The sequence below is a fragment of the Prinia subflava genome, chromosome 14, assembly GCF_021018805.1.
Source record: "Prinia subflava isolate CZ2003 ecotype Zambia chromosome 14, Cam_Psub_1.2, whole genome shotgun sequence".
In the NCBI taxonomy this organism is placed as follows: Eukaryota; Metazoa; Chordata; class Aves; order Passeriformes; family Cisticolidae; genus Prinia; species Prinia subflava.
Genome location: NC_086260.1, coordinates 14165206 through 14308730, shown reverse-complemented (window position 1 = coordinate 14308730; position 143525 = coordinate 14165206). Strand labels below are relative to the sequence as shown.

General features: G+C 42.4%; 2 protein-coding genes and 1 long non-coding RNA gene across 7 annotated transcripts; 2 read left to right on the top strand and 1 right to left on the bottom strand.

The window, feature by feature from the left end:
• Positions 1-55441: 55441 nt before the first annotated feature.
• Positions 55442-56430, bottom strand: LOC134558083 (uncharacterized). Its single transcript, XR_010082279.1, has 2 exons — positions 56292-56430; positions 55442-55899 (listed from the first exon to the last, which is right to left on the bottom strand). It is a non-coding gene; the product is annotated as an uncharacterized LOC134558083 (long non-coding RNA).
• A 27-nt stretch (positions 56431-56457) lies between these two features.
• On the top strand, positions 56458-64849 carry HRH1 (histamine receptor H1). 2 transcript variants are annotated; one of them, XM_063411580.1, is made up of 3 exons: positions 56458-56597; positions 61249-61412; positions 62452-64849. In XM_063411580.1, exon 3 carries the CDS (start codon positions 62517-62519, stop codon positions 63957-63959), a length of 1443 nt encoding a protein of 480 aa, XP_063267650.1. In that variant the 5' UTR covers positions 56458-56597; positions 61249-61412; positions 62452-62516; the 3' UTR covers positions 63960-64849. The 2 variants fall into 2 exon arrangements, with proteins under 2 accessions (XP_063267650.1, XP_063267651.1); XM_063411581.1 differs by lacking the exon at positions 61249-61412 and having other exon boundaries at positions 56463-56597.
• Positions 64850-66426: 1577 nt separating this feature from the next.
• ATG7 (autophagy related 7) lies at positions 66427-139157 on the top strand. 4 transcript variants are annotated; one of them, XM_063411511.1, is made up of 20 exons: positions 66427-66553; positions 67575-67747; positions 68774-68828; positions 69757-69874; positions 70689-70766; positions 71205-71321; positions 71861-72010; positions 72522-72610; positions 73557-73678; positions 74752-74842; positions 76115-76259; positions 78215-78373; positions 81187-81381; positions 83761-83964; positions 84202-84317; positions 84924-84999; positions 86119-86199; positions 97486-97608; positions 106968-107016; positions 138816-139157. In XM_063411511.1, exons 2-20 carry the CDS (start codon positions 67594-67596, stop codon positions 138830-138832), a joined length of 2139 nt encoding a protein of 712 aa, XP_063267581.1. In that variant the 5' UTR covers positions 66427-66553; positions 67575-67593; the 3' UTR covers positions 138833-139157. The 4 variants fall into 4 exon arrangements, with proteins under 4 accessions (XP_063267581.1, XP_063267582.1, XP_063267580.1 ...); XM_063411512.1 differs by having other exon boundaries at positions 66455-66507; XM_063411510.1 differs by having other exon boundaries at positions 66458-66530.
• The last annotated feature ends 4368 nt before the right edge of the window (positions 139158-143525 follow it).

Sequence of the window (143525 nt, the reverse complement as noted above, 5' to 3'; positions counted from 1 at the left end):
ACCACATATAGTAAATTCAGATGAATTGTGGAGCTGTAGTTCAGAGAAGAAGGAAAACAAAAATGCAAAAGGAGGTTAGCAAACATGAAAAATGAGCACAAAATAATCCTAGAGTGAAGCAGAAGAAACCAACACCCCCATCTAGGCTGCTAATGACCCCTGGATGAGATCATTGGGGTTTCAATTGGACCAACAGCACTCTCTGGGCTGGATATTCAAGGTTTGGATCTAATTACCCACAAACAGGATTTAAAAAGATTAAACAGAGCAGCAGCTCCACCACTGCCCTCCCATCAGGGTGCACCTGCAGACCAAGACCAGCACTGCAGGGGTGGTGAATTCCCTGGGGAATTCAGCTTTGAGGGACTCAAAAGTTGAATTCTGCTTTGGGACTCCCTCACACCAAGGCAGGGTCACCCCAACAGCCTGCAGGACACACAGGAAAAATCCCTTTCCTCAAAATGCAGTGAGCAAAGGGCCAGAAGATTCCTTCCTAATGATAAATGAAGGATGCCTGAAACCTCTTATTTCAAAATGTATCGTGGCCCTAAACAGGATTAAAGTTCAGAATTAGTCTGGGGAGGGGTAGGAATTTAGGAAAATAGAGATTTTTGTTCACATTCTCTGCAGAAGCTGAGTGAATCCATTTCCCACAACGTGTGTTCAACTGGCCCCTGCAGCAGCACAATTGACTTCATTAGTCTGTCTCAGAGCCTTCTTGTTTTGCCTACCAATTAAGATAATCACCCTGTCATATGAGCTTTGCAGCTGGGACAAATTGGAGGTCTTGGGAAGCAGCTGGAGATGAAAACCAAACCCCACAAAAGCCTCCTTGGAGTGTGGGCTTCCATCAGTTCTGTCCTGGAGCTGAAAACGAGTCCAAGAGGGGAATAATTTCCATTTTCTCCTGACTTGCTATAGGCAGCTGTACCCATCCTGAGCTCTTCAGGGGAGCAGAGAATTTGGCTTTGAGCAGCAGATGTTTTCTGGGATGTTCAGGTGTTTTCTGGGGTGTTCAGGTGTTTTCTGGGATGTTCAGGTGTTTTCTGGGGTGTTCAGATATTTTCTTGGGTGTTCAGGTATTTTCTGGGTTGTTCAGATATTTTCTGGGGTGTTCAGGTATTTTCTGGCGTGTTCAGGTATTTTCTGGGGTGTTCAGGTATTTTCTGGCGTGTTCAGGTGTTTTCTGGGGTGTTCAGGTGTTTTCTGGGGTGTTCAGGTGTTTTCTGGGGTGTTCAGGTGTTTTCTGGGGTGTTCAGGTGTTTTCTGGGGTGTTCAGGTATTTCCTGGCATGTTCAGATATTTTCTCTGTCAATTCTACATCAGCTCCCCCAGCCCCTTCTGCCTTGCTGGGAGGAGGAGTTGAGGAACCTGCTGAGGCAGCTCCTGGAATCAGCCCCAGCAGCACCTCTGATTTTGGGATTTCAGAGATTTAAAGGCATTTCCCACAAGGTTTTTGGGCAGCTTTTCTCAGAGGCACAAGGTGAAAGTCACAATCTGTGTGGGGAGCAGGGAGGGAAACAGAAAACACCATTTCCTCTCACAGAAAACACCATTTCCTCTCACAGAAAACACCATTTTTCTATAAGCCTGTTCAACAGTATTTTTGTAGTGACAGTGGCTTCAGTACCCCCCTGAAACTGCTGAACTGATAAATTCCATTCATTTCCCTCTATCTGTAATAAATCTTGGCTTGAAATTCACATTCATACACGGGAAGACACAAATTGCTTTGAAATGTTCATGAACTCTATGAAAATCTGAAAAAATTTAAACTCCTAATAAAAGACAAACCAAGCAAGGAGAGCCTAAGATTCTTTTGGCTCCCTCGTGCTATTCCCTGTAACTTGCAGTAATTTCCCGTGGAAAATCTCAGTTTCTGGTGGCCTGATGCAAGGGCACAGAGAGGAACCCAGGTGACTCCTCAGACTTTGTCCAAATTCCACTGTTTTTATATTTGGCATCCATTTATTTCACAAACACTTCCCCATGTTTGGAAATATTTGCCCATGCTGAGGTACATTTCCATTGGAAAGCCAGACTGTGGAATGAAATCCATGGAAAATCACAAAGCATCCTGTGGCACCTGCAGCTCAGGTCCCAGGGCCTGTTTGAAGGACTCTTCCCTCTCCCCACACCAGACAGGCTGTGTTGGTTTACCCAGCGTGGCAAAAGTGGGAAAAACCCATTTATTTTCTGCTCAGGTTGCTGCTCTGCAGAGCCCCAACACCAGAATTCTGCCTCACTGCCATCTGTGGGCTTGCCCATGATGAGGCAGCTCCGCAAAGCTCAGCAGAAATTCAGGTTTCCTCATCACCAGAATTTGCCTGGATGGTGACAGGAAAATAATCTGATTGTTTCTCAGAAGATCAGCAAAACCGAGATCATGGAGGCAAACATTAAATAGCACAACCTTGTAAATTAAAGTGAAATTTCCTGAGGTGTGCCCAGAAAGCTCCAGGAGAAGATGGACACTGCCCATGTGAGTGTGAGGGATGATAAATCCCAGGATGCTGGCACCAGGCAGCCACACGTGGAACTCATAAACCCTTCTGATCTCCAGCTTGTGCTCATGTCTTGGGTTTCAAACCAAATTGTTCTATTTTTCCTGGCAACCCTTTTGTTTTCGGTAGAAACCTTAACATGGCAATGTGACATGTATTTAAAATAAATAAATGGCAGATTTAATTAATCCAGGAGAGGTTTATGAACAGGGCAGATGACACTTTTTAGCTCTTATTATTTGATCAGCCAACTTAATCTCAAAGAACAACACTTGCAGCTTCTTACTGCATCTCCTTTCATCTTTCCTTTTTTATTATTTTTAATCACAAGCCTTTTGTGTTTTATAACCTCTCCTGCTAAGTAAATCATAAATACTTTGAAGAGTAATTTCAGCTGTTTCCTCACAATCTTTTCTCCCCCCGTTCCCATTTTGCTGCTGCTTTCCTCCGTCACGTCTCGGCAAAATCCAAAACCCAGCGACAGAAATTTTTTGTTGTCATGAAAGAATATTTTTCAGAAAGCTTTTCAGAGGAAAATCTAAGTGTTCTTCACCTTCCAAGCCTTCTGGCGTGGAGCTGCCATCACACACACGAGGTTCTTCACTCAGACGAGCCTCCAAGCGATCCAGCAGCGTCGCCAGCAAAGATTAAGGACACACCAAGGTCAAAAGAAAGGAAAGAAAACCCAAATAAAATAGTACCGGCGAGGCTCGCTCTGTTAAAGTACTTAACTGCAGACAAACAATCCCAAAACCTGCAGAAAAATAAGATATATCTGGATAGACTCGGATTCAGGATGCCCTCTGAGAAAAATTTTAATTATTTAAACTGCAAAAGGCAGTTTAGATAAAGCAGAGTATGACATCACTCAGCTAAATCTTTTAATGATATCAACTTCAACTATACAACAACTATATTTAACAGAGCACTCTGGGGATTAAAGTGATTTACTGGAGTTATTTCTGCAGATACACAGTTTAAAGCTAAATTGTTTCTATGTAAATCTGGTGGAAAAGAAAAATCTTAACAAGCGAGTTTTGCAACTTGAGACGTTAATGAAATTGGATGTCACAGCTTTGAGATGGCCCAGGGTTAATGGCTCTGAGCCCTCTGTAGGTGCTGCTGCCTGGTTTTATGTTGGGATAAAGGGATTGGAACAGGAATCTCTCAGATGGCAGAGGAACACTCAGGTGAAGCCTCCAGGAGTGGCAGCTGGGTACAGCCAGCCTTTGCTCCATTGGATGCTTTAGGATTTTAGCTTTTATATATTTCAGATCCTGGGCTGCTTTAGTAGATAACTCTAAAGCTCTACATAGTGTTAGTTACTGTCTTCACATTTTATTCAGACAAAATAATTCCTCTCCAGGCCTGGAACTCAAGGACAGCTCACTGCTTCACACCCCAAAAAGTACAAACAAAAATGAACAGGGAGGAGCAAACTGGGAGTAAATTACTTCATTACCTGTAATTGGAGGATTAATCCCTGATATGTAAATGGCCCAAACTGATAATTATCTGAAAATCCCGTGACCATTGTCCGTGCTGGGTGCAGCCCCTGGGAGGCTCTGACTGCCCAAGGTGTGTCTATTGATAAATATCAAAGGCCTTTAATAAATCCCCACTTTATTCTCTAAACCTTGCCCAGCCTCTGTTCCGGGGAGCCACCACATCACATTCTGCACACAAATCCTTCCTTGCTCCCCAAAACTCCAACCCTGCCTGAGCTCAGGGCTCCAGGGCAGGCAGTGAACCCCCAGTGCCAACCCAAAGTCTGGGCAGCTCTTGTCCTTGTCCTGAGCCTCCCTCTCCTCTGCCCTCCCTCCCTCACAAACATTTCCTTGGGCTCCTCCTAAACCCTTAAACTGTGCCAAAATTCCAGGTAAGATCTCAACACCGTTGTGTTTTCCCCTTGGCAATTCCCAAATCCCCATCAGTGAGGGATTCCCTGGTTTTACAGATCGGTCTGTGGGGAAAAGCTCTGTGAGCGAGGGGGGACACATCTTGGCATTGGCTCCTGCTGAGATGCTGCCCTGGAAAAAGGGAAGGCTTTGGAGTGAAGGGAGTTCCTCATCTCCCACCCCCCTCCTGTGCGGTCCTCCAGCACCAAAGCAGAGCTCAGGCTGCCTCAGAACACCCTAAATTTAGAGTGCAGCAGAACACCATCCTAATGCCCCTTTCCCCTGTGGACATTGTCTCCAGTGCTGGAATTCCAGTTCCTCCCTCCTCCACACACACACAAAAAACAAACCCAAAGAACCAATGCAGGCAGCTCCAGCAGGTGTCTTCTCAGGATGTGGAGTTTTGTACAAAGTTTTATCCTCTGAAATGTTTTGGTGTGGATTTTGCCCTGTTTTGGGGGGACCAACCCAGTGGCCTCTCTGTGGAGAGCCCTCCCAAAAGGCAGGACAGACCTTTCCACACCTGAGGACAAATTCCAGCCCTGGGAGGAGCTGGAGCTGCTGGGAGAGCCCAGAGGAGGCTCCAGGATGATCCCAGGGATGGAGCAGGAAAGGCTGGGATTGTTCACCTGGAGAGGAGAAGCTTTGGGGTGACCTCAGGGTGGCCTTGCAGGGCCTGCAGGGGCTGCAGGAAAGATGGAGAGGGATGAATGACAAGGGACAGGACACAGGGAATGGCTTCAAACTGCCAGAGGGCAGGGCTGGATGGGATTTGGGAAGGAATTCCTGGCTGGGAGGGTGGGCAGCCCTGGCACAGGGTGCCCAGAGCAGCTGTGGATCCCTGGCAGTGCCCAAGGCCGGGTTGGATTTGGGTTGGAGCAGCCTGGGATGGTTGAAGATGTCCCTGCCATGGCAGGGGTGGCACTGGGAGGGCTCTGAGGTCCCTCCCAACCCAAACCAGTCTGGGATTCCATGGAAATAACGTGCAGCTCATCTGTGCTATGGCAGGATATTCCAGACTCCCTGGGGAAAAAAAATAAAGTATTTATTCGGACATTTCCTAGCAGGCAAAGAAGGAGTGGAGCTGCTGCCACGGGAAGTGTTTGATCTCAGCATTAGGTCACCCTGCTCCGTGCCCAGCCAGAGCTAATTGTTAATCTGCTCAGTGCTCCCTCCCAGGCTCTGTCAGCTCCAAGTGTCCTGCATACAAATAAATATTCTGGGCAGCCTCCTCTCCCACCTCCTGTTTCTGCCTCTTGCAGGAGAGCACCTGAATTTCAGCTCCTGCATTCCAAAAAGCCATGAATTTCAAACAGCAGTGCTTCATGGACTCACTGCCCGTTTTAAAATGGTAAAAATCCATTTTATAGCTATTTCTGCAGAGTTTTTCAAGGAACCAGTGACACTCTGTGCAATCAGAGGCCAGCTTAAACCTGCTATTTCTGCTTACACTTGTAGAATGAGAGTTGAAGCAAGGGGAATTTTATGCTCTGAGTGTGGTTTGGATGGTCTCAGCTGTGACTCTACAGTTAAAGTTGATAATAAAGAGCTGGAACAGATTCTTTCCCTGGCTTTCCTCCTAAAAGGGGAGCCAGACTTCTGCTGTGCCCACAGAACCTGGCAGGGTGACACCCACCCCTCTCTTTGGTGCTTGACACAAACAAGAGAGTGATGAAGATAATTCCATTAAATCCAGACCCCCAGTCCTGATTCCTAATATGGGATTTGTTAACCAGCTCCATCTCCTCTAATACCCGAGTCCATCATCCCACTGCTTGGTGGGAGGAATCTCCTTCCTTTGTTACCCCAACTCATTCCAGACTTCGCAGAGTTCAGCACAAGAGATTTAACCTTTGCCATTCCAGCAACCTCAATTTCCTCACGTGAATTCTCGCATTTTACTCACTCTGGGAACCCTAAATTTTTATGATTTCCAGACACTCAACCTCCTTTATCACAACAGTTCATCAGCTGGGTGAGTCAGAGAGAGGACTCCTTTGTTTGGGGAAAGAAATGCAGAAGAAAAAAAGCTTCAGCAAAAGATTTTCCTGTCCTAAAAGGAGCAACAAGGGCCACATCTCCTCCCTCGCCCTTCTCCTCCCCTGCTGCTGCTTCCCCGCACAGGTTGCTCCCCTCCAGTTGCCAGGCAACATGCCTGTCTCACATGCTCTGCATCCCAAAAAAATAAAAATAAATAAAAAAAAAAGATCCTGCGGGGGCAAAATTGTGCTGACAAGTCGGGAGTGTAAACTTTGTGCTGCGCTTGCCGCCCTCCCTCCCGTGCTCAGTGCCTTTCACAGCACATTAAATCACAAAATCTCACCTCTGCTCTCTCCAGAGCAGCACGGAGCTCGGGAAACCAGAGCACACTCGGGATGGGCTGGGAAACAAAAACCCCCAGCCAGGAGAGAGTTCTCAGTCCGGGTCCCAAATCCGCTGTGAACAAAGGCTCCCGCAGGATGCTGCTCCAGCAAACCCTGCACGAGCTAATCTAGGACAGGTTACACACACAGAGCTTTGTGTGTTCTGCAGCAATGGCAAATCCATTTTCTTTACTTTGCTTATTATCAAAGGCTTTAAAATTTGACCATAAAGCAGAACTCCTCCAGGCTGCAATTTATTCCTAATGCAAGGTCGTAGTGCTGCCTGACCTCTCTCTCTCTCTCCTGTTATCCACCCACACAGACTATGAGCATCTTAAAGAAATAATAAAAAACACAATTCACTTAAGCTATTCAGCAAATTCCAAGTTAACCTCTTTATGTGCTCCTCTATTCCTGTGTAATCCAATTATTCGAGGGGAATCTCACAGGACTACACTTGGAAAAATAATAAGTTTACAACTTCATATGTAGAGAGATGTTTGTGTAGAAAAAGACCAAGTGCACTGCTCTGCTTTCTTTTAGCAATACTGACTCCCAGTTTTAGGTCCACACCTCCCTCCCAGCCCTCAGGACTTCCTGGAAACCACCACAGTGCCAAGCTCCCTTTCAAAGTACCAAAAAATGCAATAAATTTCTGTGCTTTGCTTCACAGCAGTGCTGACCCCTTCAGCAGAACTTTTCCTTGTTCTCAGACCCCAGTTTGGAAATGGGAGCCTGGCTCTGGCTCTGAGCCTCAGTTTACCACGAGTGCTTTGCTTTCCCTCCTTTATTGAAACTGTTCAGCACAGAGGATGGCTTTGGCTGCTACACAAAAACACCACCCAGAGCCGTGAAGGAGAAGGTGAAAAAGCAGGACTGGCCTCTGCCCTGAAACCTCCACCTTGCTTTATAGAGATATTCCTGTATTCTAAACCCTGAAACTCTGAGTTTTGCACCCTGTGCTGTCACACACTTCTATCCAAACCCCACAGCCACAATCCCAGAGCTGTCACTCAATTTTGGAGCCTTCTCCACGGCCTCAGGTCAGTGCAGGGTTTGCCTGGGACAGAAAGAATGGAATTCTCAGTGCCCAGGGTTCCAAAACCTGGAAATCCCTCCCTGGATTTGCACTCCCTGACACCTTCAGCAATCCCTGTGCCTCTCTTGCTCCGTTCCAAACCCTCTGTGCCAGGACAGGTCCATCCCTCGTGGCTCGGTGTCACTGTCACATCCATCAGGGTAAAAATCACCTGGCACTGACTCAGAGCACTGAAACACAAACCCCAGGCTGTGGCTGGATCATCACTCCAATTTCTGCACAACAAACAACGGGGGACACAAGCAGGGACTGTTTTGCCCTCAGTCAGAAAATGAATATATTCTGTTCTCAGCCTGCAGGCCCAGAGGAACATTTAATTCTGTAGTGCTCGTTGTTCTTCAACACAACACTGCCGTGCCTCACCTGCTCATTCATGAGAGGGGAACAGAAATAAATCTCACTCGAGAGAGAGGAAACAGGCACTCAGCTCTGAGAGGCTCAAAGTGATGTTTGCAGGAAAAAAAATGTGTTTTCACAGGCACCCAGGGGTGCAGGGCATGGTGCAGCCGGGCTAGAACTCTTTAAAAGCATCCAAAGGTGAAGAAAGATCAATGGTGAAGAAACGAGACCTCCAGAGCTAATTTAAGGCGATTAGAGGATTAGTGGCTTCAGGCTGGGAGAGCTGAGAAAGACACAAAAAGCAGATTTTGAAGGGGTGGAAGTGTTTTCTTCAAACTGCCACCCATATCAGCATAACAAAATGTTAATATCTGTCGGATCTGTGCTCTCCAATTTGATTTGAGAGAGCTGCTCCTCACACAGACCTCTCACCAGCTGTCAGGGGACACTGATGCTCAGCAGTACTCAAAATATTGTCTTGTTATTAATATTTGTTTTCAATTATTAATGTAAAGTACGGCACTGTAAGGGCTGTGAACTTTATTTTGGTCAGATGCAGCATAATTTTTAGCTTTTATTCTCTATTATTTGCATCACGTTTGGATCTCATATAATTTATATATTTTTATTATTAGAATTTTACAGTTTATAATATAAATATACATTATAATTTTTATATATTCATTATTAGAATTTTACAATTATTTTTATATTAAATATACATTTTTAATTTTTATTGCTTGGTTTTTTAAACATATTTTAGGTGGTTTTTACTTTAGTAGGATATGAGTTTAGGACAGGAGAAAAAGTACATTTGATTGTTGGGTTGATGGTGGAGTATTGACACTGTTTTTGTTTATTATTGCACCTTTTTTTGATTTTCACAAAATTTGACCTGAAAAATATATAGATAATTAATTCCTAGCCTGAATATTGTGTATTTTCATTTGCTGAGTTGTTCAGCTGGTCAATTAAAACCTCCTCTGTACAGATCTGGTTCTCTTGGTGGGATGTTGCTTTCATAACTTGAAATGCTCAAAAGTGGGTGAAATCGGTCATTTTTAGTACTGTTATTAATCCAAAATTTAACAAAACATAACTGATTGTGAGCAGCAATTATGCCTTAATATGCAAATCAGAGAAGTGTGGAATGGAAACCCAACCCAAGCCTTTCATGCACAGAAATATCCACCAAGATTTTTATTGTTCATTATTTCATTTGTCAATAAATACCATGAACGCCTCTTTTGACACTTTCTGTGTTCTCCTGTGAGCTCCTCACCAGTTTTTTCTCAGCTTATCCCCACTCATTGATCAGCTAATTTCATCTTCTCCCTCTGATTCTCTCAGATGAGGGTTTTATGTGTATAATGGATTAAATAATAAGCCAACAAGTTGTGGGGTTTATATTTAGATAAATACCTATTTGATATTTAGACAGCAACTGGAAACCAAGAATTGGCTAACACAAAATAAAGGATTCGTGTCAACATGCATTGATTTGCAACTTAATTCATAGATTTATGTTTTTAAATGTGCACCACACACTGTCAGGCTGAACAGTTCGTGTATTTAGAGTTGAAAAAGCAAATCCAGAGCCACGGTGGCACTAAGGGTGCTGAGGAGAGCCATTTCTCCAGGGAAATAAAATCCACAGGCAGCATTTTTTTTTTTTTTCCTTTTGATGTCTAAACATGCCCTGGTTTGAACCCTTCAAGGCTGCCAGGGAAGGGCTCTGCAGCTTCCCACCAGCCCAAGGAGACGTGAAGAAAGTGGCATGTGCCACTTTGGGGACACTGTGGGACAGCAGGGCTGGGCGCTCAGCAGGCAGCAGGGGCAGAGCCAGGCTTGGCAGCCCTTCCTTCCTCCTGACCTCTTGTTCTGGCACTGGCACTCATCCAGACACTGCAAGGATAAAATAAAACCCCACAAGCAAAGAGAAACTGCCTCTGCTGCTCTGCACAGACGTTTATGGGGAGGTGGCAGCTGCACCAGCAGGTGACAAGGAGCTCTCACTGCTGCTGATTCAATTTGGCACAAAATCTCCTGCAAATCCAGCAAATGTGCCACAACCACTGTCCCTCGTGTTTGGCCCTGTCCAGAAACTGCAGCCACAGCTGCTCTGGTGGCCACTCACAGCTCCAGTGCACCAGCAGTGAAAATAAAACACATCCTCCACCTCCTCCTCCACCTCCTCCTCCACCTCCTCCTCCACCTCCTCCTCCACACTCCTCTCCACGTTCCCCTCCTCTCAAGCCTTATTTTTTTTCCATTTTCCATTTTCCATTTTCCATTTTCCATTTTCCATTTTCCATTTTCCATTTTCCATTTTCCATTTTCCATTTTCCATTTTCCATTTTCCATTTTCCATTCAGGCTCAGTCTTGCCTGTCAGCAGCCATAATCCTGACCAGTATCTCCACTACAGAAACTGGGGGTGCTCCATGAGCTCCCAGTGCACACAAACTCTGATTTTTCCAGTCCCCCTGGCTCCATTTGGAGCAGACCATGACCATGGGTGCAGGGCATTGGGAAAGGCTGATGCCACCACCGTGCCCAGGTCGGGTTTCAGGAAGGATTTTTGGGCTCACAGAGGATTCTTGCAGCTTCTGAGGTTTCAGGAGAATCTGTGGCACCTGACAGAGCCTGACACTGAGGTGTACACGTGGCTTTCAAACCAGTGCTGTCCCCAAAATGACACACCAAATCCAAGCTGTAGGCAGATGATGTGAAAAGCCAGGACAGATTTATTCCCAAGTATTGATTTTATCTGCATTTCTATTTCAAATAAGTGTATTTTAAATACCAACTCCTGTCTGGCTTCCTCTGGTTTGTGTGTTACCTTGTCTTTGAACTCTTCTGCACTGCTCTTGCTTAGCTCAGTGCTGGGAGTTGACCTTTTATTGCAATGAGAAACAAGGCCTTGGGCAAGGCAAGTACAAAATAAATGGACCAAAGTAAAATCTGATGGATTGCCTGAGTTATAACATCAAACTGCTAATGCAAACGTTATTCCTCATAAATCACTTTCCTAAACTTCCTCTGTGTAAGAGTAGCCTTCACATCTCAGAGCATAATATCCACTGATGATTAACACATTTATAATAAATATAATTCCAACCTGCCACTGTTGAGGGCCGGTTTAATCCCTCCAGAGGAGCTGGGAAAGTGTTAAGCTCTCATCTTCAAGCAGATCCATGTCCTTCTTCTGTGACCCCAGAAAACAACCTGGAGCTACACGGCACTGCTGTGCGTGCTACAAGGACAGCAGTGCTGCACAGTGCTGCTCACTGGGCAGTTCCTCTCAAAAAAAAAAGATTAAAAAATTAAAAGTGACTTTAGCACTGGATTTCTTTCTGAGCCAGTGAATAAAAGCCATCGTGGTGAGAGGAGAAAGTGGGAAACCACTGCTGGACCACAGAGAGAAGAAATCCTAATGAAGTGGTTGAAGGCAAAATTGGATCCGTTTTGTTCTGGTCACCAGTCAAACAAATTTCCCTAATTATGTTTGAATTAGTTCCTCTCTCTTTTCCTCTCCACAAAGAAGGAGGCACACAAATAAAACCAAAGCACGCTCCCAGGTGGGTATGGATCCATTCATTCAGGGATTGAAGTGACAAAACAAACCAGCAAAATATATTGAAAAGCTTGGAAGTCAGTTTGGGGAAATAACCCGAATAACTGAATGCTTGTTTACAGGCACAAATCAATAAAGGCTCAAAATAACTGATTTACAGCAGCTTTGAATTATTAGCTGCTGCCAGAGTTGGCAGTTTAAGTAACTTTAAAGAACCCAAATTCACTCTCAGTCAATGAGTTTTCCTTGATACTGGAAAAGCAAAGTGCAAAGCTCATCAGTAGTTAAATAAATAAGAATTGGGTTTGGTTTCTACACAACAGCTCCTCAAAATCACACTGCTGATGTGTGATCCCCTTCCGTAGAAAGCTCATAAAGCTGACACAATAAAGTTGTTTAATCGATGTTGATTTAAGGGAAGCAAGGGTTTCAGGGAGAAGAAAACGTGGTTTTGTTCAGGTTTAGCCCAACAGAGCCAAGATAAAGAAAAATGCTCATTTTGTACATGTAAAACCTTCTTGCAGACTGGAAGAAAAGAAGTTTTTAAAGTTAAGGATGAACATCATAACCAAAAAAATTAACTCCTAACTTAAAAAAAACCCCTTATTTTTCTACTAAAATGCAGAAGGGGAAGTGCTTGTGGTACAGCTGCTCAGTGAGGGCTGGGGTTGCTCACTGCTCTCTCGTGGGTCTCCAAACAAAAACCCCAGACGGCTCCTCAAGACCCAGCAAAGACAATTTCTCCTCCAAAAATCCTTATAAAAACAGAAAGATTTTTAAAATCTCCTCATTAGAGCTAATTCCTTTGGGAATTCCTCCAGGGCTGAAGGTTCTGCTGTCCAGTCCCAGCCATGCCCTACAAACCCAACGGGTTTTTCTTCCATCAGTGTTGTTTGATAAATTCCTTCAATCAGCCCCTTTGACATGTCCTCCCAAACTCCACATCATCCCAGGCACGTCTCAGGTTATTTCCATCTCTTTTCTGGATAGCTTTGGACTCTGTCAAGTCCTGGCATGTACAATACATTTATTTCCTGTAATATTGGAAATTTTCCTGCAGCGATTGCTTTCAAAGACATTTCCATGTCTGCCTCTATCTGGGGTGAGTTCTGGGTTTATTAAGGTGGAAATCCACGGGAGCTGCTCTCAGGGAACAGCAAAGTTCAGCCTGCCCTTACAGTGCTGATTTTCAATGACCACACTCAGCTAATTCCAGGCTTTATTCCTTTATTAATTGGCCCTGCTAATTGATTGTCCTCCTGTCTTGCTTCACCTTGTAAAGTGATGCTGCAGGTGAGTCTCTGGAGGTCTGAAATGATTATTTTTTCCCCCCACGAATGGTTATAATTGTGATTTTTCAGCATTAAATAATATTACTGCTCCCTGTATATTGTTTCAGGTCATGTTAAAAATCTGCTTTCCATCCATTCCTCAGCTGAGTCATGAAAATATGGAATTTATTTACCTCCTTCATCCTGTGTCAGTGCCAAAGGTAAGAGAATGCACCTGGTGCATTCTTAATGTGTGCTGGGCTCATGGCAAGGCTCCTCCTGCCATTCCAAAGGGAATGTGCTTCTCAAGAGGATCTAAAAGGGAAAAAAGAGGGAAAAAATGCTCTACAAATGTTCTAGAATGACCCCCAAGGTGTTTGGGTCCCTCAGTTCCACCTCACTGCCCTTTTTCTTCTGCCACCAGTTCCCAGATCTTGCCATTTTTCATGGCGAAAATTCCTGGGTTTTCAAAAATTAAAATGGCAAGAAACCACAAAATATCACCTGCTCATAATTACCCATTAAGCAAAAACCAGTAGATCTTTTAATATTGTATATTATAGCAGGTATTTTAGATTTCTTTCCAAAAGTATCCAAAAATTAAATGGTACCAAATGATTTATGAGACCAAATGAGCACCATGCAATGATTATTTTACAGCTGCCTCACTGCATTAAATGCCCCTTCCCCAATAGGGGGAATTCAATTTAATCAATTAAATTATTAATTTATCACGTATTTTCACCTGGAAATGAACCCCCTTCCATTCTTTTATGAATATGTGTTTCATAGGAATTGCACATATTTCAATATCCCCAGGTCTCCAGTAAGGTGATGTCCAAATGCTTTGCATGGACAAATTACCACCACACACAGCTTCAGGCTCCCAGAGCTCTTGAGTCCCTCAAATTATCTTTTCCTCTGGTGCTCAGTTCCACTGAGGGTTCAGCACTCCAGCAGGAGAAGGAAATAACTTTTTTCTGAACGAGAAGGAAATAACTTTTTTCTGCATGAGAAGGAAATAACTTTTTTCTCCATTGTTCCACCTCTCTCTTGGAAAACGGTGGAGCATCCTTAAGAAAATTTAGATTTGATTTAACCTGTGAAAATTGGGGTTTCCTTTTAACCCCTTTGCTGTCTTTTCTGTTGGGGACTAAAGCCAGAGGTATTTCAGGACAGCCTCGTGAACAACTCCAGTTATCAGCACGGGGCCAGCCTGTTCCTCATCCACTTGCTGCAAATCATGCCCCAACATTCCCTCATTTTCTCTGGCAACATCCTTTGAGTCCTGCTTTATTTGGAGAGCATTTCCTGTAGTCTCCCTTTCAGGGGGACTCAGACTTTTCCTCCCTGGTGCTCCCTCTGACCTCGCTCCCTCCGTGCAGCCCTTCAAGGCACACGAGGCTTTTCAGATCTGTCTCGCTGGAGCCTGCAGCTCTCCTCTCAGCATCCTGATCCAGCTCCTTTTGCTGCTCCCCCAGGAGAATCAACTTTGTGGCCTTCGTTTTCCAAAAGCCTCCAGTCTCCTAATTAGGCACATGATGTGAGGAGCCGGAATTTCACAAAATCCATCAGCACTTGAGCACTGACCTTCTGAAACTCTGCCCATCAGCTTCCAAGGCCTTGGGGTTTATAATTTTTCTTTTAATCTAGCCCTTATTTTAGTAGCAAAATCCTGATCTCTCTGGCACAGCAGAGGTGCTGTGATTTTTCAGGTATTTTTGCCAACACACACAGTGACTTCAAGTCCAGACACAGCTTTATTCTCTGTACAACAGCTTTTATTAATTGTACAGACTGAATTTAACTCTGGCTGTGAAGAAACAGAATTAAAATCACTCCTGGGATAACACAAATGTGTGCTTGTCAGCGCTCAAAGTATGAGGCATTTGGGGAGAGACACAATAATTAGAATTTAACTAAGAATGCAGAATGTGTGAAAGGAGCAAACCATCTGCTTGAAACAAAGATGGAATGGAACAATGAGAAACCTTCTGAGAAAGAGGGCTGTTCAGAGGGCTAAAAAAGAGGATTATATTGCCCTCGTAGATTTTAACACCACCCCAGAAGGATTTGTTGTAACCTGGGAACCAAATATTACACTCTGGCTGGCTGATGGACCCTGCTTGGCTTTGATCAGGAAGATGTGTGACTGCAGCACATTTCTTGGGAAAAAATGTGAAACTAAGAGTCACCCACAGGGGCTGCTTTAATAATCTGTAGCTGTCTGAGCTGTGGGCACAGGTTCAGTGCCCTCAGTGGGGTAATGAGAAGGATTTGGTTGCAATGCCAGGTGTAACCAAAAGTCTGTATTCTGTTTTCATCTGTTGAAACTGCTTGGGGAAGAGATTTTCTCTTCCATGACCCATCCCTCGTCACTCCAGGGGGGTGGGTGTGTTCTGGTAATGGGCAGCTGTGAAAAACCAGCTGGGGCCGTGTTCTTTATCCCTTCCAGGACCCATCCTCCCTCTGGGGGATCTCTGCTGTCCATAGGCCATCGAGGCTCCCTGCAGGGCTGATCCAATTCCATCATCCATGGGAGATGCTGCACCCAGGGGAGGAGCCCAGCATTCCCACCTGGATAAACCCTGGGATCCAGAGCCCAGCACAGCCTGTGTGCTCTGCATTCCCACCTGGATAAACCCTGGGATCCAGAGCCCAGCACAGCCTGTGTGCTCTGCATTCCCACCTGGATAAACCCTGGCATTCAGAGCCCAGCACAGCCTGTGTGCTCTGCATTCCCACCTGGATAAACCCTGGCATTCAGAGCCCAGCACAGCCTGTGTGCACTGCATTCCCACCTGGATAAACCCTGGCATTCAGAGCCCAGCACAGCCTGTGTGCACTGCATTCCCACCTGGATAAACCCTGGCATTCAGAGCCCAGCACAGCCTGTGTGCTCTGCATTCCCAATGGATAAACCCTGGGATTCAGAGCCCAGCACAGCCTGTGTGCTCTGCATTCCCACCTGGATAAACCCTGGCATTCAGAGCCCAGCACAGCCTGTGTGCTCTGCATTCCCAATGGATAAACCCTGGCATTCAGAGCCCAGCACAGCCTGTGTGCACTGCATTCCCACCTGGATAAACCCTGGCATTCCGAGCCCAGCACAGCCTGTGTGCACTGCATTCCCACCTGGATAAACCCTGGCATTCAGAGCCCAGCACAGCCTGTGTGCACTGCATTCCCACCTGGATAAACCCTGGCATTCAGAGCCCAGCACAGCCTGTGTGCACTGCATTCCCACCTGGATAAACCCTGGCATTCAGAGCCCAGCACAGCCTGTGTGCACTGCATTCCCACCTGGATAAACCCTGGCATTCAGAGCCCAGCACAGCCTGTGTGCACTGCATTCCCACCTGGATAAACCCTGGGATCCAGAGCCCAGCACAGCCTGTGTGCACTGCATTCCCAGAGGAAGGATGGACCCATCTGAGCACCACTGGACCCTTCTACAGGATCATCTCTGCTCCAACAGAACCACATCTGTCACTGCAGGAGGATTTAATTGGGACCAACAGGGTGTCAGGTTGTGTTCTGGCTCTGTCAGTGGTTTTTTTGTTTATTTGCCTTTTTTTTTTTTTTTTTTTTTTTTACTACTACATTTTTATTTTTAATATTCCTAGTAAAGAACTGTTATTCCTATTCCCGTATCTTTGTCTGAAAGCCCCTTAATTACAAAATTATAATGATTCAGAGGGGAGGGGTTTGCATTCTCCACTCCAAGGGAAGCTCTGGCTGTCCCTGGCAGACACCTGTCTGTCCAAACCAAGACAAAACCCCTGTGAGTATAAAGCACATGGATGTATTTTCTTGACTCCCAGTGGGAGCAAAAAGCAAATTCCCCTTGGAAAGGAATGTTTGTTGGTACCAGAAATGCCTGCAGAGTGCTGCTGTGCAAAAATTCACCTTTATAATGGGAAGTATCTGCCTCAAGGCAGGGCTCCAGTGCCGGAGAAAATCCAAACCAGCAGCATTCAGCATGGACACTTCTCCCCAAACCCTGCATTTTGGAGTGTTTACACACAAAAAATTCAACTGGCATTGCTCCTGAGGGTGTAACAAGAAAGGCTGTGGGCTCCAGGGGTTGAGCTGGAGGAGGCAGGGGGGGTTGGAGGGTTGGGGGTGGCTGCTCACGAATTTGGGGTGTTGTGAGGACATAAACCCCCCACCACGCTGCTGCTGCCTGTCCCCGTGCTCCCTCCAGAGCTAACAGTCCCCTCCTGCCTTATTAGATTGAGATCTGAGGAGAAAAAATTGCTGCCTGTGGTGTTTAGCAGGGCTAGACAAGCCTCACTCCACGTGCTGGAAATTAGCACACCAAGGCAGGGAACATTAATTAGCAATTTGGGGCTTTGGCTGGGAAAGGCAGCCTGACCTCAGCTGGCTGTGGGGTCAGCTTTGTGTGACCTCAGACACTGTGGGAAGAGATCCCTGGCATCCTCCTGGCCTTGGCACTGCAAATTCCCAAAAAACACCAGGAAAAACACCAGGAAAAACACCAGGAAAAGTGAATTCTGCTTATTGGTCCCCCACCTGCACAGGTTGTGCTGGTCCATTTCCACTCCGTGCTCCCTGCCTGACAAACAAGAATAATTCCCCACTGGTGAATAGTAAAGTTTAATTAGCATTTACGAACCACTGCCTGATGTTCATGTGGAATTAAGCAGAAAGGACTAATAATGGAGGGAATATACAATTCAAAACAAAGCTGAATGCAAGATGTAGGGCATGGAGTCATGAATCTCATTTTCCGCTTACGCGTGGCACAATTTAAAGCTCATTTTTAGCCTGCTCTGTGTGGAGGAGGACAAATACTATGCAGCTTTAAATAAATATGTGTTTTTACAAGAGGTGTCTGTGGGACCAGCTGGGATGTTACACAGCAGAGGGTTCAGTGAGTTTCTCTGTTCCTTCTCCTCACTTTACTTCTCCATCTTCTCTTTCCACGGTGCTTTATTTTGGTTTTTTCTCATTGTGCTGGTGTCTCAGCTGCTCCCTCCTTCAGGCAGCACGGCCATTCTTTGCTTTCCTATGCAACATTTACCTCTCATATTCTATATTGTAACTCTTTTTATTCTATATTTTTACCCTTTTCATATTCTATATATTTTTTACCCTTTATATTTATTAAGTTGCAGAGTGACAACATTTTTCTTTTCTTTCTGGAGGATGTCATAGTCTGTTTCCTTCATTAAACAGCAAAACTGAAAAACCTTTCAGATATAAAATACAAATGAAGTTGTTTAACAAGACGAAAAAAAGCTTAAATATTGTATGTCAAATATATGTTCCAATTAAACAAATAAATTACATTAAATTTTGACTTTTTTCTCTTTAACTGGAAAGAATTTATTTCATTCATCATGAAAACTTCTTATGTAGTGTGAAAAAGAAAACAGAAGGCCACATTTCATCCTTTATTGCAGACCTTTGAGTGTGGAAAGTGCCTGATGAAGCTGGAAACAAATTCTGCTCGAGGCACCCACCCAAGAATGTTCTTGTCATTAGGCTCAATAAATTCCTGGGTGCTGCTGAACAGATTTAACACAACAAGGAATGGAAGAGAAAGTGAAGGGAAAATGTTCTTCACCTCTGGGTTTGCTCAATCAAACCACAGCTTGCTTCTGAGTATCCTTCTGTGTGTTAAAACCTGAAAATCTGTCCTCTTCCCACTGACCTGCTCCCACTCAAAATTTCAAAAAAGGCAAATCTTGGCTCCCTGAACACTAAAAATTAAGCCAGAGCCATTGGCCCTCTCTAATCCTAAATTTCTGCAGCCAAAAGGCTTAAAGCAAAAAAAGCCAAAAAGCTCTTCCATCGTTTTTTAACAAATCCCACAGCTCACACAGACATTAGCATACCTGAACTTACACTTGGAACATAAACAATCCCTTCTGGTCTTGGATATTTTCCCAGTTTTCCAGCCTGTGTAAAACCCAAGATTAAACTCATGTGATAAATGCTTCCTTAAATATTTGTTTCCTGGATTTTCTCGCTGGCCCAGCACAAATCTTCCCTTGTACATTTTTCAGCTATTCCAAAGCAGTGAAATACAGATTTGTCCCCAATCAAGCACGTGGCAGAAGTCAACTGTGTAGTGGCCATAAAATATAGAAAGGAAAAATTGGAGCAGCTGCTCCCCAGCTGGAACACAGCTTCAGCAGGTATTAATGACAAAAATGGCAATTTTGGGGTAGTGGCAGCTTGGCTCTGCAGATTGGAAGGGCTGACCTCAGGATGGCAGCTTTGGAAAAAAGGAGCAGTCTGTGATGGTCTTACAACAGGAAAAATGTCACAAACTTGATGGTTATTTCTAGCAGAAAAACTGTGGGAGTAAATGGTTTTATGGGTTTTCATGGAGTCAAAGAATGGTTTGGAAGGAACCTCAAAGATCATCGGGTTCCAAACCCCCAACAAAGAACCAACAACAAAACAAACCAAAGGAAATCTCTTGGTGGAGTTCACAATTATGGAGTTCACAATTATTTCATACCTACACAGGGAAATTAAATAATGAATCCTGATAATGAATAATAATAAATTTAATAATGAACTGAAAAATTATTTCACATTGGTTTGTGTTAAAACAAGTTCTGTGCATTGATTCCCATTAATAATAAACACCGTTCATGGCAGCCTGTCCTTTGGGCAAACAGGAACCCAAAGCTCCCACCAGCACCAAGACTCCCCTGTTTTCCCTTTTATAAAATTACATTAATTCAATCAAAGGCAGCCCTGAAACTCAGTCAGGGTTTCAGGAAAAAATGGTTTTATCTGCATGAATTAAGAAACAGAGAACTTGAGAAAAACAAACCGAGTGATTCTGAATTTATTTATGGCGAGCTGCAATGAATGCCTGGATCTGCAATCACTCATCCAGGACAAAGAACCCCACGTGCCTCTTCCCTAGCCAGGACTGGGCAGAAATCCTCTGCTTGAACTTGGGAAGTTATAATTTTATACTTTTATAATATAAAGAAGAATCTAAGGGTTGATTCTCAAGTCATCACTAATGAGCTGGGAACTGCCAAGCTGGTTTTTATATACTGTTCATCTGAGAGGAAAGGTTTATAAATCACTGCTGTTCTCCTCAGAACATCTCAGAGGGGAGCCCTGACATCACCAGGAAGGCCTGGCACACCTTTTTATAACCTCAGGAGCTCTCCCAAGCTCGGATGGATTTTCCTTCCCTACCTTTGCCTGTCCATTCCATCTTCTTTCAGCTTTGGATTCAGCCTGACTGCTTTTACTCTGCCATCTCTGAAGGTTTCCTGCTCTCACAGGTATCCCCTGAATATTGCAACAGGTGGGAGTGAGGAATCAGGCAGGGATTTATCCAAAATTCCTCTTTGCATTGCACACTCTGCTGCTGAAATATGGGCAGCCTCTTGCCTCGCCAGCCAAATCCTAAATAACACAAGAACAAACTCTGGAGGGTTGCACAGTCTCTGATCAAATTTAAAATAGATTGCTGGGATAAATACTGGAGGCAGTGATGGGACTTTAAATCATCAAACCATCAAAGCAATCTAAAAATAACCAACTGCAGCTTGCAGCCACTCGATTTCAATTTATAGCTGAAATAATTGAGGGCTCCAATTATTTCCAGGTTGCATGTTTGATTTCCTGCTTTTCACACTGTTGTAGCTCCTGTGACATTTTATACCAGAAGAAAGGAGCACTGCCCACCTCTCCCTTGCCTAAAGGAGCAGTGGAAGGAGAGCCTCGGGTGTTTAATCCTGCAAAAGTCCTGGCTTGTTCTGTCGTAGCAGCTGGAGATTTTGGGAAGGGGGACAGGGAAGAGGGAATTTTACTGAGATTTGCTGTTAACTGGGGTTTTTTTTGCCACAGTGCAATGGCCCATCTTTGCAGTGGGAAGGGCTGGGCTTGGAGCAGGGTTTGAGTTCTGCTTCAGCAGCCCCAGCACCTGAGAGGGGAGATGTGGCCAAAACCCTTCCCTAGCACTCAGAACTCAGGCTGCTGAGCCCTACAATGCACATCTGCACTGCCAAACCATAGGAAGAGCCTGGTTAGCAGAGAATAAACCTTAAACATGCACAGGAATAAAATTATTGCCATCAGTTCATGGCCTGTGTCCCTCAGACCCTAAACCACCTCCACTAATCCCATTGAAAACCCCAAAATCAAACCTCTTCTACTGAAGGCCCACAAATTCTAAATCAGTTTGTCCTCTATTCTGCTTTTTAAGAGAGGAAGAAAATCCTCTCTGCAGGACCAGCAAGGTGTACTTTTCACCTTGCCCAGAACCACGGAGTTTGTCAGAGGAGAGGAGATGCCCACAGAACACCAGGAAAGAATTTGGGTGCAACAGGAGGAACCTGATGCATTCCAGAGATTTTGGATGCCCTGTATGGCAAACAACACTCCCTACAGGCCCTGCCCTTTCTTCTCTTTGGGAGCAGGGTCTGGTTTTCTGCACGCCTTTGGTTTCCTGCATCCCTTTGGTTTCCTGCATCCCTTTGGTTTCCTGCATCCCTTTGCTGGTTGTGGTTCCTCTGTCACAGAGCAGACCCTGCCCAGCCCCATCAGGAATCCAGTGGAGAAAGGCACAGCTCCCTTTTCACTCCTCTGGACAGCTGATAAGGCATCTTGTTCCCCTTGTTGTCTACAGCACTGCTCTTAATTTGGGATTGTTTTTTCCTCTGTACTACCAAGTACAAAAAAAAAAAACTCCCTGAGCTTTCAGCTGTGCCTCTTGGCACCATGGTGGGACATTTTATTGGGGGAGCAGGACAGAAATTAGAGTGGAAACTTCACACAAAGGAAAACACCTTCCTCCTTCCTTGCACCGGGCTTCTCACACCAATATTTGGATCATTGGGAAGCTCCTCCTGTCCTATTCAGGAATCACAAATCACACCTAAAATGAAGCTGATTTAAGCCCCAGCTAAAATGCTGCAGCCCTTTTCTCCAGGTCTTGAAGTTCTGGACAATTCCTGCACGTGAGAAATCCCCCCCAGAACAAAGCCTTAGAATAAATGCTTTTCCAGAAAAAGAAAACAGAAGGCCACACTTCATCCTTTATTGCAGACCTTTGAGTGTGGAAAGTACCTGATGAAGCTGGAAACAAATTCTGCTCGAGGCACCCACCCAAGAATGTTCTTGTCATTAGGCTCAATAAATTCCTGGGTGCTGCTGAGCAGATTTAACACAACAAGGAATGGAAGAGAAAATGAAGGGAAAATGTTCTCCACCTCTGGGTTTGCTCAATCAAACCACAGCTTGCTTCTGAATATCCTTCAGTGTGTTAAAACCTGAAAATCTGTCCTCTTCCCATTGACCTGCTCCCACTCAAAATTTCAAAAAAGGCAATTCTTGGCTCCCTGAACACTAAATTTAAGCCAGAGCCATTGGCCCTCTCTAATCCTAAATTTCTGCAGCCAAAAGGCTGAAAGCAAAAACAGAAAAAAGCTCTTCCATCCTTTTTAAATGGATCCCACAGCTCACACAGACATCAGCATACCTGAACTTACACTTGGGACATAAACAATCCCTTCTGCAACCGCTGCAGGCGATTCTGCAACCACTTCTGCTTCTCCCAATGAAGTCAACACCGAAGCCATCAGCTCTGAATTTTGAATTTTGGAGCCCAGCACAGCCCATCAGCTGCAGCCCTCAGCTCAGAACATTTCCCTGCAGTGGTTTTCCCATCCCTGCACCTTCCCACTGCATTCCCAGTGCTGCAGCATCCCTGCCCTGCCCTGCCCAGGCTGTTGGGATGTGTCACCTTGCACAGCCCTGCTGCTGCTGCCTGCTCAGGAGCTGCACAAACAAACCCTGCACAGGGGCAGGGCGAGTTTGAGCCCATCCCTGTGTCAGGGCTGAGGGAGCAGCCAGGAGATGGTTCATGCTAACAGCACTGGACAAGGCATTTTCTGCCTGCTCCTTGAGCCGTCCATCACGGGCTCCTGTGTCAGGGCCAGATCAGAACTGATCCCATCAAGATTCTGAGCCCTCTGGATTGTTGCCCTCTCCAGATTGCACCCAGGGCAGCGTCAGGGCTGGGATTTGGCGGTTCCAGGGGTGAGGGTGGATGAACACAGACCCAGAGCACATTTGTGACCTGTAAATACTCACCAAAGTGACTTTGCCTCCAGCTGCACCTGCCTGCGTGGATTCAGAAAATACCTTGATCTGATGAATCACTCCCAAAAGCTTTGCTGCGAGGGAAAACAATCTTCCAAGAACCTCAGAGTCTGACATGAGCTCCTAGAAATTACATCTTCAGGAACTCTGCTTCTGGGGGAGCTGGGGAGGAGGTGCAGTTTTCATTAGCTCTGCCCCATAAGCAAGACAGGAATAGTGAGGAGCTCATTCCTTTCTCCATGGTCACGTTGTTCCAGCGAGCATAAATACAGAAATATTTCCACTTTCTTGGTTTTTCTCCCTCAACCCCCATCTGAGTATTTAAAAATTCAAGGCATCCTTTGTGCAGTGCTTAAATCTGTGTAAATATCTTTGCTAATTATTCACTTTATCCACATCCAAACAGAGCCCATTGACCCCACAAAGGGCAGGAGCATCTCAGGGCTCTGTCAAAGTGACAGCACATTTTAGGAGAGGCTGGCTAACAGGGGAGAGAAACCTGGGGCTTGGGAAAGGAAAATCACAGACTGGATTGTGATTGCCTCGTTCAAGAGGCCACAAGACATTTAAAGAACTATTTTATATGGCATAGATGAGCTGAATGTCTGATAATTAAAATAAACAATGAGTTCTGTGTGATATTGTGGGCTCAGTGCAGACTCTGCTGGATTGGGTTCAGCTCTGAACCAAATATTCTCTGCCCAGATGGGTTCAGACAGGTTCCACCTCCCATGGTGGAAATTCACTGCATTCACTGCCAGCAACAGCAAAAGCAAAGTGAATTTTCCTTAAGGAAGGCAAGAGCTTGGTTCAGACAAACAGATTTAAACATCCCTGTGATATTTAAATATAAAGGTGCAGATTCTCAGGTGATATTTTCTATCAGAGCTCCATTAATTCCATAAATTTATGTCCTTTTACCCAAAATAACGACTTTCCCCAAATAATCCCCAAACAAATGCCTCCCAAAAAGGATCAGGGGAGGCAGGAACTGCTGTTGGAATCCAGTTTCAATTCAGGATTATCCTGATGTGAAGCAGAACTGGATGGTTTCAGGTAAAGGATCACCTCATTAAGCTTTAATGCAGAACTGTCAAAAGCCAGTTACTAGGAAATTATTTCCTGCTGCTTTATTCTCTAATAAAGCTCAATAATTGGAAATGTTTGTAAATCTCCTTTGTTTTAATGCTCCTGTTGTGATAGGGGCATAATGACTCCTCTTAAATAGAGAACCAAGCAAGGGGAGTTAAAAACCTTTCCCCAGAACGGGAAGGGGCTGCAGATATCAGAGCATATTGGTTTACAACACAGCAGGATTGCCAAGAGAAACATTCCCAAACATCTTCTGGTAAATAAATCATTTGTTCATTTATTCTCAGCTGTTTAGGACCTGCCTGACATCCAGTGCAGCAGAGATTAAATCCACCAAGTTAAATCCAATAAATTGTATAATTGATCCCTAATTTTACATTCTGGATCGAGTTTCTATTTATTTACTTACACATTTCTTCAGTAAAGAGCTTTAATATTGTCTCCTTGACACCACTGTAAATAAACTCCCTGCTGATTAGCATTTTATGTGCCAGCAAATTCTGAAATCCAGAGGCTTTGGGGGTTTTAATCCCTTGTGTGCTCCAAGCTGAGGCAGTCCAGGTGATCCTGTCTGCTTCCCCAGGCAGAGCTGAGCCTGGAAAATGAGGGACATGGATTGTGGCAGAGCCACAAAATCCTTCAGTGGCAGAAGCAGAGCACACATTCCCCGTGCTCTTGCATGACACATAAATATTCCTATTTTGTGCACCTTGATGAATAATCATTCTAATTTTTTTTTCCTTTTTTTTTTTTTTTTTTTTTTTTTTTCCCAAGAGAGCTTGTGCACGAGGAAAGATGTGTTTGGATATTCTAATCAGGCTGCCATGGGGAGGGGAAAAACACAAATGTGAAGGAGCAGATCTCCTCCAGGCGATTTTGCAAGTTGAAAAACTCCTCGCGATGTCAGTTCCTGAACAGTCAAAGCCTTTCAGCTCAGCATTAATCAGGATGTATTTTAATCAAGGAGAAATAAGTAGCCAGGAAATAAATCTGAAAACGAAGCAATAGCAGTGGATTTACAAGTAAAATTATCTCGTGGAAATAAATTAATTTGTGTTGGGTGTCTTTCAGCATCAGCTCGTGGGGGTTTTTCAGGCTTTTTTCCAAGGAAAGCAGCTTGGTAAATATAGACTGTTTATTTTTCTATTTCTGCTTCTGATCACTTAACTAATTAAAGCAAGACACGTTACTTTCTAATGTGCATAATTAACATCTTTATTATCCTCAGGATCAGGGTGAAATTAAACTGAAATGAGAGGAGAGAATGCATTGGACTAAAATCCACTTTCAGAAGACTCCATGGACCATGATGGGATGGTTCAGCTCCTTGGGATGGGAAAAGTCTGTTTTAATGGGGAAAAACCATTCATTTTACCTGGCACCTTTGCTAATAAATGTAATTTTCTACTGCACACTCACACTCAGAGCAGAGGTTTTAGCAGGGAGGACAAGGTGAGCTTTTCATCCTTGGTCTGGAGCTGAAGGATGACACCTTCCTTGGCCATCCTTATTCCAGGAAACACAAAAATTCCAGGGTCAGGACTGTAGAGAATGTGCCAAAATCCATCATTTAAATGTTCTGGTCAATACACACAGCTGTACACGGGCAGGGCTGGCAAGGTGCCTCTCAAAGTGCTCATTTTTAAAATATTGAATGGGAAGGAAAAGAGCTACACAAATTACAGTGAAATAGGAAAAGGAGAGAAAATTTTGTGTTATTGTACAATGCAAATTTGCAATTTGCTCCATTCTTTCCATTAAAAAGAAAGAAAAAAAAAAAGAAAAAAAAAGAAGGTGAGCTTTTAGTGATGAGAATGAAGAATGGAGGAAGTGAACTCCAGGGAGCAGAAGAAATAAATTTATGACACAAAATTAGCAAGGGAGAAGCTCTTATATCTTAAATTCTCCAGGTGTCATGTCCAAGCTGTCCACAAGAGAGCTTGAGCATCATTCCTTTTGTTTATAAATGGAAAACAAGCATTCCAACAGAGAGAAAAAGAGGAGCCAGCTCCCTGCAGCCCAGCCATTCTGAGTGTAATTTAAAATCAAACCCCATTTCCATGAGTGAATGCACACGTCACAGATATTTGTCCATCAGCAGGATTATTCCCTGGCATGTGCATGGGAATATTCCCATTTTTTCTCTCCTTTTCACAGGTGTTTCACAGGTAACACTCCCCTCTTCTTAAGCCCCAATTATGTCCAAACATGAAAAACACAAAAATCTGTTAAAAGCAGCTCCTCTTCAGGAGTTCCTTCAGGATTTTTTCCTAATCTCTGATCTATCCCTGTCCCAAATCCTCAGAGGAATAATCCCCCTCTGAGGTGGCACAATCATCCATCCCTGTGATCACCTCTGGCTCCCAGCTCAGCTGGATCACAGATACTCCACTTCTATTCCATGTAACACACACAGATTTATTTCCAGAAGTTATTAGAGCTTTGCTGGAGCTGCTTCCTCGCCGTCACAAGGCCAGTATTTCATTTATCTTCTCAAAATAAAATACTAAATTTGGAACATGAACCCCTAACTCTGGATCCTCTGTAATTACTCCAGACACCAGATCACTACAGAAGACCAAAAATGTTCTGCTGCATTTTAATAGCCATAAAATCAGGATACACGTGGTAATTGTTGTTTTGATAAATGTGTAAAATAACAGCACCGACATGCAACAGAAGCAATCCTGCTGGTGGGAGGTGTGAAATCCTGCAAATGTGAGTGAGTTTGCCCAAATAAAAATGGCTTTTTTGGTGTCTTCAGTAGCTCCAAATATGACACAACCATAATTCTCTCTGTTTATTTTGATTATGTACATTATTCAGATATATCGTTCATGTCAGCCCCATTTTCAGGAAGATTCATAGAAAATGAGGGGGCAGGAGATACCAACAAGCAGTGGCAGGAAATCCCAAAGCAGCACCACTTTCTTTTTCTGTCCCTCAAATCCAAACACATTTTTATTTAATTTCTTTAATGCTTAAAACATCACTAGAGGTTTGCTCTCAGCTCAGGCTGGACCTTATTGTGGAACAGAGAACTTTATTTCAAGAGAAGAGAGGGGTGGAACAGATAAACATAAAAAGAAGAGCTCTGTGTTAGTAAAGAGTCTTTGAGAATCATCTTTTTTCTGAGCCAAAAACACTTTAAAAAAAGAAAAAATAAAGGAAGAGGAAGAGGAAATAAATTTACTATAAATAAGTGAAAAGCACTGTTAACCAACACTCTCCACATCGTGTAATTATATAAAGCAAATACTAATTCTGTCATTGCTGGAAGAAAAATACTGAAGGTTGCCATGAAGTTATAATAAATGAAGTTACAATAAATGAAGTTATAATAAATGAAGTTATAATAAATGAAGTTATAATAAATGAAGTGAGAGCCACAGAAAGAACTGAAACAACCTTTGGCCAGAGGAAGTGCAGGGCTCCATCACATATTGAAATATAAATTTCAATGTATTCCATTTCAATTAATTCTTCACTACCACCGTGCAGATTTGAGGTTCAGTGCCATGTAAGAAACTCCCTCCAATCTCTAAGTGGAAATAGCAGCTGTCAGATTTTGATTTTTTTTTCCAGAATCTCTCCAAGTCTCGAGCCTGTCTCAGCTTTCAGCAGGGCTCCATATGGCTCCCACAACCGCCAAGCAAAATACACCCATCAAACCCACGAGAGCTCTGCAGCCAAAATACTGCACCAAAATGATTGAATTGGGAAAAGGAGGAGTGCCTCCAGAGTTTTGTTTGACATGCAGGACCAAAATAAAACCCTGCAGAAAGTTTAGAAGGTGCTTAACCTGAAGAGAAAAAAAAAATGCTGGAATATATTAAATATTTTCAATTCACTGAGGCAAGAGCAAGGAGGCAGAGCAGGGCTCAGTCTCCTGAGATGGTGAAATTTAGATTGGAACAGCTTCTAACCCAGGAGGTAAAATCATTCTTTCTGCCCCTTCAGAAGTTCTTTCTTTTCAAAGGCCCCCAACACCTTCTTTTCCTCTTTTAATTAAATAAAAATCATATGTGTGGCACAGCCACTAGCCTGGATTCCGTGTGCCTCGGAAAAATCCATCCCTTTTCCTGAAAACCACAAAATCCACAAGGCACAAACCCCTCAAGGAGTCAGCAAACAGCAAAACCCAACCAGCAGGAAGGTGGAGCTTAAACCCCCCAAATTCCAGGATGACAAACACCCCAGAGATCTCAGAAACACCACAAAAAAATTCTCCACCTTCCCCATCTCCCCCTGGAACCTCCTGCACCTGCACGTCCACGCCAGGAATTCTCATCCCTGCCAAGAAGGCCCAGGGATTGGGAAGGAACCCAGGGATGGAAGGAGCAATTAAACCCATCTGTGCATTTGTGAGCTCTGCAGCTCTTGTCCCATCACAAACGCCTTTTCTCTTGCCAAGTGAACTCTCAAAAATTACAGCTCATTGTGGGAAGCGCTGCCTAATGAGCCAGTGGCGTTTAGAATATTCACATTTTTATTTTTTTAATTCCTCCCAGCCAGTTTCCAAGCCCTGAGAGTGCCATGAATAGGCTGCAGAGATGCACGGGGTGGTCACAGGGACAATGGGCCCGGGGTACAGCTGCTCCTGCAGCTGCCACCAGCGCCACACGCCCAGAGGTGACAGGGACAGAGAGAAAAACCCCCCTGCTGCCCTCCTCGGGGGCAGCCCCAGCAGCCCGAGCTGCTCTGGGGAGGCTTTGACTCCATTTAGCCCTTCCCAAGGTGAGATCTCCCACCTCCACATCAGAATAATGCAATATTATATATATTTTTATATTATTATAATATATTATTATTATTATATATGTATTATATAATTAAAATAATTGCATTTATTATAAAATTATTATATTCGTTATAAAATTTATTATAATAATTATATAATATATTGTTATTTATTATATATTATTATATATTATATATTATTATTATATATTATTCTTTTAATATATTTTTAAAAATATATATTTATATATATTTATACATATAAACAAACCCTTGGTGTGGTTTGAACAGCACAGCCAAGGACATTTGGTCATGAACAACCAAAATGGGATAAGTTACGACCACTTTTATAGGTAAAGAGCTTATTCTGAATATTATATTTATTTATTTTTATTTATTTATAGATATTTTTATATTTTTATATATATATATATATAAATGAACCCTTGGTGTTGTTTGAACAGCACAGCCAAGGGCATTTGGTCGTGAACAACCAAAATGGGATAAGTCACAACCACTTTTATAGGTAAAGAGCTTATTTTGAATATTATATTTATTTACTTATATATATATATTTATAAATAAAAATATCTTTATGTATAAAATATATATTTATATATAAAAATGAACCCTTGGTGTGGTTTGAACAGCACAGCCAAGGACATTTGGTTGTGAACAACCAAAATGGGATAAGTTACGACCACTTTTATAGGTAAAGAACCTTATTTTGAATATTATATTTATATCTATTTATATATATTTTATATATTTATATATAAAAATATATATTTATATATATAAATGAACCCTTGGTGTTGTTTGAACAGCACAGCCAAGGACATATGGACAAGGGGAGCCCCACAAATCTGTGATGTTTTACCAAGTGCCTTTGAGCTGCAAAGGATCCAGCTGTTTGTGGATTAAAATCTGAACATTTCTAAGAATTATATCTGTCAATCCCTTAAATTCTTCTTAAATAAAACACAAACCACAAGTTCAGCATCATCCTCCTTCATGCTACACCAGCTTTTTGTGTCCTGGTGCTGTTCCCAACACCTCTGATTCCAAACACAAATGTTCCCATGGTGTCATAGCTGGTGGCAAATCAAAGATTTAACACTTGCCCTTGCTTTTTTCCAGTTCCCTGCTCTGTGTCTCGGGGGCTGTGAGAGGCAAGTGGAAGCAGAGATTTTACACTGGATCATCCTCAGCCCCAGTGGAGCTCAAAGATAATTTATCAAATATAATTTATCAAAATATAATATAATTTATCAAAACCCCCCTGACACTTCTGCATCTGAGCAGATTCTTGGATGGGAGGGAAAAAAAAAACCCTGGCACAAAGGGAGAGTTCTAAAGGAGCTACGTGAGAATATTGCTGGCTGTGAGAAGAGTGTGAATTTTTATGTTTTTATGTATTTAGACACAATAATCCACAATAATCCATTTCCCTCAATGGGAGCCAGCCTGGAAAATGGGCTGGTTTTACTGGAGCCCATATCCCACAGGAGATTGCACCTCAAACCTTTTTCCCCACAAAAATCCAGGCAAGGACCCTGCCATGGAAAACTCTTCTCTGCTGTGGTGTGCTCAGGGCTGTGTGCAGGGGTGAACCTGTGTTTAAAATTACCCGGTCTGAGCTTCTCTGTGGTTAAAAGAGGAGTTCTAAGTCTTGAAAAAGCACATTTTCCAATCTTTTACACTGCAGCAGAGACACTAAACCTGCTGGAGGGTTTATTTCAGGAAAGAAAGGAATTCTGTGCTTGATTAAGATAAGATCAGCCTTAATTAATTAGACAGCAGTGATTCAGGACAGTGATACAACAAACTCTGGTCCAGACACAAGCACAGAATTTCTGTCTGTCTCCACTGCAATCCACTTTTTTCCTTCCTCATTGGCCATTTGCACATAAATCAAACAAAATGCATCCCCAAGCAACCGCTGGCTTGGCCCAAAGCCCAATAATCCACATAAATTCTGGCTGATGGCAGAGCAGAGCTGCAGAGAATGAGGTTTTCCTAAGGTTCTGACATGCTTTTTATTCAACAAAATAAGTCCAAAACCTACAAGAAATCAGGTGTTAGCACAAAATGTAATAGAGGTGTGAAACTCCTCTGAAGAGATTCAGGTTAAAAAACCAAAAAGAAGGTTTGGAGAAGGAAAGGAAAGGAAAGGAAAGGAAAGGAAAGGAAAGGAAAGGAAAGGAAAGGAAAGGAAAGAAGGAAAGGAAAGGAAAGGAAAGGAAAGGAAAGAAAAGGAGAAAGGAAAGGAAAGGAAGGAAAAGGAAAGGAAAGGAAAGGAAAGGAAAGGAAAGGAAAGGAAAGAAAAGGAAAGGAAAGGAAAGGAAAGGAAAGGAGAAAGGAAAGGAAAGGAAAGGAAGAGGAAAGGAAAGGAAAGGAAAGGAAAGGAAAGGAAAGGAAAGGAAAGGAAAGGAAAGGAAAGGAAAGGAAAGGAAAGGAAAGGAAGAGGAAAGGAAAGGAAAGGAAAGGAAAGGAAAGGAAAGGAAAGGAAAGGAAAGGAAAGGAAAGGAAAGGAAAGGAAAGGAAAGGAAAGGAAAGGAAAGGAAAATCGATCTCTAATTTGTGGAAGAAGCCTTTCAAAAGAGGAGACCTCTGGATCTTTTTTACCAAACTCTCAGATTATTCCCTGTTGAAGATGTTTAAAGTGCTAAATTAAATACCCCCTTTGACCCACCCAATTAAACTTGTTCTGAGTTCCACCATAAATTAAACACTCACCATTTAAGCAGGAATAAACAGCTCTATTAACCTGTATTTGTTTCCCTCAAATTAATCGTGTCTGACAAACACCCCTGGTAACCTCACCTGACACACCGGAGTGTTCCAGCACTTACAGCACCTGCACAATTTGAAGCATGAATATTCACCGTGGCAAAATTAATGTGCACTAATTATCAACCTGCTTCCCACAGCAAGAGGCAGGATGGAAAGGGGGCAGCGATTTTGTGTTTTCCACAGTGCTGAGCTCACAGACAGCTGCCTGCAGCCAGCACTGATGTAAAATGTGAATTTTCTGCTGTGCCCAACATCTTCTTCAACATCCAGCCCACTGAAATTCAGAGCCCAAGAGGTTTCTAAGGATGACAATAACAAACAGAGCAAAGGAATCGAGCTGCAGTTTAATGCGATGTTGAATTTTCCTCCCCTCCAGATTTCAGAAAGCCACACACCGTGTCACAGAAAGAGGCAATCAGTTTAATTTCCTCCCAAATACTTCGTTTTTTCAGTCAAACATTGCCATCCAGTGGCAGTGCTGGCACTGCCAGCTCACAGATCCTGTCTCTTTTCCCAGTGCCACCTGGCCTCCAAACCACGCAGGCAAATTGAGATGTGAATTTTATTTCCTGCTGCCACACTCGGCTCTCGTTTCACTGAAGACAGCAGGAGGATTGTGGAGGTAGAAAAGCTCCTCTCTGCAAGCTCAGCAGGGCAAATGCTGCCAGCTGGAAAGAATTTCTTGGATTTTCCTCGATGTTCAAGCTCAGCTGGGACTTTGCTGGTGCCACCCTGGCACTGGAGGCAGCTCAGAGGCTGCCCCAGCTCCCACTCCGGGCTGGGAACACAAAATGAACCTTTCATGGCTTTCTCCTGCTGAAGATCCCAGCAGATCCCAGCAGATCCCAGCAAATTCCATCACATTCCGTCAGATCCCATCAGATTCCATCAGATCCCACCAAATTCTATCAGATTCCGTCAGATCCCAGCAGATCCCACCAAACTCCATCAGATTCCAGCAGATCCCACCAAATTCTATCAAAATCTGCCAGATCCCATCAGATTCCGTCAAATTCCTTCAGATTCCACCAGATTCCACCAGATCCCATCCTATTCCATCATATCCCATCAATTTCCACCAAATTCCATCCAATTCCCATCCAATTCCATCAGATTCCATCAGATTCCACCAAATTCCATCAGATCCCATCAGATTCCATCAGATTCCACCAAATTCTATCAAAATCTGCCAGATCCCATCAGATTCCATCAAATTCCATCAGATTACATCAAATTCCTTCAGATTCCACCAGATTCCACCAGATCCCATCTGATTCCATCAGATCCCACCAATTTCCACCAAATTCCACCAAATTCCATCAAATTCCCATCCAATTCCATCAGATCCCATCAGATTCCTCCAGATTCCACCAGATTCCATCAGATCCCATCAAATTCCACCAAATTCTATCAAATTCCACCAGATCCCATCTGATCCCATCGGATCCCCTCAGATCCCACCAAATTCCTTCAGATTCCACGAGATTCCACCAGATCCCATCCGATTCCATCAGATCCCACCAATTTCCACCAAATTCCAGCAGATCCCAGCAGATCCCAGCAGGTTTCATCAGATCCCACCAAATTCCACCAAATCCTAGCAGATTCCATCACATTCCATCAGATCCCACCAAATTCCATCACATTCCACCAGATCCCATCAGATCCCACCAAATTCCATCAGATTCCACCAGATCCCACCAGATCCCATCCGATCCCAGGATCCAGCTCCTCCCCAGCCCACCCTGCAGGTTGCTGTGCTCATAAAGCAAACCCAGCTCAGCTTTTTCCCCCTACAGAAAACCTCCCCTCAGAAATTAAAATTAAAATTAGAATTAAAATTAAAATTAAAATTAAAATTAAAATTAAAATTAAAATTAAAATTAAAATTAAAATTAAAATTAAAATTAACATTAAAATTAAAATTAAAAGGAAAATCTAAGCAGGGATTAGCACAGCACATTCTCCTTAGCACACAGATTCACGTCCTGCTGGGATATTTTCAGGGAAAAAAAAAAAAAATCAGGAGATGAGACTTCTAATTAGAAACTGGGGGAAAAAATTAAAAATCCACACACTTTAAAATCCCCAGAAGTTGTGCAAGTTTTAACCTTTGAGCAGAATCCCCTAATGGTGCTCGTTGCATTGTTAAGAGAAGATCCCAGGGCCTGGATTTGCATCCAATCCCTCTCAGATCCCTGCGTGGGGCTCAGGAACATTCTCAGGCACGTGCTGGGTGCCCAGTTGGCCTGGACAGGCATCAAATCTCTCGTTTTGGCTTGGGTTTTTAAAGAACAGCAAAATTCACTTTTTCTGGAGCAGCAAAATCCACAATTTCAGCCCAATCATTGAAGCATTTTGGTAGAAGTTTGTAGTTCTAACAAGAAATGCATTACCATTAGATTAAATACAATTTATTGTTAAGATCTCACACAGTTTACAAATGCCTTCCCTTTTATGTGCACACAATTTGCAATGAATATACTCATTCTGGTGGAATAGCAATAAATTCAGGTATTATTTTAATTTTAAAAATTCTGAATAATCAGCAGTCTTCAGCCACAGCATGGAACCCCTGCAATTTATCAAAATACACAAAGACCTCCTCCAAATAACAAGATTAAAAATACACATTGAAGGGCCAAACCCAGTGGAAAGTGAGTTTACAGGCTGAAATGAGAAGTTTTCCCTCAGCCCAGGGGTGGATGCTGTGCTGGCAAACTTCTCCCAGGGTGCAGAGCCTCAAGTGAGCAAAAGATTTAACACAGGGACACAAAAAAAGCAGAATTTAACATTTCTCTGAGAGAGAGCAAGGGGGGGAAGGAAGAAAGGAGGGAGGAATAAATACTTGAAGTGCTCTTGAGTGAGTGCTGACAAAAAAATCTCCTTTATTTTTCACTGCAGCCTCCAAATCCTGAGATCTCCACGAGTTTCCCAAAGTTCCTGAGGCTGAGCAGAGTGCAGGACGTGCAAGGGGTGGGTGCAGCTTTGGGAAAGGCTGATCAGAAATTTGGAAAAGAAATTGGGGAAAAAAAATATTAAAAATTATTTTTTTGATTCACACTTTCAGCCCTACAATCTGGTGTAGGCAGCTTAAAAGTTCCTTTTTTTAAAAGGCTGGGTGGGTTTTTATTCATTTTTGTTGTTATTTTCAGCAGGGGGTTTTTGCCAGCAGAGGCTGCTCTTTCGTTTGAGTTCAGAAAACACAACCAGTGCCATGAACACAGAAATCCAGAGATCGAGTCCTGTGGAAATCGCTGGTTCTAATGAAATCAGGAACACTTGAAATTAAGAAAACAAACACCTGGTTTACTCTAAATCCTACCCCACTCATTTATCCTCCAACGCTTCTCAGCAGAAGTGAAATAATTTCTGTTTATTCCATTCAGGTCAAAGAATTTAAAAGTCGCAACTTCATTCAGCAAAAATCTTCATTTCAGCAATATTTATCAGCTTTCCTACAATATTTATTGCTGAGCTATTTATGCCCCTCAGGAGAAGGAGAGATTTCTTTTCTCAGCTCTGCAGCATGGAAAAAAATTCTCATCCATTTTCCATCTGGAGCAGAGGGATTGGAGCAGAAAATGGCCAAAGAAGATCCCCTTCACCTTTTTTATTACAGAAATTTGCAATATTGACCTTTCCCATCCCCTCTGGGAACTCAATTCCCACCCTCCAGTGAGCTGTGGGTGCCAAACCACTGAAAAATCCTGGGCAGTTCCAAGAGAAATCCAGACCTGAGGGCTTTTTGCAGCCTCTCAGGAGGAAAAGGAAACAGCTCCTTTGTCAGGAAGATTTAATATTGCATTGCCCTTAATGAATCGTATTCTGGGTGATTAATGAATCATATTTTGGGTGATTAATGAGTCATATTTTGGGTGATTAATGCCCTGCCTGGTCTTTGTGTGGAAGCAGGAGCTGTCAGGAAGAGCCCAGGGAATTTGGCAGGCTCTGCTCAGGCTTCTGGCACAGGAGGGGGAAGTTGAAAGATTATGGAATAAACATCCAGCCAAGAGTTTGTGGCAAAATTATTACAAGTGACACGGGAGGGTGGGTGGCAGGGTAATTAGCAAGGCACAAACAGCATTTCAGGGTTTGAAATGTGGGGTTTGGGACTGGAAAATGGGATTTTAAATAGCAGCATTTGATTGATATCAAAGGAAAATTCAGTTATTTTCTGAAGTAGATAGAAGAATCATGTCTTCTGCTTGTTCTTCTTTCATGAGAGGGATATTCAGAGCTGGACAGAGCATTTATAGTTAAAAAAAACCCAAACGAACCAAAAGAGAAGGAAAAAAGCCTTCCCCACAAAAAAAACCCCAAAAACAAAAACAAAACCGAACCAAAACAAAACAAACAAAAACAAAAACAAAAAACCAACAAAAAAACCCACCAAAAAAACAACAAACAAACAAACAAAAAACAAAACCACACAAAAAACCCTAAAAAACAAACAAACAACAACAAAAAACCACAATAAAACAAAACAAACAAACAAAAAAAGTTCCCTGTATTCTTATAATTGTTACAATTATGTATAAAATACATACAGAAAATGTCTCTTTCTGCTCCAACAAATTCATAGAAAAAGTGAAAGGTTAAAGGAGAGGCCCGAGAAAGCCAATTCAAATTTCCCTGATTTTCTGCAGGTGGCAGGAGCCTGGGTTTGTTTGATGCTGTCCAAGCCAGCTGGGCAGTCCAGAGGAGAAAAATCAAAGTTTTTCATCTCAGGAGCACAAAGAGAGAACAGAAGGGCTGTGGTGAGGGGGCAGAAGCAGGGACCCCTGTTGGAGTCCAGGATATTCCTCTGGCTGCCCTGGAGGATTTGGAGACCAGACAGGGGGGTCTGGGATCTGTACAGGGGGGTCTGGGATCTGTACAGGGGGTCTGGGATCTGTACAGGGGGGTCAGTTAGACCCACACAGATCCCAGGAGGACACTGCCTCTGATCCCTGTCCATGGGAGTGAACACTCACATGCAGGAAGAATCACAAATCCTAAGAATTTAGAATAAGTAGTGGATGGTTTATTATAGAATATAAATATAGAAATTAGGATTCTTAGTATATGGGGCTGAAGAGACAAGATGGAGGAATTGGGGAGTGGCCCCTGTGCTCCTTGTTCTTGTTCTCGTCCCCCATCTTGTGCTGAATTGGGTTTTAGAGATTGGCTTAGAGTAGAACTGACACGTTAGCATAGGTAGTAGGTATTGGTACAATTTTGTAAATAAAAAGTTCATTGTGGACAGTGGTTGGGTCAGGGGTACTGTACATAAGGTGTGGGGCTCTCTGACCCGCCCAGTCCCCCGCGTGTCCTGCTCTGCTGGGGACGCCCTGCAGAGCTGGACAAGAACTGAGAGATAATTAAGAATAAACAGCCTTGATAACACGAACTGCTGGACTCAGCTTGTTGTCTCTGGCTTCGGTGTGAAACACCCAGGGCAAAGAGAAGACTGAAAACCTGATCACCTCTGGGAACAGCAACCCTGGGGGAACCCTGAGCACCTTGGGGAACAGCAACCCTGGGGGAACCCTGAGCACCTTGGGGAACAGCAACCCCAAGGAGAATCTCAGGGAATCAACAACCCTGAGAGACCCCCTCACAGCACCCCTGGCAAAGGGCACAGCCAGCAGTGCTGGAAGGGAAGAGCTGCAGGCCTCAGGAGATCCTGAATCGACAGAAATTCGGGATTTTGTTAAAACTTTCACCCACAAGATCTTGCATGCAAGGGCTGGCAGGCTCTGGGGCTCTTTGCCTGTCCTGGTTCAGAGCCTGGCAGGAGTTTTCAGCAGGAATTCCTGTCCCAGGGCAGCAGGAGGTGAAGCAGCTCTGAATTCCCAGATTGTGTGCACACATCAAATCCTCGTCCTCTCCACCCACCCCTGCCCAGCCACACTCACTGAGCCCTGAATTCCTGGCTCTGAGAGATTTTTACCCTCCTGGCAGCTGCTAACTTTTGTCCCAAGGGAAAATTTCTCAAGAAAACTTCTTCTCGAAACAATCTTGGCAAAGAACCCTCCTTTCTCCAAACAATCCTTCTCCAGGTGCTGTTTTGCCTTTCTAATTCTCAAAAAAAACCCAATTTTAGCTGTTTCTCTAGCTGAACCAATGGGATTAGAGAGGTGTCGTTCCTATTCACCAATCATGTTAAATCTGTATCAAAACACCTTATAAAAAGCAGTAAAAATTAGACAATAAATCTTTTTCTGTGCTTTTTGCCTACTGAAATATTTGGAGTCTCTCTTCTTTTTCTCATGTCCTGCAGTGATAATTTACCACTAAAAAATTGCACAGGCAGTAGCCAGAGCAGCTCTGAGGCCAGCAGAGCTTCCAAAACAATTTCTCACCAATTTTCTGAGTGAAAATTGGAGTGTGGCAAAGCTCTCCTGGCAGAAGAGTTGGAATTAATTCTGAAATTATTATCTCACAATGTCTGAGATAATGTCTACCATTTGAAATGATACACGATATTTCAACCATCTAAGAAGGATCTTTTTCAGCACTTCAAGAAATCAGAAGGGTGCTGAGGCTTCCTCAGAACAACAGAGGTTCATTATCAGGAACACAGCAAACAAGAAACAGAGGGTGTGCAGCTGCATCAAGCAAAGGCCACGATCTCAATTCTATTTTTCCCCAGAGTGTTTCCTAGGAAAAACCAGAAGGGAAGGAGAATCCTTCACTTTTAGCAATTAACTCCAGTTCTTTGTGATTTTCCAGATCCTCATCCACATTCTTCCATTATTATTCCTGCTGAGTATCACCATGAAAATGTTGCTTTTAGCTGTAAACACTCCCAGGTGAAGCCTCCATGCAAAAACCACAGCAGCAGGACCTGCACTCATTTTTCCACCTACTGGAAGGAGTTCTGGAGGTGATGAATTTTATTAATTCCAGTAAGAAGCTCCAGGAAAATGCCCATCCTGCAGCAGGTTAGGAGGCCAAGATGGGGAAGCAAACACAGCAAGGTGAAAATGTATCCATGTATTCATGGGGTTTTTTAAATTCATTCCCCTTAATTTCAATTAATTTCATTCCCCTTAACTTCCCAACAAGAAGAAATAAAGAGGTAATTCTTCATCTAAATCCTGAAGTATTTTTAAACCTCCTTCTTCCTCCTCAAAAGTTTATTTTTAACACATATTTTCACCTCAGAGCCATGGTTTAAATACTTGTCTATGTACAGATGTATTTAAAGCACGACTCTGCTTTGAAAAAGGCAGGGCATGGTGAAAATTTAGAGAAAATGGGCTAAAATCTGTGAATATCTGTCACTTCCAGGGTGAAATCCCTGCACTCGGTTTTTCATCACCAGCTCATTGCAGGAACAAATTTTGGGGGAAAAAAAGAATTCAGGGCAGCCCCAGCTCTGTGCCCAATCCCCGCTCATGCTTTTGTGGTTTGGTCTATTTTCCCTTTTTATGATCATTAGCAGGGAAGCTTTAAAGTTATTTCTCCCAAAGTTTTCCTCCAGGGTTGAATTTCTGTGCAAATTTAGAGAAAATGGGCTGAAATCTGTGAATATCTGTCACTTCCAGGGTGAAATCCCTGCTGCCTCTGCACACCACAACTTTTTATTCACCTTTTTGCTGCTCCAACCCAGGCACTTCCTGCACTCAGTTTTCCATCAAAAGCTCATTGCAGGAACAAATTTTGGGGAAAAAAAGAATCGAGGGCAGTCCCAGCTCTGTGTACATGGGCTGGCCCTTCCCCTTGGCAGCCTGCACCAAACAGACCCCACAAAAACAAGGTCAGGCACTCACACCCGGGTTTGTCACTGCAGCCCCTCCCCAAGAGCAAAACTCCAAGGTTACAGCATCAAAAAGTCAAAAAATCAAAAATCAAAAAATCAAAAAGTCAAAAAATCAAAAAATCAAAAAATCAAAAAACCAAAATATCGAAATATTGAAATATCAAAATATCAAAATATCAAAATATCAAAATACCGAAATATCAAAATATCAAAATATCAAAATATCAAAATATCAAAATACCTCCCAGTTATAACTCCAAGGTTACAGCACCAAATGCCTTCCAGTTCTGCAGGTTTGGAAGATCTTCTTTGTTTGACTCAAAGCAGCAGTGGCAAACCACATTTCTTGTTTGTTGATATTGCTGACAGCCCTTTATTTCCTTTCACTCCCAACACTTTGGTTTGTTTGCTTTAAAAACCAAACAGACCTGGGCTGTTTCTTCTTCTAAACTGGAAATAGTCTCCAGCCACTCTTTCTTTTGGATCTGTCTCCTCATTGAAGCTGGGAGTTACAGACTAATAATAATGACAATAATAATACATTATTCTATTTCTTGGTGCTTCCTGTAGTTTTCTTTCCTTCCATTCCCTCTGTTTTCCCAGAATTTGTCCTTCCTCTCATTTCTTCTTCATCATTATGACCAGGCAAATGGAGAAAGAAAGAAATTAGGTTCATGAAAAAATAATTTAAAAACAGAAAGCTCTTGACCAGTTTTAAGGACACAAACAGAATTTCAGGTAAACTGTGGTCACCATCTCTGGAGAAGTTGTGGATTTTTACAGATTTTTACAAACCCTGGGCCAGGATTTGTGTTGCACTGGGCATGGCCCCCATTAAATGTGGGAACAGCAGCAAAACTGCTTCCACTCGGTCCTGCCCAGGATTATGACTTTATTGAAGCTTTTTCTGATTATTTCCATGACGTACATCCGCTCACACAGACACATTTCACATCTTTATTGTGTAAATCTTTCAAACAAGTCGTTTGCTTCTGTAAATTTTACATCATCTCAGACTGGATAGAGCACGACCAAAGAATTCCTTCTCCTGGAAAAAATCCTCCTGTAAAACAAAGATGTTGCCTCAGTTCCAAGAAAGCAGCTAAAAGGGAATTTTATACCTGATTTAATTCTTTTGTAGGAGATTCACCCAAGGTATTTCTTGCCTATAGTTAAAAATTCTCAGTATTTGCTGGTGATGACGCACCAATTATATTTATATTACAATCATATTTTTATTTTATTACTATGACATTAATATTGCATTTTTATTATGATTACAATTACGATTACAATGATCATTTCCTGTATTACCTAGGCAATAATGTGGTTTTAAAGCAGGAATGGGAGCAGCAGCCTCGCTGTGGGCAGTTTGCTGCTCTGTAATGATGCTTCATAAACACCTAAACAATTAGGGACTGCTCAAAGCCACTTCCAGGGCACTCCCAGATAAATGGGAGCATTCTATAATTAGCTACCCAAATCTGTGCAGAGAAATAGATTTCCACTTTTCCTGTGGCCCAGGAGAGGGGAGAGATCTCCTCTTGCCAAAGGCTCCCCTCGATTTCCCCAGGGCTGCTTTGTTTGCTGCCCTCCTGCTCGGATTCCCAGCCACAGCCAGGATGAGAATGGGACTGGAGGGTTCTCAGGAAGGAAATATCCGGGATTAGAGGGGGAGCCTAAAGCCCTGTGGCTGCAAAAGTGAGGGATTTATCCCTGCTAAATTACCTGGGATCGCTTATATCTGACACGTGGTTTACAGACAACAAACTGAAAATGAAATATGAATAATGAAATGAAAATACTGAAATGAAATGAAAAATGAAATGAAATGAAATGAAATGAAAAATGAAATGAAATGAAATAACTGAAATATCACAAGTTATTAGGAGAATTAAAGAGAATTCATGATGTGTTTTGTCTAAAGGAAGACCTTTCTGAAAACAACTGGCATGCAGAGGAGCCTGAAGGAAGTTTACATTCTTTCTTCCCTGGAAATTCCCCACTGAACTGACAGAGGAGGAATACAGATGCATTTTAGTCCCTGAGTATTAAAGCATCAGTTCTGAAGTAAATCAAGATAGTTCAATTCACCAAAGAACAGTGGGGAATATGAATAATTTGGGGTAATTTTGGGGGGTCCAAAACTAAAACAGCAACAACAAAAAATTGAATTGTTACATATCCCTGAGGAAAAGCCAGAGAAGAGGCTGCAGGATAAACCTTCCTTTGAAAACATCTTTTTGTTTTGTGAAAGATAAAAAACAGTCTGTGGATTAATATGGGGGTGTTCATGATACCAAAGGAACTGGAAACTGCTTCACTGTGCACTCCTTTCATGCATGAAAGAAACTAAATAAAGGCAAAGGCTGATCATAGAAATGGGCTCAATACTTTAACATTCAGAAGCTTTTCCTGCTTTCCATAAAATGCAGGAGATGCATTAAAAACAGGGTTTGGAAATATTCAGGGTTCAGAGCTGCAGAGTGGAATGGGGGGATGAGGATGTGAGAGCCATGGGAGGCAAAACCAAGCAAAACCATTTTTCTATCAAAACCAAGGCTCCAAGTGACTCAAATTCCCTCTCAGAGCTGCAAAAACATCGAGGAAAACAATCCCCCCCTCCAAAAGTTCCAAAAATCACCTTAATCCCAAGTACAGCTGAAACTCCTGCTTTCCTTTGAAGTTCAATTCACCTGAAAAGGGGATTTGGGAATTTTTTTCAGCTTTTCCTCTGGTATTCCTTAGTACAATTTCTGCAAAGGCTGTGTCAGCTGCACATAAAGGGATTTGCCAGCCCTGTGTGCTCCAAAGTGCTGCTGGAGCTGATGCCAGCCTGCTCTGAGGTTCTTGAGATGCTTTTTTTGCCATCAGCACCCTCAGGAAGCATTAATGAAACCCTTCAAACTCCTTGATTCACTTTCCTCTCCCCTCAAAGCCCTGGGAAGACACCAGTGTGTGATCAGAGAATCATTTAGGTGGGAAGGGACCTCTAAGAGCATCAATCCCACCCACAAGGGCCAAGCCCAGCTCTAAATCACGTCCCTGAGTGCCACCTGCCTTTTAATGGCACAAACACATTTATTTCTCTGTCAAAAACAGCCTCATGAAAAATTCAAAGAGAAATGTTTTGTCCTGGCTGCCAGGTTTCCTCCTGTTGCTTCTTCAGAGCCAAGTAATAATTAGGGGGAAAAAAGGATTTTAAAGGGGTGAAATAATCTGAGTTTAAGTGGTTTAGGGTTTAGACCCTGCTCTTATGAAACTACAGAGATCTGACCTAATCCAGAGTGCTTCCTTTCAATCAATCCTGCTGCAGCTGCAGCACCTTTTCCCACAAGTGATCACATTCAGAGGTTGTAAAAAATCATTTTATTCATAAAAACTGTTGGCTTGGTTAGGAAGGAACCTTGGCTTTAACCTTAGTTCTCAGCGTGGACAGATTTCATTTTCTCACTCAAAATATCTGCAAGTTTTTGGAATCAAATCCTTTCTAAAAAAATAATTTAAAAGCTGTTTTGGTAGGTCCATTTAAATGTGAGTACTTTTGCAGATATTAAGTTGAATCAGGTAATCTTTTACAAATATTAAAATACCCATCAATTTGCAAACAAATCCAATATCTTCTGTGTTCCAAGGACAAGGATCTCCCGCTCTTTCCTCTGTGAGAAATAAGAACTAGAAGCACATAGAATCCTTCATCAGAAAGGCAGCCTGGTTTCAGCTGATCACATCTGAAAGCCTTGGTTTATGGAAAATAAATGTCTAATGAGAAAAGAAAAAGAATTCCCAGCACTCAGAACCTGTCACAACAACATTCATCCACCAAGGAAAGAACACTGCTCTCAGACTCACAATAATATTTTTAGAATAATATTCTCTCTGCTTTTCAGATTAATTAAAATCAGCTCAGGTTTCAATTCTTGTAAGTGAGGCAATTTCAGTGCATTTGCTCCTTTGAAGTTGATTCACCTCTCAGACAGCAAATGCAGATCTGGATAGCAATTAGTGACTTTGGAGGTCATTAAGGTCCCTGGTATGAGCCAGTTTCCTTCTGCAGCATCTGCTAACTGCAGAGAAAACTCCTTTTGCAGGACCCTGACTGGTTTGGGTACAGAGAGACCTTAAACCTCCTCATCCCCACCCACCCTGCCACGGGCAGGGACACCTCCAGAATAAAGATTTTCTTTTTTCCCAGGGAGTCTGGAATATCCTGCCATTGCACAGATGAGCTGCACGTTATCTCCATGGAATCCCAGGATGGGTTGGGTTGGGAGGGACCTCAGAGCCCTCCCAGTGCCACCCCTGCCATGGCAGGGACACCTCCCACTGTCCCAGGCTGCTCCAACCCCAATCAAACCCGGCCTTGGGCACTGCCAGGGATCCAGGGGCAGCCCCAGCTGCTCTGGGCACCTGTGCCAGGGCCTGCCCACCCTCCCAGCCAGGAATTCCTGCCCAAATCCCATCCAGCCCTGCCCTCTGCCAGTTTGAAGCCATTCCCTGTGTCCTGTCCCTTGTCATTCATCCCTCTCCATCTTTCCTGCAGCCCCTGCAGGCCCTGCAAGGCCACCCTGAGGTCACCCCAAAGCTTCTCCTGTCCAGGTGAACAATCCCAGCCTTTCCTGCTCCATCCCTGGGATCGTCCTGGAGCCTCCTCTGGGCTCTCCCAGCAGCTCCAGCTCCTCCCAGGGCTGGGGCAGCTCTGCAGGTGGGGAGAGCAGGGTAAGGAGGTGTTGTACAGTTTGTTACAGGGCTCAGAAGAGTAAAAAGCACAAAAAAATTACCAAGTGTCACAGGAAGGGAAAAACCCACCCAAATTAATGATGTCAAATGCAGAAAAGAAGCACAGGAGAGTTACAGGCAGGGGGAATGGCAATAGCCCAGCTGGCACAGGCACAGCTGGAAAGGGCACCCTGCCTTCTGCTGGAGTGGGAGGAAATTCTTCAATTCTTCAATTCTTCCATTCTTCAATTCTTCAATTCTTCAATCTTCAATTCTTCAGTTCAATTCTTCAATTCTTCAATTCTTCAAATTTTCAATACTTCAATTCTTCAATTCTTCAATTCTTCAATTCTTCAGTTCAGTTCTTGAATTCAATTGTTCAATTCTTCAATTCTTCAATTCTTCAATTCTTCAATCTTCAATTCTTCAGTTCAATTCTTCAATTCTTCAATTCTTCAATTTTTCAATACAATTCTTCAATTCTTCAATTCTTCAATTCAATTCTTCCATTCTTCAATTCTTCAATTCTTCAATCTTCAATTCTTCAGTTCAATTCTTCAATTCTTCAATTCTTCAATTCTTCAATTCAATTCTTCAGTTCTTCAATTCTTCCATTCAATTCTTCAATTCTTCAGTTCAGTTCTTGAATTCAATTGTTCAATTCTTCAATTCTTCAATTCTTCAATTCTTCAATCTTCAATTCTTCAGTTCAATTCTTCAATTCTTCAATTCTTCAATTTTTCAATACAATTCTTCAATTCTTCAATTCTTCAATTCAATTCTTCCATTCTTCAATTCTTCAATCTTCAATTCTTCAGTTCAATTCTTCAATTCTTCAATTCTTCAATTCTTCAATTCAATTCTTCAGTTCTTCAATTCTTCCATTCAATTCTTCAATTCTTCAATTCTTCAATTCTTCAATTCTTCAATTCTTCAATTCTTCAATTCTTCCATTCAATTCTTCAATTCTTCAATTCTTCAATTCAATTCTTCAGTTCTTCAATTCTTCTATTCAATTCTTCAATTCTTCCATTCTTCAATTCTTCAATTCAATTCTTCCATTCTTCAATTCTTCAATTCTTCAATTCTTTAATTCTTCAATTCTTCAATTCTTCAATCTTCAATTCTTCAGTTCAATTCTTCAATTCTTCAATTCTTCAATACAATTCTTCCATTCTTCAATTCTTCAATTCAATTCTTCCATTCTTCAATTCTTCAATTCAATTCTTCAATTCTTCAGTTCTTCAATTCTTCAGTTCTTCAATTCAATTCTTCAATTCTTCAATTCTTCAATTCTTCAGTTCTTCAATTCAATTCTTCAATTCTTCAGTTCTTCAATTCTTCAATTCAATTCTTCAGTTCTTCAATTCTTCAATTCTTCAATTCTTCAATTCTTCAATTCTTCAATTCTTCAATTCTTCAATTCAATTCTTCAGTTCTTCAATTCTTCCATTCAATTCTTCAATTCTTCAATTCTTCAGTTCTTCAATTCTTCAATTCTTCAATTCTTCAATTCTTCAATTCTTCAATTCCTCAATTTTCCCAGCTTCTCTCTGGGATGGGAGCTCGGCAAGCCTGGACCCGCTGCCTGCACTGGGCTCTCATCAGCCAGAAAGAGCCAGCCCGAGCCCAGCCCCTGTGGCCACCACGGAGCATCCTTGGGCTCGGGAAAACCCAGAGAAGTTGGACTGAAAGGGAGCTCAGGGGGGTTCTGACCCCCCCAGCCACGCCAGGAGCAGCCCCACAGCACCAGCGTGTTCCTAGAACCACCCCTGAGGGACACCCAACTCACTCCTCTGCAAAACCAACCTTAAACACACTCTAAAGTCTTATATTTTAATGTGGAAATGGGGCAGAAGGGAAAATGCAATCAGGAATCATAACCTGGTGTGTGAAAAATGAGAGGGAGAAGTTGCTATAGGCAAATTATGAAATATTATATATATTATCTATCATCACTTACTTGCTGTCATAAATTCATACACCTAATATTGGCTTTTTAACCTGCGTGCTGAGCTTGGGAAGAAACTTAAATATGAAAAATAGGATGCCCTGAGGGAAATAATAATGGGAGAATGACTCCATTTATTTATGTAATGAGAATAAAACCACGCTCGTGTCCTTCTGGCACTCATAAAGCCAAACAGAGGAACAGACACACAGTCCCACACTGAATAAAACAAATATAAATATACAAACCCCTGGGAATTATGGATCTAGGCAATGAAAATGACACATTTCCACTTCACAGGGAGTTTCTCAGCGTCACTGATTGTTTTCCATCAGAGGCCAGAACTCTTCACTGCCATCAGCAGAATTTCTTCATGTGCTGAGATAACCTCTGAGCCCAGCTCAGGAACAGCCTGCTAAAAATCACCTTAATTAAGGGGAAAAACCATGAACTCTTCCCTACACTGCTCCTCCTCCAAGGAAACATTTCTGTGACCACTGCAGGCACAAAGAGTCACCCCTAACACTGATTTGTATCTTTATTTCCCTTGGAGTACTGAGCTCCAGAATTCCCTGAAGCTGAGCTCGGGATTTGGGAGGAATATCGCACAGGAAATGCAATCAGGCACTGTTCCTTCCTGCTCAAACCATCCCAGAAGAGTCAGAAACACACCAAAAATCAGTGAGCTCTCCTCTCAGGCCCACATCATTCCCTGCATGATTAATTCCGAATACATCATCCAGAAATAATGTGGATTTTGATGTATATCTGACACACATTGCCCACATACACACACACTTCCTGAGGCAAGGACTGCCTGGCAATTTTCAGGACGAAAAGTTCTTCAAAAACTTCTTAATGAGGAAAAGCAGGGAGGGGAAAAAAGCAACTTTTCATCCCTAAAAACTCAAAGGTATTTGTGAGAAGAACTCAGTTTCTCCTTGCTGCATTCAGTCAAGGCCAAGTGCAAGTTTCAGCTCCTCCAAGTCTCTTCAGGATCTAAAATAATTTCCTTTCCTCTCACCCGTGGCCCCCTGCCAACAAAACCCAATTGAATGTTCTCCTCTCCCCCACCTCCCTTCCATACAGAGGGGCAGAACAGGAGTTTGTTTTCCTTCTCTTGGACATGAAAATATTTCCTCTTCCTTCACCAAACACATTTACCAAACATTAATAACTTCCCTAAGTATCTAAAGCTTAGGACATTTGAAAAGGAAAAGTGAAGTTTCTCAGGAAACTCAAGACTCCCTCAGATTCCCTCAGACTGCTTTTCAATTAGTCAGATTTCAAATTTTGGAAATTTACTTCTCAAATTTCAATTTTTGAAATCCCTCAAGTTGTCTAGTATCTATAAGACAGAGATTTAAATTAATATTTTTAATTTGTAAGTACCAGACAGTGGCCTGTGAGCACTTCCATGTGGTTTATGGGTGGCTTAATGGCTAAAAAGAGCTCTGTGGCTCACTAAAAAAGCACTTGTGTATTTTTAAAAAGCATTTATGTAGCAGTGCGTGGTGTGGAACAAGCTCCAGCTAAAACCAGATCCATCTCCTGCAGACTGATGGAATTAGGAAGGAACAGAATCCTCCTCCTGGCCACTCTCTGTTCATGCACAATCAGCCAGAATTAGTTAAAATTCCTGGGTAATTACCCACCTTAACAGCTCCAGTGTGGAGGCACGAATATAAATAACATTTATGTTGGGAGTTACAGCAATGTAAAGCAAATATTCAACAGCATCAGAAATAAAGACAAAACAGCAAAGTCCAGAATTGCTGGAAATCTCCAGCAGAGCCAAAAGCAGAGATGCTGGAACAGTCCTTAGGAGAAGCTAAATTTATAGAATTATAAGATTATAAAAATAATCTGGGGGCTAATTATAAGAATAATGTGGTGGCTGAACACTAAGCACAAGCAAACCAAAGAAATCTTCCCAAAAATTCCCCCCATGAGGTGTTTCCAATCTTTGCAAAAACTATAAAAAGAAAAAAAAAATAGCATAGTCACAGATCTGAAATAAATCAAGGTTATTTTAGTTCTTCCTTTCAGGAGCTTCCAGAATGCTTCCATGTTTTGGAAACTGATTTTTCTTGCCTTTGTCACGGTCTGAAAAAAAAATTAAATTAATCTCCATTGGAGAAAACTCTGCGTGTCAACATCCATGCATGGAGAAATGGAAGTATTTTCACTGGGAAATATTAACTGTGATTGCATTAAAAATGGAATCTGGTTCATTTATTTGTCATTAATCAGGGATGTAACCTTTCAGTGATTGGATTATGTTCTGTTCACAGAAAAGCTGGAGGGGCTGCAAGGAGGGTGATTTGTTTTCACCAGAGATTTCAGTCTCCACCCCTTGTACCCCTGAGTGGAAAAAAGCTCAGACTGAGCTGAAAGACACCAAAGAAATGAATGACAATGAAATTTTGTGCAGCCTCCCCAAACTGGCTCATCCTGGGGCTCATTTGCAGGCTGACCCCCAAACCAAGCAAAGAGATTTAAACCCCCGATGGAAACAGTGAGCTCAGGATCCAAGGATGATCTCCCACACCAAAAATTCATCTTTTCATATTTCAACTGAATAACTAAAGTAGCATTTTTGAAAGGCATTTGTAATGGCACTTTCTCAGTCTTAATCCCTTGGTTGAAATGTGGGAGGTTATTAAATGTATGCACTGCCATAATAGATTTATTTTATGGTGTTAAAAAAATGTCCAAACCATTTCCAGGCTGCCCACCTCATCCACAACCCTTTTTAGTGTTTGACCCCAAAATCTCATTTATCCAGGGCCTGAACCTCATTTTAGGGAGCAGTGCAGTACCAGAGTGACCTCACAGAGAGGAGAGGGAATTCCCACCTCTGGAATATTCCTAAATCTGCCCAAAGCCAGGGCTGGCCAGCCCCAGGGCACAGAGCCTGCCTCTGGTGGCCTCTCCTCGAGTGTCCCCTCGCCCTGTGCAGAGCACAGAGAGCAAAGCAGAAAAAATAAAATAAAATAAAATAAAATAAAATAAAATAAAATAAAATAAAATAAAATAAAATAAAATAAAATAAAATAAAATAAAATAAAATAAAATAAAATAAAATAAAATAAAATAAAATAAAATAAAATAAAATAAAATAAAATAAAAGCTTTTTCTGCCTGGAAAAGCTGGAATTGGGAGCTCAGGGTGTGACAGCCCAGCTCAGCAGCCCCTGCCATGCACTGGGAGGGGGAAGGCAGGGAATGAGCAGAGTTCTCTGCTTTCAGCAGCCTCTGGATGTCTGGGAATGTGCAGCTGAGCACAAAACCTTTGTCCCTCAGCGCTCTGCTTCCTGTCCTAGTCCAGAACCAAGGAGCTTTCCAACAGCAAAACTCTTTTTTTTTTTCTTTTTTTTTTCTTTTTTTTTCTTTTTTTTTTTTTTTTTTTGTGTGTGTGTGTGTGGTTTGTTTTTTTGGTGTTTTTTGGTGTTTGTTTTTTTTTTGAGTGTGGGTTTTTTTGAGTGTGGGGTTTTTTTGGGGTTTTTTGGTTGGTTTTTGGTTTTGTTTTTGGTTTTTGTGGGGTGGGTTTTTTTGTTTTTTGGGGTTTTTTTGGTGGTTTTTTTTTTTTTTCCCCTGCTGCTTATGGTTAATATAAATCCAGGCTTGGTGACACACAGAGCCCTTTGAAGGGCTGGCAAGCTGCTCCTTATCTCCTCTGCTTTATCTTCCCCACGCAGTTTCTGTGGCGGCAGCGTTTCATCCCAGTCCAGAATAAATCACCCTCTGGAAGCACAAAGAAACACCCGGCACATTTACAAAACAGAATAAATCTCCCCACTTATCAGCACAAGGGCCTGTCGCCATCTGATCTGGCAATTTCAGCCCCAGAAGCCAAGTTCTCAAGTGTTTTCTGAAGACAGCTATTTTGAGATTTCTAGGGAAATTTTAGAGCAGCACAGAGCTCCAAGAGTGTAAATTCTGTTCACATTCTCAGGAAATTGGAGTTAATTTTCCCACGTGAATGTGTTTGATCTGTGGCTGAAAAATTGACCCCCCAAATGGACAGGCTGGGCATTCCACCTACACTTACACAGATTTCCAGAGGTACCTGGCATGTTGAAATTAAAGTGGGAATTTTATATGTCCATGCCAGAGCTCCATTTCTCAGAACCCAGCACTGTCCAAACAAAACACCCACCAGACTGTCCAAAAAAAATTTAAAAACCCCAAAAACCAACCAACCAACCAACCGAAAAAAACCCCAAAACAAAGCAAAAAAAAAAAAACCCTGTTGGATTAGCAAAGATACCACAATATCCATTATACCTCTATTCGTTGACTTACACCCAAGGCAGCAGCAGGAAAATTGCCTGTATTAAATATTTCATGTTTCTGTAGCAGTGCCATGGATGCACTGAGAACAAAGCAACCCCTGGGGACAGAAACAGCACCCAGGAGATGAAGAAGCAGCACAGAGGTGGTCCAAAGGCAAAACCAAACGTGGAGCCAGAGCTCCAACCTCAGCCTGGAGCTCCAACCTCAGCCCAGAGCTCAAACCTCAGTCCAGAGCTCAAACCTCAGCCCAGAGCTCCAACCTCAGCCCGGAGCTGAAACCTCAGCCCAGAGCTCAAACCTCAGCCCAGAGCTCCAACCTCAGCCCAGAGCTGAAACCTCAGCCCGGAGCTCAAATCTCAGCCCAGAGCTCCAACCTCAGCCCAGAGCTCCAACCTCAGCCCAGAGCTCAAACCTCAGCCCAGAGCTCCAACCTCAGTCCAGAGCTCCAACCTCAGCCCAGAGCTCAAATCTCAGTCCAGAGCTCAAACCTCAGCCCGGAGCTCAAATCTCAGCCCAGAGCTCCAACCTCAGCCCAGAGCTCAAACCTCAGCCCAGAGCTGAAACCTCAGCCCAGAGCTCAAATCTCAGTCCAGAGCTCAAACCTCAGTCCAGAGCTCCAACCTCAGTCCAGAGCTCAAATCTCAGCCCAGAGCTCAAATCTCAGTCCAGAGCTCCAACCTCAGCCCGGAGCTCCAACCTCAGCCTGGAGCTCAAACCTCAGCCCAGAGCTCCAACCTCAGCCCAGAGCTCCAACCTCAGCCCAGAGCTCAAATCTCAGCCCAGAGCTCCAACCTCAGCCCAGAGCTCCAAACTCAGCCCAGAGCTCCAACCTCAGCCCAGAGCTCCAACCTCAGCCCAGAGCTCCAACCTCAGCCCAGAGCTCAAATCTCAGCCCAGAGCTCAAACCTCAGCCCAGAGCTCAAACCTCAGCCCAGAGCTCCAATCTCAGCCCAGAGCTCAAACCTCAGCCCAGAGCTCAAATCTCAGTCCAGAGCTCAAATCTCAGTCCAGAGCTCAAACCTCAGTCCAGAGCTCAAACCTCAGCCCAGAGCTCAAATCTCAGTCCAGAGCTCAAACCTCAGCCCAGAGCTCAAATCTCAGTCCAGAGCTCAAACCTCAGTCCAGAGCTCAAACCTCAGCCCAGAGCTCCAACCTCAGCCCAGAGCTCCTGGTCGTGGAGTATCAGACTTGACCTGCCTGACTCATTATAAATTCATTTATAAATACATTTATTAAAACATTTATAAATGCACAGACCCACCTGCCTCCTTCTTCAGCTCCACGAATGCCCAGGATGTTAAAATGAGGTTTTACACCTCAGCTTTTGCTTTGCAGATGTTTAATTTGAGACTAAGAAACGTGGGCTTCATTTGCCAGTCCCAGAATCTACAGGAGCGCAGCTTCACATTTAGTGTGCTCAGTCAGGAGTAGCCACGTAAATATAAATGTAAATAAAATAAAAGTAACAAAATAAAAATAAAATTAAAAATAAAATTAAAATTAAAAATAAAAATAAAAATAAAAATAAAAATAAAAATAAAAATAAAAATAAAAAATATAAAAAAATTAAAAATAAAAAATAAAATAAAAATAAAAATAAATATGAGTATAACTATAAATATGAGTATAAATATAAACAATATATAAAATATTATATAAATATACTATATAGATATAATATGTATAAATACAATATATAAATATATAGTATGTTATATTATACATAATAGATTATACATATAAAATAAAAGTAATATAAATGTAAATAGTATAAATGAATATATATTTTTATATATTTATATAATTAGATAAATTATAAATAAATAAATAAGTTTATAAATAAATTATATATTATGTATAATGTAGATATGATATGATATGATATGATATGATATGATATGATGTGATGTAATATAATATAATATAATATGATATATATGAAATGTTATAGTAATTATTAATAAATATTAATATTGATTTACTCTTCTGCATGGGCAGATTAATTTTTTATTTCTTATTATTTATTGTTTAATGTTTATTATTTTTATTGTTTGTTATTTATTATGAAGATGAAACTGCAAATTAAATCAAAAATCTAATAACTGCTTGCAGTACTCTGAAGTTTAATATGCAGAATTAAAAACAAGAAGAGTGGGCATGCAGACACTTAATGAACATTTAAACAAAGTTAAACCCCCTCACAGACACTCAGACACTTGTGCTATTATTAGCCTGTTGCTCAGCTTTCCCAAATAAAAGGATGGTGGTGTAAATCCAGAGCGCTCCGTGTCTCCAGCCATGATCCATCTGCTTTATAATTTTTTATAATTTGTTTGAAATTCCATCAGGGCTTGTTTGAAACAGGCTCTCTGCAGAACCCTCCAGCAGAAGCAGTCTGGGCTGGGAGTTTCGAGGAGGAAGCTCCAGAAGCTGCTGGATTTGTGGGGGCAATTTGTGAAATCCTGATTTCTGAGCCTCTGCGAGATTGTTCTCGTGTTGTGACAGCTTCTGTAGCTGTGCCTGGCAGTACGAATCACAAATTCAGAATAAATACAAATACAAATTCTGGGCGTGAGGCAACAGAGGCACATCCCGCAGGCTCCCTCCTGCCACAGCCGGGCTGGCTCGGGTGTGGTGGCCAGCAGGGTGTCAGGGGACAGGGAGGACAGAGGGGCTGTGGGGACATCAGGAGGAGCATCCCCAGCAGCTCTGGGAGTGTCCCTGCCCCTCTGCTCAGCGTTTGGGGCACATCTGGAGTGACCCTGCCCCTCTGCTCGGTGTGTGGGACACATCTGGAGTGTCCCTGCCCCTCTGCTCAGCCCTGGGGGCACATCTGGAGTGTCCCTGCCCCTCTGCTCGGCGTGTGGGACACATCTGGAGTGACCCTGCCCCTCTGCTCGGTGTGTGGGATACATCTGGAGTGTCCCTGCCCCTCTGCCCAGCCCTGGGGACACATCTGGAGTGACCCTGCCCCTCTGCCCAACCTGTGAGGCACATCTGGAGTGACCCTGCCCCTCTGCCCAGCCCTGGGGGCACATCTGGAGTGTCCCTGCCCCTCTGCCCAGCCCTGGGGACACATCTGGAGTGACCCTGCCCCTCTGCCCAGCCCTGGGGCACATCTGGAGTGACCCTGCCCCTCTGCTCGGCGTGTGGGGCACATCTGGAGTGACCCTGCCCCTCTGCCCAGCCCTGGGGGCACATCTGGAGTGACCCTGCCCCTCTGCTCGGCGTGTGGGGCACATCTGGAGTGACCCTGCCCCTCTGCCCAGCCTGTGAGGCACATCTGGAGTGACCCTGCCCCTGTACCCAGCTCTGGGGGGCACATCTGGAGTGACCCTGCCCCTCTGCCCAGCCCTGGGGGCACATCTGGAGTGACCCTGCCCCTCTGCCCAGCCCTGGGGGCACATCTGGAATGACCCTGCCCCTCTGCCCAGCCCTGAACAGAGACCAGAGGAGCTGTGGGGTGTCCCCCCTGGAATATTCCAGAGCTGTGGGGACACAGTCCCGTCCCTGTCCCCTGGGATGGCCCTGCTGGAGCAGGGAGGTGGCACCAGCCGAGCCCCTGTGGCTCCCTCCAGCCTGACCCATGCTGGGATCCTGTGATTTGCTTTGGTCCTTTCCGCATAAATGAAAATCCCAGTTCTCCCTCCAGCAGCACAAAGCCCCTGCCATTCTGAGGGAGGTTACACCAGTTTGGAACAGACACCTTTGCTGGGAGGCAGGAACATCTCACAGCAGCTCTCCAGCACGGGGCTGAGGCCCCCGCTCCTCACCCCATCCCCGGCTGTGCCTGCAGAAAGCATTGTCTGCATGGAAGAGCTCCAGAGGAGAATAAACACACGGAGCAGTTGCAGATCAGCGTCACAGGAAAAGTTATAAACATCCCTGATTTACAGGGTTCCACCTCAGTAGTGTCTGCACTTAGCAAAAAGGTCAAGCAGCAAGGCAGGCTGAGCAGGAAACTGCTGCAGGAGGGGAGCTGGACATCACTGGGTGGCACACGAGTCACAGAATCACAGAAAACAATTCACAGAATAATGAGGTTGGAAGAGACCTCTAAGATCATCAAGTCCAACCTATGCCTTAACACCTCGACTAGACTATAGCTCTAAGTGCCATGTCCAGACTTTTTTTAAACACATCCAGAGATGGTGACTCCACCACCTCCCTGGGAAGACAATTCCAGTGCTTTATTACTCTTTCAGTGAAAATTTTTTTAATTATCTAACCTGTACCTTCCCTGACGTTGTTCTTCATGTCCTGTGTAACAGGCACAGGCAAGAAAAGACATTCCCCTCCTGCAGAACCATTTTCCAGGGCAAAGCCTCTCAGCACAGAATCCCAGGATGGGCCAGGCTGGGAGGAACCACAGGGGCTCAGCTGGTGCCACCTGGGACCATCGCGGGGCACAGGGACAGGGTTGTGTCCCCAGAGCTCTGGGATATCCCCAGGGAGGGAAACTCCTCACACACAGACCCCCCTGGCCAGGCTGTGCAGTGCAGGGACAGAGTTCTGCCTCCTGTGCAGGTGGAGCCTCCTGGGCATCTCCTCTTCTGTTTCTCAACACCCTGAGTAGAGCCTGGATCCAGCTGTGACACCCAAGCCAACATCTGGGTTTATCACAACTGCAGTGGCACAGGGAACAACTCCAGAGCAGAAAGATCGCCTCAGTAACACCAAAAAAGGAGTTAATGCCTGGCTGAGAGTCGCTCCTTTTGGCCATGGATGTGATCCTCTTACACTGAGGAACACGGGGATTTCCTGTATTTTCCTGTTTGCTCACGGTGCAGAGCAATTGTGCAAAGTTTACTGTTACTCTTCACCAGTCTCGCGAACAATGAAGTTACCGAGTGCCCAACCATGCTGCTTGCAAAAACATCATTGCACAAATTCTTGGTGATTTACATAACAAACTTACCCCTTTGAGTCCACAAAGAGGTTTGTGCAACACATTTCTAAACTTTTTATTAAAATGAGGGGGAAATGAGCATGATGTTGAAGAAAGGAATGAAGATTGGCAAGTTAGTGGCAAAAAAATCCCCCAAACCCTGTGTGCACATTTAGCACAGAGCAGAAGCACTGGACCTCCGTGAATCACAAAAACATCAGTTTAGCTAAACACGCAATAATGTGCTACACGCTGGGGATTTTCCAGGTCTCAAATAGAGTGAGGCAGCTCCACTAAAAGAAACTCCAGGCCCGGCTGGAGCCCCGGTGCTGGTTATCGGTGCCAGCCCGTGACTGCTGGGGGCTGGGATGATCCCAGAGCAGGATGTGGGGTCTGATCCTCCGCACACCCCGGGGTTACCTCAGCTGAACCTCCCCGCTGCAGCCGGCTCGGATTTCCACAGGTTTGCAGCCGCACCCGGAGCTCTCTCGGGCGGAGCCGGGCTCTACCCCGGGGAGAGGGGAGCAGCCTCTGCAGCGGCCCGGAGCCCCGGGGCGGGACGGGGCCGGGCATCCCACCGCATCCTCCGCCTCCCACTGCTTCTCACCGCCTCCCACTGCCTCCCACCGCCTCCCACTGCCTCCCACTGCCTCCCATCGCATCCCACCGCCTCCCATTGCATCCCATCGCATCCCACCGCCTCCCATCGCCTCCCATCGCATCCCATCGCACCCCATCGCATCCCATCGCATCCCATCGCATCCCATCGCATCCCATCGCATCCCATAGCATCCCACCGCCTCCCATTGCATCCCATCGCTTCCCACCGCCTCCCATCGCATCCCATCGCATTCCATCGCATCCCACCGCCTCCCATCGCATCCCACCGCCTCCCACCTCATCTCGTCGTATCTCATCGCATTCCATCGCATCCCTTCGCATCCATCACATCCCATCCCATCGCATCCACCGCCTCCCATCGCCTTCCACGGCATCTCATCGTATCCATTGCTTCTACCGTGTCCCATCCCATCGCATCCACCGCTTCCCATCGCTTCCATCGCCTCCCACCGTGTCCCATCGCCTCCCATCCCATCGCATCCTCCGCCCCCGTCCCGGCCCTGCCCAGCCCCGGCAGCAGGAGCGGCTCCGCCCGGCCGCGCTGCCCGAGCGCCGCCGCTGCCCGCGCTCCTCCCGGCTCCGGTGAGTGAACAGCGGCGGGGAGGGGAGCGGAGGGATCGGAGGGATTGCAGGGATCGCAGGGATTGCAGGGATCGGAGGGATTACAGGGATCGGAGGAATTGCAGGGATTGCAGGGATCGGAGGCTGAGGAGCGCTGGCGGCACCTCGGAGCTCGCCCGTCCCGGCGGAGGTGCCGGAGCGAGGGCAGCGGGGCAGGAGAGCAAACAGGAGCGGCACAGCTCCCCAACAAACACCCTCCGCTCCTGATAACTCTCCCTCAGCACGAACGGGGAGCCCGGGGCAGGTTTGGGCTGCTCCTCACCCGGAGCATCCCGGCCCGGAGCAGCACAGGGGAGCGCGGAGCAGAGGGTGTCCCGTAAGAAAAATCCCAAAAGTGCATCAGTACCCTGCGGGAAGCGCAGCCAGCTTTCCTGCCAAGGACACCTGTCCAAGGTGCGGATCCCGGGCTCCAAGGGATCCCAGGTTTGCTCCAGAGGAGCCGGGTCAGGCCAGCAAGGGCCGGGCAGGGAGGGGATGTTCGGGTGGGGATGGAGAGGAAGGAGGGGAAGCAGAGGGATGAAATCCCGGCTCTCCATTGTGCTCACTGGCCACACTCGGATTAGGATGGGTCGGGGGAGGTTTTGCCTCCCACTCAATATTTACGCCCTTGTTTGAAGCGTCTTTGTGGTTAGGGAAGGGAAGGGCTGGGAAAACGGGCAGGGAGGGGTTGGTTCCTCGTTTTGAGGGAGAACAGTGGCTTGGCTGAGGAAAGAGGAAGAACTTAAACCCTCACCCCTCCTGAAAACAATGTTGCTCTTGAAAGGCAACATCACAAATGCGTTATTTTCATACAGATCTTTCCTCAAACACGAGCCCAGCACACCCTGAGGGGGATGAGCCCATAGCAGGGACATAACCTGCCCTAAACCTTACCCCGTTCTTGGTGTGGCCTTCCCAGGCTTTCCTTTGCAGACAGGAATGATGGAGAGGAGTTGGAATTCTTGGATGTTTCTGAAGTTTTCACTTGCAAGGCACCAGGCTCTCTCACTGTAAGAGACCCTGTGCCCCTCTGCCATCCGCTAAATCCAACAAAAAACATTAAAGCTGCCTGGAAAAAAAAATAAAAAGGAGCTTGTTTAAGTCAAATGTGTATTTCTATAAAGGAAAAGCTTTGTATTTTTAATGAGTTATTGCTAAAATATGAAGGAACTCATCAAATTCCTACAGTAAGTTCACCAGGTGTTTGAAGAGACTGAAAAGATGGGTTCCAAATTAAAAATGAAAAAAAAAATAAGTCACCCAAAATAAATCTTTCAGTAACAGGGTTTACTTTTATTCCCTGTACAAGGAGACATTGACTCCTCACACCCACTAGGGTTTTTAACTCTGTGCATTTTTGGGATGGTTTTCAAACAGTTCCAAAGCACCAGAAGTTCACTTGAGCTGAATTCAAGTAAATCCCCAAAGAGTTTTCATAGTGATCAGCCTCACCACTGAAAGAGCTCCCAGCTCTTACTCACAAACATTATTTTTTACTTTTGTGAGTAGTGATTTCCCAAGCCACTTGGGAAGAACCAGATCTTAATGTTTGAATGACAGAGTGAGTTCCATTTCTACAAGTTAATTGTATTTCTGATTAAATACAGAGGGATTAAACCCACCGAGCTTTGCAGTTGTCAGGGGCTGGAGTCAGAAGTAGCACAAGTAGAAAAAAAATCAAGGTTTTTCTGCTGTCCTTGTAGGAAAGATGTCCTGTTGGACTGAGTTGGGATAATGGGTTCCAAACTCATGGAAAGGCACCACTGCAGCTGCTCAGCTTGAAAGGAACCACATTCCTGGAAATTCCCCTTTGATCAGAAGGGGTTTTACAGCTCCCAGGTTTATTTACTGCAGCACAGCACAAAGGACTTTTCTTCTATTTCAGCAGTGATTCCACAGGCACCTATAACAAATTCTCTTTTTACACACAAGTAATGGAGTAAAGAATATAAGACAGCACAGCAGTACTTATGGAAAATTACATTTAAATACTGTTTTGCTAAGAGATCACATTGATGACCAATTAGGTGATAATGTTTAGACTAGCAGGGAAAATTAACACCATATCTGGAAGCTTTGGGATTTTAGACAAGATGAGTTTTTCCTCCAATCTCTGGGCACAAATAATCCATATTTGGGAAATGCTGTCACAAGGACAAGACTGGATTTTGTCATGGAAAAACTGACATTTAGAACAACTTGAACTAGAAAATGGGGCTACTGGAAGAGGAGTTTCATGGAAATCTGAGCTTACATTTGGAAGGCCAAAACATTCTGTGGAATGTGTTCATCTTCTGTTAGCTCTTTTTAATATTCATGGAATATAGGCCAAGTGTTAAAGAGAGTTGTTAAAAAAAGTCAACCAGAGTCAAAAAAGTCTGTATCTATCACTTGATAACTTCAGGTTAAGGCTGAAACTTAAAATAATAAATTTACTTAGGAAAAAAGGAAGTAAATACAGTGGTGTGTAGAAAATTGTTTAATTAAGTAGCTGATCATGCTGCAGGAAGGATACTGAAACTACACTTTCAAACTCTCCTGGCTGGACTGAGACATTGTCATTTGAGGGGGGACAACAGGCAGGTTTACCAAGGTTTTATATTTATTTTTTATCAAAAATATTCCTTGATTATTGGCAGGGATTGAATAGGGATTGGTGCCTTACAGAGAAATGAATGAGGTTTTGAGAGGGAAATTAATTAAGCTTCTAACATGTTAATATTTCAACAACTAAAGAATTTTTTAGGGGAAAAATCACTAGAAATAAGTAAATCTCTTAAGTACAACAGAATGAGCAAAGGCCATCTGAATTAAAATCTCACTTTCTGCCTTCAATTTAGTCTGATGAACAAGAATTTTGCTTTTTGGGGCTGTAATTTCTTAAAAAAATCTATCAGCAAGAGATGTTCCAGTTTCTAGAAACTTGCTCCCACTCAGTCAGGCCTCAGCAGATTTCACCTGCACTACCAAGGCACCGAGGCAGCCTCTCAGCATCTCCCAGTAGGTTCTTGTTCCTTGGAAATGTAATACAATAACAAATCAGGATTCCTGAGCCTCCCTGTAGAAAAAGCTCTTCACAGACAGCAAAAATTAAAGAGGCATTTCACAGTGAGGTCAGGGTTTAGAATTTCCACAAAGCAATCCAAGGGTTTGGGCTGTTTTATTTATTTTTTTTTTTAATCTGCTCTGTCTTAGTGAACTTTGTTTCAGTGTAATTAAACTGTGCAAACATCAAACCCTATTTATTCATTATTACTTTCCTCTACTGCCAACTGAGTTAGAGATAAGGAATTACATCAGTGGCTCCTGAAGAAAGGGCACATTAACCTTCTTTGGAGCAGGAGCACCCCAGATCAACTCTGCAAGCTGCCTCCTAAATCCTGCCCTGTCCAACCAGTGCTGAGGAGAGTTTGGGGAGCAGTGAACACCATTTACTGCATTCTGCTGTTTTATTCACAGGATTGTTAGGGTGGGAAGGATCTCTGGAGATCATCCAGTGCAAGCCCAAGTGCAGTTCATGTATTCCACATACAGCCCAGGAGAGCTGTCTCACCAGGCAGCTTCCTTTGCTGCTATTCTTTTCAGCTGAGGACTCAACAAAGTTGCTTTTTCTCCCTTTATTTTACCATACATTTCAATGGAAATACGTGGGGGTGAAGATTGTTCTGGGTTCTTACATCAGCTCCTTGCCTTGGCCATGCCCTGTACACTTAAACTTAAAAACACTTGAAGAGGTGGAGAGAAAGACACAGACCGGGATGGAACCACTTCCCAGACATGCTGGTTAAACATCTATGGAGTAATTTCTGTCCTCAACATCCATGAAGTAATTTCTGCCCTCAATATCCATGAAGTAATTTCTGTCCTTGACAGCTACAGAATAATTTCTTCCCTCAGCATCCATGGAGTATTTTCTGCCCTCAACATCCATGGAGAAATTTCTGTCCTCAACATCCATGGAATATTTTCTGTCCTAAACATCCATGGAGTAAATTTCTGTCCTCAACATCCATGGAGAAATTTCTGTCCCAAACATCCATGAAGTAATTTCTGTCCTCAACATCCATGAAGTAATTTCTGTCCTCAACACCCATGGAGTAATTTCTGTTCCAAACATCCATGGAGTAATTTCTGCCCTCAATATCCATGGAGTAATTTCTGTCCTCAACAGCTACAGAGTAATTTCTGTTCCAAATATCCATGGAGCAATTTCTGCCCTCAATATACATGGAGAAATTTCTGTCCTAAACATCCATGGAGTAATTTCTGTTCTCAACATCCATGGAGTAATTTCTGTTCCAAATACCCATGGAGTACTTTTTGTCCTCAACATCCATGGAGTAATTTCTGTCCTCAACATCCATGGGGTAATTTCTGTCCCAAATATCCATAGAGTGCTTTCTTTCCTCAACATCCATGGAGAAATTTCTGTCCTAAACATCCATGGAGTAATTTCTGTTCCAAACACCTATGGAGTATTTTCTGTCCTCAACATCCATGGAGTAATTTCTGTCCTCAACAGCTACAGAGTATCTTCTGCCCTCAAACTCCACAGAGTAATTTCTGTTCCAAACACCCATGGAGTATTTTCTGCCCTCAACATCCATGGAGTAATTTCTATCCTCGTTCTCAGGAGATGCTCGAGGGCTCTGTGACCTGTGAGCAGCTGCCACAGAGGAGTTGTCCTGGCAGAGCCTGAAGGAATCTGGGATCACAGCAGTCCCCAGGGTGTGCTCATTCCTCTGCCCATGGATGCTGCTGGCACCACGGGCACAGCTCCTCTCCAAACACCCACCCGTGAGTAAAGCCCAGGCAAGAAGGAACTTGACCTCTCATAAGGAAACGTAAATCATTTGAGCTTAAACCCTGATTACTGGAATAAAAAGGATAAGGTTAAATGAAGCATTGCATCATTGAATTTCAGTAGGAAATCCTGATTATTGAACAATCTGTTGCATTGTATTGCTCTGGCCATGTTTAGAGTTATGGGGGTGAGAAATCCCGTGCATATCTCAGTGTTAGTTGTGTAAATACTTTGAGTAAATATATTTGCAGTCTCGATTTCCTTCCTTATTGCTTTAAGAGATTTACCAGAACATAAACTCAGACAAGCTAGGAAATGGCACAAAATGTGTGTCACCCTCACAGACAGTTTGCATCAATGGACTGGAGGGAGAATTCGGTCAATTGATCATTTGCTCCCAAATGTAAAATATTACTAATCAATTCTGCATTGTGGATCAATACATGAAGTTAGCAGTTGGGAAGCAGAAAATGCTTATTAATCCTGGAAAATCCCATTATTTTGCATTTGATCTCAAATAGGCCTGGCATCTTTAAATGTTTGAAATCTGTGTGAGCCTAAATTGTGTAGGAAGAGATTACTCATTACCTATAATTTGAATAAATGCCTACTGACTGCCAACTGCTGGGTTCTCAAACTGTTAGATGGAGGTTGTAAATAAGCACTGGCTTGTTTAAATTATTTAGTACAAAGTATGTTAATATTGCCTTTAACTACCACATTTTAAATTGGTTTGCCAATATGGAGTTTATATTATGGTTCATGATCAGCTGTTTAATGAGATATAATGAATTAAAACTGTGAGGAATCAAATTTCTCCTTCAGATTCTGGGGCCAGAAATACATGAAGCTCTATGAAAACTGGAATTGCTAGGTGGGGCTTCATAAAACACAGGTTACCTGTATGTAAAATGTTGTAAAAATTTGTTATTTAGGAAAGCCCTAAAAGAGACAGAGTTAAGCTGAGGCACAAATTAGCTTTATTATCTTATTACTACAGTGACTGAGTGGTTTTTTTTTTCTTTTCTCTAGTTCTGGAGATAAAAATCCCCAAGCAACCCAACACATTTCCACCCAGGAGTGCAAACCATGACTGAATGTCCGAGGCCTGGACATCCACTGGGATTCTTGCTTGGCGTGAAAAGATGTCCAACAACACAACAGAGAGCTCCAGCAGCGCCCCCTCAGCCACCCTCGGCCTGCTCCTGGGGGGCATCTCCCTGACCACCATCGTCATGAACATCCTGGTGCTGTGTGCTGTGAAATCGGAGAGGAAGCTGCAGACCGTGGGGAACCTGTACATCGTCAGCCTCTCCGTCGCGGACCTCATCGTGGGGGCGGCCGTGATGCCCCTCAGCATCGTGGACCTGCTGAGCCCCAGGTGGCCCCTGGGGCTGGAAGCCTGCCTGTTCTGGCTCTCCATGGACTACGTGGCCAGCACGGCGTCGATTTTCAACCTCTTCATCCTGTGCATGGACCGGTACCGCTCGGTGCAGCAGCCGCTGCGGTACCTCAAGTACCGCACCAAGATGAGGGCGTCGCTGCTCATCCTGGGCGCCTGGCTGCTCTCCCTGGCCTGGGTCATCCCCATCGTGGGCTGGCACGCCTTTGCCAACGGCGGGCAAAGGAAGGTGAAGGAGGACAAGTGTGAGACGGAGTTCTTTGACATCACTTGGTTCAAAGTGCTCACGGCCGTCTTCAACTTCTACCTGCCCTCGCTGCTGATGCTGTGGTTCTACGGCAAAATCTTCCGGGCGGTGCGAGAGCACTGCCAGCACCGAGAGCTGGCCCACAGATCCTACTGGTCTTCCGTGGAAAAAACCACCGTGCATCAGACTAAGGCGAGGGATGAGAAAAGTATTTTCCTCCAGAAGCAAGTCTCAGGCGAGAACGCCCCCGGCACGGACAAGCAGAGCTCCCCAGAGCCCCAAAAAGTGGAGGCAGAGCTTCCTTTCAGCAATCCTGACGAGGCTGCAAAGGCAGTGGGTAATGGGAAGGTCCTGGTGTGGAGCTGCTTCTCTCTCACCACAGCCAAGCCTGAGCCTGGCTTGGACGAAGCAGGGAAGAAGGGGGTGTGTGCCACCAAAAATCCTGGGCGTGAGGAGCAGCCTGGGTGCCAGGACAGTGACTCCAGCGTGGCATCAGACAACCCCACCTTCACAGGGCAGCCCAGCGCCAGCCCCGGGGGAGCCTGCTGTCCTCGGGGAAGGACGGAGCACAGGGACCCCAGGGGCCTGACATTCCTGAGGAAAAGCTGGCACACCCTGCACAGCCACTGCAGGAGCAGCCCCTGGCACAGGAGCAGGGAGAGGAAGGCGGCCAAGCAGCTGGGGGTGATCATGGCAGCCTTCATGGTCTGCTGGATCCCCTACTTCGTGCTGTTCCCCGTGATCACCTTCCACGACCAGCGGCAGCTCTCCGAACTGCACAGGGTCACCATATGGCTCGGCTACATCAACTCCACCCTAAATCCATTCCTGTACCCCCTCTGCAACCAGAACTTCAAGAACACTTTTAAAAAGATCCTTCACATTCATTGATGCTGGTCTGGGGTTTTGGAGCTCAAGTGCAGCTCAGGAGTTCAACCAAACCAAAATGTTCCAGATTCAAAGGATGGGTACAGTAAAACTCTCGGGTACTTTGGCAAAATGCAGTCTATAAGGAAATGTTAGGAAAAGTGGGAAATGTTCATTTAATAGTTTTAACACCTTTTAAGAGCAACTTCAGATCAAGAATCTGAAAAACTCAAGGTCAATATGTGAACTGTTACACTGCTGTCAACCTTTAGCATTTGAGATCACCACTTCTGTCACACAAATGGAGATACAAATAGATGTCTACAAATTATTCAGCTGCAGAAAAGGAAGAAATCACATTTCTGGGATTGGCCAGAAACACTTTTCTCTTTCAACTTGCTCCAGTAAACACATTGCTTGTGAAGTGAGATTTGCAAGTGGAGGTACTTTGCACAGCCAAAGAAAGAACTTCCAACTCTTTAAAAAAACTCCCCTATTTATTTATAGCTTCCTCCAGATCACAAACTTTTCATCAAATGTCACGTTTTAGTGTGTATCCTACTGTATCTCTTTGATATCATGCTTATATTAACTGTACATTAACTTTGCTGAAAAAAAGTAGAATTTTTATGTCCCAAAAAGAGTTTCCATGCTCAATATACTGTCACCATCTGCCCCAGAAGGGTGTACTGCTATTTCCAGACTTGCAGAACATAGCCGATTATACACGAAATATGTTTACTTTTTTTACCCTTTGTATTTAATTGTATTTCATAAATCTTGCTGTCAAATATTTCAGGAGAAAAACACAATAACAGAATAGTTGATGTTGGAAAAGAGACTAAGAAGATGCTGAAGCACAGCTGAAAGCTGGGCTGGCTTTGATATTACAAATAAAAAAGAAAGTCCTCTCATTCCTGTTGTTGTGCTGATGAATTTCCCCCACCCTGACCACTTTCTTAATAGTATTTAAAGGATTCAGTATTAAATGAAGCCCAAATACATCTGCATTTTAAGAAATTGGGGAAATGTGCTCGAGGAATAAACTTCAATCCGGTTTATTTCAGTGTATCATGCAAGGTTCAGAGATTAATTGACTTTCAAGTTGTATGCAGGAAAAACTGCAATTAGGAAACTTAAATCCAGGAGAAATGAGGCAAAATGCAGAGAGAGAACAAAATTCATTGCAGAATTCAGGCAGCTTTCTCCCTGCAGGAGGAACACTTGCACAGGTAGTAAAATTCACCTTTTTGGAGTAGAGAAGCTTTTGAAACATGCTCTAAGCCCTGGCCTTTCACAAACAATTGCAGGGCTTCACAGCCATTAAATTGTTTTATTCTATTCTGATTTGCAACAGCAATTCTGGCCAAAATGGATGGCAATTTAGATGATCCCCGAGGAAATAAAAGTCAGCCAGTTATTAGTGCTGAAAAACACATTTACCCAAGGGCTGCTGAGAGCTATCAAGAAATCTGTCCTGTTGATCATGCAAATTGCCTTTTCTGACCTTAAAATGTGCTAACACACGACAAAACCTCAGCAGGATCACTGAAAATTGGTCTAAAAATGATGGTGACAGCAACAACAAAAACCTCTGGTAAAAATAAAGAACATTCAAACAGCTAAACCCTGGAAAATAAAGCTGCCTGAATATTTTTTCTCTCATTTTACCCATGATCTTTGTGTAACTGTGTTAATAGCAAAGACAGGGGATTGTGATAGCCACGTTTTATAGCTATTAGATAACAGCAAAACAAGAAAATGGGATAATGCCTATTTAAATTGCAAGTTTAGTTTATTTCACTGAATAGAAAATTCCAGCGGTGTTGGATGTGAGGGATTCAGAGGAAAACAAATCAGGGTAAGACCTGGGGAAGCCTCCCGCCAAGGTGGGGCCAAGGCTCAAGAGAACATCTCAGGCGCGGTTTCCTGTAAAATGTTTCCAGCGTTTTTCAGTTCACAGCCGAGGTCAGAGGACACGGAGCTTCCAGAGAACACAACGAGACTCCGGGGGTTTCTGGAGATGCGCTGGTGTTAAGGTGTGGTGGGAGCGGACCGGGTTTCGCAGGCTCCTAAAGCTCCGCAGCGTTCCCTGGGTCGTGGGGACGCCTGGCGGGGCAGCAGCGAGCCCGGGCGCTGCTGCAGGAAATGCATCGGGCTTTCCTCCAGGATTTCAGGGCATGCCGCACGCAGGAGGCACCAGTGCAGGAGCGTATTTTGCCTTTTTACACCTGTAAAATAACCCCATTGGATTTTGTGAGGGCTCTGTTGTGCGCCGGGGAAGGTGGAGCAGGAACCGGCTGCGGGCACACGGCTCCGAGCGCTGCGGGGGCTGGAGCTGCCGGGGCTGCCAGGGATGCTGCGGGGGACGGGCGGGCACCGCCGGATCCCGCCGGGACCGGGACTGGGATCGGGATCGGGAATGGGATGGGAATTTGGATGGGAGCCGGGATTGGGATCGGACCGCCTCAGACCCTGCCCGCCCACTGCCGCTGCTGACGCCAGCACCCCGCGCCGCCCGCCCGTCACCGGCGTGCGCCGGCCGGGGATGCGGGAAGTGAGCGGCGCTGCGGTGAGGGCAGCGGGGCCGGAGCGGTGAGGGCAGCGGGGCCGGAGCGGTGAGGGCAGCGGGGCCGGAGCGGGGCCGGAGCGGGCGTGGAGCGGGGCCGGAGCGGGGCCGGAGCGGGCGTGGAGCGGGGCAGGAGCGGGCGTGGAGCGGGGCCGGAGCGGGCGTGGAGCGGGGCCGGAGCGGGGCGTGGAGCGGGGCCGGAGCGGGGCGTGGAGCGGGGCCGGCGCGGGGCAGGAGCGGGCGTGGAGCGGGGCCGGAGCGGGCGGTCCCTGCCGGCCCCTGCCCCCGCGGGGTCACAGCACCGGCACAGCACCGTCCCCGCAGTGCCCTTGCAGCCCCCGGTCGGTGTGTCCGGGCCCCAGCCCTCTCCCCGGGGCTGCAGCGCGCGTAGGCGAGGCGGAGGCTGCCCCGTGCCGAGCGGCCAGGGCCGTGTCCCTGTGCGGGGCCGGTGCCAGTCCCGGTGCCTTGTCAACGTGCGGGGCCGGTGCCAGTGTTAGTCCCGGTGTCAGTCCCGGTGCCTTGTCCCTATGCGGGGCCGGTGCCAGTCCCGGTGCCGTGCCGCTGTACGGGGGCGGTGCCAGTGCCAGTCCCGGTGTCAGTCCCGGTGCCTTGTCCCTGTGCGGGGCCGGTGCCAGTCCCGGGGCCGTGCCGCTGTGCAGTGCCGCTGTGCGGGGCCGGTGTCGTGTCAGTGTTCGGTCCCGTGTTGGTGCTCTGTCGATCCCGTTTCTCTGTGTGAGGCCGGTCCCAGTGCCGTGTCTCTATGCAGGGCCGGTCCCATGTCAGTGTTCGGTCCCGGTCCCGTGCTGGTGCCATGCCGGTCCTGTGTCGCTGTGCGGGGTCGGTGTCAGTCCTGGGGTCTGTAACGTGTCAGTGTACAGGGCCGGTGCCATGTCCATGTTCAGTGCCGGTCCCGTGTCCCTGTGCGGGGCTGTTCCCGTCTCGGTCCCGGTGCCGTGTCCCCGTTCGGTGTCCCGTGTCCCCGTTCGGTGCCGTGTCCCCGTTCGGTGTCCCGTGTCCCCGTTCGGTGCCCCGTGTCCCCCGGCACCCCTGACAGGTCTGTGTCCCCGCAGGCTCCGGTGGCACTGAGGCATGGCCGCGGCCCGCGGGGACCCGTGGCAGCTGCAGTTCGCTCCGTTCAGCAGCGCGCTGGATGCCGGCTTCTGGCACCAGCTCACGCAGAGGAAACTCACCGAGTACCGCCTGGACGAGAGCCCCAGGGCCATCAAGGGCTACTACTACAATGGTACACAATAACCAACGCTCCTCCGAGTGCTTGACATATCGCACATCTTTTATCTCATGATCTTTGTGTAACTGTGTTCATAGCAAAGACAGGGTCGTTTGATGGGTCGGGTTTGTCCTGACGCTCCTCCAAGTGTCTGACATATCTCACATTTTTTATATCATTTTACCAATAATCTTTGTGTAACTGTGTTCATGGCAAGGACAGGGTCGTTTGACTGGCTCGGGTTTGTCCCGACGGTCCTCTGAGTGCCTGACATATCTCACATTTTTTATATCATTTTACCAATGATCTCTGATGTAACTGTGTTCATAGCAAAGACAGGGTCGTTTGGCTCGGGTTTGTCCCGATGCTCCTCCAAGTGTCTGACATATCTCACATTTTTTATCTCATGATCTTTGATCTAACTGTGGTCATTGCAAAGACAGGATTGTTTGACTGGGTCAGGTTTGTCCTGATGCTCCTCTAAGTGTCTGACATATCTCACATTTTTTATCTCATGATCTTTATGTACCTGTGTTCATAGCAAAGACAGGGTCGTTTGACTAGCTCGGGTTTGTCCCGACGCTCCTCTGAATGTCTGACATATCTCACATTTTTTATATCATTTTACCAATAATCTTTGTGTAACTGTGTTCATGGCAAAGACAGGCTCGTTTGATGGGTCGGGTTTGTCCCGACGCTCCTCTAAGTGTCTGACATATCTCACATTTTTTATATCATTTTACCAATAATCTTTGTATAACTGTGTTTATAGCAAAGACAGGGGATTTGTGATAGCTGCATTTTATAGCTATTAAAACAGGGAAATGGGATAATGCCTATTTTAAATTTCAATTACCTAATGCAATTTCTTAGTTTATTTCACTGAAGAAGCAATTCCAGCGGCTGTGGGTGTGAGGGAAGCAGAAAGCATGGCTGTGAGGCTGGAATGTTTCACTGGGTGATTTACATAAACAAAAAACAAAGGGAAATAACAGCACTATTTCAGTTTAAAAGGAGCTTTGTTGCTGCTTTTTTGTCCAGGTGATCCTTTGGGTTTGCCAGCTCGCTTGACACTGGAGTTTAGTGCCTTTGATATGTAAGTACAGGCTGGGGTTTACCTTCATTGGTGTGTGAGGACACTTTCCTGGCATAAAATCAATATATTAGTGAGAGAAACTCCACATGAGAATAAATAACATCTTAATGAATTTTCTAACAGCGGAGAGACTGATTTGAGTCACAAAAAGTTACCTCCTTCTGGCTGAATTTAAAATACTCTGAATTCTCAGATTCACTCACTTTCTGCATGTATGAATGAGAAAAAAAATACCATTTTCCTTCGCTTTTTGCATTAGGGAGGCTTTTTTAGTCATTTGAGTCCTTCCCTTATAGCTTTAATTAGGATTCCAAATAGTTTTTACAGGCCCTGCTTGTTACACTGTAATCTCTTCCAAACTGTTTATCTGTTATGACTGGAACAAATTACCAGGTTTTGAGAACAGTGGTAAAGGAGGCAATGAAATCAATCTGATCTGTAAATTAAGGGAATATTGCAGGGTTTTTACCTCATTTATCTCAAAAATAAAATGTTACAAATTATAGAAGCTGCTCAATCCTGTGTCTAGTTTGGGTTTCCTTTGGGATGCGTTTTAAACATCAAATTTTAACTAACTCTTTATGTGAGTACCACACTGACATCTGAGTTCAGCCTAAATTAGTTTTTCGCAGTGCAAATCCCATTAGTCACAGGTAGCTTCTGTTTGAACAGAATTTACCAGCCCCAATCCCTGATTTGGTGTCACTGCATGCAGAAAATGCCAGTGCCAGGTGTATTTTGGAAGCCACGATGGAGATGTGTGTTTGCACTGGTTATTTTCCATCAATCCGTGCTCATCAAGGTGTTTCCATCAGAGGAGGTGTTAATTTCTTTGCTGTGCCAATTAGCATTTCATAATTGAAGTTCACACTGGAAGATAGATGCTGCTGACTGTGCTAATTCCCAGAGTTTTCCTTCTTTTTTTCAGGAATGCCTCCATCCCAGCACGGTGCTGTCCTGTTTTTGGAACTCTGTATAACACCAACACTTTGGAGACTTTCAAATCCTGTGATAAGAAATCACTTCTGGACAAGGAAGCAAACGAGGTCAGATTTAAAATCAAATCACAGAGTTTTTCCAAATCCTTTCTTCCACTGGAAGTGCTTTACACCCTGCCCCAAATTTGGAAATGCTCCAGTCCTGAGTAGCCTCAGGATTTTGCTTATTCTGGAAGGAAGGGTTTGGTATTTGCTTTTTACTGTTCTCTACAAGGAAGTAGAACCTAATTTAATTAATGATAACTAATTGTGCTTGGAGAACTCCATCACATTTTAAACTCTGGAATGCTCTTGGAGCTGCCATGGACTGGAATTTTGTAGAGCACATTTTTAACATTTGTCTTCATACCTAAAAACCAGCAGTGCCTGGTTTAAACCTCAGATTAGTGCAATTTATGTGTGGCAAAGAGATGGGGAGGCTCCACAGCAGCAAGGAGCCTGAGATAAAGTTATTTTTCAAGAAAAAGATGGGTCAGAGGGGCTGGTCTGCCTGCACTGTCACCAGTTAATTTAATATCATGGCCTGGGGAGAGGTGAAAGTCAAATTTAAGATGCTTTACTTTGACCAGTCCTTGATGCCTTTAATTATTCCCTTGAGTAACAAAGTTTTCATGCATATCTTCACTCCAAACTAGGAATTTTTGTGCATTCTCGTGGCCTCGTAATTCCCTGCTGTCTGACCTTTAAAAATCCCTTTAACACAGATAACAATGGATAAATTCAGTTAGAAAAGATCCCAGTGAGTTTTATTTGCATGCTTTAAAGGCAGCTGGAAGAGTGACAGATTTTTGCAGCTGTTCTCATCTTCCCTTGGTGTTTCTGTGCCCTTTTTGTTCCTCCTTGTCCCCACAATCCGTGGCAGATCTGGGAATCGATCAAATCTGGAGCTGCTCTGGAGAACCCAATGCTCCTCAACAGGTTCCTGCTGCTGACATTTGCAGTGAGTACAGAGAATTTGTGGCTCCTGCTTCAGTAGTTTCTTTTTACGAGTATTCATATATTTCGTATTAATAATAATAATAAAAATGCTGCAATAATATTTTTTATATTATTTTCTACAAATGTATAGGATTACCTGATGGCCTTACAGATATCAGTAAAAGCAGAGCAGCTGCTTCATGTTTAATAAATTGAAAGTTTTACTAAGTGCTTCAGCTAACAAAACCTGAACACATTGTCTGTTTAAATCTTAAATAAAAACATACAGAGAATAGAAGTGTTTTGGTATTTTTATGATCTTCTAAAATCTTTGTGAGGTATAGATGCCTGTAGTTCCCATGGTTAAAATCATAAACCATTAATTTTAATTAGTATTTATAATAAAATTGAATTTGATATCTCTCTTTATTATCTATTTTTACATGTTTTTGTTCCCTAGGATTTAAAAAAATATCATTTCTATTACTGGTTTTGCTACCCTGCTCTCTGCTTCCCTGATGGAATTCAGATAACTCAGAAACCTGTGTGTCTTGGGGACAGGTTCTCACTAAATCAGGTATTCAAAATCCTAAATATTGTGAATTCTGCAGCACTGAGAACTTCTGTCAGCTGTAAAACTCAATATATTTTGTTACCACAAACTGAATTAATTGGAGACTCTAATTTATTTTAAAATCTTCACTTTTTTTTTAATTTCCATGGTGGTTTTTTGTTCACCTTTTGTTCCATGACTGTTTAAATTGTCTGTTTAGATGCAGATATGACAAACAGTTCTTGAAGAGGTGATTATGCTAAGCTATTATATATTTCTTTTTGAGAATATATGTTAAGCTGTATGTAAAATTAAAATTATTATGTAGTTATGCATTTAGCTTTGGTTTTGAAACTCATTTAAAAGAAACCTTTATAAGGGGGCATCCCCTGAGCGAGCCAACTCATTAAAATTACAAAATTATTAATAGAACGCATGATTATACAAGAAAAAGAAGTTAATTTTTAATTGTTTTAGGAGAATAGCTAAGCAGTTTTTAGTTGCTTTTGTGTCACAGTGCAGAGCTGTTAAAATTGGTGATTCCTTTGTCTTTCCACGTGCAGATCCAAGCCCTGCAGAAAGCCTACGACGAGCTCTGCCAGGAGGAGGGGGTGACAGCCCTGCCTTACTTCTTAATTAAATATCACGATAATTCTGTCGTGATATCCCTGCTGAAAAAGTGGGATGTCTTCTTTCAAGACCAAGGAGGAAAGGTGATGAGAATTTCATATAATTTTATATAATTTTATACAATTTTATATAAACAAGTGTTCCATCTGTGAGTGGTTTGAAGCTCTAATACTGAGCTGGGCACAGTGGCTGTGTCCTGAGGGTGGCTGTAAAGTGATTTTTTGCTGGTTTTTTTCCCTTTGATTTGTTCTCTTGCTGGCCTGTGCCCTTTCACTTTTTGATCCCAAACCAGTGCAGAATTTGGGATTGGGAGCAAGGCTTCAGCTGCTGGCCTCCCCTCATAATTGTGTTTTTAAGCTCAATTGCATTTATTGCAGTGAACATCAGTGTTCCTAAAGAGGCCAAACTGAATAAATCCCAAAACTGTGGCAAAAGCCTGAATAAAACCTGGTTTGACCACGGATTAAACGCTCATAAATATGCAAAATGTGTGTTGTAGGCCTGCCCTGTCCAGAATTTCTATTTAAAAATGCCAGATAACCTTTGCATGACTGTGAATAGTTGATTTCTCACATAGAACAATTTGATTTGCAGGTGACAGTTGGAGTTTATGATCCCTGTAATTTAGCCCAGTATCCAGGATGGCCACTGAGAAATTTCCTGATCCTGGCAGCCCACAAATGGTATATTTGTTTTGTTCTTTCCTACAAAGATTATTTATTGATTGATATTAAATGAGATATTTTTCTCCCCGTGGCATTTCACTCATGTCACCCAGCTGAGGTTTTGCTTTTTCCCTTGACATTACCACTCAGTGATTCTGATTTTGTGCATTCTTCTGTTTTTCACTTTTGTAAAAGTCACAAATTCCTGTTAATCCTCATCCTCACCTGGCTGCATGCACCTGGAAATGCCAGCTCCACGCCCTGCCAGCACCCTCCAGCTGTGTCAAATCTCATTTAGAATGCTCTGGGAATTCATAAAATTAATTAGTGTCAAGTAATAGCAGACTTACATTTTAAAAATCAGATATTCTTAGGTTTTCTTCTTGTACCACTTGAATTTTTCATTGGGGAGAAGATGGGAAGACAAGACACAGTTTTACACACTGGATTCTGAAAGAAAGGTTTTTAATTATCAAATAAATGTGGGTTGCTGTATCAAAAGTGTAATTAAGTTACACTTCCATAGTTTTGAGTGTTACATTTACACAGCCTTGGGGTTCAGAGGGGTTTAGGCACTAAAATTCTCATTTTTTGTTTGGGGGTTTGTATCATAAGGAGGAAAAATGACATACATTGAGAGCTCAGAGGATCTTGGTGCCACAGCAATGTCCCAATGTCACCTGCTGTGTGCTCTGGTGCTTCCCTGCTTTTTATTCCTCTCAATTGATTTGTCCAGTGTGGATAAATGCCAGGACAGGCTGACAGAGGCATTGCTTTGGGGCTGTTTCACACCACACCAGGCATTTCCTTACACCTGAGCAATTCTTTCTCTTTCTGATAAAGACAAAAAGCCTCATTCAGAACCTGCAGAGCACTGAGCCTCTGTGAAACGCTGGTTAAAAAATCCCTTTTCTATGAAAGAAGTTGCATGTCTGTCTCTGTTTCTCTTTTATTTTCATGGCAGGGGCAGTGCTCTGGAGAGGGTTGAGGTGCTGTGCTTCAGGGACAGGACCCTGCAAGGGGTGAGGGACATCACCCACAGCATCATCTTTGAAATTAAACTGCCACAGACACCCCTGGGCACAGGTAAGCCATTAAAAACATCTTTTTCCCTATTTTTTCCCTATTTTTTTTCCTTATTAATCACTGCTGACATGGCAAAATAAGTTACTGCCACAAAATTGTTACTTATGCTGAGTTATTTCAAATGGATTTTAAATTGTTTGAATTTCTGTTAAATGTCTCTAAAGGAAATGGCTCCTTCAAGAAAGAAAGAAGAGGGAATATTCTTTGTTTTTTCCTCCTGTAATTGTGTTTTCTGTTAAATGTCTCTTAAAGAAATGGTTCCCTTGTTAAAAAAAGAAAGAAGAGGGAATATTCTTTCTTAGTTTTTTCCCCCTTTAATTGTGTTTCTAATTGAAAAGCAAGAAAAGTCCTGCTGTTGTCATAGAGAATACAGTAAAACAGCAATTTGTCTCATTTTTTTTCTTGTTGAATTTGTATACAGTCCCTCAGGCAAAAAGTGATAATGAATTTATGGGATGTAAAATTTGTGGAGAATTTCTAAAATTGTAAAAATCTGCCCCAGAGTGGAACTGTTCCTTTACTCCCATAGTGACACATCCAGGTGTATTTTAAAGCAAAAGACTTGAAATGTTAAAAGAGAATCTCAGATTTAATTTGTAGGTACAGGACAGTATCACAAAATTTCTCTACCTCAAGCAAAAAATTCTGACTGCTTCACACACCATTGAATTATTTAATTATGTGTAATTGAAATATGTAATTCCCACTGAATTTGCAGATGGGGTCTAAAACCCATGAAATAATGAGTGAAATTGGCAAAATATACTGAATTATGAATTTACTGAGCTTGACATTAAAGGGAATGGTGCCACCTCTGTGCTGGGTTTGAAGCTGAGCAGGCAAAAGCAGCACAGGGGGCACCTGAGAGCAAAGAAATTCTCCAAGAACTTTTAGATGATATAAACAGCAAAGTTTGTATAGCAGGGCAGGTTCAAAAGAAAGGATTTTTTCCAACAGTGTTAAATCCAACGAAATTTCTTTTTTTCTTTCCTGCCATATTAAGGTTTTCATTCTTTCTTTCCTTTTTTTTTTTGTTTTATTTTGTTTTTTGTGTTTCAAATATTTTCAAACAGATTGTCCCAAAGCTGTTGGATGGGAGAAAAACCAGAAGGGAGGCATGGGGCCAAGGATGGTGAACCTCAGTGAATGCATGGATCCAAAAAGGTTTGGGTTTTATCTTTTAAATTCCCATTGTTTTCTTTGCTTGGATTAAATCCATAGCAAATTAAAATGTGAAATTGGTAAGAATATGCAGTAAAACATACACTGGGTGTTGTTTGGACTTTCCTTTCTGTCTGCAGCAGAAATGTTGGGAGTTTTGGACTCCAGGTGAAAATTTGGAATACATTTATTTAAAACTGAGGGAAATGTAGGTCAGAGTGTTACAAGGCTTTGATAATTTTATTTCATGTCTAACCTGCAGGGTGTCAATGAACATAAGCCTGGGGGAAAGCTCATCCTTTGGGATTTGTCAGAGTGGGACAGGAAAAGGCTCAGGAATTGTGACTTTAATCATTTTTATCATTCTGTACGTAATGTTTGGAAATAATGAGGTTACAGAGTGTCCTTGTGTCCTTGCCTTGGAAAAACTTCTTGGTCTGATGGTTCAGGTTCACATTCTGCCCATCAGGAAAAGCCTTTTTGGTCAGGCATTTGTGGAAATTCTCAGTGTCTTCACAGATATTCAATAAATTCATCTCAGGCCTCTTCATTCTTGAGGGAACCTGACCTTCTTTACTTGTGTAAATTCTGTGCTTCCCACAGAGGTGTTGGTAAAAAGCCAGCAGTGACAATTCCTGTTTAAATCCTTGTTGTACAAATCATTTTCTGGGTGCTGAAGAGATTTTATTTATGCTGTGTGAGGGAATGAAACTTTGCAGGAACCTCAGACTGTGGTGGCCTGGCTTGGTGTGAGTTTTAACACCCTGTGTTAAAACCTTTTTTTTTTTTTAAACCTTTTTTTTGATGGATATCAAAATCTGCCCCTTGCTTGCACACAGATTTCCTACTTCATTTTCTGTCTCAAACTTCCACAAAGAGCTGCCCACATGCTTTAGAATACAAGTGGAATATTGCAAGTTAAGGGCAGGTGTAGCTGGATACAGGAAACCAGGTAGTTTAAAAAAGAAATAAAAAACCTGTGGACAAATGCTCTTTCTTAGCACTCAGCTTAACAGGAATCTTGGCTGAGACACCATTTTTATTTTCATGCTCGCCCAATTTCATCACTAAAATTTGAGTTTTGGATCGTTGCTTTTTCAGAAGCCACTGCCTGTTTGTTTTTTGTATTACCTATGTCTTAAATTGCTGAATTCTTTCTCTCCTTTAACAAAACCTTTACAATTAACTCCTTCATCTGAATTATCACTAATTGCTGTGCTGGTGAAGCACAGGGGGGTCCAGCAGTTGTTGTTATTTATTTATTCCGTGGCACAGGTTGGCAGAGTCATCCGTGGATCTCAATTTGAAGTTGATGTGCTGGAGGTTGGTGCCCACTCTGGATTTGGAAAAGATTGTGGCAGCCAAGTGCCTGCTGCTGGGGGCTGGCACGCTGGGCTGCAGCGTGGCAAGGACCCTGATGGTAAATAAATAATCCTTCATCTGACAAAGAACCTCCCTTTTCTCACAAATTCTGGGGGGTTTTGGTGGGTTTTTTTTTGGAGGGGCTTTTTTGGGTGTTTTTTTGTTGTGGGTTTTTTTTTGTTTGTTTGTTTTGGTTTTTTTTGTTGGTTTTTTTTTTGTTTTGTTTTGTTTTTTGGTGGTTTTTTTGTTGTTGTTTTTTGGTTTTTTGGGGTTTTTTTGTTTTGTTTTTTTTTGTGTGTGTGTTTTTTGTTTTTTGTTTTTTTTGGGTTTTTGTTTTGTTTTTTGTTTTGTGTGGGTTTTGTGGTTTTTTTGTGGGTTCTTTTTGTTTTGTTTTTGGTGGTTTTTTTTGTTTTTTGGGGGTTTTTTTGGGTTTTTTGGGGGGGGGTTTGTGGTTTTTTTGTTTGCTTGTTTTGTTTTGTTTTTTGTTTTTTTGGTTTTTTTTTGGGTTTTTTTGTTTTGTTTTTGTGTTTTTTTGGTTTGTTTTGTTTTGTTTTTGGTTTTTTTGTGTGTGTTTTTTGTTTTTTTTGGTTTTTTGTTTTGGTTTTTTGTTTTGTGTGGGGTTTTTTGTGGTTTTTTGTGGGTTCTTTTTGTTTTGTTTTTGGTTTGTTTTTGGGTTTTTTTGTTTTTTGTGGGTTTTTTGGGGTTTTTTTGTGGGTTTTTTTGGTATTTTGGGTTTTTTGGGGGTTTTTTGGGTTTTTTTGGTTCGTTTGTTTTTTGTTTTGTTTTGGTTTTGTTTTTTGGTTTTTTAGTTTTGTTTTGTGTGGGGTTTTTTGGAATTTTTTTTGGTTTGTTGTTGCGGTTTTTTGTTTTTTTGGTGGGTTTTTTGTTTTGTTTGTTTTGTTTGTTTTAGTTTTTTGTGGGTTTTTTTGTTTGTTTTGGTTTTGGTTTTTGGTTTTTTTGTTTTGTTTTGTGTAGGTTTTTTTGGGTTTTGGTTTTGGTTTTGGTGGATTTTTTGGATTTTTTTTGTTGTTGGGGTTTTTTTTGGTTTTCTTGGTGGGTTTTTTGTTTTGTTTGTTTTTTGTTTTTTGTGGGGTTTTTTGTTTGTTTTGGTTTTTGGTTTTTTTGTTTTGTGTGGGTTTTTTGTTTTTTGTTTTGTTTTTGGTGGAATTTTTTGTTTTTGTTTTTTGTTGGTTTGTTGTTGGGGTTTTGGGGGGTTTTTGTTGTTGTTGTTTGGTTTTTGTTTTGTTTGTTTTTGTTTTTGGGGGTTTTGTTGGGTTTTGGGGGGGTTTTTTGGTATTTTGGGTTTTTTGGGGTTTTTTTTGGTTTTTTGTTTGTTTTTGTTTTCGTTTGGGTTCTTTTTGGGGTTTTTTTGTGTGGGGGCAGTTTTTTGTTTTTTGGTGGGTTTTTTGTGTTTGGTTTTTATTGTTTGTTTGGTTTTTTTGTGGGTTTTTTTTTTTTTTTGGCCAGCTGCTGTGGCACATCAGAGACCAATTAAATTCTCTGCCTCAAAATACACAGAATGCACATTAGTTATATTAGAAAATGCAGGGAGGAGGTGAGAGCTGTAGCTAATGGGAATAAATAACTAATGCTCTGCTGATATCAGATAGTGAGGGCACCTTGGGAGAATATTTGGAATTTATGTTAAAAAAGAAATTCTGGAACAAATTAAAGCTGAAAATTCACAGTGAAGCACTTGAAATAACTGTGCTGGTAATTCTTTTCAAGGATGTTCACCTCATTCCACTGAATTCAGCAGGGTTTGAGGGATTTCTTTTAAATGCTCTATTTGAAGCAACCAAATTTTCTGTTCCATTATTTCAGTTGCTCCAAATAATTGCAAAAGCTTTTGTAGCTTAAAAAAGTGGCCAAAACTCAACATCGAGCGTGTGGCATTCCTCAAAACGATTTCCCAAGGCTGTTGTAACTTATTAAATATAAATAATCTTTATTATAAATATTTTTATAATATAAATTTTAATAAATAATCTATTAAATTCTGCTCTCCTTCAGGGCTGGGGGGTGAGGAAAATCACTTTTGTGGACAATGCCAAGATCTCCTACTCCAACCCCGTGCGGCAGCCGCTCTACGAGTTCGAGGATTGCCTGGGCGGGGGCAAGCCCAAGGCTCTGGCAGCAGCAGACAAGCTGCAGAAAATCTTCCCAGGAGTGGTAAGATCATCATTTCCATGTTAATTAGCACAAAAACAAACAAAACCCCCCCATAAAAACGAGCAAAACAAAAAAAAAAGTGACTTTAAATTGCTGTTCCGAGTTCTCGTAGTTAAACGTTAAAAACACTGTGCAGGCGTTCTGTTGTAAATCTGTAAAAGTTTAATAAGTAAAATATTTCTGTACTGAAATATTTTACTTCAAATCTCTGTTCCTGGTAATTTTATTGAGGGAATATTTGTAGCAATGAAATATAATTAAGGATCATTAAGTCATCTTGTAGCTTATTGATAGTGAAGTGAATTTTTCCTGCCTAGGATGTCCTAAGGAAATTCGAGTAATGCCAGGTCAGACATATTAACTCTAGGAGCAGGTCTTGAGGGAGGTAATAAATGTATTTTTGAGATTTCCTGTTATGTTTTAGACCCCAGTTTTGCAGTCTTCTCTAAACTGATTTTCTACATTAGAAGATAATACCTCAGTTTTTTAACTTCCAGCAAAGGGAACAGCATATAGTCCTCTTTTTTTAATGTCATTCTAATATTTTATGAGGTGATAACTAAATATTTTGGATAATTTGGAGGCATTTTAAAACTTTTCTTTTCTGAGATTTTGGGATTCTGTGGAAGGAGCAAGGTTTTTCTTTGGGGATTTATATGGACATTTACTCCTCCTTAGAATAATTCCAGTGTGCCCTTTGAGCTCTTTTTGGCATTGTCTGCCTGCCAAAGTGCACCTCAGCCACTTTAGCTTGGTTTTTTTTGTGAGGGACAGTTATTCAAATAAAATTGTTTGAGCTGCCAGACTTGTCTGTATTCCCATAGCTACAATACCTGGATTGAGCTTTTTTTTGAGTTCTGGTAGGATTTTAGGTTTTAAAACCACATTGACCTTTTTTTAGGTGCAGCTAATGTCCAGCTTATTTAATTTATTAAATAAAAAATTGCCCTCCTAAGTGGCCAGCAGTGTTAGCTGAGCTGATCTCATCACTCAGCACTCTGCAGCACAGGCTTGATGAGTTATCCGTGAAGATTTTACCCAGGCACAGCATGGAGAAAGTTTTGTTTTCCTATCAAAACCTTTTGGAGGAGATAATGACACTGAAGTTACAGCCTGCCCCAGTAATTTCCTGATGTCTGTGGTGATGGTTCAGAGGGAAAAAAAGGTGGATGCTTTGGTATGGTTAATGCAGATATTACCCACAGTCATTTCTCCAAGCTGGTTCTTTTTATCCTCAGGGATATTTATCTATTTATATTTTATATTTGTCTATTCACCCTTCTGGTTATTTGGCTCACCTGGATTTATGGGTTGTGCTGGTAATTAATTGCTCTGTGCTAAATCACATTCCACCAGCCTTCCTTTCCTCTCTTCCCATGGAATTCCATGCTTGGTTCATCCAGTTTTTACCTTTTGGTTTTTAGTTTTTCCAGCAGTGCTGAGCAGGGAGGCTTTGGCAAGGCTGGTTCTTCTGTAGGATAAATGAGGGCTCCATCCTTCCCTGGCAGCAGATGGTGGCAGACTGTGCTGACACTTCCAGAGGAGGGAATTCATTATTTGTTTGCATTGTTTGCATTGTGTAGATGCTGATTTGGCTCAATATTTCCTCTCAGTGTGTCCTGCCCAAGGAAGGGGCTGGAAGAGGGGTGTAATAAATGCTGATCACTTGCTTTGTATTTTTGGAAATTTAATAAAAATAAAAATGGTTATAGAAGAAATTAGTAATACACATACAATAATAAAAGTTAAACAGTTTAGAGTAGGACAATTTATGAGACAATAAGAGCAAAGAAGGTAGCCCAGGACTACCGTCCCCCCTCCCTTCTAGACAAAGGCTAGGAAAGAGAAGGGCCCAGAACAAAGAGAAGTTTTCCTTTTTAAGCCTTCGGTTTATGACTATTCATATCTGACGTAAAACAAGTAATTTTAAGCTGTTTCTTGTCACAAAAGCTTTCTGTTAATTAAAAAAAACACATGAGAGTATACGTCCTGGAGAAAGTTAGGTTCTGTGGATAAGAGGCCATAAATTCTTCTTCACTAGAAGGTTTAGGGGCCCCTGTGAATGTTATCTCTGTGCTGAGGAATTTTTCTTCTTGAGCAAAAAAATATCACACACATACACAGCTTCTATTGTACTATAACTTATTGTTAATTACAAAACTACATTTACTACATTATTCAAATGTTAAAACAGCATAACTTTTCTAACTAGCATATTACATATAGTAAATATCTGCGTAGAGCCACACAATATGACTTTTTCACAAGGGGGATGTTTCTGCCACAGGAACAAACTCCTCCAGCTCTGCAGGGACAAGTCTCAGGAGTGCTTGTGGCTGTCTCAGGTTCCCACATGGCTGGGAAATCACAGGGAAATCATCCAAGGCTGAGAGTAAAGAGCAGAGTGTGTGACACTGCACGTGTCAGCATTCACAGCAGAAACACAAACTGCAGCCTGCTAAAACCCTGGGGAGGGGCTGGACAGAGAATCCAGGACACCAATTGGAATCACAGATCATGATCAAATGTAAATGTGGCTGCCTGGCTTTGGGGTGATGTTTGTGACCCCTGGGATCAGGAGCAGTCCCACTCTGTTCTCGCAGTGATTTGCAAGACCTGCTAAGACTCTCTGAGTCTGTTCTGCATAAATACAGCCTGAGAAACTGCAGCACTGCCACACAGAGAGCTGGAAAGAGCAGAGCTGCCATTCTGACAAACAGGAATGGAGTTTGGACTCTGATTTCTATTGAATTTCACACCGATTCAGTGCCAAGGTCACCTTCTGACTGGTGATTCTGTCTGCCTCCCTGCAGAGCGCTGAAGGGTACAACATGAGCATCCCCATGCCCGGCCACCCCGTGAATTTCTCTGAGGTGACAATGGCCCAGGCTCAGAGGGACGTGGCCAAGCTGGAGGAGCTCATTGATGCCCACGATGTTGTTTTCCTGCTGATGGACACTCGGGAGAGCCGCTGGCTGCCTGCTGTCATTGCAGCCAGCAAGAGGAAGGTACTGTGCTAAGCCATTTATTCATTCCTCCTGTCTGTTAAATACATTTCTGGCCCTGAGCAATGCATTTCTGTTTCTTTAGAGCTCAAGTGAACTTCCCTGTGGCAGTGGAGGGATCAGTGTCCCTTCAGTGAGGGCTTCACTGAATTCCAGCCTCACACGTGATTTTAACTCTGTAACTTCATCAGTCCCTCCTTAATCCTCCTGGCCTTCTGCACCTTGCACCTGGGCTCTTCCAGCAGCGTTTTAGCTGTTCAAAAACAGCACAGAAATGACAAAAAGAATAAATTTGTAAAGCTGGATGTTGAACTGGGAAGTGCCAGGGCCAGCCTGCTCTTCCATGTGTATGATGGTTGGGAATTTTCAGCAATATATGGAGTTTTTTGTGTGTGTTCTGTATGAACTCTGTCTGGCTCAATCAGGACAGAGTGGTTTTATGATGTCCAAAACTTCCCTGCCACATTTTCTTAGCCAGCAGTGCCCTTCTACCTTTTTCTTGCAGCATTCAAATAATTTTGAGGACGAGTTTTGAAACCTTTTGTGACATTTCTCTGTTACTCAGTGGTGTAGTGTGTCTGCACCACAGTTGGTTGATTTAATAACAGCACTGTGATCTGAGGAGATGGAATTCTCTGTCACTGGAAAATCTCAGGGTGCCCAAACAAATGCTCAGCACTTTGTGTTGTAAACACTCAGTGAGAGCTCTGCTCCAAATGGGATTTTGTGTGGCACCTGCAGATCTCAAATACTGCACAGTTGGGTCCCGAAGGTCTCAAAAAAGCACACAGAAAAGAAAGAAGATGGTGAGTGATGATTTGTGTCAAATGCACAAAGCCAGCTCCGTGGGTAGCAGTAAGAATCATTCTCCCCACTTCATCCTTTGAGTGCCTTGATGATCTTTGCTATTCCTGCAGTCCTGCCCAAACAACCCCCTCAAATCAGCTTTAAAATCCTCCTGGCAGATGTGAAATCTCTGTTCCTGCTGAGCACTGGAACTTGTTGAAATTTGCTTTTTTTTCTTTTTGTTAATCCATGCCAAAAGACACTTTTCTGTTGTCTCTTTATCAAAACCAGATGATTTTTTAATTAAGGCTCAATCAGAATGAAATAGTTACCTGCCAGTAAACTGAGAAGAGAGAACCAGTTGATGGCAGTGGGAATTAATTAACAATATTATTAATTTCTGCTAATACCAGCTGTTATTCATACTTTGGAAGTGGAACACCATACTCAGGTTTTACAGGCAGATGCAGTGAGAAGATGCAATCTTTTAATTGTTGTAGCCCTGGATAGATTCAACAGCAGGGTTCCACTTCAGGACTGAGGAAAAACAAACTGCTCCAAAGCTGAAAGAGAAGATGCAGAAATAATTGGAAATGCTGAGAATTATGAGACTTAAAGCTCGCTAATTAAGATGACTAATTCTCGAGAGAGCTTCCCTCAGAGTTCTTCTTTGAAAAGATTCCTGGCTGGGAGAGTGGAGAGGAGGCAGTGCTGCACCAGCACCTCTGTCAGCAGCCCCTGCAGATGAGGCAGTGCCTCTCCCTGGCTGTGTGGGATATTAAGGGACACTGGATATTAAATGTGACATCTTGCCAGATATTAAATGTTACATTAAAAGCCACACTGATACATGAGTTCTCCATGTCTTGTCTGCCTCTCATCATTCTGTATTTGCTCACTGTAACACATACTCTTAATTTTAAGATCTGTGGGTTTTTGCCTGCTCCTGTGAGAGCATTGGTCCACTGAGATGGGTCTGTGAACTACCACAGAACACATCAGCAGGCTCGGTAGCCATCAGTTCTTTCAGGAGGCAACAGCTTCAAATGGGTAAATATAACCATGACTGTGGTGATGCTGAGCTTCAGATTCCTCTGTGCCACAAAGTGGGGAAAAAGGGGAAACGAGGACAGAGAACTGTGCAGCACAGCTGCTCCTGGGACAAAGCACATGAAGCCCAGGAGTAATCATGAATTGCTTTCCTTCCTGAGCAGGAATTGGTGTGGGTAACAGATGGCATCTCTGTGCTTGAAGTTGCTTTATTGTCACAAGTTTGTGTGACAGCTAGAGGGAGTCATTCATTGGGGTCACATTGCCCTGAAAGGCACAGAGAAAGACAAGGGTTTGTGGCTTTCTGAAACAGGCTTTTATTTTGGTTTTGGTTTTTTCTAAGTGCTTGACATCTGGGATTCTGCACCTTTCAGAAGCTCTGTTGTTCATGGCTAAGGTGGTAAATATGCAGTTAAGGGTTGCTCATCCATCCACAGCGTGTGGGGTTTTTGGCATTCCTAGTGAATAAAAACCTCCAGGCTGCTTTTTTTCCCCCTCCCTTTTTGGCTCACTTAAAATCTGTTGTTCTCCCTTTATTGTTCACAGTTGGTCATCAACGCTGCCTTGGGATTTGACACTTTTGTTGTTATGAGACACGGCCTGAAGAAACCCAAACAGCAAGAATCTGGTGATTCACGTTTCAGCAACGCCTCTGCCTCTTCTGACCTGCTGGGATCCTCCCTCTTCTCAAACATCCCTGGCTATAAACTGGGCTGCTACTTCTGCAACGATGTTGTGGCACCGGGGGATGTGAGTAGAACCTTGTGCAAATGGTGATTATATCTCTCTTTTGTTGCCACTCCAATTTTGATTTGGTTTTTGTGGCGGTTCATAAAGGGCTCTGAGGTGCGTTGATGTACATGAGGTAAAGAAACAGCTGATTTTTGTTTGGAAGGTGACAGATGTGAATTGGCCAGCACCAGAGGGGGTTTGTGCAGAGCTGTGGGGTTGTTTTTGCTCCCCTCTGAGCTGTGTGTGTGTTTGCAGTCCACCAGGGACCGCACGCTGGACCAGCAGTGCACGGTGAGCCGGCCCGGACTGGCCATGGTGGCTGGAGCGCTGGCGGTGGAGCTCATGGTTTCTGTCCTGCAGCATCCAGAAGGGTGAGGCACTGCTGCTCTTCTGAAAAATCACATTTAACAGCAGCTCTGGGGAGGAGGAGGAGGAATTAGAGCTCGAGAGGGGCAGCTCTGTGAGGGTAATGTCTGTAAATTAATGCAATGTGCAGCATTGGAGGGAGCTGCTTCACCACGCCTTAAGTTTTTCTTCTCTCTCTGAATTTAACCACAGAAAAGTAGTAAGAATCTTTTAAAAGAAGAAAATGTTGCTGTTATTAATCTTGGCTTTCCTGTGCTGAGCAGTGTTTGGGTGTGATGAGGAACTCTTGTGGTGCATGAAGGGCTTCAAGATAAGCCCTGTGTTGTAAATCTTATTTAAAACTCAGAGTGTGTAATACAGAAATTACACTGAAATTCTGCATCTTGAATGTGAGCCTTGTTTGCTCTTTAAAACCTGTGAGAGAAAAAGTGATTTAGGAGCTGAAGATGAGTCTCAGACTGATTTATATTTATGTTTATCCTGCTGAATCTTGGTTCCTATGAAACAGATATTCCACACAGATTCCTTGCCTCATTCCAAGCTGTAGCAGAATGCCTGGAAGCTGACTGGAAATTCTGATTTTCTAATTTTCCCTGTTGGGTTTTTGGCAGGGGTTATGCTGTGGCCAGCAGCAGTGATGACAGAATGAATGAACCACCCACTTCTCTTGGGCTTGTTCCTCACCAGGTAAATTATTTGTGCTAAAACCTTTTGTTTAAGAGCTGGGAATGGATCATCACAGATGTTGTCTCCTGAAAAAAATGCTGATTCCATTCCCCAGAGGACTGACTCTCCATGTTTATTAAAAAATAAATATAAATAATACTACCCCATCACACAGCCCAGGCAGGGTGTTCCTGGCGTTGTGTTTGTGCTGCTCATGGACACAAAATTCCTGCTGCCCACTGAGCAGGAATTTGTTTGGAGCAGAAATTATGTGAATAAAGCAATTGCTGACTTTTCTATTCTCCATCAGAGCTGCCAGTGGGAGCATCTTAAAATTCACTTTTTAAATCTCTTCAGAGTTTGAAAATTATTCAAATCAGCCAACTTCCAACTATTATGTGATTTGGCTGGTTTTAATTATTATTTATTATTTATTGTTTATTATTTTTATCATCAAATATTCATGTTGTTTTGACACCATACAGCACTTTTGTCTTCAACTCAACCCAGACTCTGTTCACAAATGTGTTAGTTTTTCAAAAACTCAGTTTTAAAATTTCAAAACTGAGGATTATTATTTGTAGTGCAGAGTTACTTAAGTTCTGTTCCTGGTGACACCACTGTAATAAACAGAATAAAAAGGATGATCAGTACTGCAAAGAGTTCACAATTGGAGTGATCAAACCCTGCTGCAAAGTGTTTTCAGTGCTCCCTCTGTTAGCAGAAATAATTTTAAATTTGGAATTTTAAATCTGCCTATCAATAATATCATATTAACATAACTGAGGAATGCACAGCAGTTAAATGTTCAGACCATAGGTTGTAGAGATGGGGGAAAAATGAATTTTAGTGGCCACACCATGATTTTTATTTTTTAAGGAACTTTGCACTGGGAAAAGGCCAACTGCAGATGGTGCTGTGCCTCCATTTCTGGTGCAATAATGCTGCTTTTAGCAGCTCTGCCATTATTGGACATTAAAAAGCAGTGATGTGTGCTTAGTGTAAATTCCCTGCAAGTTTTACTGGGAATGGCTGCTAGAACATGATAGATTCCCTTTTTATGGAATGTGTGTGTCCAGTTCATGCTGAATTTTGGAAATGTTTCAAATACTAATGTAATTTTCTTATTTCATCTGCTAGATCCGAGGATTTTTATCCAGATTTGACAATGTTCTTCCAGTCAGCCTGGCATTTGATAAGTGCACAGCCTGTTCAGCCAAGGTAGGGCTGAGTTTGTGCTTTCTGTTATTTTTATATTTCTAGGTCAATTTTGGGGTACTTTTGACATTTTCTCTGACTTCTTAGGGCTTGGGATCTGTTCCCACTCCAGCTAAAATTCTTTTTCCCCTCATAGCCTTCTTTTTTTAGCTGTTTCCCAAATTCCTTTGGCATTGTCTCTTACCTACTCTGGTTATCTCCACATAAACGTTGCCATCAGCTGAAGAATCCAAGCAGAGATTGACCAAGACATTTCTGAAAAGGTCATTACAGAAGCATTTCATGATCTTTCAGCTTTGCAGAAAGGAATGAGACTGATATTACTTAAAAAACCCTTTCTGATGTCTGCTGAGTAAATCTCTCCAGCCTTCTGCAGCTTAATGTCTTTCCAAATAGGCAAAATTGTCAGAATTGCGGGTTTGTGATACAAAACAGACAAATAATGAACAATTGAGGGGGGAAATGGCTTCTTAGCATTTCTTTATTGAGCAGAATGTTCGTGTGGCTGCTGGTGCTGCCAGTCCTGAGTCACCCAGAGCTCCCAGCTTGGCTCTCTGGGGCAGCTCTTGCATTGTTCCCCTCTCCCGTGGCCTTGAAAAGTTCCCTCTGGCAAGGTTTTTCTGGCCGTGGAGTGCAACTTCCAGAAGTTTTCCCTGGGATGTCTCAGCAGGGAGATTCAGAGGGGTTTTGAACTGCTTGGAGTGCTGTGAATTTATTTCGCTCTCCTGTACTTTGAGACTGACACTGCAGGAAGTTTTTTCTGTCCTTTCACTGCACTCGTCCTCCTTTCAAGCACCCATCAAAAAATAATGGTGAACTGGCACAATATCTTCTTATCCAGTGTTCTTTTTTTCTCTCTGGCCTATCTGGGTACATCTGGCAAGTTTTGAAGGACTCTTAATGTGCATTTTCTCTCCTAGAGTTGAAGCACTGAAATTGGGTGTTTCTAAAAATAACAGCAGCTTTATCTGCCCTGTTGAAGAGCTGAAAGCTCAGCAATAGCTAAAATCTTGCTGCTGGAGAATTTAAACTGTTAGAATAGACCTTTTTCTTCTTCTTTTTCTCTTATTTTCTCCTTATCTCCAATTCAGGAAACACTGATATGTAAAAACAATAAAAATGTACATCCACGCAGATAAATTCAACGCAGGGATCAATTTTTCCTTAGCAAATCATTTCCTCTTGGAGGTCATTTTAAGAGAGCCCCATTCTACATAAACAGACTTGATGATTTAATAAAAACTGCCTTGCATTTTAGCAGCTGTGCTATTCCCAGAGAGATCACTTTTCATGTGGTTTGGGGATTGAATTTCTTGTGTGCTGAAAAGGTTCCTCCATTGGCTCACGGATTTCCTTACAGTAGAAACACAGCCTTTGTTTACTTTGCTAACTTTATTTATTAGCAGAAGGCGATGTCACCCTGCATTATGTGGAAATCTGATGCTGATGCTTTGAAATGACAAATCCAATGATGATTTAATGGTGGCGTGTACGTTGGTTTGTTGTGTGAGGGTTTGTTTGTTCATAAGGTAATTCAGTATTTCTTCCTCTGTGTCAGAATTACTGGAGATTCCGACTTTCAGCACAGATACAGCTGAATATTGTGTTCATTGTGGTTTTCTTTTGTCAGCATTCTTCTGGAGCTCTTGTTGTGCTGTAACTCTTAAAGCACAAAATTAATGAATGAGGAAATTTAGAAGAATTCCAGAGCATCCTGCAGCCATCCAGTGCAGCTGGAGGACTCAGGAGAACTCCTAATGATCTGCATGTTTGCAGATACGAGTCCTTTTCATTTTGCCTCACTCATTCCTTCAGTTCTCTGCTTTTGGAGCTGCAGAGGCCAGACATGCAAGCAGCCAACTTTTCCTTACCCAGAATTATCCTGCCCAGGCCACGTGCCAGAGAAGCTTCCCACAGGCAATTGTTCAGGAATTTTGGGATGGTCGCAGCAGGAAACCAATCTATTTTTATTCTGGGCCAGTTTTTCCTGGGCTGATTCCCCCTCTGTCCTATTCTGGTTCTGCAGAAGCCGTGCTGGAATGTCAAATATCCCTGTCAGAGCTCAGGGCACTGAGAGAGCAGCGAGAGCTCTCCTGGTGCCAAACTTGTTCTGGCACCACCAAGGGACACTCCAGAGCTCTTCAGGGTGGAGATTTATTTGTAACAACTGCTTTACTCATAGGACAGAACATTTAGCTTATTACTGACTGGGCTAATTAACCTATTTATCCTGTTGGGAGCAAAATGAGGTTGTTTGTTTATTATATTGTGGTGGGAAGCGTTGCAATTCCTTGGAAAACAGATCTGATCCCTGCAGAAAATTGATTAAAGCTTTAAATCATGGGTGTTAAAATATGGATGTATTTTAATGCAAAACTGTGTTTCTATTGTAATGGGGGCAATGAAAATTTCCTTTTCTTGCTCCCCTTTACTCCTTGTGCATCATGGAACAACCAAGGAGACCCCACAGATCCAGAGTTTAATGTCACAAAAGATAAGTGCCACCAACAACCTGGGTGTAAAGATGTAAAAACCCTCTGTTTTTACACACAGCTCACATTTCTTCCAGGGTTAGGATTTAGCACCCATGTGCTGGAAATGTGACTTGTCCTCCTTAAAGAGATTTCCCTCCTTCCCCTACTACAGGAATTCTCATGTGTATCTACCCCACTCTGAAATTTATATAATCAGCACAAAATCTGCACATTTTCCTGTTCTTTCCCAACTTTCTCCTCGGTGTGCTGGAGCTGCTGCAGTGGCTTTTCACCCACTGGGTTCATGCTGAATATTTTCCAGTTTCACTGCGTGTCACGAAGGGGCAGCCAGTGGCATCAGGGGTGGAATTATTGGCATTACATTCCAATTTCTGGTTTCACTCAGGACGTTCCCCTGCCCTTGCAGATGTTTTCCCCTTTTGCCACCTCAGGAATACATGAAACCCTTTTACTGTGACATTTCCTGAGCGCTTGGGTTGCGTAAGTTATTTATGAGAGCTTCAGTTTTGAAATCCATCGTGGTGGAGCCTCAACAATGCTCTCATTGTTCTCCTCTGCTGACTGCTGTGCCTGCATTTTTATTGGAAACTGTTCTGATCACTTATGACAGCAGCCTGCAAGATTCAGTCATTCACTGATGGTTTTCAGTTGAGATAATTCTGATTTTAATTCCGATTTGCCCTGACTGCACTGAGGCATTCCTCTCTGCTCTCTGCCAGTAGCAGTGGATGATCTGTCACTGAAACTCCTTAAATCTTTTTCTATTTTACATTTCCCAATATTGTGTGGATATAAAAGTCATGGGGGGGAAGAGCTTTGGTCTTTCCTGGTTTTATTTATAAAAACCCCTCTCTTGCAGAGCTTGCAGAAATGGTGAAGGAAATGGCGAGAAACATTTCAGGAGTGAACATTTCAAAAATTTAAGGGAATGTTTTAAAGAGTTGTTTCTGTAGCTGTGCTGTAACGTGAAGTCAGTGAAATGGAGTCCATGTGTAACTTCCCTTATTTCCTGAATTTCCACATGTGAACATTTGACAAGTCTCTGTACAGTGCAGCCTCTATTGATACTGGATAGATTTCACTGAGACTTGGAGAATGCATCATTAATGCACCCAGCACACTGAATTAAATGTAGGATTTCTCTTAGAAACAAATCAAAATGAATTTTCCCATTGTTACATTTAAATTTCAAAATAGTAGGGTTTGAGGGAAAGAAGAATCCTGCCATTGTTAAATACAATGGAATCATATTTCTGACAGGTTGGATTTCTGTTGCATTTAAATTCAGTTTTATGGGTCTTAAAGTGGTTTTTCTTTGGGGTTTTTTTTTCCCCAATATTTCTTACTCTTCTAATTCAATTAAATTGTAACTACACTTAGGACATAGTAAAGAACTGCCAATGAGCAAAAAGACATCATCACTGCAGTTTTCTAGTACTGACATGTTCAATATCTACCTGTGCTAGAATATAATTTCTAATTATTTGTATTAACAGCAACTGCGTGCTCTCTTGCCATCTCTCTGAAGCTTTTGCACAATTCCTTTTCTGTCACTTAAAACAGAACTAAAACATTTTGGCTTGAAATATCTGCCTACAAGAGCTGCAAAAACAAACTTGGAGAACACTGAACAGGATTAAATTCAGGAATATTCCATGTATGGTGCTGGGATGATGATGATGACGGTGTTCATTCCTCATACTGTAGGATTCCCTGTGGAACTCAAAAGATCTGTTTGTTTTGCTGGATATGAACAATTTGTAGTTGTTCTTTTTTTCCTTCCCTAAGATTTTTTCCATTTTTTGCAGCCTAGTGCTTTCTATTCCCAAGTTTATTGTTCAGCTATTCCAAAGATTCAGTGCATATTCATGGAGACACAATATTTTTAATTATTTAAGTTGTTTCTCATTTTCATTATCATTTTTATTTTAATGACTGTACTCATTCTTAGGTGTTTTCTGCATTTTCATTCGAGTCCTTAACAGGTGTCTGTCTACCCTGATGCCCATTTTCTTAAACTTAACTGATCATCAGCCTTGCTTTATTGGAAAGCTGGTCTTTGTTTGCAAATATTTTCGAACAGTTTAAGCTAAATTTGACTTTATTCAATTTTTTCCACATTTTTACAGTGCTGATATATCTGTCCTTACAGAATTGTTTGTTCTGTTTGAATTGGCAGAGTGGAGGGAACTTCATTTCAAGAGATGGTGAAACAGCAGAAATCGATGAAATGCATAAATGTGGTTTTGAAGAAAATGCTGTTGCTGCTCCAGTGCTGTTTTGCACAGGTTTTGCAGCACACCCAGATATCTCTGCTCTGAAATAGCCACAAAAAGTGGATTTTTAAGCTGGAGCTGAGCAGCAGCAGTGCCAGTTCTGGTGCTCAGCCTGCCTGGGTGCTGAAGTGCTGCAGGCAGGGGAGGCTGTGGCAATAAATGACTTTTCCTGGGCACTGCCCACTCAGTGCTGCCTTCCTCCAACCAGCCCTGCAGAGCTGGGCCCCTCCTGCCTTTGTAAAATCCCAATTTGGTGCAGGCAGCCGGAGCATCATTCAGCCCCAGGCAGCTGCTGTGCTGGGAGAGGAATCATTCCTGTAGATTTTGGGAAGTCTCCTGGCTTCTCTCCCAGCTTTAGGGGCTCTCTGCAGACTGTGGGTGCTGCTCCTGGACTGTTCCTTCACAAACTTGGGGAAGATGCAGCCCCAAATTGTCCTTCCCATGGGATGGGGCTGGGAAGGATCAGGATTTTCTGCCTCCCTCTTCAGCAGGGGGTGACTGGTGCCAGGAGGAGCTGGAGCCAAGTGTGCCAGAAATCCTGGACAGGAAGCAGAGTGAGGATAAATGAAGTTGTAAATATAAATGAAGTTGTAAATATGCAAGTTGTCAATCCCCATCCTGTGGAGAAGGTGGGGTGAGCAGGGAGGGGAGTGAAGGATGCACCCACGTGTTCAGGGGCTCAGGACACACGAGCTGATGGTGCTGGCTCCCAGAAACTCCTTCCGTGCCTCTTTCTCAGGGTATAAAATGGAGATGCTGATTTTTCTCTTGATCCCTTTCTTTCCTTTCCTCTTTTCAGGCAGGGAATGCTTTCAGCTTGTGTGCTGTGCCACAAAACTTCCTTGAACTGACTGCAATCTGGGGCTGCTGTTACATCTAAAATAAGTTGTGAGAAATAGTTAAGAAAGAGCAGCAAAGATCCCAATCCTGCAGTTTTATCTGTCAGATATTGTCATCAGAGGAAATGGTTACTTGGGGAAGCACATCAAGATTATTCCAGAAAATAATGCATGCATCTCCCAAGAACTAAATGTTGAAAAGGCCGTGCTTAAAGTGGCATTTCTTAAATTTCTAAGAACTCTACTTTTCTTCTTGTCATTATTCAAAAGAAGCTGGAAAATCCCAAGCTAAAAAACTCCTGTTGAGACCTTTCAGAGCTGATTCTTCAGTGAGTTAATTCTCCATTTTCTGCCCATTGCAATTCAAAATCAGGGTAGGAAATGGCAACAGGCAAAGCTCATTTGTATCACTCCTTCCCTCCTCTAAATTAAAACAACAATCCTTTCCTTAAATGATTTTTCAGCACCTTGTACTTGGATTAGTTGAGGTTTTATACTGAGTTGTTTTCATTTTTAGTGCTGATCATGGGAAGGAGAGAATTGTGTATGTGCAGAGGGTGATGTCATGGTTTGGACACGAGCCCAAAGTGATGCCATTTCTGCCTCATGGCTTTTACATTTCCAATATTTCCAGCGTGGCCTTGGCCAGGGCACACCTGGAGCCCAGCTTTCTGCAGAACTTTGTTCTTCAAACTTAATCATCCTCAAAAAATGCACAGGTTTTAGTTCATCTCATTTTTTGGAGTATTATTTTTTTTTATATAATATTGTCAGACTTTCCTGTTGCAAACCCAGGAATTGAGGCCCTGAAAAATCATTCCATGGTCCTCACCAAAGTGTAACTTTATTGCCTTCTTTTTCATAGCTCTGTTACAGCATCACCTTATTGGACTTTTCTTGACAACTTTTTAGGAGCAGATGGCAATAAAAATCGAGAACTTTGTGAAAAGGCAAGAGTCTGGGAATGAGGGTTTTTGTAAGGAAACCAGAATTATGGGGTTTGTGGTAAAATTTTGAATATTAACTCACTGGCTCTGCTTACTCCCTTCTCATTCTGGAGGATTCTTCACAGCATAAAACTCACATTAAATTGCTGTTTTAACGGCATATACATTGAATTTTGAAGAGTGGAGCTGGCAAAGCTTTTTCATGTCTGTCTTATTTTCCAAATGTGTCCTTTCAGCAGGTGAACAGGAATTTTCTCTCCTTGCTGCACGGCCTGTGATAAGCAGGGAGTTAACTTGGTGTAAAAATATATCCAGGCCTGTCCAATTTCTAAACAGACCCTTGAATATTGGGATTTTTTGTGACTCTGAAATGTTTGGTGAAGTATCTGCCCCCTTTGAGGGAGGGGAAGTGCTTAAATCCAGGAACTTGTTTTGGGGGTAAGTTACCCAGAAATCTGATTTAGTGGAAATAATCCAACTGGTAGCATTCATTCCTTATTTTATTTTTCCTGGAAAGTAAACAGCACTGGTTCAAGCTCCTCAGATGCAAACTACTTGGAAAAGGAAAAATTTAAAAAAAGCCAAACCAAATGTAAATACTGGTAAAAAAAGTTTGAAATGGATGTGACAGAAATAAAACAAGAGCCAGTTTTGTATCAGTAGCCAGTTTCTTTGGGTTAGGAGCTTGTTTTTTGTGTTTTTGCTTCAGCAGAGTTTAACTTTGCTGCTGTAAAGCAATCCTGGAGCCAGCTTCTCCTTCTGAATGTCTTTGTACCCAGCAATTGAGACAACTCTGTGCAGAATGCTGTTAAAAAGAATATAACACCAGGGCTGCACATCTGTTTCTCATTTCAGAGCAAGTCCTTTTCCTCCAAGCCTGTCTTTTTTCCCCTTCTGCCATGAGATTTGGGGGGTTTTAACTGCAGTAAACAGGCCACAATAAAAAGATTGCTCATGAAATGGGTTCCTGGGTATCATTTACTCACAAAGCTTTGGCAATCCGTGGGTTTGGTCCTGTTGTCATGATGTGCATCCACAGCTTGATTTGATCTATTAAAATGCCATTGTGTAAAAAAAGAAAAAACAATTCTGGAGCTGTGGATGTGTGAAATGGAGACTGAAATCGAGGTTGTGGCATCAACCTGAGGGTTTGCATGTCAGGAGAGGGTGCTGTGAAAATGTGTTTGCAGCCATGAAATGCAGAAGGAATTGGTGTTTTCCAGCTCTCCTGAGTGACCTGCAGGTGAAGGAAAAATCAGAGTTCCTTAATAAATCCTTCCTGCTCCACCTTGCCAGGCTGGGTGCAAGAATTGTGTATTTCTGTTGTGCTTTTAGAGGGTTTTTTCTGCCTGGCAAAGGAATTGCTGCATAGTGACACCTCGCTGAAGGACTGGGTTTATTCTCTGAAATAGTTCAGGTGGGATTCTGTGCATCTGTGCTCAGACAGGACCTGCTTTGAGATCAAGAAAAAAAAAAAATAAAATAATAAAATAATAAAATAATAAAATTTGTAGCATCTCTCACGTGTTCTGCCCCTGTGAAGTTTCTTGGGAGGATCACAGTGGCACCAAGGATGGTGGGGAATTGTTCAGAAGTGCAAAAGCAAATTCATGCCAGCCTTGGGCCTTTGGGCTCTGCTGGACATGATTAAATAGGAGAAAATTCCTTCCCATGCAACAACAAATTGGTCACTTACTAAATGTGGAAGCGTTTTTTAGAATTATTTTGTGTCTGTTTGTTGTCCAGGCTGGTTTTATTCCTGTGTGATTATTCCTTGGGTGGTCTCCTGGCATAGAAATCTGAGATAATTCTGCCTCATTCTTTTTCCTTTCTGAGCAAAATCTGTGCCCTGTTCCATTTATCAGAGGAGAGCTGCTCCTGAATTTGGGTAGCAAAGGTTTGATGGGGGCAGCTCCACATCCCTTTGGTGGCACTGGAAAGTTTGACTCATCTCAATTGGGAAATGAAGTCCCTGAGGGTGACAAAATCTTCTCTCAGTCACTGCCTTGATTAAAAAGATTTCTTTATAGTGGATATCTTCTTTAATGGTTCCTGCTCAGCAGCAAAGGTGCTGCTGCAGGTGATTGTTTGGCTCTCTGATAGGACATTTGGTGGCTGGTGGGGCTGAAATTCTGAATTTGAAATTAATTAACAAATACTTCATTCAGCAGGGTGTCCTTGTTGGAAAAAGCAAGTCTTTATTATCACCAAGCACTTTTTAATGCAGCTTTTCAGGCTTCTGTGGCTGCTGCTTAGAAGAAGAAAATGTTCTTTATTGTTCTGCTTTAGGTTTTTAGGATCTTGTGTGAATGGTCAGATTTCTTAATTTAATTGTTTTGTTAGTAATTTAATTAATAATTTAAATTAAATATTAATAATTAATTATATATTTATTAAGTACTGATTAATTATTAATTCCAAACCTGAATTTGGCACTGTGGCACCATGGAAGGTCTCTGCCACACGGGGGGAAAATAAATGTTGAAATCTCTCTGTAGCAATAGATTTGGTCATGTTAATGTGTATCAGTACAAAAAAAATCTAAAAATAATGTAGCTGCAACTCCTGGATCTGCAACATTATTAATATTTAATCAGGTATCTGTATTTAATGTGTAATATCACATACATGTATTAATAATATTTAATAATTATTAACATTTTATTAATATGAAAACTTTAAAAGGCACTTAATGAGAGAACATGAAGTGCCAGTTTTATTTATTTTAGAAGAACAAGAAGGTGCCAGATGTTTGACAGTCACCTACATCTGTCTTCATAGCTGTGTTTCAGTTGTTTCTGGTGGTGTTTTTGGAGCCTCATTATGCATCAGGTAGTTTTGCATGAAGAGCTGAGTGAGGATCTATTTTATCAGTGAACTAAAATCCTGTCAGCTAAATAAAATAAGGTTTTAATGAGCTGTAATTCCTGTAGGACTCAGTGTAAAGGCTCAGGATGAGTTTTGCTGAGGAATGTGGTTGGGCTGGGCAAGTTCCCACAGTTTTATCAATGAAATGGGTGTTTGAGACCATCAGGAATTGTTAAACTAGGAAGGAGTAAGATTGTGGGGAGTAAACTGTGATTTGATGAGTTCTGATAGGAGAATTTCTATTCTTGTGAAAATCCTGCCTCTTCCTTCCCCTGTCACACATTCTGCTCCTTTCTCATTAAATTTGTGTGGCTTTGGGGTCCCTGCATGGATCCTGCTCTGCTTCTGTTCTGCTGTTCTGCAGGAAAAATTGTTTCTGCAGGAAAAGTTGTTTCTGCAGAAAAGTTGTTTGGATGCATTCAAGCTCCTTCATCTGTGAGAACAGGGTATGAAATGATCACAACTTGGGAAAAAAATAAAGACACAATGGATACTGGGATTGCTCAGGCAATTCCTTCTGTTTTCTCACTGCCTGCTGTCCCAAAAGGTGTTGAATTGTGTTCGTGTTTGATTTTTATCTCCTTTTCCCTCAAGCTGCATCTCGCTGGGTTGCAATCAGCCTGGCAAATCCTGCCTGAAGCTGAAATAAACTTCTTCACAGTCAGGGCTTGAGAGGAACGTAAAATAAAATCTCACAGTTCTTGTAGGAGCCTCTAAGGTTGTCCAAATAAAAGAGAAACTGGGAAAACTAAAGCAGAAAAACAGAGCAGTATCCCTCAGCCTCAGAAGGGGAAATCTCTGGGGAAGGGGAGGATGTTGGGCTTGGACACCTGCACGGGGAATTTCTCCCCTGAGCTGATCCCCTGGAACAGGCTGGACTGTGTCTGTGCCACTCAAATGCTCCTTTCATGGCTTGGCAGCCACGTTTTCCTTCTTGCCCCTGTCATCTGTCTTGTTAGAAGCTTCAAAATGTATTTAAAGCAGGAAATCTTAAACCCCACTTCTCTTCCCCTTTGCTTCCACCTTTCCTCGCGGTAGAAATGAGGTCGATGAAAACGATAATTCTGTTCTGTCATTTTTACCTGCTTGCAGTATCCAGTGATTTTCTGAGTGTTCAGAAAGATTCTTTCTTTTATTTTGTGACCCAAATACAATGATGAATCAGATTTATGGGTATTATATTTGAAGTTCTTTTCTATTTGTTTATTTGGCAGGTCCTTGAGCAGTATGAACGAGAAGGGTTTAATTTCCTAGCTAAAGTTTTTAATCTCTCATTTGTCTTGTTATAAGCTTCAAAATGTATTTAAAGCAGGAAATTTTAACCCCACTTCTCTTTCCCTTTGCTTCCACCTTTCCTTGCTGTGGAAATGGAATTGGGGAAAATGATAATTCTGTTTTCTGTCATTTTTACCTGCTTGCAGTATCCAGTCGTTTTCTGAGTGTTCAGAAAGATTTTTCTTTTATTTTGTGACCCAAATACAATGATGAATCAGATTTATGGGTATTATATTTGAAGTTCTTTTCTATTTGTTTATTTGGCAGGTCCTTGAGCAGTAGGAACGAGAAGGGTTTAATTTCCTAGCTAAAGTTTTTAATCTCTCATTTGTCTTGTTACAAGCTTCAGAATGTATTTAAAGCAGGAAATTTTAACCCCACTTCTCTTTCCCTTTGCTTCCACCTTTCCTTGCTGTGGAAATGGAATTGGGGAAAATGATAATTCTGTTCTCTGTCATTTTTACCTGCTTGCAGTATCCAGTCGTTTTCTGAGTGTTCAGAAAGATTCTGCTTTCATTTTGTAAACCAAATACAAATCATATTTATGGGTATTATATTTGAAGTTCTTTTCTGTTTGTTTATTTGGCAGGTCCTTGAGCAGTATGAACGAGAAGGGTTTAATTTCCTAGCTAAAGTTTTTAATTCTTCACATTCCTTCTTGGAAGACTTGACAGGTCTGACTTTATTACACCAGGAGACCCAGGCTGCTGAGGTAAGCAAATAAAATTGGGGTGTTAATTAATCATGGCATCAAATGATGGAATTAAGCAGTGTTATTTGATTTCCAGAATGATTGACACAAAGATTTAGACATTCTCTTAAATTAACTGTAACTTTCTGTATCTCAGTCTTTAAATATTACTTTTAAAGGAAACAGGTGACTTGGGTCATGTGGTATGAAGAAATCAATTGCAATTTTTAGGTCAATTAAAATGTAATTATGCTGCTGGATGGATCATACCATGGGGGAAACAATGCTGTTTACTTGCCTAGTGACAAAAATAAATGGAATTTGGGCAGAAATTGGGGTGTGTTTGATCTCCTGGACAGCAGCACTGGGGATAACCCAATGCTGAGCTGTGAGACTGTTCCAGGATGAAACAGGGATCTCCCAATGCTGTATTTAACAATGATGTGTGTTCCCTCCTCCCTCTGCCAGCGTCTCTGCCCTTCTACATCATCATTAATTTGGGCCTGGCTGTATCCAGGGATGGAGCAGAGGTTTTTCAGTCCCTGCAGCCTGTGTGAGTGCTGGAGCTGTTGTTCCAGCTGGAAAGGGCTCCACGGGGTTTCTCCATGCAGTTTTGGGTGGATAATGATGATTTGGCTCCCTGTTTCATGTTTTAACCTTTGAAAAATGATTGGAGCAGATGCTGGAAATGTGAACTGCAAAATACCTAATGCATTCTGAAATCAGCATGGACATACCTAGAAAAAAATTAAATATATGTATGAGAGGGATCCAAGAAGGGAAAACAAGCAGCCTTTAACATGTGCCACTCATTAACAGCAACAATAATTAAAGTCTGATTGCCAGGCCTGACTTTAGTGTCTGGGCTGCTAATGTAAAATGTGAAAACAATTAAAATGAGTAATGTATTATTTTGCAGGTATTAATGCATCAATCCCTTTTGCAGCTTCAGAAAAGGTGTTAATGAAGTTTTAGATGCTCTCTACAAAATAAAGAGTCTGGTGGGAGTTTCCTGCAGCTCACTGAAGTTCAAAGTTTTGCTTAAAACCCAGAATTTGTGTCCTTTCAAAAATCCTGGGGTACTTCATGAGGTTTGTGCAGTGAAATCACTGCTCAGAGGTGGAAAATGTGACATACAAAGCATTTGCAGAGCTAATGCTTTCAAATTAAGCCATAAAACCAGGGAGCTTGCTTGATTCTTCCCTGTGGGATTGGTGCATTTTGGGGAAAATTCATCTCTTTTAGCAGCTCACCAGCTTCACAGTGCTGATTAATCTGTGTTTAAGAATGGCCAGGGCTGACAGGCAGATTATTTGTGGATTCTGGAGCACTCCTGCTTGCTTTGGATGGAAAACCAGCTCTCTGTTGGATTTTGCCACTGTTGGCTCTGTTTTTTTACTATTTACTTTGAAAAACAAAGAGGTTTTTTTGTGCTCCTCACAAGGCTCTCAGCTCATCATCTGGGGCAATTCTGAATTTTTTTTAGGTGCACAGGAGAGTGCTTTTAATCTCTTTCCTTTAGAATTGCTCTCCTATCTTGAGCTCGTTTGCTCTTGTATTTCCAGCTCCTTTTTCTCACGCTGCAGCTGGGGAGTGTGAGGTCTGCAAAATGAGTTTTTGGGTTTCTGGCTGCCTTGTTGCTGCTCCTGGCAGGATGTATTCCCTAAAATAGAGCCATTAGATGTGCTGAGATTGGTGCTGCTTTAATTTGAGATATTCTCGTTACACTCAAAAGACTGCAGCAAAGACAGTGAGAGGTTTCATCAGGTGTGCAGGGCCTGGTTTGGGATGGGAATATTTCATTTTTCTGGCAAGAATTCATCTGCTTTTCACCACTCAGACTCTTCAGAGAGATTTTGGGGATTATTGGTGTGTTTGGAGACCATAAAAATGGCTTCTGGTAACTGCAGATTTTCCTTTCCTCCTGTCTAGTAAAATCTAGTCCAGAACTATAAAGAAAATAGACTTGTAAAGTTAGATGTCATCCAACCTCATGTTTACCCAGTAACATCATAATTGGGTTGTAATTCCATATATAAATCCCTGGTATTTCACTAATAAACCTGCAGCTGATAGGGGAACTACTCAATCTTAGTGCTCGTTTTTAAAAGGTAAAATGAGAATTCATTCTGAGCATTTCACTGGACACTTTGCCAATAGTGTTTTGTTGTGCTCAGAAAAACTGTCATACTGCTCTGATGTTTCAGATTTTTTTAATATTTTTTATTTTTAATTCACCTACATGCTTAGCTGCTTTCGTGATGTGTGTGTAAAAGTGCTTTAATGAGAATTTTCCCCTAAGTCTGGAGCTTGCCTAAAAGAGAACCTGGATAAGCTGTGCATGTTCTGTAGGAGTGCCTGTTAAATACAGCATTTTTGGATAGCCTGAATTTCCATGAAAACTCCCCCCACATTATTAACACTGAGTGTGTTTGCCCAGAGTTTGCAGTAAGATGTGGGAGACTTTGCACTTAGTGAAAATCTTTTTTTTTACTTGCACTGTTTAATCCCTATTCCAGGGCTGTGCTGTTGACCAAAATATTTTAATGCAGATTTGGTGTGGTTTAAGGCTGATACAAATTGCAGGGTTTTCAGTCAATAGAACACCTATTTCTCCAACATGAGCTGCATCTGGAATTCAGAACTGTTCTCTGTGACTTCCTTGGCCTGGCAATTAATGAATAATGACACCAGCAAGCTTTCCTGGCCCGTCTTGAACCACGAGTACATTTCAGGCATCTGCTCCTTCTACATCTGCCTTTAATTCCGCCTCTCTGGAACATTTGGGGCTTTTTTTTCCCCCCAGTTCATTCTTGGTGTGCATTCTGTGATGACACTGCTGGCTGGGAGGGCAGTGGGAGCTGTGGGAATCTCCCCTGTCAGCACTCAGGGGCTGTTTCCACTGGCCCCAGTTCATCTGGGGAGCTGCCCGAGCTGATGGAAGCGCTGAATTTCTGTTTTCCACATCACTCGGGCTCCTTGCTGCGAACCTCAACTTTTAAACTCGACCCTTGCTCGCCCTGCAAAGGGGTTTAATGGCTGGGTTTAAAATAGAGACAGCCTGAGCATCCTTGGGTTGGTAACCAGGGCTGGAGGTGTGGAGCTGGAGGCAGAAAAGGGAATTATTTCCAGCTCACAGCTTGGCTGGACTGCCCAGGACTGTTTTATATCAATGCATCCCTAAACCCAACTGGTTTGTTCCCCAAATTAAGCCTGCAAAGGGTGCTGGGGTGTAAAGATGCTTTTCCTCTAAAATTCCTATTTCAATCTAAAGTTTTCTCCTCCTAAATCACAGCTTTGCTGCTTTGCTCAACTCATTTCTCTCTGTAATTGTCTGTAATTCTCATTTCGCTCTGGAACAAGACACAAGTGTAAACACACTTTCCTTGCTTTGGGTTTCAATTCCTGAATTACTTGGATGCTTTACTGCGCTTCCTGCTTTCATCAGGATGAGAGAAGATGATAAAACACACACCAGAAAAAAAATTTTCACTTGGTTTTCTGATTAAAAAACAAGATGGGGTAGAAGTTGCAATCTAAGAATGTCATAAAGAGCTTTGGGAAAAAAATCTGGGGCAGGGTTCCTGTTTTTGAATGTGAATTTAAAGGTCAGGTGTTGGTGCCAGCAGGTCACTGTGTCTGTGTTATTTTACTTCAATAATGTTTTATTTCAAATTTCTGTCTCGTACACAAACTGTGGTATCTGAGGTTTCTTGTAGTCAGTGAATGAGGCCTGTTTGGTATTTCCAAAATCCCTTTTCTGTGCTGCTTTATTGTATCCCAAACAATCCTTATTAATGAAAAAAGAGAATTCCTGCTAGTAAAATACTCAGAAAAAATACAGACAACCCCTTTTTATCATTTCTGCACTTATCTGAGGTTTGTGCCTGACCATTTTTCACCCATTTCTTGAGGAACAAGGCTTAGCTGCAGAATAAGCAGCTGGCATTAAAAAGGAACTTAGTGCTTGTCCTAATTTGGAAGAAAATTCAGAATTTCCAGTGTGCTTTGCTATTAAAAATATCCTGCTTGTTTCTGATTCTGCATTATATTATGCAGTGTGTTTGATGCTGAAACAATAACATCTGAATAGCCAAGAAAAAACCCCAAGCCAAACAGAAAAACCCAGCTACAACAATATTGTAACACTCAATTCTGTAACTTGACAATTTTTCTCTCCTAGCCAAGTATTATTCAGAATTTAATTTTATTTGGTGTTATGAAAACTTCCTAAAGAAATCATTACTGATGGGTAGCCCAAAATTAATATTTGAGACACTTGTGACCGTGAGCTTTTTTGTTTTCCTTCGTGTTTTTAATCTGCTGCATTTCTGGAGAAATTCATTTTGACAGATTCAGGCCTGCCCTGGAATTTCTTTCTTAAGAGATTAAGGGATTAATTTGTTTTCTTTCAGGAGGTGGGTTGTTTTTTTCTTTTTGACTTTTCTCATGATGTCAATTAGTGTCATCATTTTTCTTCATTCATCAAGCAATGTTTCCCAGCTCTTTGAATAATGGTAATTTTTTTTTCTGCTGATGCCTTCAGCTGCTTTTTGGAAGGGTTTAGAAATACCTGTAAAGTGCTGCCACAAGAACATGAGCTCCTGGCCTTGCCCCTGAGACTGATAATTTCAATTATTGTCATTAATTATATTCAAATGATCTTCCTGAGGCTCACATCAGTGAGTGATGTGCACAATGCTCCTGTTTCATGAAAAATCTGAATAAATGGGAGTTTTTCCCTTCAGGGCAGGGAGGGGCTTGTGCACACAGTTGTTTTTTTGGAGGGAGGCACAGTTGGTTGGTATCCAGTTATCTCATTTATGTTTGAAATGTCAAATATCTGAAAAAAAAAAACCACCCGTGGAAGAAATGGAATAATGGCATTTGGGTTAGCAACAGGTTTTGTTGCTATATATATTTTTTTTCATGGATTTAACTGAATTGCTGTCTTATTGTCAAAACATTGTTTGGGCTCAAATCTCTGTGTAAAATTTCACAGTCAATCTGTGGCTATGAAATGGTATTTGGTAATGGGAATAAATTCATTATCTCATCACTTTTTATGTCAGGGGAGGAGGCTTTGCAAGAAAAGCCTGGACAAAGCCTGTGGCACATTAATGCTGCAGACAGGAGTTCTGGCTGGTTCTCCAGTATTGATCACTGGAGCTGATCAATATCAGTATTATTCCCCAGGGGGCTTTCTGGGCTTTCCTCTTTTAATAAGAACTCCACCCCCAGGCCGATTGCCAAGGTGCTCTTTTGCTATTTATGACTCATTTTAATTGCTCTCATTAGATCAGCACCTAAACAAGGAGTGTTTGAGTTGATGAAGTAATGTTTTGATTTGTGCTGTGGTGGTAAATGAAGTTAAATTGTACTTTATTGAAGATTTTAGAGTAATTTTAGCTAATGATGAACACGGCTCCCCACAGTTTTGAAGGGAAGTGCCAGACTGAAGCTGTAAAATCTTTATTTTGGGGAAGCAATTTTCTTCTAGAAAGAGTTTCAAACTCTGCTGGCTCTTCTGCCTTTGGAGGAAAAATCTCCAGTAAATGAGAAATGACATAATTCAGGGATTAAATCTCTTCCATTCCAATGTACTCTGTCACAAAGAGGAATGATTGGACTGTTCAAGATGCATTGTTATTGTCATGTGAAGAATAAGAAATCACCCAACACAAAAACGCTGATGAACTTTTTACATTCTAATTAAGACTGTAAATTCTACAATGTGCATCTCAGTCCGAGAGTATATGAGCCCTTGTATTCAATTCAATTCAAATAAAAAAATAAAATTAATTAAAAATAAGATGGAGAAAAGTTTGCTGCTGGCCAAATCAGTGTAGATGTCAATGAACACCAATTGCTGGAGCCTTACCCAGAGGTGCTGTGAGTGCCTCAGCACCCCCTCAAGTGTTAATTAAGTTACTTCATTAGGGATCAGTGTGCTCTGGTCATCCTGGAGCCTGTGAAATGCTGTCCACCAGCAGATTTTCATTGTTAGCTGTGTTTGCCTCCTCCTGCCAATCCAGATTTCCTCTGGAAACATCTCCTGAACTTCTCTTGGGTATTTCAGTCAGGGTGAGTCCATGCAGGCAATCATCCCCCAAGTGCACTGATGTTTTGTTATTGCCACCACAAAACCTTCCTGCACAAGCAGCAGTGCCTTCTTCTCAGCTTTGGAATGGATTTTCCTGTAAATATGGGTGGAAGTAGAAAATGGGAATAAATGAAGTCGATAGAAATGTGAAGAGCTGCTGGAAAATCATGTGGGTTCAATACCAGCCTCTCCTTAATGCCAGTAGTTGCTAATTCACAGAGGAAATTAAGCACCACAAATTTTAAGAACAGAACATCAATTTTAAGACGTGCTCCTGTGTGGAAATCTCATATGGAAAAGTGGTCATGAACAATTTCTCAGCTGAAATGATCTCTGTGTCTCAGGGTTTCTTCCTCTGTGAACGATGGAATTAATTTTACCAGCGTGAGTGTTTAAAGATTTGCATCCATGTTGCTGCTGAGTTTGGGTGGACACTAATTTATAAAACAGGCAGATTTGAGAGCCTTTAAAATGAATATTAACCTAGCTCTTACTGGCCTGAGCTCTCTTTGTAGTTGAATATTTGCCTGGTGTTTGCACTGTAATGAACATCTCTGCAAAGTGCTGCTGTTTCCTTTCCCTCGCTGTTCTCCTGAAGTTTCCTTTTCCAGCACTTTTTTAGAACACATTAAAACTTGGCTTGCAGCTGAAATCTGCCATGCAGCGTAGTTGTTTTTATGGAATTGGCTGGAGCCCTGGAGAAACCACCTGATATCTTAGGAGTGATAAAAATTAATGACCAATTCTGTAGTTAAAACCCAGCTTTGATTCCAGGATGAGGCACTTTGTGCCTGACAAGATAAGGACTGGTTCCCTCTTATCTCTTCAGTGATAATTTTTCCTTAGCAGTGACTTCTCTTAGTTGATTTAAGGTCAGGTTAGTTGGAAAGTTAAATCTTGTATGTTGTAAATTAAAGTTGGCCCTGACCTCGTGAAGAGACATCAAAAAAATCTGCGTTGTTACACATGTAATAAAAATTAGCCAAGAGAAAAGTGTTTCACTTTTAAAAAAAAAGTTTTAGGATGAGTTTCTATTTTCTTGGTCTCTCAACCATTAAAAGCCCCACTGTAGGTATTAAATAATGTCCTTTAAATTAGTGATGAGTTATTGCAGTTTGTAGTGTTGAGTCTGGGACACCAAAGCTTTCCCTACATGTGATATTTCACCAAGTAAAAAGCTGCTCGTGAGTTACTGAGTTTGTTGTTATTTTCATATACAGGCAAACTTTTTGTTATCCTACAGGTGTGGTGATGATTTTTAGTCATTTAATTGTTGCACAGCAACCTTAAAATAATGCAGTTTTACTGGATAAATAGGAGAGGTTTTGATAAATAGAAAATGCTGGATGTGGAAATGTAACAACAGCACTTTTGAAAAGTTAGGCTGAGCTGTGAGCCCTGGTGGGGAGGAAATTCATGGCTAAAATGTGGTTGGGATCGGCTCCCAGAGCTGATTTGAGGTCTGTGTGCAGCAGTTCTGCTGCCATCTCTGTGCAGGAAGGTGGAGGTGCAGATGTCTGATTATTTCAGTGTAAAATATTGCAAAATGGCCATTTAATGGCACAGGACTCTGTAAGACAAGAGGTGAATTGACTCTATTCCAGTTAAAACACAGAAGTAATCAGAATAAAACTGGTGTAGTTGTACCTTAAAGCTGGGAGATTATGGAAGTAAATTTGGAGAAAAACTCTCTGTGTGCAAGCACATCAGTACTTTGTAATCTGAAAATCAGGGTTCTATTGAAGTACTTGTTATATACAAGATAAACTCCTGTAATTGCAAAGTACTGACTCAAGCCCACCAGGCAATGAATTTAATCCCCTGCAAGTCAAGTGTGAAATCCAATAGGTTAATCAACAAATACAAAAAATCCATGCTCAGGAAATGGATACAAACTGTGATTTAGGTGAGATAAGTGCTCAGAGGCTTATTTATTTTTTGGGAACTAAAGAAATTCAGTCACAGAAATGAGATGGGAGGCACAAGTAAACCTGTGAAGAATTAAGCAACCACTCTGCAGCCTCTCCAGGGGATGGGGTTAAGAGATACAGTTTTAAAAGTCTTTATGTTGTTGAAAAGTTTATTTGTCTAGTGTCTGCTGAGACAACGTGCCAACAACAGCAAAGCCAGTGCAAGCTAGGAAGAGAAAACTCCTACTGGAAGAGAATATGAAGGCATAACAAAGCTATTTAGAAATATTACAGTGCAGCAGCTGGTTTTGCTAATGCTCCTTGGTTATTTAAAAAAAAATAATCATCTGAGACCTAATTCCCTTTGTCTTCTCACTCTGAGTAGCTGCAGTGTGTGAAGCTTGCTGGCCCGTGACTCATTCTCCCCACTAATGCTATTTCTTTGAATAGCCCTTGTAAAAACATGCATTTTGTGGTAGTTCTCTTAGCTGGCAGTCCAGGAGGCTTTTTTTTCTCCCTGGGTGAGTGATTTATGTGTGCTAATCTCTGGATCTGCCTTTGCCACACATGGTGAAAACTTCTGGTGCTGTACCTGGGCTTGCTGTGCTCACCCTTCTGCAAGAGTAACCCAAGCACTAAAACTCATTTAATCTCTTCCTCCACAGGCAAGATCTAAGATCTAAGATCTCATAGCTAATAAATTCTGATACCTTGGGCTTCTTTGCAGGGATGGGCAGTGATGAAACTGAGGCTGGATTTTAATTCTCACTAGATCTGAAAAGGGTAACAGGCAAAGATGCAAATGCAAAATAAGATGTTATTTCCAGCCTCTGAAAGAAACTTCTTTGCATTTGATACTTCTGCTTTCTGGATTTAATCTGTATTTTTAGTATTCAGATCTAATTTTTGAATGCATTTAATATGCAATTTAATATAGTTTAATTTGTGGGTTTATGCCTGCAGATTACGTTTGGATTGCTCAACAAAGTAAAATCCTGATTATAGCCAAACACGTTGATGAAGTTCAAGGAGCTGAGTGTGACTTTGCTTTATACACGGTGGAAATTAGAGATGGTTGTGGGAGATTTGGGAAAGGGAAATAATGCTGTTAAATATCATTTCAGTGAAGTGGAGGCATGAAGGTCACAAAGTTTTCTGCTAGGTGAGGTTAAATTCAAGCAAGGTTGGGCAGTAGTAGTGTAATAGCTAATGGAGGATGCTGCAGGAGTTTTCAGGACAATACTAGAAAAAAATCAGTGTATTTGGAAAATTGCTAGGATTTAAACTCACTTAAGAAATAGAAGAATGTTGCTTTCATGAAAATTGAAGAATAAATGTTTTGATCATTGTGTCCTTTGCATTCGAAGGAGAATGATATTCCCAGTTCTGGGATGAAGTCTGCAACCCTTCCTTCTGGTGAGATTTCTTTTTTTATTCTTCTGTTTAAAAGCAAAGAAAGAGAGCTTGTGGCAGAGAAAAGTGCCTATAGAATAGACTGGCTGGTTAGAATTGTTATTTTAATGTGAAGGGATGAGGTAATAGAGCACAGCAACAACCAGCAACTGCAATCTTTGGTTCCAGCAGCAGCAACTCCACAGACCTGATCTTTATTGGATTTTTTTTTCAGTTTGGGAGGAAGGGGGGCCTCTGATTAGCATATCTGCTTCAGGAAGAGTATCAGGAGTTCTCTAATTTCATCTTTAAATCTGGGATCTGATTAATACTGGAGGCATGCAGAGAGCTATAACATGAAGGCTGTTGTTACTATAGTGAGATGCTGTTACAGACATCACAAGACTTGTTATACAAGGAAACACGATTACTTTGGATTAAAGGAGTTGCCAAAGGCTTGAAGGATTTATTGGTGCTGCTGCTTTGAGTTATATATAACTTCATTATTTTGTTGAAAACATTGAGATCTAGAATTAATGAAGCCCAGTAAATGCTGCTGAAATGAATCAGCAGGTTTGACAGCTTTGAGCTGCCACTGATGGATTTCATGGGAGCGTTCTTCAGGCCTCCAGATTGCTGGATAATGCACAGAAAGGAGCAAATCCATCTTCTGCACGCAGAAATGAGGCTTAATGAGCGCAGTGAGGTGCAGCAGAGTCGATGTGATCAAGATCATATTTCTGAAATGACTTTTGTAATTCCAGGGCTTGTGGGGGAGGAGATGGCCTGGGCTGCTGGGGCCGGGCTGGAGCTCTGGGATGGAACATTCTGGAGATGTGCAGGGGTGGGAGCAGGGTGGGTTACAGCAATGCTCCTGTGGCTGTGAGCACGTGAGGAAGTGGGGAACTGTGGCCTTGGAAACAAAGGACTGAAATTGGCTTTTTTTCCTGCAAAACGTGCAGTGGAATGAGAGGGGAGATGCAGAAGTGAGGCAGCTCCGTGGGGTGCTGGGCTGCTGCAGGGTCTGTTCTGTGTGTGAATCAGGAGCTCAGTGCATCTCACATCCTTTGGATCATTGCATTAATCTCAGCTGGATAAAACTGGCAGCCTTTTGACACTGCAGCCCAGCTCAGAGAGTGCTGTGACATCCAGAAATGCTTTCTAGACAGCTGCATTCCATTCCTCTCTGTGAAGTCCACAGTGCTGCAGAGATGTTGCAAAAGGATTATTGCTTGAACAGATGATTAATTGCCAATTATTTATTGCTCTCTTAAAATTAGCTCAGCAGTCATCATTTGCTCCTGATGCCACGATGCAGAATTAGTGCTGTGGGAATTAATGGGAGTCTGAGTGAGAAATGAGCCATAATCAATGATGAAAGCTTTTTAAGTTTTGAAATAAGTCTTGCAACATTAATTCCTTACAAGCAATACTATAAAGAGAAAATATGTAATGGCAGAAATTGTTCCTGAGCTCCCTCTGACTCTCCCCTCTGTAATGTGACTCAGGAATTCAGTTATGTAAAAATATGACTAAGTCCCTTTTGCCTTTGAGATACAGCCCTGGGTGAAATCCAGCATGAGATTGGATTTCAGTAAATTGGATAACTTATCTCCCAGCCTTTTAAACTTTGCATTTGGGACAAAACTACATCAAAAGCTGGAACAGCTTCCTCATCTAACTACTCCATGGCCGAGTGGGGCTTTTTTTTTGCTCTTCAGATAGTGTCTGATTACTGAATGAGGCTCTCAGCATCAATAAATCATTTCCCTGCGGAGTAAAACCTGTAATTTTTCATGCCTGTTGTGTGTTGGAGCTTTTGAAGCGTCTCTTGGGGCTGTGGAGCCCAGGGTAGGCAGAGCAGACACAGGACCCAGGTGCAGTTTGGGGGTGACACGCTGGCCACATTCCAGAGGATTCCCAGGAGCTGGGTGAGCTCTGGGAGCACCTTGGGCTTGTGGGGTTTGCAGAATAAGGAGTGTGATAAACGCCAATCACTCGCTTTTTGAAATTTATGAAAATTTAATAAGGAATAAAAAATTGGTTACAAAAAAATTAATACAAGTTCAAAAAAAAGTTTTCAGAGACAGGACAAATAATGAGACATTAAGAGCAAAGAAAAAAAAGGCAGTCCGGACTGTCGTCCCCCCTCCCTCCCAGACAAAGGCTAGGAAAGAGAAGGGCACTCTTCGGGAGGAATGTCCCCTTTTTGAAGACCAAAATTTCAAAATTATGCAATCTTTATCTTAGACCCGTTTGCCCAGAGTCCCCCTTCTAATCCTTGGCGTCCAGGAGTTTGGCTTGACCAGGTGGCTCGTGTGAATTCAGTCTGGGTTGACCAGGTGGCTCCTGTGGATTCAGGGAGATACGCATCTTTTCTTCCGAAAATTCTAAGGGGGGGTTCTCTTCTTCTTGTTGTAACTGTTATCTCTGTTGAGAAACACCTCCGGGCCTCTCCTTTTTTTTTTTTTTCTTTTTTTTTTTCTTTTCTTAAGCTAAAGAAAATATCTTACACACAATTCTTTTATTACTAAAACTTAATGTTAAAAACTACGTTTACTACATTATCCAAATGTTAATACAGCATAACTTTTCTACCTAGCATATTGCATATAGTAAATATCTGCGTAGAGCCACACACACACACAACAAGGCTTTTTCACAAGGAGCAAGGTGAAAAACCCGAATGAGGGGTTTTGAGGAGCCTCCTCCGTGGTGTGACCCAGGGGGGCTCACCAGGGCACTCCTGTTCTCAGAAGTGGGGAGCACGGAGGGTCATTGTCACCTGCAGGAGCTCAGGAACCAGAGCAGCCCACCCTGCTGCTGGGGTGTTCCTCAGCGTTTGGAGGTAAAGCAGAGCCTGCAAAGGGTGTCCTGGTGGGAGGTGTAGCCTTGCAGGGCTCACTGTCACTGGAATATCTGAATTTAGAGCTCCTCATTCTGTCCTGTGAGTGGCATCACAGAATCCAAACCTTCAGACGCAAAGATCTGTTTGTTCTGGATGGCAGAAGGGGAGAATGGAAATAATCTCTTGCCCAAATTATGAATTAATGGCAATTAGGAAAAATCTGTTCCTCCACAAAACCCAGCAGCTGGGATTTCTCCAGCCCTGCAAGCCCTCAGCTCATTTTTCTCTCTGTATCCCACCCAAAGGTATTTTTAAAGCTGAATGGAGACAGCTCTCATTCTTTATTGTGCTTGCATTGACATAGTCACAGATGTTATTGCTGTGCAAACCACGGGTATTATTTTTGCTCTTAAGTGCTTTCCTGGTTTCCCTTTTGCTGTGACAATTTTGTCATTGTTGCTGGGAGCTGGAGCTATTTCATTCATGGGCCACAAATGTTTTTTGTTAAGCACTCAAAACCTCCCATCCTCCTATTGTGCTTTTACAGTTTACTATGAACTGCTCCAGCCCCATCCAGTAGGGTTTGCTTTAAACCTTCCTTCATTCCTGGTATTTTTAACATTTTCTCTGTTTGGTTTCATTCTCCAAGATGCATCATTGCTGAGAATTCAGTGATGAAATTCTCCTGCCTCACTCACTCACTTCATCCCCATCTCTTGCCTCCTTTGCATTTCCCTGCATCCCAACACTTCTCTCATGTCCTCTGTGCTCCCTAATTTCTGTTTGCATTGGCTTTAAATGTCTCCTTTGCATCCTCTGCATGTTGGGTTTGAAATAAAAATGTTCATCTTTCCAACTTCAAAGTCATTTCATGGTAAACTCTCAGCATCAGCACTTGCAGCTTCCTGTTATTTTTGTATTCTTTTGTTCTTCTGGTAGTTGTAAGGTGACAGAGGAATGCTTCCAAACAATTTACTTTTCAATAATGGACAATAATGATTTTTTTATCAGAAAGTTATAAAAAATGCTGTTCATTACTGGCCCCTTCTTGCACTTTCCCCGAGCCTTGTCATGTTAAAAAAAAAATCCATAATTTTTCTTCAGTCTTTCTGTTCTTTCACAATAATCTGGTTGAGTAATGCTGCTTTTATTCAATTTATGCTTGCAAACATTTCCATTTTAAACAGCTTCTGGACAAATTAATTACCTCAGTAATACTCTGGTGCTGTTAACTGATTTATACCTAATTTTTTATTCTTAATTCTTTTTTGTTTGCATTTGAATATTTAAATTTGTTCTGTACAAAGAGTGGCCTTAAGGTTAGGATCAGGTCCTGTGTTTTATTCTTTTTGTTCCTTCAGTGAGAGGTTTGTGCCTTGCCCAGCATTTATTCTGTTCTCCCTATAAAGTCAATTTAATATTCTGGTTGATTTTCCATTCTTCTTGTACAAACATGCACCTTCCAATATTTGCATCCCCGTTGAGCAATAAGAAATTGTCAGTACCTGTTTTTCCTGCCTTTTGAGTATCAGGTGTAATTTAGGAGGCATTTTTGGGAAATATTCCTTCAGCCCATTGCCCCTTGTCAGCTCGGTGTGCCTGGGGAATTATTCTAATCCACAGCTCTTGCCAAGGCCTGTTACCTCCACATTTGACAATTAAACATCAAAAGTTATACTTTAAACCTTAACATTTATATTTAAAAACCCTTTTTTAACCTTGTTTTTCCTCTTACCTTCTTCATGCCTGAAACTAATGTAATTTCTTGGAAATTTAAGGCTGTCCACAGGATACTGATGGCAAATACTATTTATTAAAAAGTTATTCTGTTCCCTTGTCAGAATTAGAAGTGTGCCCTCGTTCAGACAGGGGTGAGTCCTCCTGTTTCTGCCCTGTTTTATCTGTCAGGATTTGGCACTGAATTTCTGGACCTGCCGCTGGAGGATTTGCTGCTATTTCACCCCAATTCTGTGGAAAAAGGGGGGCACAAGGAAAATCTGGGCTGAATTTCTGCTATTGCAGCTTTTGTACCAAAGCTTTTGGGTTTGCTGTGGTTTTATTCCAAACCAGAGTACGACATCAGAGACAATTCCCAGATTTGTTTTCACCCCCCTGACACAAACAAAAAGGAGGAGGAGCCCCTTCTATTCCCATTTTTTGTCCAGCTCAGGTCTCTCCATGGCTTTTTATTGAGCAGAAGAGCCAAGGAGGCGAAAATCAGAGCGAAGTTTGTCATCCTTGTTCTCCCCATCAACTCCAGCACATCGAAAATCAGAATTTGTATCCCTGGCAATTGAGTAGATATTCAATTCTTCTTTCAGATGAAAAATACTGGAGGTTCTTGGAATGACAAACATACCAGGCCACGAGCCAAGCTTTCCCTGGCCAGGCAGTGACAAAAGCTGGATCTGAGTTTTATGTGGTGTTTTTTTTCTGCTGCTCTCTCTGAGATCATCAAAACTTACTGCAACAAGGATTCAGTACTGGATTTTAATCATTGTTCCGGAGTTAAAATGGGAATTCTCACTCATGGATCAGCCATCAGATCGTAGCTGAAGTTGTTCATCTGCACATTCTAAATGAAGTTTTATCCCAGTGTTTTAGTAATTTTAGCAGAATGTTCTAATCCAAAATGAAAATCAGATGTTCTTCGTGGAAATAGGGAAGTCCAGACAATGGGTATTGTGTTTAGGTTACAAGACTTGTGGTCTTCCTTTTTTTTAATTTTATTTTCATTGTTTACATTGCAGGCAAGTCTTTGTTCATTTTAAGGAATAAAGCTAGTAGTTTAAAAGCACTATTTTATTTTAAAGTTTGTATCCAAAAATATTTCTCTCAAGCTGTATAAAAAATTGGATTTTCTGGAAATTCATTGCCCTCATGAATGGACTCCTGGAGAGCAAGGAATTTTTATGACCCCTTAAAAAAAAAACAATTGCAGGCATTCCACAAATAAACAATACATTGATTGGGGGGGGGCATTTTAATGGCTATTTAATAATTATTTGTTCTCCAGTGTTTATTTCAGTATGGTATGTTGCAATTTTAAACTCAGTTATCCTGAGAATTCCCTTGTGCAGCAGAGAGCAGAGCTTTGGAGCCCATTCCCAAGTGCAGGCTCTGACTCTGATATTTTTCCCTGATTTCCATGAGTCCTGGAAGAGGAGCTGGAATAGTTCAGGCCAGCTGCTCTCAGCTTCTTTTTGCATTTTCTTTTGGCAGTTTGGATCTCTTTTCCTCAATTAGGTTTTCCTCCCGTGTCTCTCATTAATAAATGTCACGTGTGATTTTCCTTTGGGTTGATTTTTCTCCTTTCGGGGCTGGTTTTGCTGAATGGTCGCCCACAGTCCCAGCTCCACTTTGACTTTTCCTGTGTGTAAACCCTTGTGAGGACAATTCTGATTTTCCTGGCACAGGAATGCAGTGCCCAGTCTGCACAGAGCCTGACATTGCACAAGAGGCTTGTTTGAAAAATCGGGATAAGGGGGACTGAGCAATCCTGGACTGCTCCTTGTCCCACAGGGAGCAGCACTTCCATCCCTGTTGCTTTTGGACAGGATTGACTTTTTCCTGCTCGATCTGCAGATCATCCAGGAGATGCTGTTGCCACCAGCAGCACTTTGGGATTCAGCCCACGCTCAGTTGCTGCAGTATTTTTTCTGATTTTCAGTCCTGTCAAGAATATTTTGTTCACCCCGAGAGAGCTCAGAGGGAAAATGATAACATTTAGAAAATGAAATATGTTGTGCAGCCAGGATGAACCTGGGGTTTCAGATGTTTGGGTCTTCATTTCCTTTTTGTCAAACCTCTGTGTGTGTCATTTATGTTCTCAGCAAGTTTTTCCTCCTTTAATCCGTGAGGTGGAAATGTTGCTTTTTTACAGAACAAACCAGATCAACTGGCACCTTTTGTGCTTGGTGTGTGTTTGGGAGACCTAAAGTTCCTTCTGTGCGTGCACACAAATAACACAAAACATAAATACAGACAGCAGTGACATCAGTGATCAGATTTTGTCAGTCCTTCCTCCCTCCAGGGAGCCTGGCACACACTCAGAGCTTGCTGCTGTCAGAAAATCATGAAGCAGAAAAAAATACAAATCAGAGATGCCGTGACCTCCTTGCAGCTCTGCAGAAGCAGAAATTCTCTGTGGCAGGCAGCAGATCCCTTCTTGATTTACAGAGCAGCAGAAATCAGATTTACAGAGCTGCAGAAAGCAGTGGGGCAGCGATATTCCCTGGGATTTGCCCTCTCTCAGCAGAGCTCTTTTTTTTCTGTCTGAATCCATATTTCTGACTGTGACAGAGTGATTTATGTCACAGTTCAGCGCAGGCTTGGCCTCTGCAAACAGATCAAAGCGTGGATGCAAACATCAGAGCAAGAAGCAGGTGTCCAAAACAGGGTCCTGTTGGGTGTTTTTAGAAGGTGAATTGAAGCTGGGTTTGTTCAAGTTCAAACTTGGCAGGACTCTGTGATTTCAAATTAATTGATGAATTTTATAGAGTTTTTATTTCATCAACATTAAAACCCTTTACAAAAAACCAAATGTTTTTATTGGAGAGGAGCTGAGCAATCAACTTCTCTGTGCACCTCCCCACGCTGGGGTTTCTACAAATCCCCAGCAGCAGAATCACTGGAAAGCAGAGCCTCTTGCTGCTTTATTGCTGTACTAAAAATTGTTATTTGTACTTTTTAAGAACAATTAGAGGGACTCCGTTTTAGTCGGCTGTATCTTAAAGCTGCAAATCTGAAATAATTTGTCATTTCTTTTGCGAATTCCTTGAAAATGGGATTATTTAACTGTCCAAACAGCTCCCCAAATGAATTGCAAAGAGATTTCTTGCTGCTTTCTTTTATGATAGGAAAACTAATGTGTTTAGTTATTACATTAAACTAATGTGTTAATTATCACAGAAAGGAACATTTTCTGAGCAGTGCTGAGGAGGGTCAGCACTTCCAAGGGAATCAAAGCAGAGGGGAGCAAACTTGGCTGTCATTTATTAATTAACAACACAATACTGAAATAAGGACCTTTTCAAATTTCATTTGCAGCAGCTTCAGTTTTACCCAGCTGTATCTCAAAGCTGCAAATCTGAAATAATTTCTCATTTATTTTGCAAACTTCTTGAAAATTTAATTATTTAACTGTCCAAACAGTTCTGCCTGCAGAGATTTCTTGCTGCTTTATGGTAGAAAAGCTAAAGGGTGAATGAATTATCACAGAGACAGCAAAATATTCACGTTTTATTTCCCTCTGAGTTCTTCCCAGTACAAAAGGAACGTGCAGCCTCTGTTTGAAATAATTAGCCGTGGTTTACTGGGGGGGTTTTGGGACTTTCATGTTGCACTCGCTTTTGATCCAAATTTCCCTGCACTGCCTCGTTTAATTCTGGCCATCTGGATTAAAAGGCTCTCTCAATCTTAAATACAGATTGTAACTCTTTCTTTTGGAGTGTGCTGCCATAAAATTCGGGCAGCTTTCCAGCTTTCTTCATTAAAGCTGCCTTTATGAAGGTTTGTCGGCCATTAAATGATTGTTCTGCACAATGGGCACTTGATTATAATTTGCTGGAGCTGGGAATCAGTTGCAGCACTAATCCAGTTCTGTAATTAAAAGAAAGCATGTTTCTACCTGCTAGCATCTCCTGAGAGCTGCTGAGGGTGAGGAGAAAACAGACTTGAAAGGCAACAATTTCTGCTAATAGACGTCGAAGGGCTCTAATCTGCTTTGTGCTGTGATTTTCTTCTGGAATAACTGGGTTTGAACCAAAATCTGTGGTTTGTGACAGGGATAAAAGGGCGTTTGATTTGTCATAAATCTCCTGAGAGCTTTGATTTTTGTTTGAGGGCAGAAAGAAATGTGAATTTCTTGGAGAAAAGGAGCGGTCTGGGATCCTCAAATCCTTTCCGAGTTTTGTTTCTGCTCTTGTGGGTTTTTATCAGGGACCTCAATCTCACTCTCACTGGTTTTTTTTCACCTGTAAAGTTTTAAAAAATCGTGAGAAGATTGCTAGCTTTAAAAATATTTTAAAAGGGAGTTTTTCATGGGTGTTTGTGCCATTTACTTTTATATTTTGGCTGCTGAAATTGAAAGAAACAAATGCAAGTTTGTCCAAGCTGCACAGTTGAACTGTTATGGACAAGTGTGGCATAGCTGAGCGTGTAATTTAATCTGATTTTAGCAATATTTTATGGGTAACCCAAAGTAGATACATGATAATTCAATAAATATTAATTCAATAAAATATTTCTTTACAATGTTGAAGTTATGTAGCAGCTTTGTAATACTTGTTTTTCTGAACTTGCGTCTCCTGAAATTCCATCTTTGAGATCCCTTCTAGTAAATCTGCACCTGGAAAACTTTCCTGGGAGCTGAATTTGGGCACATTTGGTGAGATGAAGCTGCTGAATGAAATAATTCCGTTTTCAATTTTACAAAGCATCTGTTTGGCTGAAAACAATTTTCAGCTGAGAACTTGAGAGATGCAAATGCCGGGTGTGCAACAAATTCCTGTCTTGCAATCAAGTGTTGGTCTGCAGGAGTTGTGCATGCAGGAGGTCAGAAATTGGCTTTTTAACATCTCTCAAATGGGATCTTTCAAATTAGTAATTAAGACATTTTTAATGGACTAAAATAAATGATAATGTGGGTTGTGGGCTAAGCGAGATGATGCAAAAATCAAGGAAAGCAGAATTGAAGTGCCCCCTCCCACCATTCTAATCAGAATTCTAGCAAGGACAATTCCAATCAATAAAACAAATTCTAGTCAGAGTTGCTGATGATTTAATCAGGAGTTTTCAGTCTTGTTAAACAAGTGAGGAACACAGAGTGGAATAAAACCAGGACTTTGTGATAATTCTGCCTCTCCTCAGCGTGGGAGCCCCGATGTTCTGCTGGACACCACTGAGATGTTCAGGGCTTCTGAGGAAATCATCACCTGGAAATTCACATTACCTGAAAAACCCTTGCTTTTCCTTTTTATGAAGGGTTTTTTAATGCCTGTGTTGATTCTGGAATAGTAGAAGGCTTCTCTTGTGAATCCAATCTTCTCAATGGCAAACCCTTGCAGAGCCTTTGCCAAGAGTTTATTTCACATATATTCAGTCCAGTTTTCTTTTCACATATGTGCAATAAGATCTTGGCAGGTGGTAAACAAAAGAGATGCAGCAAAGAAAAAAAGAGCTGTGCTTTTTATTGAAGTGGAAAGATACATTTTATGAAACAATCCTTTCATTGCAGTGAGTAATTAAAGCTAAAATAAATGAGATTTCATAAGAGATTGCATGGTAATTATGTAACTTTTAAGCAAAAGGAGTTGATGGTAGGTGTGTGAAAAACTGGGTTTTTCTTGGAAAAGTGCAGGATCATGTGGTGATGTACCAAACATCCCAGAGTGATTCCAGAGCCCAGATGTTTATCAGCCTCTCCTCAGGGTTCCTCAGTGGTGGAACTCCACGTTTGTCCAGAGGGACTGGGGGCTTGTGCATGGCCCACAGAGAATTTATGGCTGAGGAAAGAAAATTGTTCTTGTGGTTCCCTGGGAATTGTGAGAAAAATGAGCCTGAGCTGTTCCTGGATCAGGGGGAAAAAAAAATTTAATTATTTATATTATATATACATATACATATATATATATATATTCCCTGGGAATTGTGAGAAAAATGAGCCTGAGCTGTTCCTGGATCAGGGGGAAAAAAAAATTAATTATTTAATTATTTATATTATATATACATATATATATATATATATATATTCCCTGGGAATTGTGAGAAAAATGAGCCTGAGCTAGTCTTGGATCGGGGGGGGGGAAAAATAATTATTTAATTATTTATATTATATATACATAGATATATATATATATTCCCTGGGAATTGTGAGAAAAATGAGCCTGAGCTAGTCCTGGATCGGGGGGGAAAAAAAATTTTATTTATTTATATATATATATATATATGTGTGTGTGTGTGTGTGTGTATATCTATATATTTATATGTATATGTATATATGTCTGTGTGTGTATATATATATATATGTATTTTATAGATGTATAACTATATACATATTTTATATATATTAATATTTATATATATATATATCATATTATACCTGCCAGCTTCTCCTGAGAGCTGCTGAGGGGGAGGAGAAAACAGACTTGAAGGGCAACAATCTCTGCTAATTAGACAATTTTCCTGTTGTGTTGAATTCAAACTGAATCAAGTCAGGAGTGTCCCCAGAGCATTTATCTGACCCCCAGAGATATTCTGAGGTGATTTATTTTATAATTGGTGCAGTTTATCTCAGCATGGTGCTGAAAACACCAAATTTCTGGGTTTGGTCCCTGTGTGGGCCATTCACTTAAGGGTTGGATTGATGTTATTACAACTAAAATATACTTAAGAAATTTTAATCATATATCTACTTACTTACTTTCACAGAATAACCAAGATTATTTAAATTGATTTAAACACTTAATCCCACCAGATAACATGATAATTTCAGGGGAGAGGGGAAAAACTAGAAAGCAAGGAAAACCTAGTTTAAAAGTGAAAAAAGAAATCAAAACAAAACCAAATGTTGATCTTTATTCGCTGTGTGATAGTTCTAGTTCCAAACAGAAATGATGACATTGAAATTGTGATGCTGTGAGTTGGAGGCGCATTCTTTTGCCATATATTTCTATAATCCAGCAAAAGAGAGGTTATTTGGTTATTTTTTGATCCCCATCAGTTCCAGCATTGCAGAGTTCTGGGTGCTGGGGTGAAAATGCAGCCGTGCTTGGTTTGATGTGAGCACTCACATCTGACAGCACCACAGCAAAAATTTATGGTGAATTAAATATTTGGGTTCCTTTTAGCCCTAAATCTATATGGCAATCTATAATTGTAGCAAATAACAAGAATGTTTTTATAGGAGCCTGGTGCTAATCAAATATTAGCATGTGATTTGTGCTAATCAAATATTAATATGTGAGATTTTGGAGGTCTTTGCACAGAACTTGTGCCACGAGCCCTTTTTTCCAAGGGTTTTATTTCAAAAATCAGAATCAAAGAGTTGCCGAGGGCTGTGGCTCTCAAAAATGCTCATTTGAGCTTTCCTGTTGTGGTTATTGATAATAAAGTCAGGCTTTAAGGGAAGCTCTTTTCATGATTGTAACTCTAAAGTTCATTTATTCTTGCAGTTCTTTGCAAAGTGCAGGCAGATCCTGTTACCTGTATTGAATGTAGGTATCTGTGGTAACAATCAAATGCTGAAAAATGATAATTTCAAGATATTTATTTATATTATTATAAATAAAACTTATTTATTTCTCTTTATTGTCCTAAGGTGCAGTAACTTTGCAGTCCCATTGCATGGGCTGTGTTTTGAGTCATTTCAAACAATTTACATATTGGGAGATAACTTTACAACTTTACATAAATCCAGCTCTGTTTGGTTTGTTCTGTGGAAGGGAATTAGGGGAGATAACATCTGAAGTCTTTATGTGATGCTTGCAGTACAATTGTGTCTTTTTGAAGGATTAATTGGAGAAGTGAAGCCTCTGGGGGATTTCTCAATATCTATCAGGATTTTCACACGCAGGCATCTTGAACTCCTTGAAGTGACTCAATTCCAGTCAATATCTTCAGGTTATAAATTAGTTCCTAATTAACATGATGGGATTTTGACAGAAATTAATGAAGTCTTGAGAGCTCTTGCTTGTGTAGCAGCCTTTTCCCAGCTGTCCTCCAGAACTTCTGTAGGGAAAAGCAGAGAAATTCAAACTTGGCAAGAGTGCAGGTATTACAAAATTGGATTCCTAATTGCATTGTCTCACCCTTCAGCTCGGTGCTGAATTCACTCCATTCTCACATTCCCCTCTCCAAGGAGGAAGAAATACAAAAAAAAATGATACTTTCAGCAACTGGGACCCCAATATTCCAACTTGGCCTTCAGGTCACTGAGAAATGCTTTTTTTAGGGAAAACTGGCACATTTTGCTGCCTAGGAGAGAAAAGAAGTCGCTTTAGCAGTGAAGATGTAGGTGACAAATTCACTAAATTCACTTTGATATTTATCTTGGTTGTGCACGGTTGCTATGGAAAGGATTTGAAAAATCAATTTATAAAAACTCTGTTGGAAGTGGCTGAAATCTGTTTTTCTCCATTCAGCAATCAAATGTATTACAATTCTGATGCAGTAAAATATTCATCTTCGGATATTTTGGGGTTTTTGTGGGATAAAAATAGCACTAAGTGCAGATTTGGACAGTGCCTCTTGTATGCACTCAGCTCCTGCACTGTGCTACCACTGACATTGCTGCTGTTATTCCAAGGGAGGTTTTGTTGTTAATTCTTCAACCAAGCTGCTGCAGTTTCACGTCTGTAGAGCCTCCTATCACAATTTAAATAATTCAAATTTAAACGATTTAAATGTTACTGTCAATCTAGAAATGTCAGGCAAATAACCCAAACCTGAAAGCAGGAGATTGTCTCACCCTCTGCGTGGGGATTCAGCATTTGGGGTTGTTATTAAATTATTTAATTAATTTATTTAATTTAATTTATTTAATTGTTATTAAATATTTGGGGCAGAGGAGAGCAGGAAGGGTCTGGCTGATCATTCCCTGCTCCTGCACACAGCAGCAGCCCTGTCTCACTTCAGGGACAGTCACAGGGAAACAATTTGGGAAAACCAACCCAGCAAGGACAGGAACTGCAGAATAAACTCAGTGCAGCACTTGCAGTTCAGTTTGAAAACCTTTTGCAGATGCACCTGCCTGGAGTTCCCTGAGCAGCAGAAGTGGAGTAAATCCTTTCCTCTTCCTCCTCTTTCTCCTCTTCCTCCTCTTCCTCCTCTTCCTCCTCTTCCTCCTCTTCCTCCTCTTCCTCCTTTTCCTCCTTTTCCTCCTTTTCCTCCTCTTCTTCCTCTTCTTCCTCTTCTTCCTCCTCTTCCTCCTCTTCCTCCTCTTCCTCCTCTTCCTCCTCTTCCTCCTCTTCCTCCTCTTCCTCCTCTTCCTCCTCTTCCTCCTCCTCTTGGCTCCTCTTGGCTCCTTTTGGCTCCTTTTGGCTCCTCTTGGCTCCTCTTGGCTCCTCTTGCTCCTCTTCCTCTGTAGAAATTGAAATTCTGGAGAATTCAGGCATGTAAATAATGCAGGACAAAAAGAGCAAAACTACAAGGAATGCTGGAGGTCAGTTATTTAAAAATGTGTTCACTCTCAGAACTCTGGAGTGAAATCCTCAGCTCTGCTGAGGATTTGCTTCCATTTGATCTCTCCCCCCGTGCCCTCTGCAAATTTATCCGATCGTGCAGATGTGGCAAAAGGTTGCTGCCTTTTCTCTTTCTCCTAGAAGCCTTCAGCTGTCCTCCCAGCTCAGCTTCTGGTTCTGTCTGTGATTCTGAAAAACCTGGAAAACAGCAAATTGTTCTGGTATGTGGTGTCCTGAAAATAGAAGGGCATGGTGGTAAGCAGCACCATGGAATAAAGTCTCATTTTCCACTCTGATTAGTGCTCAGAATTTTAGAGAGTATTGGTAATAATACCCTCAGCATTGTTTTTTTTCCTTCTTGTTTTTCATTGGAGCAATAGAATTAATTTCTGGAAAAAAATAAATATCATAGCTTATCTTGAGGAGGATTCTTTCTCGAGGGGAAAACCTGGCTGAGTTCATGAACTCCTTCCAACGGCAGGATTAAGATCTTGCTGGGCCAGATTTATCAAAGACTTTATTCCATTAGTGAAGATGAGAAAGTGAGCGGTGTTTGAGTGCTGCTGAGTCTTCACAAGCTCCTGGGTTGAATGCTTGCAGGAACAGGAATGTTGGCTCATGAAATTGGGGAACATGTCAGTGCCTCTGCCAAGCAGCATCGCTGTGCATTTCAGCTGGAAAAGAAATGCCAGAGACTGGGATGAGTCTGGGAGCCTGCAAATAAATATTTGCATTGGCCATGTCTTTAAAATGCATTTCAATTGATTTTATTAAGGCTGGCATCCTTCCAGAACTGCTGAACAAACACTTTGGGATCGGATCCTTCATCGGCAAGACAAAGGCCAAAACTCTGGTTGACTTCAAAGGGAGCAGAATTGAGATCTCAGTCCCCAAAAGTCACAGAGGGATTTTTATCTCTGAGCAGGGGGCTCACGTGGGAGGCTTGGTTTGACAGGCAGGGATCAGGACCTGCAGGGATTTGATGATTCCACTCACTGCAGGCACGTGGAGCCCGTTTGAGCCTGGTTTTGAAGATGTTTCCTCTCTTTAGAAGCGTTGTTGAACAGTCAGGATGTAACAGCTTGCAAGGAAACTCCTTCAGTGATCCAGTTGTCCAAATTATTGCTTGTTTCAGTCTTTTTTAATCTGATTCTCCAGCTGGAGCTGGTGATGGTGGAACAGTGAATGTCCTACTTATTCTCCTTAATCTCCTGCTTATTCCCAAGGAATAACCACAGCAAGGTTGGCAGAGAAGGAAATACCTTGTATTGGGGAAAGAAATATCCTGAATTACGGAAGGAAATATCCTGAATTAGGGAAGGATATACCTTGAATTAGGGAAATATATACCTTGAATTAGGGAAGGAAATACCTTGAATTAGGGAAGGAAATACCTTGAGTTAGGGAAGGAAATATCCTGAATTAGGGAAGGAAATACCTTGAATTAGGGAAGGAAATACCTTGAGTTAGGGAAGGAAATATCCTGAATTAGGGAAGGAAATACCTTGTATTGGGGAAAGAAATATCCTGAATTAGGGAAGGAAATACCTTGAATTAGGGAAGGAAATACCTTGAATTAGGGAAGGAAATACCTTGAGTTAGGGGCACTGAGTAGCTGGAAAAGCAAAACAACTCTTGATGTAAAATATTTAGTGTCAAGGAAAAGTTGCAAAATTTGGGGTGGCTGGAGCTCACTCATTTGCTCTGAGACTTCCTCAGCCATCCCCTTTTTGCCTTTTAGGACTGGTGTTGGATTCTGTTGGGGTTTTATTCCTCCCAGGACATTTTCCCACTCCATTTCCAGTGCAAATCCCTCCAGGGAGGTTTGGGGGTGGAATTCAGCAGGGACTGGAGGGGATTGAGTGGTCAGGCCAAAATGAGGAGTGTGAGCTCCAGGGTTTGGTGGGGATTGGTGAATTTGGGCTGATTTGGTGGGAATTGGTGAATTTGGGCTGATTTGGTGGGGATTGGTGGATGGTTTGATGGAAACTGTTCTGCTGTTGATCATTGGGTGCTTCTCTTTTTCCAAGCAGTTTTCATTCATCTTGAGACTCTTGGCTGTAAAACATTTTCTGGAAAATTTTAGATAAAAAGCCTAAATAGAGCTTTTTCTTTTTTAATTTCCTCCTTCCACATTCTCCACATCTCCTTTCCCATCCTGTGTCTCACTTTCTCTTCTGAGTCTATGATGGCAGCTATCCCCATTTATAATTTTCTAATTTAAACATTAACATAAGGGGGTTTTTAATTGCACTGATTGAGATAATTATTTTTCCTTCTGCACATTGCTGTTCACTACTCAGTTAATACATGGAAGAAATTATTCGTATATGAATCATGGATTGAAGAGAAAATTTTCAAGAGTAAAGTCTATTATGAAACATTTAGGAGCAGTTTTAGCATTAGTAACAAAAGTCTCCCACACTGAACAACCTGCTTATTTTCTTGCATTTCAAAGCCAGAATATACAGATATTTGTGGGGAGGATGCGTGCAGCATCCCAAAACCCAACTCACAGGCAAAGATTTCTCCTTTTGATGGGTGGCTTCTTTCTAGTTCAACAAATAAACAAAAAATTAAAGAGTTTTCCTTTGAGCCAGAGATGGGGATTTCATTCAGCTGTGGAGACAGCTGATGTGCCTTGGGGCAAAATATGGCAAGAAACAGATGGCCATAAAAGGAGAAGCACAGGGGAATAAAATAATTGAAAATTCCAAGCAAGAGTTTATAAATACAATCTGTGCAAGCTTACTGTACATAAACAGAAAGGCAAGGTAAGAATCCTGCGTGCCATGGAGAATCTTAAAGGGATTAAAACCCAGGGAACAGCTGGGTTTGCATTCCCAGGCTGGGTTTGGGGAATTTTACCATGTTCCATGGGGATATGCACATCATGCAAATAAAAAATACTTTATTTAGAATTGAATCTTACCTGCATTTGTCTGCAGGATGTTTTGACTGTTTGTTAGAGTGTTTTCTGCTCATAAAAATTAATAACAGCGTGAGTCAAAAGATTTAAAAGTTCAAATTGGCATTGCTGTGTCGTGAACTCCCTTTGAATTTTGCAAATTCCTCAAACACATTCTCTATAATGTCTGCAATTATAAATATTTCCTCTTAGGCAGGGGAATAATTCTTCAGGATTAAATAAGTGACTGTTCAGACTTTCTATTCTGGCTTTTGGTGAACATTTGCATGTGTCCAACCCAGGCCATTTTATGATTCTCTGATCTTGATCATGATTTTAATTATTATATTTGAAAAGTCTTATTTGGGTGTAATTTGGACATCCCTGTGGGTCCCTTTTAACTTGGAGTATTCTGTGATTCTTGAGTGCTGTGACTGTGTGTCTGTCTGTCCCAAATCCTAATTTATTGCTGTCAAAAAGGAATTCTCCTCCCGAAAATGAACTTTCGTTCACTCACTGAGGGGGGGAAAAAAATCCCCTCCTTACCTTCAGTGTGTAAGTCAGCATAAAACATTGCATTTTGGCTTCCTGTCAAGAAATCCCTTCATTTCTGGGTTGGTTGTTTGTTCTCAGTGCCTCTGAGGGAGGCAGGCCCTGATGAAAGGAGCGTGACCAAGGCGCAGAACCGCGGCAGGGACGTCGCTTCGTTTTTTATCTCCTAAGAATAATTACAACCAGTAATTGCCAGAGCAGCTCTTCCAGCCTGGTGAACTCAGAGAAGGTTAAAAATACGGCCTGGGCTTCAGCCAGGGAGGAGAATCCTGTTGGTGCTTGCCCAGGATGAGGCTCAGAGCTCTGTCCTGCCCCTTCCCCTGCTCCCCTCGCAGCCACGAGCGCTCGGTCGTGTTGGCACTGGAGCTCTCCTGCTTTGAGAAAAGCACTTTTATATTGCTGAGACACAGCCCGGGGCCAAAACAGACAAAGCAATTTTGGAGGGACGAGGTTCAGCAGGAGGCTGGAATTCCCATAGTGCAGCCCTTTGGGAGCTGGAGTGTGGAGCAGGTTTTTAGCACAGGGATAAAAACTAAAATCTGCCCTGCGTGGTCAGCTGAGCTCCACTGAGCTCGTGGCCTGAACACAACTGTGGTCTGGTTAGAGCTGTCAGAATGAACCCATCTCCTTTGGTCTGTTCTTAAACTTCAAAAATCACAATATTCCCATAGATCGCAGTATTTAAAACTCATTTATTTTGTTTACTCTTGTTCCTTAACTTCAAAAATCATAATATTCCCATAGATCTCAGTATTTAAAACTCACTTACTTTGTTTAATCTGGTTCCTTAACTTGAATAATCATAATATTCCCATAGATCCCAATATTTGAGATTTACTTATTTTTGTTTAATATGGTTCTTAAACTTTAAACATCATAATGTTCCCATATATCACAATATTTTAAACTCATTTATTTTGTTTAATCTGGTTCCTAAACTTCAAAAATCATAATATTCCCCTAGTATTTAGTATTCCCAGTATTTAAAACTCACTTATTTTGTTTAATCCAAGTCTTAAACTTCAAAAGTCGTAATATCCCCTAGATCCAGTATTTAAAACTCACTCACTTTGTTTAATCCGAGTCCTAAACTTTAAAAATCATACTATTCCCATATATCCCAATATTTGAGATTCACTTATTTTGTTTAATCCAGTTCTTAAACTTAAAAAAATCATAATATTCCCATAGATCCCAGTATTTAAAACTCACTTATTTTGTTTAATCTGGTTCTTCAAGGTTCATAATATTCCCGTATATCCCAATATTTGAGTTTCACACATTTTGTTTCATCTGGTTCTTAAACTCCAAAAATCATAATAGTCCCAAATATCCCAATATTTGAGATTCACTTATTTTGTTTAATCTGGTTTCTAAATTTCAAAAATGATAATATTCCCATATATCCCAATATTTCTCAGAGATGCTGGTCCACATCATTGCTTTGACCCTTCCAGAGGGAAAATTAATTCTTCAGGCCAGTGTGCCACCAGTTCAGTTCAGCAGGTGACTTCACTGTCCAGGAGGATCTTTGGGAGGCACTGAAATTTTTTATCTCCAATTTTCTCTTTTATTGAGCCCCATGTGGCACCATCCCCGCAGTTTTTCTCTCCAGGGTTTTACCCATGTTTTGTACAAAGGATTTTTTCCTTCCAGCACCTCTTTGTCCTCTGTGTTCAGTCTCCACAAGCTCGGCCAGGTTTTGATCTGTGCATCTTGTGCCTAAACTCTCAGCTTGTCTTAAAAATGATTTTCTTTTATTTCAGTCTCCTCTTGAACTCTTCCCCAGTGCTGACACCTTCCTTCTGCAGGATGTTTCCATCTGCAGTGATTTGAGAGCCCAGCCAATAAATTTTTCATCCCAGTTTCTATGAAACACGTCTAATAAATCTCCTTAAACTCATTTTTCAGAGAGCTGTCACCAATAATCAGACAGCCTAACCACATTTGTCCTTCAGTCTCACTGCTGCGTGATTTCATCAGTTCAGGTGCTGCCCCTTCTGGAGATGCTGCTAATTTCCTGTTTTTATGGATTGTAAATCAAAGTGACACCACTGTTTTCTCAGAGTAACAAAAATTCCCTTTATTAATGTAATTGGGCCATGGTGAGTAAGTCAAGGGGCTCCGTTGTGTCCCATTATCCTTTGAGTCCTGTTACAAACATGAAGAAATCCAAGATTTATCCCATTCCCCACTGTTTTTTAGCAACCCTTGACTCACTGCTTAATTTTCCAGAAGTTTTTATGGCACTTTTTATCTTTGCCTGAACTTTTCTAATCATAACTCATTACTTGTTCTGCCTTTGGATGATTTGTTAGGGTTTGAATTCTTCCTTCGTGTTAGCAGCAGCAGTTAAAATTCAAATTCCCCCCAATGAAACAATGGGATGTGCCTGCCCAGCTTGGGCTCCACATGAATTTCATTTCTCCTTGGTGTGGGAAGAGTTTTGGAGATAAATCCCTTTTTGATTGGCTGCCCTAAATAAAGCAAACAGCAATTGTCTCTAAACTGATGGCACTGATGTTATCACTGCCCCAGATTAGAACTTGGAGACACTGATGGAGAGAAATAATTTCTTTTATTGAACCTGATCTTTTTAGGGTTTTTGCTTGTGTAAAATAAATCCTCCTCAGTTCTTTAACAAGACATGAAGCCTAGACGTAGTTTTGTGTTCAGAAGGGATGAAGTTTAAAGTAAGTTTATACTATTTATTAAATATATCTTTATGTATTAATTAAGAATTTGGTAAAATTATTTTTATCATGTACAAGGCTTACAATTCTCCAGAATACAAAATTAAGCTGAAGGGAAGAGTGGATATTTCTATATAAATGTACAAACTCCAGCAGAATCAATCCACCTTTGGGTCATACCATGCTCCCAATGAGACACAGAGACCCAAACCAGTAAGATTTGTGTGCTAATTTATATATTTATATATTTATATATTATACATTATTTGGTTTGATGTTTTGCTGGCTGTGGGACACTAACCCAGCTTTGTGGGGCAGGAAGAGCTTTTGGCTGGTTTGGAACAGGGATTAGAAACCTTGCTAGAATATTCTAGAAAGAATCCTGCTGGCTGCTCCATCCTTTTGGAAATTAGGACACCAGTTGGAATTCCTGTCCCAGTTTGATCCGTGGCTCCCAGTGCTGTCCTCAGCTGGCACTGCAGCTCATACTGGAGATTTCTCCAAACCATTCCTAAATTCCTGAATTCCAGACATCCCTGGCAGTGCTGGGGATTTGTAGGGAAATATCCACTCTTCCCTTCAGCTTAATTTTGCGTTCTGGAGAATTTTAAGCTTTGCACATGATACAAATAATTTATTTTACCAAATTCTTAATTAATACATAAAAATACATTTAGTAAATAGTTTAAACTTACTTTAAACTTCATCACCTCTGAACCAAAAACTATGTCGAGGCTTCATGTCTTGTTAAAGAACTGAGGAGGATTTATTTTGCACAAGCAAAATACCCTGAAAATCAGGTTCAGTGACAGAAATTATTTCTCTCTGGCAAAGTCTCCAAGCCCCACTGCTCATCTGAGAGCTCCTGGTCACAGCTGCCTCCTGTGTCACCAGCTGTGTGACCAACCTGGCCAGGGGGGAGTTCTTGGGTGGGGAAAAAAGGGTGGAAAAAGAACTTTGGAGGAAAAAGAAATTTGGTGTGGAAAGAGGCAGAGCAGAAGTGTTGTAACACCTTTCCCTGGGCAGACAGGACTGAACAGACCCTGTCTGCTCCCAGCAATTCAGGACTTGGCCAGGGTGTGCAGGGCCCCGTGCAGGTTCCAGCCTGTTCCAGCTGGGAGAGGAGTTCCTCACTTTGTGCACAGATATTGGAGCTGTTCACCGTCTCTTCCTTTCGGGGTTTGCTCAAAAACTTTAATTTTTCAAGGAACATCTTAGTCTTCCCTTCCAGCCTCTGGATTCCTGGATTCCCTGGAAGCTTCAGTCTTCCCTTCCAGCCTCTGGATTCCTGGATTCCCTGGAATCTGAAATAAATATATCTGAATCTTAAATAAAGAGCTCTGTACAGCCCTGCTTTAGGTGAGAATAAAGTCAGAAAATCCAGGGCTGTTTGTTCATGACCACAGCAGTTTTCTGTCACCATAGCTCACACAAAGACCCTGAGAACTCTGCTCACGTTCCTGTTTTCTCTGGAGACTCCTGAGTGGGGGTCTCAGCTCTGCAGTGACATCCCCACGTGCAGGTGGAGGTGTGATGGCAGCTTTTTGCATAATTAATCAGAGAAGGAGCAGGGGAATCACTAATTAGAGGTCAGACAGAAACAAATGAGGTTTTTCATGCTGGGTGGGGCGATCACCTGGCACTGAGGCTGTGGTTTGGGGGCAATCCCTGCTGAGCTGGAGCATCCCTCACCTCTGGGGAAGGCTCAGACAAGCTGGACACACACAGGGAATTCTGACAGGGGCTCCGTGCTCTCCTGGCCTCGTTCTTTGGTAATTGGAGTTTTCTGGAGCATCCCTCACCTCTGGGTAAGGCTCAGACAAGCTGGACACACACAGGGAATTATGACAGGGGCTCCATGCTCTCCTGGCCCTCATTCTTTGGTAATTGGAGTTTTCTGGAGCATCCCTCACCTCTGGGGAAGGCTCAGACAAGCTGGACACACACAGGGAATTCTGACAGGGGCTCCGTGCTCTGCTGGCCTTGTTCTTTGGTAATTGGAGTTTTCTGAGCATCCCTCACCTCTGGGGAAGGCTCAGACAAGCTGGACACACACAGGGAATTCTGACAGGGGCTCCGTGCTCTGCTGGCCTTGTTCTTTGGTAACTGGAGAAGTTTTCTGGAGCATCCCTCACCTCTGGGGAAGGCTCACCAGATGGACACACACAGGGAATTCTGACAAGGGCTCCGTGCTCTCCTGGCCCTCATTTTTTGGTAATTGGAGAAGTTTTCTGAGCATCCCTCACCTCTGGGGAAGGCTCAGACCAGCTGGACACACACAGGGAATTCTGACAGGGGCTCCATGCTCTGCTGGCCTCGTTCTTTGGTAACTGGAGAAGTTTTCTGAAGCGAGTCTCAAGTCCTGACTTCTCTTTATCCCAGAAAATGAAGCGTGCAGATGCAAAGCTGAGATAGGATTGTTGAAGGCTGGGTGGATTTTAGCCCCTCAGCGTTGCTGATTGATGTTGTGGAAGTTTTTGTGGGTGTTGTTGGGGTTTTGATGGGGCTGCACAAAGGGACCCAGGAGTTTCCATGAGCAGTTCCTTCCTCACGTCACCACCGTGGCTCTGAGGGATGTTCAGGTATCAGATCAGTAGGAAATGAGTGCACCACACCAGGACAGCTTTGTTTAGTCCTTCAGGGACCTTCTGAACTAGAAAACAGCTCCTTGACTTTCAAAACAAGAATTACAAAGCATGGGTTTGTACTGATTATAGGTTATTTATTTATTAAAATAATTAGCAGGTATTTGGTTCAATGTTTCAATTTGCAGTTTAGGTTTTTCAGCTAAAGTGGAGCTTCACTGCAGAGAGGTGAACAGCACATGAAAAACAAATGCCACCCCTCTTTCCCATAGGAATCCCCACTCTGCCACCAAGAAATAAGCTTTAAAATAAAAAAGATTCACTTAGGATGCTAAACCCACGGGAGGATTAAATTGTTCATGACAAATATGGCTAATTTATCTGAGTAACATCATAAGCTTAATTTGTTTAATGACTTGGGTTATTGATAGTTTGTCTTAGAGGAGGTAGAACTTGCTTTTTCAAAGGAGGCTTTTCCTTGAGGTGAATTATATGTGAGCAGGAAGATCCTTAAAGCTTGCTTTATCTTAAAGAGGGCACTGATAGAGCTCTGATTTATAAAAATCACCACTGTAAACAAGATTATTCTCTCCCTTCTAACTCTGTGTGTCTGCAATAATTTATCAAGATTGCCTGTGCCAGGTATTGGTGACTACAAAATTTTATCTGTGGAAGAAACAGCTCATGACTTTAAAAATGAGGGAAAACTTTGCCTGATCTTCACAATGCAACTAAACTATATTAAATGTTGTGCAGAGGGGCAAAGAGGAATGTCTCAAATTCAGATTTAGCTCATTAGAAAATATCTTTGGCTACCCATAATAAAAAATAAAATGGGAAAAACCAGCCATCCCTGATGTGAAGGAAATCAGAACCTCAGGGTTTAGTTGCAATATAAAAATTGTATACAGTTCTGAGGACAAAGAACTCCTTCAGTAGAATAATGATGCTTTTATTTATCACACCAGAAGAGAAATATCAGAGGTACAAAACATCTCTTTAAATGAATTTTATGCTAAAGCAGTAGCACTCGAGAGGTTGATGCAGGAGAGGGGGTCTGAAAATGCCTCCATCAGGAGCCTGGGGAAACATTGCTGTGTTCCAGGAATGAAAAACATCAGTACAGCAAGAGGGCGCCCACTTTGTCACTGCAGCTCCTGCAAAAATCTGAATTAAACACGGTTTGATAGCTGGGACACGACTCCTTGCAGACAATGTGTTAGGCCAGCAGATGTTGAAATTCTGTGGTCAGAAAATCAAAAGCAATTTCGAAAGGGCTTGCAGAATCCAGATCCCTGCGAGACCCTCCAGGCCCAAAATCTCGACACGGTCTCATCCAAATTCTTGTTTGCTCAGTTGTTCCTGCATTAACTGAAGTGTTACAGGAATAAATCTGACACTTGGACAAGTTTTCAGCTGGCTCTGGGTGGGACATACGGTTTTAAATCAGTACATAAGTTTTTGAGTGAAGTTGAGAGTGCCTCTGTTGTTTATTGTTAATTTATTGTTAATTTATTGTTGATTTATTGTTAATTTATTGTTAATTTATTGCATGCCTAGCACATGTTTCCAGAGGAAGGCAAGGGGCTTGCAGAGGTCTCTCACTGCTGAGGCACCTTCTGCTTTTTCAGGTTTTTCTGTCCATCTCAAACCAAACCAAACCAGAAACCTGATCTGCCTGTTCTGTTTCTAGAACACCACTGCCTTACCTTTAATTACTGATTTTTTTTCCTCTTTGTGCTTTTATACCAGCACTTGTAATTTTCTGGGTAATATTTATTTTGATAAACCTGATGGGAAAAGTGACAGGATGAACCAGGTGGGAAACTGGCAGCCAATATTTTAATACAAATGGATTTATCTTCCCTGAGTTTCTGAAGTATATAACATGAAATAAATCTGATAATCCAGTATCCTCTGAGCAGTTAACACTGCAAACCGTGTTCTTTTGTCCCCTCAATTTAAATTTGCAGAAATTATTTTAGTTTCTAACTGTATGAAGAGGAGTAAAAGAGGAGAGAGGAGAAAGTTTTTCTTCTTGCTGCCTCCTCCACAAGATAGAAATGTTGTGTATACACCATGTGTATCTCCATGGAAGCAGTGATGAGATTAGTGAGGTCACTGGATAAATCCAAGTTTTAATGAATTAATATTTTGATTGCATTTCAAGTTTTCTGTTGCTGATGTGTTAGAGCCAGTGCATGAGAGGAAGTCTGGTTCTACTAAAGCTGTGCACAAAATTCACATGTACAATGACATAAGTGCATGTGGGACATGTGTTCATTTTTTCTGCCAAAAGTTATTTTCTGATAATGGGAATTGAGCTGAACAGGATCCCTGTTGGTGGGCTTGGAATTATTTAATTATTCTATTATAATAATAATTATAATTATAATTAATTCTATTAATTACAGAATAATGCATGTTTTGTTTGTGTTTGCCAGCTCCACTTTGTGAGGATGGAGCGATCAAACATGAAAATGCTGAAGCCTGGCTCATACCTGGGTTAGGTGGCCTTGCAATAATACTTTTTATTGTTATAAATAAATCTCTGTCTCATCTGAAAATGATCTGTGCTCTTTAGTCAGTCACTGAAGCCTCAAGGATTTCTATGATTTTTTTTCCCCTTGTAGAATTCGGGAGGTTTTTGAAAAGATGATTTTCCCAGCTCTCAGGGACAGTCCCTTCATGATCTGGTTTGCAAATGTCAGTCCAGGTTCCCTCTCCCACCCAACCCCCCTGATTCCATGGAGAGTGGGGGATTGTCCCTGCCCTCACCAATGTGTGCCCTGCCTGGCCAGCAGCCAGAATTTCTTAGGAATAAATGAGAATTATCCAGTTTTAGGTGAGCAGAACTGTAGAATTCAGCATCTTTGAGCTGTTGGACTTGTGCTGGTCTTGCTCTGTCAGGGACTGTAAAGAATTGTTGTGAGGATGATGATGGTGAGGATGATGATGATGATAAAAGAAGATATTTATGGGTATATGGTGGCTAATTTAACCAAGATGATCCTTGCTTCAAGAGCTGATTTCATCTCACGTTTGGATGTAAAAACAGAGGAGCAGGGTTCTTGGAGAGGCTGTGAAATCTCAGAAATGTTTAAAACTCCCCCTGGAGCTGGGGGCTGATTGGAGCCTGAACCCCCTGGGGCTGTTGGCCCTGCTTTGGGTGAAGGATGAACAAAATGATTCCCAGAGGAGTCTCTGGGGCTCAGGGATTCTGTGCCCCCGTGGTGGAGCATGAGTGTCCCAGTCCCATCTTTTCCAGTCCCTTGGTTGTTTCTGGATTGTTTATTCCTGCAGATCAGCGGTGGAGTTGAGCTGCTGCTCATTTTTAACCACTCACCACCCCCTGTTTGGTTGTTGTGACCTGAAAGCTCATTTTTGACAGCAGTTCTGCATCACCTGGGGGTTAGAAAGGTGCAGTGGGATGTGGCAAATGATGGATTTACAGCGAAACAAATAAAATCTGGGCAGTTGGAGTGACACAGACTCGGGTGTAGGAATGGTTTCATTATTCTGACATCCATTTACGAATCCAATCCACATTTCCTCTTCAAGCCTTGAAAGCAAATTTGCTTTTCTCTCTGTGTTATCAATTTTTTTGCAGGATTTACAAATGTGCTGAATATAAACTGACAGTTTTATTTTTAATGTAAAACCTGGGCACATCAAAGGGGCAAGGTGACAGAAGCATTCAAATATACACCATGATACACTACAGTGTTTTATTTTCATTTCAATCCAAGGCTTTCTGTCAGATTAAATCATTCCTGTGACAGAATTTCCATTAATTGTGGCTTCCTTCAAGCACACGTTCTCCTTGGAAAGCTGCCTGTTGGTGGTAGTAAAATGAAGTTGAAAATCCCCCACAAAACAGAATAATGGCACTCACCAACCATTCTTCAATGGGGGTGTGTTTATTTCTTTTCCCACTTGTTTGCAGGGTTTAGGAGCCTGAAGAAAAGGCTGAGTAGTAAAAGTCTCCTCTCAGAGGCTTTGCAGCAGCTCCAGTGCTGTGCCCTGAAAAATTCCCTTCCACACACAGAGAAATTGGGTTTGTGTTTGCTGCTGCTGTGCCTTGGGACCTTTTTCCCCTCATAAACCAAGAAACAATGGGAGGAAATCTGTCTGAGGCATTTTTATACCAGAAAACCCCTCGTGTGCCTTTTTTGTTTGTTTCTTTTTTGGGTATTGTTTCGTTGATTGTTAGTGGTGACCAAAAAAATCCTTTTTGGGAATGTTTTCATCTCATTTTCTGGTGAATACCTGGGAAAACTGCTCCAAACCCAGAAGGGATTAATTACAGCTTGGTGCTACTGTTTGTGTATCTGCTTGGAACTGGAGACACTAAAAAGACTTCCCAGCTAAATGTTTATTTGTAAATAAATATTTTCTCTGTTGTTTACTTGCCTTTTTCTGTGTTGCTCTTAAAAATAGCTTTCCAAATCCTTCAGATGCCAGTTCTACAAGATATTTAGGCTTGGAGCTCCCTTCCAACCCAAACCATTTTGTGCTTTTAAGCATTGTGCATGTATTTAAAGAAATTTTGTACAAGAGGAGCTTGTAGAGGAGTTGCTGTTTGTTGAGATTGAAATGAGAATTCCCCATCACCCTGACCTCACAAGCTGTGGCAATTCAGAATTTTGGAAAGGCTGTAAGGGCAAAATAAGCAGCAGTCAGGGCCACCAGCACTGAAAAAAACCCCAAAAACCAAACAAAAAATGGTATTAGGTTGATGGATTTGATTTTGTTGCAGGATAGTGAAGGGAAGGCTGTGGGGCAGACACAGAAAAAGTGAATTTGTGGAGGTACAAGGGGTGCCAGGGCTTTGTCAGCCAGGTCAGCAAGCTGGGATAGTTACCTGGAGAAATTATCCACCCCTTTCTGCACCTGCTGCCCAAATAAAGCAGCTTGAAGAAAGAAATGCAGTTTTTACAATCTTTGATTCTTTTTTTTAGGTAAATTTCCCTGTGTGTGTTTAAGTTTGGAAGCTGTGTGTCAGATACCTGATAGTTAATTATTCAGATTATGGCCTGATTCTGGGTAGGGTTGAATTAGAGGAAATTAAAAGGTAGTTTTGAAAAAGAAAAAGAGGGAGAATGAGTGGAGGAGGAGGCCTTGCCCTGGGGGCACCAGTGGATCCTTGGTGGAGGGCATCCTCCAGCTGCAGGCACCATAGGAGAGGTCACAAAATGGGAAAATGATGAAGATTGGGAGGGTGAGCACCAATTTTGGAGCTGTTTTGGAGGCTCAGTTTGCAGGTACCAGCTGTTAATGTGGTTGGGAGGAAATGCAAACCTCTCAGTGCCACTGGATTGATTCAATGCACAATCTGGAGCTGGGGAAAATCAGCCAGAGGGAATCTGTGGGCTTGCCCCCCTCACTCTTCCTATTATTGACCAAAATAAGAGTTGGACTCGCACAAAAACAAGTGTGGGAATGCTGCTGTTCTGCTGAACAATCTGCATGTGAAATGGAGCAGCTCTCCGAAGCAGCTCGACCATAAAAGCAGGTTCTGGAAGGACAGGTGCCTTGGGATAATCTGAATTATCTGCCAGGTCTGTGCAGGCTGGGTGGGGCTTCTCAGGATTGCTTTTCCCTGAGATTCTCCTCTGGGTTGCTGTTCCCAGAGGTAATCAGGTTTTCAGGCTTCTCTTTGCCCTGGGTGTTTCACACCAGAGGCAGAGACGACAAGCTGAGTCCCCAGTGCACATTTCCAAGGTTGTTTATTCTTCATTATCTCAGTTCTGTCTCAGCTCTGCCAGGCCTCCCTGGCAGGGTCCCTGATCTCAGTTCTGTCTCAGCTCTGCAGGGCGTCCCCAGCAGAGCAGGACTGGGCGGGTCAGAGAGCCCCACACCTTATGTACAGTACCCCTGACCCAACCACTGTCCACAATGAACTTTTTATTTACAAAATCTTACCAATACTTACTACCTATGCTAACATGTCAGTTCTACTCTAAACCAATCTCTAAAATCCAACTCAGCACAAGATGGGGGACGAGAACAAGAACAAGGAGCGCAGGGGCCACTCCCCAGTTCCTCCATCTTGTCTCTTCAGACCCATATACTAAAAATCCTAGATTCTACATTTACATTCTATGATAAACTAAATACTGCTTATTTTGAATTCTCTCAGCTTGTGATTCTTCATATAATGTGGGCATTCACTGCCATGGCAGGGATCAGAGGCAGTGCCCTCCTGGGCTCTGTGTGAGGCTGCCTGAGCCCCTTGGACAGATCCCAGACCCCCCTGTCCGGTCTCCAAACCCTCCAGGGTGGCCAGAGGGATGTTCTAGACTCCAACAGGGGCTGACAGCTCCTTCATCACCTGCCCATTCTCCTGTGCCTGGGTTTGCCTGGCCCAGGGGTGCTGCAGGGCAGAGGAGACGTGAAAAACTCCAAACTCCCAGCTTGGTGTGGAAATCAGGCCCTTTGGACAGGCATTTCACACATTGGCTTTATTGGCTTTCTGTGTTTTATTTCCTCTCCTAAAAGGTTCAGTCTTTGGAAGTAATCCCCAGAGTTTGCACAGTCATCATCTAATTTAGTGTAAATGTCATTTTTTGAAAACATCTATTGCTCTTAGTGAGGAGCCTGTGATAATTCAGCTGTCAGTATTTCACACAGCTTCCTTTGCACAGTCCCATGGAGCTTGTTTTCTTGAAGGTAACTTGCAATTGTTAATTCTGTATTGAATTTTTTCCCTTTTGTTTTGTGTTTCCCTCTCCCTTCTGCGTGCACTTTGTTAAGGTACCACCACTTTGTTCTTTATAAACCTTTGTAAATTGGACACAAAATGCTGTGCTGAGATTTTGGAAGTGTCCAAAGTTGGATTTGGGGTTTTTGGGGTAGTGGAAGGTGTCCCTGCCCATGGAATAAAATGAGCTGTAAATCCCTTTCAACCCAAGCCATTCGATGGTTTGAAGGTTCTGACTGCTCTGAGATTGCATGAAGTGGAAACTGCCTTATAAAAATCTCTGTTCTCCTGGAAAAAAAATACTTTCCAAACATCTAAAAATCATCCTCCTCAGTCCAGGGTGTTTGAGTGGTGGTTAAATACCTGGGCACTTCATGCTCAGTGTTTTTGGGAGTATTTTTTGTTAAAAGCTCCCTAGAAAAGAGGTAAGAGGACAGGAGAGGGTTTAGATAGGAGAGTTTCCTTGGCAGGGCTGCAGGCTGTGGGCTTTGTTTCCAGGCTCTGCACTCAGGATTTCTGCTTTTCCCTGCCTTGAATCATCCCCTGAACTCTATTTCAGGATTTGGGGGTTGTATTTATGTTCCACATCCTCGGCCCTGGCTGCCGAGCTGGTGTTTGCCTTGGCAAGCTCCGAGCTGCTCATCCAGGCCGGGATCAGAACTCTTTTTTTTTTTCCTTTTGTAAACAAACTGTTCCTGCAGCATTTTCCAGAAGGATTCACGCCACCATTTTGTGCCACTTCTAGGAATGGAGAAAATCCTGCCCTGCAGAGTTTTCCCTTTGCACAGCTCGTAGCACTGCAGAGAAATGTTGGATTTTATGTCTTTCCCTAGGTTGGGTTCAAAGAGCTTTTTTCAGACCATTTTTAAATTCCAGCAGCAGTCAGTTTTTTTTTCCTGTGAGTTTATTAAAGTTTATTTTATTAAAGCTATAGGTCAATAGGCATTGTTGGCTGTCTAGAAAAGGGGTTATTTGTATTTTTTATTTGTCTGCCCAGTGCAGTGAGCACAGTGGCCCATTGTCCCAGGCACTGTGTGCCTGTAAAACTCTGCTGTGCCCTGAACAATTTACAGCCTGAAGAACTGTAAATTGGGGGGGCTGATATATTTTAGGATGTAAAATGAGAGAATAACTCAGCTGCCACTTGATGCCAACACACAAAGTTGTGTTTTGGAGCAGAGGAAATGGATTTTATTTCCCCCGGGACACAGAAATGGTGCTGCTCCTTGGGGCAGGTCATGGCCAGTGAGGGATTTCTGGGGGTTTTGTGCTCTGAAAAAATGACATTTCTGTGCTCCTCATCCAGCCCATGTGTCATTGTCATTGTCACCTGCAGCACCCCACGAGTGTTGCAGGTAATTCATGTTTGAAATGCTCCCATCACAGACACAGTTTTGTGTATTATACACTTGGTGTTATTGGTATTAAATCCAATTATTTGCATTAAATCTCAGCTGAGTGCCCATGGTAGTGCTGAGTTTAAACCCTGCCAGGTGGAAGGAGGGGCTTTGCCATGAGCTGAACCTCTAAAACATCAGGAAAAGCAGTTTAGGAGCATCCCTGTTTCTCAGGAAGAAAAAGCTCAGAGGATATATTGAGAATATCCTCCCAAAGAGCTCTGCAGATCCCTGGCCTGAATTTCTACCACTCCACCTCAGTGTGTTCACAAGGACACCTCAATATTCTGTGAAAATATTCAATAAATATTCAATAAAATTCACTTTTTCCCCACTCTGTAACACTTACAAAGGCAAGTCAGAAAATAAAAGTACAATTATGTTATACTGCAGAAAAACATGGTTCAGTTTCATTCTAAGCAGTAGAAAGGTACAAATTTCCATATAATTCTTGTCCTTAAGCTGCTGTTTATGAGTTCTAATATTGAAGTGTGAAATGACCAGTTAATTCTTCATGAATGTCTAGAAATTGTTTAAAATAAGCTAGAAATTTATTAAAATAAGCTGTTTATTAGGAGTGATTACTCAGGTGAAGTGTTTGAGTCAGCAAACCAGCCCAAATGCCTGGCTTTGATCTGAGCCTCACTCTAAATGACAATAAATAGCAAATATCCAAATTTATTTATTATCTGTAAATGGTAATAAATACCAAATAGCCAAAGTGACAAATGCTGAAAAGTAAATGTTAAAAATACTCCAAGATGACAGATAATTATTGGCGTGTAGGTTGTTAACACAAGAGAAAAATACTGAATTTTCTGTAAAGCTCCATTGATGCTAGTCAACAGTTCATAAAATGCTATTTATTATTCCTTTTAAGCAGCAATGTGAATTTTTAAGGGTGTTTTAAGAGCATATTTCAGCTCCACGAGCTAAAATTGCCTTTTTTTGTTGCAGATCTGGGACATGAGTGACGATGAGACCGTTTGAACTCGGGTGCTGAGGAGGAGGAGGATGCTCCTGCTGCAGCCCTGCCTTTTATCTCTGCTCGAGGAGTTAATGATTGCTCACCCTCCTGACTGCTGCAAAAACAAACAAACAGAGCCCACGTTTGCCAGGAATAACTTCATTTCACTCTCTTATGGACAGAACTGGCCATGTTTTCATTTTTATTGTGTAAATAACTGGAGCAATGTGCTTATATTTAAACCTGATCTCTCTCTTTTTTTTTGGTTTTGTTTCTGGGGTTTTTTTAAGTTTCTAAATATGGCTTACATATAAAAATGCTGCTTAAGTCAATTTGGGTGGTTTGTTTGGGCCAGGGTTTATTTTGCTGTCAGTGGTCATTTCCAAGCAGCATTTCTGAATGGCTTTTTTCATCTCTCTCACATTTGGGGCACTTTAATTGGAATTGGTGCAGATGGATCATTTTCTGCTCCTGGGAGTTAAATGTGATGTTTAAAGGTGGGCAGGAGTGAGTGAGGACTGGAGCTGCTGCCTGCACCACAGGAATTATTTACAAACATGAACTTCAGTGCAGCTGTTCTGGATGTGTCCATGGAATTGTTACTCCCTGCAAAATTCCCATCTTTTCATGCTGTGGAAACAAAGTGCTTTGACTGATTTTCACCCAGGAAAGACCAAAATGCATTTTTATCATGATCAGGCTCCCCTGAAGCTCAGAGCAGGCTCTGTTACATGGTAAAAAATTGCTTTTTGAGGTGGTGGGTCACTGATTTCAGCCAAAAGCTGTGGGGAAATTCACTGAAATGAGAAATTTGTCCTCTGACTTTGCTGTTCTTGTGGTCATGCAGAACCTTGCAGGTGTTCAAAAAGAGCAATTTTTCTCTTTTCCTTTTGGGTGCATTTAATTTTTACAAGTGGCTTCAGAGCTTATGGCTGAGCACAAACAGGGGTTTGAGAACCCTTGAGTTTATTTAAGCACAGCTTGAGGAAAAAGGAGTTTTAAAATATCAAAGTACATTACTGCAAAATTGAATCTATTGCTCTTAACTTGGAATTGGTTTTAGAAGGAAATTTGAAATCCTTTTCATAGCTTTATATTGTGGGGTTTAGGAGTTAACTCACTCAGAAAAAATGCAAATCACTTTATCTGCCAAGCAGCCTCTATTTCCCAGATATATTAGGAAAATTAGTTGGTCAATCCAATTATTTGAGTTCCTTCCTTCACATAGCTCTGAAGATTTTTTTAATAGAGAATTTCCCAGCTTCTCTCTCATCAGAAGTTCAGTCAGATCAAGGATATCTGCAGCTGATCAGAAAAGATTTATTGAAACCTGCTGAGGTTTGCACCAAGAGCCTAAAATAGGCATTATTGTCTAAAATAGCCATTATTTCTATTTATTTATTAACATAGTCATCATATTTACATTATTTCTTACCTAGGGGAATGTCTAGTTTAGGTAACTTTCGTGTAATATAAAAATATATATGAATGCAATGTATTTTAGAAATCAGGGCTGGTAATCAGAGCAAATCATCTCTTGCTGGTTGAGATTGAAACCCTGAAATGTACATTTTTAAAGCAATTAAAACCCAGCATGCCTTTGCAGCCGTGTTTTTAGCCATGCCATAGTGCAGCTGGAGCTGTGGCTTGGTGCCAGGAGAGTTTAAAGGGAATAATCTGATTTTTTTTATCTCTGGGAGCTGCTGACTGTGGAGTGTGAGCAGCTCTGCACTTTGGGGTTACCCAAGACTTGGAAGCTGCACATCTTTGTGAGCTGGTGAAGATGGATAATGGATTTAAACACCTCAAAGTCTGCCTGGGAGGGGCTCAGAGGAGGCAGGAGGGCGCAGAGCTCAGCTCAGTGCCCTTTTCCCTCCCCAGGCTGGGCTCTGTGCTTCCCCCATGGCCCTGATGTGCAGAAACTCTTCCCCTGACTGGGAAAAACTCCCCTTGTCTGACCAAAATGTTGTTTTCTCTCTCCTCGTGGGCCAGAATTGTTCTTCTTTGGCTTTTACTGAATTTCTGGGCATTTACTGAGTGAGAAATCCCGAGGATCCATTCCAATGAATCAACGAATGTACATTCAAATACTAATAATACATTTATTTGCTGCCTTGTAAGCACTGCTCTGTGGAACCCTGTGGTACCCTTGTTTCTCCCTCTCAGTGAACAAATCCTTCCTGAAGATGTGTTAACCATGGCTGGGTTTGTGATGGAGCCAGAGGAGGTTTTTGGTTGGTTCCCTTTGGATCATCAGTTCCAAGGGTTACCCCAGGCCCTCCTCACACTGCTCTGGGACCGAGCTGGAGCTCACCCAGCTCCCAGTTCCCTTTGGATTCCTTCCCTTTTCCAGTCCCCATGAACCCAGTGAGATTCTGAGATGGTTTTTGGCTGTGCAGGATTCTCATTGGGGCCAGGGGTGGGTGAGGTCACTCACGGTGTCAGGGACACTCTGCCTCTCACAGGATCCGTGAATTTCTCTTTATTTAGCCCCTCTTGAGAGCTCAGCCCAATTTTAAGGGTTGCAGGTGAGTCCTACTCTCGATTCCTGTGGGAATAGGAGGGATTGCTCCCACTGCTGCAGAAGAAAATCCATTTCAGGGTGCACACAGGGAAAGGGAGCAGGAGCAGCTCAGTGCTGGGCTTTACTGCCAAATTCTGAATTTCTTCTTGAAATAACGATGCAAGGCTTTCCTGAGAAACAAATCAGCATTTATACCCCAAAGAGAGCTGTTAAAGGAGGATTTGCAACATGGGAAATTTTAGCTGACTTCAGAAGAAGCAGAGCCTGGAAGATGTCTCCAGCCTGCTGCCATTTGGCTTCATTAATTCCCTTTTTTCTTTATTTTATTCCCTTTTCAGTGCAGTTGCACATCCTGCCAGAATGAAGCTTTCCTTCCAGAGCTGTTGAGCACCTTTGCTCTTGCAGAGCACATGATGAACTCTTTTAAAAGGCACAAATACTGCACCAGGAGGACTTTGGACTGTGCCAGGGTGTGAATTCCTAACCCATGAAAACCCAGCTCACCCTGTCCCATTCCCAGCTCTCCTTCCCTTGCAGCTCCCTGGGCTTTCTCCAGAGTTAAAATCACCACACAGGTGATGCTCCAGGTTTGAAATTCATCTGGGCCTGCCCTCTGTTTCCTGTTCATCTTTCCAGTATAATCATTTCTGGAGAGTTCATTTTCTTACCTGTGCAACACTTGGCTGGTTAGGAAGTTAAAAACCCCTAACAGTTTATTATTGACTTACTTTGTATTGACTTATTATTGACTTATTTTTCCCTCTCTCATTTTACTTTTATTGATAACCTATCAAGAATCTCTCTGGGCTTTATTCTCAGTTCTCCTGGGTCAGAACTATTTTGTTGCCATGTTGAAGGGTTAATAACGAGGCAGTGGCTTGTGCTGCCCCCTTCTCCTGACCCCCAGCAATCCTCATCCCTCTGCCAGTGCAGCTTGGAAGGAATCCCTGGTTTGGTCACTGAGGGTTATTTTAACCAGGAAAGGATTATTTTAGCCAGGCTGAAGCTGCTCCCAGCCCCGAGCTACAGTGGCAGTGATGTGGTTTGAGTTTTGTGTTTTGAGTTTTGTGGTTTGAGTGATGTTTGCTCTGTCTTAGGGCAGCAATTTTGTCACCTCCCAGCCCAGGTGATCTCACCCAGCATGAGGATGCTGATGACTTCTCCAGCCATATTTAAGTTCTAATTGCAGCCTTACTAATTATAATATCAGCCATAACTATAATATCACCCGTAGCACTTTCTTGTTGGGTTATCCCCTTTTCTGACTCAGAGGAACTTTCTGTCAAGCTCTAAAAATTCCCTACAAATCCATTTCCCCCCCTTTCTCAAGTGGAATTATTTAGGGTAGATTTTCAGAACCCACCAGGTATTTGGCAGAACTTCACCAGCACAGGTTCTTCCTGCTTATTTCCCCTTCCACTGGGGCTCCTTGGGCTTGGGGAGGGAAAGGACAGTCAGGAATTGTAAAAACAGCCTGGGTTGTGTTTCCTGGCTGGCAGGAGCCCACACTCCCTGCATCCATGTCCTGCAGCTCTCAGTGCCTGTTCCTCTGTGCCTGGGTGTTTGTGTGGGACACTGAGAGGGGCACAGTGGCTTTGTCTCTGCACTCAGGGCCACAGGCACACGTGCCTTTCATTGCAAATGTAAAAAATGTCAAATTGCTTCGTAACAAAACACTGTAGTGAGCTAGCAGGAAAGGACAGGAGCAGCAGTGCTCCAAATCAATGAGCTTCCAGAAATTATTCCTTGTAATTCCGTCCTCTCCCATCCAGTTCCTGCTGTTGGTGCATTCCTTGGCTGTGGGCTGCTGCTCCTGTAGTCTGAGCATGCAAAACTCCAGGCTGGTGTGGAACTCCAGGCTCTGGCCCCGGGCCCTGCAGGATCTCAGCAGTGATTCACAGTTTGCTGTGAGTGAAATCCTGTCCTGCCTGCAGGAGGAGGAAAGGGAGGCACTGAACTGGGGATCTGTAATTTCCTGCTTTAATTTCTCTTTCGGTCTTCTGATGGTCTTTGCTCATCCTCAGCAGCTGCACTGCTGCACCCTGCACTGCCGCAGCCTGCACTGCCGCAGCCTGCACTGCCGCAGCCTGCACTGCCGCAGCCTGCACTGCTGCACCCTGCACTGCTGCACCCTGCACTGCTGCATCCTGCACTGCTGCGCCCTGCACTGCTGCAT

Bases quoted from the DNA above. Each gene is read 5' to 3' on its own strand.
- HRH1 (XM_063411580.1), top strand. From the start codon at position 62,517: ATGTCCGAGGCCTGGACATCCACTGGGATTCTTGCTTGGCGTGAAAAG.
- ATG7 (XM_063411511.1), top strand. From the start codon at position 67,594: ATGGCCGCGGCCCGCGGGGACCCGTGGCAGCTGCAGTTCGCTCCGTTC. The intron at 72,611-73,556 runs GTATATTTGTTT...TTTTCATGGCAG, and splicing joins ATCCTGGCAGCCCACAAATG to GGGCAGTGCTCTGGAGAGGG. The intron at 86,200-97,485 runs GTAGGGCTGAGT...TTTATTTGGCAG, and splicing joins GCACAGCCTGTTCAGCCAAG to GTCCTTGAGCAGTATGAACG.